At 41.2% G+C, this 144179-nt stretch overlaps 1 protein-coding gene across 1 annotated transcript; it reads right to left on the bottom strand.

Moving 5' to 3' along the window:
• Positions 1-44159: 44159 nt before the first annotated feature.
• Positions 44160-123189, bottom strand: NDUFS4 (NADH:ubiquinone oxidoreductase subunit S4). The gene is made up of 5 exons (XM_007518900.3): positions 123028-123189; positions 101945-102023; positions 72110-72282; positions 59191-59264; positions 44160-44362 (listed from the first exon to the last, which is right to left on the bottom strand). Exons 1-5 carry the CDS (start codon positions 123123-123125, stop codon positions 44259-44261), a joined length of 528 nt encoding a protein of 175 aa, XP_007518962.1. The 5' UTR covers positions 123126-123189; the 3' UTR covers positions 44160-44258.
• Between the last annotated feature and the right edge of the window lie 20990 nt (positions 123190-144179).

The following is a 144179-nucleotide window of genomic DNA, read 5'->3' as shown; positions in this document are numbered from 1 at the left end:
AATTAATACATTTCCCTCTTTGCTTCAACAAGGTCAAGCTGGCTTTTGTCACTTGTGATTGAATGAGTAAGATAAAGCTGCTACGGGTTAAGCATGTATCATGCTGGTACCGTTCCTACGTGCTTTGCCATACAACATCTCCGGAACTCTTCAGGATGTTACTTTCACTTGGCTGTTACTGTATTTCAGAACAAGAGTGTCAGGATAAAGCCACAAGATTAAGTTAGTTATTACTCAGGCATGTGCTTAACAAGTGGTCTAGTGGAGACTGAATGTCAAACTAAGCATATATTTCAGAACCTTAGTGGTTCCATTTTGTTTGTTTTCGTTTTGGGAAGAATGGTTTCTTTTTATAATATTTATTTATCTTTATCTGATAAGACAGAGATATCAAGAGAGAAGGGGGAAATAGAGAGGAAGAGAGACGACTGTATTGATCTCTTCTGTTGCCTTTTTAGACTATTTCATCTTCATTTTGATCTCCATTTTAATAGTAACCTTGGGCTTCATTTGCCCTTTTTCCTGGTTTCTTGGGCGTAAACCTAGGTCACTTACTGTTTGTTTGGTCAGGTAGGCATTTATTATTATGAATTTTCCTCTTAGCACTGATTTCTTTGCTGTGTCCAACAGACTTTGATATGCTATTTTTCCCTTTTGTCTCATGTTTTCTTTAAAACCTACTAGTTTGTATCGTAACACGTTGCTAGTCTCCTCATAGTTGTGATTTTTTCAGTTATGATAATGTTTTTTTAATATTTATTTACTTATTCCCACTTGTTGCCCTTGTTGTTTTATTGTTGTAGTTATTATTGTTGTCATCATTGTCAGATAGGACAGAGAGAAATGGAGAGAGGAGGGGGAGACAAAGAGGGGGAGAGAAAGACAGACACCTGCAGACCTGCTTCACCGCAGTGACTCCCCTGCAGGTGGGGAGCCTGGGGCTCGAACCTGGATCCTTACGCTGGTCCTTGCGCTTTGCGCCACCTGCGCTTAACCCACTGCGCTACCGCCGGGCTCCCTGGTTATGTTAAGATTGATGTTCCTAAGCTTAAAAGATATCTCAGCCGCTAGATGTATCCCATTATCTCTTTTTTTTTTTTTTGTTATTTTATTATTAGTTATTTAATAATGACTGACAAGATTGTGGGATAAGAAGTGTACAATTCTGGAAGTCGGGAGGTAGTGCAGCGGGTTAAGCGCTGGCGGCGCAAAGCGCAAGGACCTGCATCAGGATCCCGGTTCGAGCCCCCGGCTCCCCACCGGCAGGGGAGTCGCTTCACAGGCAGTGAGGCAGGTCTGCAGGTGTCTGTCTTTCTCTCCCCCTCTGTCTTCCCCTCCTCTCTCCATTTCTCTGTCCTATCCAACAATGACGACATCAACAACAACAATAATAACTACAACACTAAAAAAACAAGGGACAACAAAAGAGAATAAATATTTTTTAAAAATTAAAAAAATAATAAATGTACAATCCATACAATTCCCACCCCCAGAGTTCCATATCCCACCCCTCCACTGAAGCTTTCCTTTTTCTTTTCTTTTCTGTTTTTTTTTTTTTTTTTTTTGCCTCCAGAGTTACTACTCCTGGGACCTGGGACCTGGGGCCTGCACCAGGAATCCACTGCTCCTGAAGACTTTTTTTTTTTTCCTTTTTGTTGCCCTTATTGTTTTATCATTGTTATGGTTATTATTATTATTGTTGTTGCTATTGATGTTGTTGTTGGATAGGAGAGAGAGAAATGGAGAGAGGAGGGGAAGACAGAGGGGGGAGAGAAAGATAGACACCTGCAGATCACTTGTGAAGCAACCCCCCTTGCAGGTGGGGAGCTAGGGGCTCAAACTGGGATCCTCATGCCAGTCCTTGTGCTTGGCACCATGTGCGCTTAACACACTGCGCTACTGCCCGACCCCCTGCTTTCCTATTCTTTATTCCTTTGAGAGTATGGGCCAACGATCTTTATGGGGTGCAGAAGGTGTAAGGTCTGGCTTCTGTAATGGCTTCTCCACTGGATATAGACATTGGCAGATTGATCCATATACCCAGCCTGTTTCCATCTTTCCCTGGTGGGGCAGGGCTCTGGGGAGGTGGAGTTCCAGGGTACATTGGTGAGGTCATCTGTCCAGGGAAGTCAGGTTGGCGTCATGGTAGCATCTGCAACTTGGTGGCTGAAAGCATTAAGATATAAAGCAGAACAAATTGTGTACCATTATTGAAGATTGTCATTCAGGTCAACCTCCAGGACAAGCGAAAGACTTTTCCCACAGAAACTCTAGGGGTGTGTTCACTATCTAAGCAGAAGTGTCTCCGATTGTTAGTCTATGGGACCAACAAGCAACTCCCTCCCACAGACAGCAGTCTCCTCCACATGGCACAAGAGTCAAGTAATCAAAGGTCAGCCCCTCTGTAGCAGTCACAAAACAGCACCAGATGTATAAACCAAGCTTACGCTAAAGCTCCCCTGCAGGAATGACTAGTATTCTGAGATAGAGAACATAAAACTATGCCCTGCCCTGCAAAGTCCCTGGAGAAGATTGCATTTTGACCTTTGGGTGTATCTACTTAAAGGTCTGTCCCTCCAGTTGCAGCTGACTTTAAGTCTTCCCACCCCTAGACTGTGCTCCCGGAACTGCTGCCTCCCACTGTGCCCTGAGGATGGTAGCACATTAAGAACTTTTTCTCTGTTGATTAGTCTTGTGATGTCTGCAGGCATAAGACCCATCTGCTAAGAGAGCCTGGAGATCTAAAATTTCCCTTAGGGGAAGAGATTCCAAGAATCTAGGTGCTGGGCAAGGATATACTCCTTTCTGGAACAGATCAGCTGAAACAAAGTAGAGACAAGGATCAAAGGTGGTACACCTGGGGCAGGGGTAGATAGCATAATGGTTATGCAAACAGTCTCTCATGCCTGAGGCTCCAAAGTCCTGGATTCAGTTCCCTACACAACCATAAACCAAGGCTGAGCAGTGCTCTGGTTTAAAAAAATATATATACATATATATATATATGTATGTATATATAGTGCACTGGCTCCAGTCTATTCCCAGAAAGTGTTTCCATAGGCTATCTAGATATGGGCTAAATATCTGGCCCTCAGGCTCATACCATAAGCCCAAGAATCTTTTCTGAAGGTAGTCGGATGGTAGCACAGCAGGTTAAGCGCACCTGGCACAAAGTGCAAGGACCCGTGGAAGGATCCGGGTTTGAGCCCCCGGCTCCCCACCTGCAGGGGGGTCATTTCACAGGTGGTGAAGCAGGTCTTCAAGTATCAATCTTTCTCTCCTGCTCTCTGTCTTTCCTTCCCCTCTACATTTCTTTCTGTCCTATCCAACAAGGATGACATCAGTAATAACTACAACAATAAAACAACAAGGGCAACAAAAGGGAATAAACAAAAAAATTTTTTTTTGAAAGAATCTTTTCTTAGTTCACTACAGCCTTATGGATCGCACAAACTCACAAGAACCCAAAATTGGTTCTCAAAACTAGATGAAAGCTTCTCTCAGCTGCACACATTAAACATTATGTTTCCTGATGTGGGCTTCTAGCCCTTCATTGTTCAGGAGAAGCATGGGTTCCCTATAGGCTCGGGCTAGAGTTTCTGTTGAGACGTCTCCCACCTTCTTAGGTGTGGGTTTTCTTCTCTCTGCTCAACGTGTAGGTGCAGTTCAGTGAGTTTGGGAGTTTTATTTTTCAGAGGAAGTGGTTTCTATATGTATATATTTATATTCAGTAGGTTTATATTTATATGGGAGAAGTTAGTTCAGGATCTTCCTGTCTCGCCATCTTAAATCATAGCCTTCTCACTCTCAGTGTGTTTCCAAGGTTCTTTCCCTGTCATAACACATACTAGTACTCAAATTTCTTATTATTTATATCATATTTCTTGCATACAGGGTCCCAGGCTCAGTCCCAGCACCATAAATCAGAGTTTGGCAGGGCTCTGGATATATATATATATATATATATATCCTATATATTACCTATATATTACATATATATTACCTATATATTATATATATAATATATACATGCTATATATTATATATATATTCCAGTTATTCCAGTTGTAACATAACTGTAATTATCAAATAGACTGGCTGGGTATATATTACCAGATATATATATATATATATGTTATATATATATATATATTATATATGTGTGTGTGTGTGTGTGTGTCTTATCTCTTTCTTTAAATGAAGTGATCCTTTGAGGTTCTCTTGACGGCTAAGTATTCTTCCTGGTACAAGCTAAACATATACATAACAGTTTTCAAAAGTTTCTTGTTCCTTTGAATCCCATCCATAGAAACCAGTACAAATAGAAGTATTTACACTAAAGATCAGACATGCTGTTAAATGACACTTCTTTGCAATGGGCTGCCTTTCCTGGGCAAATGTAATTTTTTTTTAACCAAATAGATTTTACTAAAACAATAATCTGTAGAGATAGCTTTCTTGGGAAGCTATTCCAGTTGTAACATAACTGTAATTATCAAATAGACTGGCTGGGTACTCATCACTATCTCTAACAAAAATTGCCAAGATTTTTTGTTTAAAGACTTTATGAAGATACAAAAGTTAAAATGAGAAAGACCAGAGTATGAAATAATTATTTGCAGTTGATTATTCTGTAAACTTAAACTAGTACAGTATGTTTCTGAAATAGGCTATAAGTGACATATGGAGAGTTCTGGTAACAATTTCCAAAAAAAAAAGCTAGTTATTGGTGAAATTTTATCTGGTGTGGCTGAGAAAATAGTGCCTTTTTTGGACATGCCAGCGTGTCGATGATCCTCATGGGTTTCCTACACTGTCTTTGTAACCCAGAATTGATACCGTGGAGGAAGTGTACTCATTGTTTACTTTGGGTGGGGCAATCAGATTAGATAATTGAAAATGGGATTTAACTTTAGATTCCTAATGATTAAACAATTTGTGCTGCTTTATATCTTAATGCTTTTTTTCAACCACCAAGTTCCAGATGCTACCATGATGCCAACATGGCTTCACTGGACAGATGACCTCACCAATGTGTCCTGGAACCTCACCTCCCCAGAGCCCTGCCTCACTAGGGCTAGAGACAAGCTGGGAGTATGAATCCACCTGTCAATCGACCTTGTCTAGTAGAGAAGCCATTACAGAAGCCAGACCTTCCAGCTTCTGCGCCCCATAATGATCCTGGGTCCATATTCCCAGAGGAATAAAAAGTAAGAAAGCTTCCAATGCAGGCAATGAGGTACAGAATTTTGGTGGTGGGAATTGTGTGGAATTGTACCCCTCTTATCCTACAATCTTATCTATCATTATGAAATCAACAAAAAAAATTGGGTTTAAGATAAAAACGTATCCGATGTGAGGGCGATCTGGCTGCGACATCTGTCACCCCGTTGATCGCCAGGGTTGATTCGGCTGATCTGGCTGGCTAGGTGGTTGTCTCTTTCCTCACCCCCTCCCAAAGCTGCGCGCTCTGTTGAAGAGGACAGCCTTCCCAGAATAGAGACAGACTAGTGTTCGGTCGAGGGTATATGAGTAGCTGCGCTCCCCTGCTAGAGCCTCCAAACAAGCTCTCAAGATAAAACAGTATCTTGCACTGATATATGTGTTAAGATAAGATATACATATACTTTATCATTGTATTCATACTTCAAACATAAATTGGGCTCAGACAAGATATGAATTAATATTCAACTATTTGTACCATTCAAAGGAATACTGTCATAGGATACAACCTAAAATAGGTATGCATTGAAAATAGACTCTCTGATCAGGATTCTAAGCCAATATTTCTTTACATCAAACGTAACTGTAATGGTCCTGGAGTTGGCACTGTAGATAGGGCATCGGACTCTCGAGCATGAAGTCCTGGGTTCAGTCCCCGGCAGCACATGTACCAGGGTGATGCCTGGTTCTTTCTTTCTCCTCCAATAATAAATAAATAAAATCTTTAAAAAAACAAAACAAAAAGGGAGTTGTGTGGTAGTGCAGCAGGTTAAGCGCACATGACGCGAAGCGCAGGGACCAACATAAGGATCACAGGCTCCACACCTGCAGGGGAGTCGCTTCACAGGCGGTGAAGCAGGTCTGCAGGTGTCTATCTTTCTCTCTCCCTCTCTGTCTTCCCCTCCTCTCTCCATTTCTCTCTGTCCTATCTAACAATGACAACAACAACAATAATAACTACAACAACAATAAAACAACAAGGGCAACAAAAGGGAAAGTAAAAATATAAATAAACAAAAAAAAACCCATAACTGTAATGTAGTACCTATAATTTTTGGCTTGATTCTATTGAAGTGGACCAAGGCGTGAAAAGAATTTTATCTGCAAGCAGAAGGATGAATATGGGATGATCTCACTCTCAGGCAGAAGTTGAAAAACAAAATCAGAAGAGAAAACACAAGTAGAATCTGAACTGAGTTGGTGTACTGCATCAAACTAAAAGACTCTGGGGTGGGGTGGGTGGGGGGGATACAGGTCCAAAAAAGATGACAGAGGACCTAGTGGGGGTTGTATTGTTATGTGGAAAATGAGAAATGTTATGCATGTACAAACTATTGTATTTACTGTCGAATGTAAAACATTAATTCCACAATAAAGAAATTTAAAAAAAAGAATTTGATCTGCAATCTGTATAAAATATGCTTCTAGTTTTTCTTCCCCTCCAATTTTTATAACTCTTTTGTCTATATAACTTTTGCCTAGAATTGGATACCAAGTTTCTCATTACAGCTTAGTTTTGTTAAATCATTTTAAGCTTTCAGTCTGACTTTCGTAAGAATGACTTCCATTTTTCTCTGATATGTCACTTGCATAATGTTTAAATAATTTGCAGCATCATAGTAACAAGGACAAGACGTGCGTTTTGTCAAGAACAAGAGTCTTTGTAGGCATAAAATTTAATTTGTAGACCCAAATGTAGTGGTGTGGTAGAAATGTAGCTGATAGTGTCAAGGAATTGATTACATATCTATGCATACATGCAAAATATAATAGTAGTTTTGCCTTTCAGTCTTATTCATATGTAAAAACTTTATATGGCACTCTCTGGGTAGGTTTCTGAATGGGTAAACTTAAAATTTCAGGTCACTTCTTCTTTGGAAGATATAAAGGGAAACCTTTGTAGAATCCTTTTCTACAATAACTATATTCCTCATAATATATCCTCTTACTCGAGATGATTGCTGAAATGAAGTTCCTTGGGTATGTGGAAGACAGTTTCCATTTTAGGTCTCATCAGTAGCTTCCTGTGTATCTTCCTTTAGGCAAACATCCTTTGTCAGAGAGGAGAAGCTGGTAACTTAAAAATAGCCAGATATCAGGTGATATTTCAAAGGCATAATGGAGAATGTTGACATATTGCTGTGGTGTCGGGCTCAGTTTATGCCTTCTATCTTCTTCGGGCAGACAGAAGAATTAGTCTGCTCTATGATGAGTTGGATGTATGTTTATTGGAAAATGTTCTGTTTTTAAGAGACCTTTCACCCCCAGACAACTGCACATTGCAGGAAAAGCACTCTCTGCATAGATGTGCATGTGTTTGTACTGTGACAAATTTCAGACCCAGGGGTTTCATTTGTTCTCAGATGCCGGACTAAGGATAGTGACTACAGAGCCTGTTGGCTTCAGTCAATGCAGGCTATTCATCACTTGTGCTTGATGGTACATTCAGCCATGCTCAAGGGTTGAGAAAGTCAAAAGACAATGAAAAAGTAAAGGCCCAGGATCTGAATTTCACCTTCTCCTGCTTTTGTTCTGGTTGGAGTTTTTATTTAGGTTTATGATGGTTTCTGCATAGACCATTATGTCTACTGTTTATCTCGGATACTCCTTGTGCCAGACCAGACTATCCCAGACACAGTTATTTCATGGAGTAACCACCCAAACACTCATATCTTTAAAATATGCAACCCGACCCACTGTCACCTCCCTGTGCAATGTTGCTTATTCATTCCTGTTTGACGCTTGGTATTTACAACCTGAATAATTCTTCTTGTGTTCAGTCTGATGAAATATATAATGGAGAGCATCATTTGATGTTAAATCTCTTTCTAGGTCAGTATTTTAGATATAAACTAGTAGCAAAATCCTGTTCCTCTTGCACATGGAAGCAGGTAGTTTGGTGCATTTAGGGAATTTTATTATTATCATTATTATTATTGCCCTTATTATTTGTCCACATTGTTGCTTATAGAGCTACATGTCTAGAGAGCCCTTGACTCACTCAATCACTAAATCAACCTGGCATCCCTGGTTTATGAATAGTAAGCAAGACCACACAGGGAAATAATAATAATAATGTTGTTATTATTATTATTATTATTATTATTATTATTATTATTATTATGGTGGATGAGAACATGAGGGCAGAGCGGAATAGGGTAGCCTGGCCAGGGAAGTCACAGCCACCCCTTGGGTGTGACAGGAGCACCAGCACAGGAGGGTCGTGTCTGCCGGGACCACTAATTATTTTGCAGTCACAAAGTGCCTGGTGAAAGGCTTAAAGGAGAAATTCAATGCAGTTTCCTTTTATCTGCCTCTCCAATTGATGTCTATACAGAGCAAGCAAGGCTCCCCAAACACACCAGTCTGTTTCAGATACACAAGATTAAGTAGCTAGTGACATTCAAGACCAATCGGCCCACCCAGGAGGACTGAAACTGGCGGAAAAGCTGTCAGATTTCCCCTTTTCTCCATTAATCTTAAAGCCTTTCAGTGGTGCCAGGTCGCATCTCCATCAGACAAGCTGGGAAGAATGTCCAGCCACTTTCTACAACGCCCCCCCCCCCCCCAGCTCACCCCCTGTCCCAAAGAGAGTAACCCCTTCATTGCTGAGTTGGTCTCTCAGATTCAAGGATTTTCTTTTCCAGGTCAGAAAGAAATCCTTACTGACCACAGTGCCCTTCCACACCGGGGGCAGTGGATGCAGTGGTGGGGTCCTTGTTCTTTTTCTTTTTTGATTTTATATAAATCTCTGAATTGAAGCAACACATACCGAAACATTCCCAAAGATACATTTGTTGACAGTGTGGTTGTTAACACATAGGCACAGCCCCTCACCCCCTTTAATTGGTGTCTAGGCGACTCATCAGGATCCCAGTGTCCCTTCATCCTGCCCCTTTGTCCTCTTTGCCCAGAGTCCTTTGCTCTGTTGCAAGACATACACCCAGTCCAGGCTTTACCATGCTTTGTTTACCTTTACTGTCTTTTTTATTCTAAGTTCTACCTATAAGTGAGATCATTTATTCTTTCTTTTTCTGGCTTGTCTCACTCAACATGCCTTTAAGTTCTTTTTTTTTTTTAAACTTTTTATTTAATCTATTTATTCCCTTTTGTTGCCTTGTTGTTCTACTGTTGTAGTTATTGATGCCGTCATTGTTGGATAGGGCAGAGAGAAATGGAGAGAGGAGGGGAAGACAGAGAGGGGGAGAGAAAGACACCTGTAGACCTGCTTCACCAACTGTAAAGCGTCTTCCCTGCAGGTGGGGAGCCGGGGGCTCAAACCGGAATCCTTACGCAGGTCCTTGTACTTTGTGCCACGTGCACTTAACCCGCTGTGCTACCACCCGACTCCCACCTTTTAGTTCTGACCACACTAATGCAAAGGCGATGGCCTCATCATGTTTAACTGTAGCATAGTAGTCCGCGATGAATGTGCATCATAACCTCCTTAGCTACTTAGATTTCTTGGATAGAGACAACCAGAAATTGAGAGGAAGAGACAGAGAGACACCTGCAACTCTGCTTCACCACTCACCAAGCTTTCACCCTGCTAGTGGGAACTGAACCTGGGTCCTTGTGCATTGTACTCAATCAGGTGTGCCACCACCCAGCCCTGGAGCTATTATTATTATTATTATTAATTTTGTCTCCAGGGTTGTTGCTAGGGCTGTGCTACAAATCCACTGCTCCTGGAGGCCATTTTTCCCATTTTGTTACCCTTGTTGTTGTTACTGTTATTGTTACATTGCTGTTGTTGGAGAGAAATGGAGAGAGGAGGGGGGACAGAGAGGAGGAGAGGAAGATAGACACCTGCAGACCTGCTTCACTGCTTGAGAAGGGATCCCCCTGTAGGTGGCGAGCTGGAGGCTTGAACTGGCATCCTTGAGCAGGTCCTCACGCTTAGGTAGCACCATGTGCACTCAACCCACTGCGCTACCACCTGGCCCCGGGGCCCCTTTATGTTTGTGATGCTGGTTGTCTCCCCAAGGCAGGAGTGCAGAGGGAGCAGGTTTCCTGAACGAAGGTGGCTTCGGTGGCAACTGGAAAGACAGACTTCATGGGCACTGCTTGGTAATTTGGAAGCTTTACCTACTCAGCATATGGAAGGAGAAAAGAGAAGCTGGGGGAGGGAACAAAGAGAAAGATAAGAGGGGGTAGGGAGAGAGGGAGGGAAAAAAATACAGAGGAGGTCTACAGGCAGCTCCTTCTTCTCTGTGTCTCACTCCAAGTCCCTGTAGAAGCAGATGGTAACCCGGGCAAGAGGTCACCAGTGAGGAAGGAGTAAGAGGATGTGTCTGCTCTTTTTACCCAGCAGCTCCTGAGGGACTGAGGTTTTCCAGGACTGTGGGCACCTGAAGGAGACCAGGGAGGCAGCGGAACAGGGGCTACACGGAGGGTCGGGGAGATAGCATAGTGGTTATATAAAACGCTTGCTTGCCTGAGGCTCCAAAATCCCAGGTTTCAATACTTAGCACTACTATAAACCAAAGCTGAGCAGTGCTCTGGTTGGAGGAGAAAGGAGGGAGGGAGGGAGGGAGGGAGGGAGAGAGAGAGAGAGAGAGAAAGAGAGAGAGAGAAAGAGAGAGAGAGAGAGAGAGAAAGCTATAGGAGTGGGGAATGGGCCGCACCTCTGCCATTCACAAATGAAGCATTATGGATTTTGAATATGGAACTCAGATAAGGGGACCAAGTTTTTCCTCTTTTTTTATTTACCCCAGAGACCCTTTTCTGTGGCTTTTATCTCATTGTTGGGGGATTCTGCCCCCCAACAATAGGCATTTGAGAAAGCCCCTTGGGTCCAGCTCTTTCAGCTGGGGTGGGGTGGGGGGGGGTGATTTATGGCAGCAGGTATAGACTGATTCCTGCTCAAAAAAACCACCAAACTTTGACCTCCACTAAAATCTTTCACAGCTCATATAGTTTTAGCACACGCGGAGTCTTGGTCACAAAACCCCATTCTTAAGCAGCATAGATCACTCTCTGGATGGGTTATCTTGTTCCCATTAGTAGGTGTGTTCTTCCCACAGCTCCCACCCCACCCCAGATGGCTGCTGGCAGCAAGGGCTCAGCGCTTTCCCATGAGCAGTGATTATTAAACAGACCTCCCTCTGGACGCCTTGCTTTAGGGCAACTTTCCGCCCGGACTCATTTAAATAACTTCTGCTACTGCTATCTTCGTGTCTCCTTCTTCATCAATCCTGGCAAAATAGGCCATCACCCAGGGTTAACAGCATCCCTTAATTAGATTAATTAATTTTAATGTTAATGAGCATCAAACTATGCTAAGGTAGACTTGTGTTGTTATCTGTCTCACCTAAACTGGAGAGAACAGATGTGTCATTGTGTGTATTAATATCCCTGCTCAAAGGAATATTAAGCTCCTAGGAAACACATCACAGGCATGGTTATCGAGCCACAGTAGCGCAGACACTGAAGGCGACTGTGTATTTGTTACTTGCTCTGCATTACTTTGCTGAAGAAACGCCCACCTGTGGGAGGGGAGAAAGGTGCAGAGGTTTCAACTGGCTGCAGAGCTCATGTGCAGTCTTCAAACTGATCATGTGCACGTCCTACTGAATTCAGCGATCCAAAGCGAGTCGGTATTTGTACGGAATGCAGATTCTAGCATGAGCATGAGCACGAGCATGAGCCCGCCTCTACTGTTACAGTTACGGAAAAGATAAGGGCTCCCTCTCCCTCTAAGGGAACTTAAGCCCCCAGGACAGGTGTTTTGTCTAGGACTTCAACAAACAGGCTTTGTATGATCTGAGTGTCTCATAGTGTCTTGAAGGGCCTGGCCAGAACTCTAGATTGTAATCACCCTAGATGGCCCAGGGCCTGCCCGGGTGGTTGGGCAGGTATCTTGGGCTTCCTGCTCGCTCCTTTAGCACCTGCCCGACTCTGCGCACGTGGAAGGACAGGGAGCTGGTGAGGGAACAGAGTGAAAGTCCATCTTCCCACAGCAGATGGTTGACAGAAGAAAACCTGCCTTTGATGGAAGGAAAACAATGTTTTCACCTGACTCTATGAGCACCCATAGGAGATGGGGGCGGGGTAAAAACCTACTACTTACAAGGACCCAGTTTGAGGACCCAGGTTCAGATCCTGGTCCCCACCTGCAGGGGGGAAAGCTTCACAAATGGTGAGGCAGGGCTGCAGTTGTCTCTTTGTCTCTCTCCCTCTCTCTCTCTCTCTTTTATGCTTTAAACTTTTATATTTATTTATTGGATAGAGACAGCCAGAAAACAAGAGGACAGGAAGAAATAGGGAGAGAGAAAGACACTTGCAGCACTGCTTCATCAATCGCAAAGCTTTCCTCCTGCAGGTGGGGACTGGGGGCTCGAACCTGGGTCCTTGCGCATTGTAACATGTATACTCAACCAGGTGTGCCACCACCCAGCCCCTGTCTCTCTCCATCTCTATCTTTCCCTCTATCTCCCCCCTTCCTCTCAATTTCTCTCTGTGTCTACCCAATAATAAATAACTTAAAAAAAAAAAAAGAACAAGATGGTTTGCCTGGGACTTTTACAATCACAGACCAAGTAGTAAGTTTTTACCACACCCCCTTCTCCTATGGGTGCTCATTAGAGTCAGGTGAAAATACTGTTTTCTTTCCATCAAAGGCAGGTTTTCTTCTGCCCCATGATGAAGATTCTCTACACTGGACTCTTGTGCTCCCTCTTTTTCTTTTACACCGTTTCCCGCAGCAAAACCATAACATAAGAGATATAGTTATGCTTTAGAAAAGATGCTGTTTCTCTGCACCCCAATAACAATTTTGATCCACACTCCCAGTGGGAGAAAGGTGGTAGGAGGAAGAGGATCAGAGAGCTCTCAGCTCCAGCTCTGTCAGGACGCGGCAGAGAGAGAAGGAAAAAGGGAGAGACATTGGGGTGTGGTAAGAGGGTCATGAGTGGTTTGGAGGGGAAGAGAAGGCAGGACCTGGGAGGAAAAGGGGACAGTTGTGTACAAATGTAGACAGATAATTGTAAAGATGGTAGTTAACCCATGTTCGCAACCTTAGGATAGCTGTGGTGGCTTGCAATGGAAGGATTGGGGATTCAGAACTCTGGTGGTGGGAAGGGTGTGGAATCGTACCCTTGTTGACATGTAATTTTGTAAACCAATATTAAATCACTAATAACATTTAAAAAAAGAAAAGATAATGTTTTCTTTTTTTAAGAAGCATACTTCTTTTTTTTTAAAGATTTTATTTATTTATTAATAAGGAAGATAGGAGGAGACAGAAAGAACCAGACATCACTCTGGCACATGTGCTGCCGGGGATTGAACTCAGGACCTCATGCTTGAGAATCCAAAGCTTTATCACTGCGCCACCTCCCGGACCAAAAGATAACATTTTCTTATCACCCAAAAGAGGATTCATATATTGTCTGAACTTCTGTGAATTTAAAGTCAGTCAATTAATGTGGTTGCTTTTTGTTGGTGAAACTCAAATAAATGTAAAATTTAACTTTCTGTATATTGTGGAAGATAAAAAAAATGTGAGCTACTTAGTTTTGGACAAAGATCTATAAGGAGAAGTCTGGCATCATTATTTAAAAATTTTTAGACTGTAAAGAATTTAGGGGGCTGGGTGGTGGTGTACCTGGTTGAGCACACACGCATAATGGGCAAGGACCTGGGTTTGAGCCCCTGGTTCCCACCTGCAGGGGGAAAGGTTTTCGAGTGGTAAAGCAGGGCTGCATGTATCTGTTTGTTGCTCTCCTTCTCTATCCCCCTCTTCCCTCTTGATTTATGGCTATCTCTATCCAATAAATAAATAAAAAGAATACAAGAAATAAAAAAATAATAATTTGGATTTTTCTGAAAATTACCTCCTTCCCTTCTACCGCACCTCATTCTACTTCACTCTTCCTACTTTTCTTCCTTTCTTGATTATACCTACACCCTCCTAAATTTTTTATAGTACTGGAAAAAGTAAGGAGACATCAATAACATGCAGACCAGACCACCCGTGAACATAAGACAGAATGAGGAGAGCAGGTTTTTTTTTTTTTTTTTTTTTCCATCAGGGTTATTGCTAGGTCTCTGTCTTCCCAGGAAACAGTTTTTTTTCTTTTTGATAGAGAAACAGAAACTTAGAGGGACCAGGGGAACTAGATAGTGAGAGAGAAAGAATGATACCTGAAATGCTGCTTCACCATTTGGAAAATATCCTCCTTGTAAGTGGGAACTACAGGCTTGGACCTGGACCTTTGTAAATAGTCATATGTGTTTTACCAGGCCTGCCACTGCCCAGGACCTTGCCATGCAGTCTTAAATAGCATAAGAGGTCATCTTTACATCAGATGTATTTGAAGATTCAGTCTCATTGGCAAGGGAAACTATAACAAGAACAAGCAAATGGGACTACATCAGATTAAGCATATTGAAAGAGACTACCACGGGGAGCAGGTGGAAGCACACTGGGTTAAGCACACGTAGTACAAAGCTCAAAGACCCACTCAAGGACCCTGTTTTGAGCCTACCCCACCCCCAGCTCCCCACCTGCGGGAGAGGATCACTTCGAAAGAGGTTAAGCAGGTCTGTAGGTGTTTATCTTTCTCTCTCCCTCTCTAGCTCTTCTCTCCTCTCAATTTCTCTCTGTCCTATCCAATACAAAATGGAAAAAGTGCCCACCAGAAGCAGTCTGTTCATAGTGCAGGCACTAAGGCCCAGTGATAATCCTGGAGGGGAAAAAAAAAAAAAAGAAGAAGAAAAGAAAAGAAACTACCATAAATGCAAAAAAAAAAAAAAAAAGCGACCTAGCAGTTGGAAGAAGATACTGCATATCACAGTTCTGACAAGGAGTTGATATCCAAGCTACATAAATAAATCATACAACTCAAGAGAGAGATGGGGGAAAAAAGCAGGCAAGAGATCTGAATAGACACTTGTCCAGCGAAACCATACTGATGGCCCCCAAATACATGAAAAAAAAATTCCACGTCACTCAGAGAAATGGAAATTAAAAATCACATTGAGAAGCCACCACGCACTGGTGAGAATCCTGCATCAAGAAGATTTTGAGGCCTGGCAAAGTAGTTCACCTGGAGGGGTTCAGTGGTGGCACAGTGCCTGATTCAAGACCCCTATCACCACTTCCAGTGATGGAGCACGGTTATAGGTCTCTCTTCTGTCTGTCTCCTTCCCTCTCTTTTTCACCCTCTCTCTATCAAAATCAAAAGGAGAATGACACACTTTACCTGGATTGTGTGCCTGCTTTGCCATGCACACAGCCCAGGTTCCAGCCTGGCATCCACTGAGTCAGAGGAAGCTCCAGTTCTGTGGCATCTTTCTCTGACTCTTTCTCTTTCTCTGACATTCCTTTAAGTCAGCCTGGAGTGGTTAAAGCCCTATGATGACCAAAAAAAGTGAAAAAGTGTTGATGCAGATGTGGAGGAAGCATTTTAGTGGGAGTGCAGCCTGCTAAAACTGCACATTATGAAGATTTCCTTTTTCTTTCTTTTCTTTCTCTATGTGCATGTGTGTCTTTCATTCTGTGTCTCTGTATGTGTCTCTTTCTGTGTGTCTGTGTCTCTGTCTATATCTGTCTCTTTCTATGTGTGTCTGTCTATTTTTATTATAGATAATTTTTTAATTTCTTTATTGGAGGATGAATGTTTTACAGTTGACAGTAAATACAATAGTTTGAACATTGTCAGTTTTCCACATAACAATACAACCCCAGCTAGGTCCACTGTCATTCTTTTGCAGGACCTCCCATCCTCGCGCCCAACCCACCCCAGAGTCTTTTACTTTGGTGCAATACACCAACTCAGTTCAGGTTCTACTTGTGTTTTCTCTTCTGATCTTGTTTTTCAACTTCTGCCTGAGAGTGAGATCATCCCATAGTCACTTTCCTTTCTTCCTTTCTTCCTTCCTTCCTTCCTTCCTTCCTTCCTTCCTTCCTTCCTTTCTTTCTTTCCTTATTTCTTTCTTTCTAATGATTTAATTCTGAATGACAAGTCTGTTAGATGAGAGGGGTACAGTTCCCACCACCAGAGTTCTGCATCCCATCCCCTCCATTGGAAGTTTTCCTATTCTTTATCCCTCTGGGAGTATGGACCCGGGATCGTTATGGGGTGCAGAGCCCACAGTACCACTCCTAGGTACATATCCAAAGGACACAACATTTATTTGAAAGCATATATGTACTACTATGTGTATAGCACTGCTATTCACCACAGCCATCAGACAGACTCAACCTAAATGCCCATTGACAGATGGCTGGACAAACACAATGTGGCATATACATGCAATGGACTGTTACTTGACTAGCAGACAAGAAGACAGCAACATGCCTGCTGGAATGAGACGTTATACTAAGTGAGATAAATAAGGAGAGGAAAGACAACTATGAATAGTTTCACCCACATGTGAAATAAATATAAAGAACTGAAACAAACTTACAAAAAAAATAAGCAAACGGACCCCCTAGACTCTGTGAAAGCTACAGTGGTTTTCAGAAAGAATGGGGAAGGGGAAATGTGGAGGGTGGGTGTAGAGGGATCTCTTTGGTGTCTTGGCATTGGAATTTTGGTGGCAGGTGTCAGAAGTTGTATACATATGTTTACATAGGTGTGAAACTACACTCCTGAATTTTGTTTTCTTATAAAGTTATGTAAATACATTTACAGGCACAATGAACCCCAGTGATAGCCACCATGCAATAAAATAAATAAATAAATATCACGTTGAAGCAAGACATATTCTTGATGGATAGTCTATTACAATGAAGGTTAAGGTGGGACAGTGGATACAGCACTGGACTCTTAAGCATGAGGTCCCAAGTTCAATTCCTGGCAGCACAAGAGCCAGAGTGATGGCTCTCTCTCTCTTTCTCTCCCCCTATTGTTCTTGTTAGTGAAAAAAAAAAGATATTAGAAATGAAACATTTGTTCATGATAAGAAGCTGCCTAGGCCACTACTCTGTATTTGTTTAGTTGGCAAGAAAAAAAAAATCTTGCAAAATAACTGTCTCAGAAGCAACCTGAAATCAATAAAAGGAGTTATGTCTGGTAAACAGGTTGAGAGGTGCTATTTGAAACCCAGGTTGACTTTATGAGACTGTAGGTGATATGCCTGTACAAAGAGCCTAGTTTATCTAAAACTGCTTTTTTTAGATCTCATCTCTTCCACATAACCTTCTTCACAGAATCAGTCTGCAAAAGAACTTCAGAGAAGCTGCCAGTAAGGAAAGGAAAATATGTAAGAAAGCCACTGGTCTGCTTTGAAGTAAGTCTGTGTATCTTTGATGGTGTTGCCTCCTATTTGTCATACAAACATTTGACAGATTTCAGATTCAATCCTGGGGTGTTGTTAGTTTTCAGGGCTCCAGCGAACAAGTCCTGGCCCTACCTGCGAACAAGTCCTGGCCCTCTCAACTTACATTGAAAATGGATTCCAGAAGAATTTAAAGATGGGTGCTGTCTTTGTTCATCTCACAGCAGCCTATGACACGGTCTGGCACCGTGGTCTCCTGGTCAAGATCTCAAGATGCCTGCCTCCATGGGTGGCCAACACTATATCGTTTCTTCTCCAAAACAGAAGATTCCGGGTGCATCTGGGTGACAAGTCTAGCAGATGGAGACTTGTCTCAAGTGGCCTCCCCCAGGGCTCTGTTCTGGCTCCTACGCTATTTAATATTTACATCAGTGACCTTCCAGAAACTTCTTCAAGGAAGTTCATCTACGCCGATGACATCTGCTGTGCAACTCAGGCATCCAAGTTCGACATCCTCGAAGAAACACTCACGAAAGACATGTCTCTGATATCTGATTACTGTAAAATATGGTGACTAATCCCTAGCACTGCAAAAAGGGTATCATCTGTTTTCCATCTACACCATGCCTCGGCCTCGCGTGAGCTTAATGTGCAGCTTGGCGATACGAGAATCCGGCATGAAGCCCAGCCAGTCTATCTTAGCGTTACTCTCAATCGCACCCTGTCATTTCATGAACATCTCATAAAACTGCAGCAAAGGTTGGCATGAGGAATCACATCACTGCAAGACTGGCCAGCTCCTCATGGGGCGCGAGCGCTTCCACACTACGATCATCATCTCTGGCATTATGCTATTCCACTGCAGAAAATTGTGCCCCAGGATGGTTCCGTAGCCCCCATGTCCACTTGGTCGATTCCAAATTATACTCCTCCATGAGGATAATTTCTGGAACCATCCGTTCCACCCCAGTTCCATGGCTGCCAGTTCTCAGCAACATCGCCCCGCCAGATATTCGTCGGGATGTGGCATCGGATATCTTCGCCCACCCTGTCCAATGCTTGATGTCTCGTCATCCAATCTGGTCTCCTACGCCTACAATGAACTTCTCTGTTCCAGACTCTTGGAAACAGAGTTGGCAGTCAGCTGAGGTCAAGAACAAACACCTCATCACAGACCCCTGCAAGCGTCAACCCGGCTTTGACCTAGCACGTTATGATTGGGCCCTCCTCAATCGCTATCGAACAGGCCATGGCCGGTGCGCCACTATGTTCCATCGCTGGGGAGCCAGAGATGACCCAAACTGCCCCTGCGGCTCCAGACAGACTATGACCCACATAGTCAATGACTGCCACCTCTCCAGATTCAAAGGAGGTCTCGAAACTTTACATCGGGCTCAACCTGACGCTGTTGAGTGGTTACGGAAGAAGGGTAAACGCTAGAAGAAGAAGAAAGGGCTCCAGTAGGCTGGGCTAGCTTCGCGGCGGTAGACAGAGACTCAGGGACACACGGCTGGGCAGAGAAGCTGTATTTCTTTATTCACGAGCAACGATTCAAAAACTAACCTAATCACCACACAGATCTGTCCTGCATCTTTCTCCTCCAGTGACAGCAGCAGAAATTCCGGAAGTCCGTAGGATAGGGGACGGGGAGAAGGGGGGAAGTGTGAAACTAGCAGGGGCTAAACCACAATCTCCCAGAGGTGGGGGGGGGGAAAGCCAAACCAATGTGAACACTGGTTTGGTCTCACCAAAACCAGTTTGACTTTGTCTGGTTTAATGGACTAATTGTTGTGTCCTCCTAGCAGATAGCAAGGATTCTGTAACCCACTGGTTTTCCTGTAGAATTAAGTCTATTGGGATCCAAAACCAACATTTGTGCTCCACTGATGTTACTTTATTATTTTTTTTATCAGAACCTCTTGATCAAGTTTCCCCTATAAACTCTTTTCCCTCTCCTCAGTGGTTTAATTTAATTGCACCTAAACTCAGTGTAAACAGTCACACATTCTTTCAGGATGTAGGTGAAAAGAAAAGTCATGGGAAATACCCAGATATCATTTCTGTCTAGCCACCAAGGTGCTGATACAGTTGTCTCCACGCTTACAACGAGCTTCCCATCAAGACTTCACATTTTCTGTCATGTAGGTAGAGTCCATGTGATAGAAAGCACTAGGAAGGAAATGGAAGCATTTTGAAATTCCTTTTTCTCTAACTCCAAACTCAGACTTAACATGACCTTCTCCTGTGAGCACTAGGTTATGTGAGAAGCTCCCACAAGGGCTCCCATTGGTTACAGAATCACTGTTGGCATGTGACAGGCCTCCCATCCTTTGGCTGTTCTGTTTCTTCCACTCACTTCCTGACCTAGACTTCTGTTCAGAAAAGAAATACCTTATCCCTCGTTGCTTCCCAACAAGCTGCTCTGCCTGCTAAGTTGTTTCAGGATGTGGTGTTTTGCGATTTGCTACGTCCCAGGACATCTCAAAGACAGTGCTTCTGGCCACCCCCCCTGGCAGCTGTCCACTTCCTCTCCCTCTCCAGCAGCTGTTCTGACGTCCTGCTGTCATCCTCACTGTCCACAGCCAGACAGCAGTCTCCTTGCAGTGGGCATCCATCCTTTCAGTATTGGTAGGCTGGCAGCACTCCAGCACATGGGTAGACAGATACAAGAGGACAAGCTTGGGAATCAAATGTTGGCAGGGGAGGCACTAACACAAAGCCCTTCACTTGTGACTATCAGGAGCATCTTCTCCCTCAGCTGATGACATTTTCGTTTTTGTCTTTGTAATAGACTTGACATCCAGGGGACTTTTGTGCTGGTAGTATATCCTTCAAGGTTCTGTTTGCAGACACAGGATGTTTCTACTAGTTAGTGACTCCCAGCAGCTTGGACTTAATCCCTGGATGTTCAAAAAGCAGTGATTGCAAAACTAGGTAATCAAGGAAGCTGTTTGAGGCATGTATTCAGCTCCAGATTAAGGGATGTGGACAGCAGAGACAAAAGACGACAGCTTAAGCTTTCCTAGCCTGTCTGTATGAATTGAGAGTGATGACAAATCTGGAAAATTTGAGGAAAATTTTAATAAAAATTGTCTTTTCTGATCACAATTATATAAAACTAGAAATCAGTGGCAAGAAAAAAACTACTTCTCCCAAGATTGCAGACATGGGTTACCTATTATTTCAACAACTATCTGTCTCTATTTGTATATATTTGCCTATTTTTTCCCATGGTCCTATATTCTCTTCCTTTCCAAGTCACACTTATATCTATTACAACTGCTTCTGAATGTCCTTGCTTTTTGTCTCTTCTCTCTATAGGTCCTGATGGAATTGCAATTTAGAGTCCTCTATCATTGCTCCTCCACTGGGAGTATGGACCAACATTCTTTTGGGGGGTGCAAAAGGTGGAAGGTCTGGATTCTGTAATTGCTTCTCCACTGGATGTGGATGTTGGCAGGTCAATCCATACTCCCAGCCTGTTTCTATCTTTCCCTAGTCGGGCAGGGCTCTGAGGAGGTGAGGCTTCAGAACATATTGGTGAGGTTGTCTGTCCAGGGAGTTCAGGATTGAATCATGACAGCTTCTGCAATTTGATGACTGAAAGGCAGCAAGATATAAAGTGGGACAAAATGATTAATGAAAAGAAACCTAAAAGTAGGAATAGAGCAGATGAGAATAGGTATCTTAAGGAGCAAGTAAGTGAGGACGTCTATTTCAGGTGTGTTCCACAGGGTCTATGACTTTTGTAGTTTTCATCTTATAACCTATGCTGAGTTGAACACTGAGTACAGTTGTCATTTACCTACTCTAGTGCCATTGCCACTACCTTATCTGCTACACTCTCCTCCTCTTTCCCTTCTTTTGGTCCTTTTCTATCAATAGGTCAGGCGATAGCTTCTAGTACTCAGAGATGAAGTGTGGTCAGAGCTGCGGTGTGGGCATGAGGGGTCCTACTTGCAAATCTGAATTGGATTCAAACTATGGAATACATGGAGTGAGAGGAACCCTCTCTTGGCAAATTAACAGAAACTGTGGCTGACACAACTAGAAAAGGAACTGTTTACAGAGGGTATGAGGGTATCTTACAAACTAACACTGGTCTCAGACAGCTGACAGAAACAGAAATCCATCTAGTTAGGGTCTCCTGATAGTCTCTCATAAGGAGAAAAGTTACATGTCAGGGCTGTTGCTACCACCATCTCCAAATGGAGTCGCTCTTGCCAGTGCCAGGAACTCTTGGAGTTCCTTTGTGCCTCTGGCTTCCCATTCAAAGGTTGGGCTGATGCATGTGAGGAAGTCATTCTAGGACACAAGCCCACATGTTGGCTGCAAAATGGGCTAGTGACTAGAGCTTTCCAACATTTAGAAAACAATTTCCCAAGTATCAGAATGTTGTTGAGAGATTAGATAGCCCCAACCACAAATGCCAACTATACGTTCTCCAGTTTTCTCTGTTCTGTGGAAACACACACTCCCAAAATTCCCTCTCCACTCCCAAAATTCCCTCTCCTCTCACAGAATGTCCTCAGGCCACAGGTTTCGAGCTCGTACTTTCATGGCATGCCTTTGCAGTTTACTTTTCAAAATTTCCCTTGTGACAGTTTGGAAATATCGCCAAGCTTCATGAGCTATGAAGCAGTGCTTTAGGTGTCTATCTCCCCTTCTCTCTCCCCTTCCCTCTCAATTTGTTTCTCTCTCCCTCTTTATCTCCCTTCTTCCCTCTCAATTTCTTTCTGTCCTATTGCATAAATATAAACAAATAAATATTATAAAAAGTTCTGAGTCAATGACAAGGAAACACTTCTGGGAGAGCTCATACTCATGAGGACATGATAGAGCTGAGCAACACTGTGAGCCCATTGGCGAAGTGTGTGGAATAAAACTGTGAAATGATTGGTTATACTTAGAAATGGGTAAATTCTAGGGCCAGTACAATAGCTCACCTGCTTTGCCATGCACTGGTCTCAGGGTTGAGCCTGGCCTACTTGGCCCTGGGGGAAGTCTCAGAGTTGTACTGCATCTCCCTCTCTTCTGTTCTCTTTATGTCTCCCTCTGTCTGTCTGAAGAAGTTGCCCCAGAGAGTGAAGTTCCTGTGATGTTGAACACCACTTCCCCAAGAAAGAATAAATTTTAAATGTCCACTGTTGAGTCATCTGTGTTACTATTTAGATAAACACGATCAACTACCCTTCATGTAGGTTTTACCAACTTTCATACTTAACCAGAAATCTGTAAGAGTATGCATCATTTTGACATTATTTATTCCTCTAATTGTTCACTAGTGATATTAAACACTTCTTGATCATTAAAAAAAAAACAAAACTGGGAAGTGAGGATGAATCTGCAGGAGCTGTGTTCAGTCACAGGATTAAGAACATTTTCTTTGTTTTTACCAAGAACAACCTGCAAAGTTACTCTCCTCTGCATACTCCAACCAGTCCTCTGCCAGTGGGTAACCTGAGAAACTCAGGAAGTTCCTTTCTCTCTTTCTCTCTCTCTCTCTGCCTCTCCCTCTCTTCATCTTTATTGGATAGGACAGAGAAATTGAGAATTGAGAGAGGAGTGGGAGATAGAAATGAGGAGAGATAGGCAGACACCTGCAGACCTGCTTCACTGCTTGTGAAGTGATCTCCCCGCAGGTGGGGAGCTGGCGGCTCGAACAGAGAATCCTTGCGCCCGTCCTTGCACTTCGTAGTATGTTTGCTACCTCCTGGCACCCAGAAGTTTCTTTTCACCTAGACCATAATAGATAAGGGACGGGGCTGGTGGAATAGCTCGCGCTGCTTTGCTAAGTGGGCAGCCCAGGTTTGAGGCTGGCCCACATAGCATTACAGGGAACTTCATTATGATAGTCCCTATCTATCTATCTACCTACCTATCTACCTATCTATCTATATCTTTTTTTTTAAATAATATACTAAGGCCATCAAAATAGCTCACCTGGATAGTGTGCCACTCTGCCATGCATGCAACCCAGGTTCTAGCCCAACCCCCTCCACAATGGAGGAAGCTTTAGTTCTCTCTCTCTCTCTCTCTGTCTCTCTCTCTGTGTCTCTCTCTCTCTCTCTCCACCTTTGTCTATTCCTTTTTTTTAAATTCCTTTATTGGGGGATTAATGTTTTACATTCGACAGTAAATACAATAGTTAGTACATGCATAGCATTTCTCAGTTTCCCACCTAGCAATACAACCCCCACGCCTTTGTCTATTTCTATCTGAAAAAGGCGACCTGGGGCAGTGAAGCCCCAGAGATCATAACAAAGCATGAAAAAATAAAAGTAAATAATATCTAAGTGAAGTCTTTGTCTCTTGATTTACATTTTTTCTTACTTCTGTGGGTTTTTCTGCCCCAAGAGACAGTGTGAGCCCTTAAATAGACATTCTTTTATTCTCTCTTTATTATCAAGATGTTACCGTAGCCTTCACTTACTATTTAAGGATGGTGGTGCATCTGGTTGAGTGCACATGTTATAGTGTGCAAGGACTTGGGTTCGAGCCCCTGGTCCCCACCTGCAGGGGGAAAGCTTTGAGAGTGGCGAAGCAGGGCTGCAGGTGTCTCTCTTTTTCTCTCTCCTATCTCCCCTACCCTCTCGAGTTCTGGCTTTCTCTACCCAATAAATAAAGAATTAAAAAAAAAAACCTACCTTAAGTTAGGGATATAGCATAGTATTCTCCCATCAGGATGCAAATTTCTCCTCAGTAGAGTATATGTAGATCTCTGCTTCGCTCCCTCCCCACCAGGGGAAAGCCTCCAATGTGCCTGTGTTGTCTCTGTCTTTCCTTTCAGCTGAATCTACACCAGTCCTGAAATCTAATAAATCTAATAAAATTTCCTCTTTTTTCTCCCGTTCAGTGTCAATATTTTATATGATTTGACAGATGAATATGGAATTTCTTCTACTTCACTTCATGTAATCCACACCAACCTCAAAAATTCTGACTAAAATTGCATACACTTTGAGTGGGATTGGAGGTGCAAATGGAAGCAGAACTTCAAAGTATATTCCCAGCAAGTGTGTGGGCCCAGCAGAGAAGGCAGCTTTGAAAATCTTAGGAAGCAATGGGTTTATGGGAAAAATAATTGAAAATTTATTTTTCTGTATTAATCATACCACCTGTCAACTCTAAACACCACACTGATTTTATCCAATCACAGTCTAATTTCTACCATTCAGGGGGGATGTTTGGGGAATAAATGGTACTTTGTTTGACTGTCTATTTTGTAAGATCCAGCCTTTAACTGACAGTATGCATAGACAAAAGAGAATAAGAAACTTTCAGGGGCCAGGTGGTGGTGCACCTGGTTAAGCTCACATAGTGCTATGTGAAAGGACCCATGCAAGGATCCAGGTTCGAGCCCCAGCTCTCCACCTGCAGGTGGTGAAGCAGGGCTGCTGGTTTCTATCTTTCACTCTCCCTCTCTGTCTCCCTCTCCCTCTCAATTTCTCTCTGTCCTGTCAAAATGAAAGAAAGAGAAAAAGAAAGAAAACAGAAGACAAGAAAAGGAAAGGAACAGAAAGAAGAGAAAAAAGAAGAAAAAGAAAGAATGGCTGCTGGGAGCAGTGGATTCATAGTACTGAAACCCAGCAATAACCCTGAAAGCAAAAAAAAAAAAAGATTGTGTTGAGTGAGTTTGTTTTTTCCCATTTTGCTTTCTCTGACTAGTGTCCTGTAAATGGTGAGTGGATCCCCAGTCTGACACAAACCCACCTCATTTGCATTCTGCTGCTTGCTGAGCTAAGCCACCTCTCCATGCCTCACTTTCCCCATCTGTAAGCGCACTTGTGTGAGGAGGAAATCATTTATTAAATTGTAGGCATTTAGAATATTTCCTGGAACAAACTGTCTCCAAGACTTTGTGAGAATGCTGGGAATTATTATTGAGAGGGTGAGGACACAGCATTTTGGTGGTGGGTGTAGTGTGGAACTCTACCCTATAATCTCACAACCTTGTAAACCACTATTAATCAGAAATAAAAATGGCTCGAAGAAAGAAAAGAGTGCTGCTTGGCACACAGTACTTCAACTGAAGTGTTTATTATCCTAGAAAGTATGTTACCTTGCTTTTCTGGGGGTTGGGGCTGAAAGGCACACTTATTTCTGCTACTCATTTCAAGAAAAGTTAAGCAGAACAGGGGCCCAGGTGACCCTCCTTCTGATTTAGATCATTTGGTCAGTTACCAGTGAATCCGGATGAAACAATTCCCAACTAAAATGGAGAGTTGCCATCAATCCACTTAGTCTCGTTCCCCTTCCCCAGGAAATTCTGCTAGTGATTCTCTGCTGGTGCTTTTCAGAATAGTGGTTTGCCCCTGCTTCTGATCTGAGAGTTCTCTCTGGGCTGTTACACACTACAGTCACTGAAGCAAATCGCCCATTCTAGAATCAAAACTGTGGCAGTGGGAGAATTCAGCTCCAAACCAGAGCTCTGGGTGGAAGCTAAAAGCTATTCAGAATGAGTGCACGTGAACTGTGGGCAACTTTTCAGTCTCATTTGAGAGGGTTTCTTTTATATCTGATATTTCTTTATTTATTTATTCCTTCTTGTTGCCTTTGTTTTATTGTTGTAGTTATATTGTTGTTGTTATTGATGTTGTCCTTGCTGGATAGGACAGAGAGAAATGGAGAGAGGAGAGGAAGACAGAGAGGGGGAGAGAAAGATAGACACCTGCAGACCTGCTTCACCACCTGTGAAGTGACCCCCCTGCAGGTGGGGAGCCAGGGGCTCGAACCGGGATCCTTATTCCGGTCCTTGCACTTCGCACCACGTGAGCTTAACCCGCTGCGCTACTGCCTGACTCCCCCCATCTGATATTTCTATGACGAAAATCTTTACAGGGTCAGGTAGTGCACCTGGTAGAGCGCATGTTACCAAGGACCCTGGTTCAAATTCTCAGTGGGGGGTGAGCAGGGCAAGGGGGAGCTTCATGAGCAGTGAAGCAGATCTGCAGGTATCTGCAGGTATCTCCTGGCTCCCTACCCCTTCCCTCTTAACTTCTCTGTCTCTATCAAAATAAATCAGTGACAAATTAAAAAACAAGTCTTTCTGCAAGAATAGTTTGCATGTTACATTGCTGGTGATGACTATCATGTCCCGTGTTTACATTCTCACCCATCTCTTCAGCTCTGCCCCTCAGCCAGTCATTGCTGGTGTATTTTGAATGGAAAGTATCATTCCTGAAAAGGAATTATTCCGGGGGGTAGGGGGGAATGAGTTGATAAAGGAGAGACTAAAATGGGGGGTTGATTTTCTTTTAGGTAGTAAATTTCTTCTTCTCTTTTAAGAATCATTTTATTGAGGAAATAACGGTTTATAGGATAGTTGTCAGCACACAGGGACAGCCTGTCACCTCCCTGATAGGGCTCGGCACTCCACCCTCACCCTCCACCCAAATCTTTCCCCACCGTCCTGTACTGAATCCCTAAATTCCTCTCCACACCCTCACATCTCTACTTCTCCTGAAGTCCTTTGCTTTGCAAAAGAATTTACTTAATGGGGCTGGGTGGGGGTACACCTGGTTGAGTGCACATGTTACAGTGCACAAGGACCCAGGTTCAAGCCTCTCCCTCGCAGTTTTTCTTTGTCTCTATCCAAGAAAAAATATCCTTAATCTTTTGACCATTGCCCAACAAGGCAAGAATTCTAAGATGGTTATTTTTTTTTCCTTGTGGCTTTAGTGTAGCCATCTTACATCCCTCTCCCTCACTGAATTTTTTCATTAGATTTTTCCTTTAAATTCATTGCTCCAGGCTAACAATGTGCATGCCAAGTTTCCTCCTTGGACATTCATTATGACATTATTAACCTCTAAGAAAAAAAATAGTTATAATAATAATTATACGGATGCTACCAGAAAACAAAAAACACAGAGATAGCCTTTGATCACCCTTTCTTTATATATATATATATATATATATATATATATATATATATATATATATTCCCTTTTGTTCCCCTTGTTGTTTTATTGTTGTAATTATGATTGTTGTTGTTATTGATGTCGTCGTTGCTGAATGGGCCACAGAGAAATGGAGAGAGGAGGGGAAGATAGAGAGGGGGAGAGAAAGGCACCTGCTGACCTGCTTCGCGACTCCCCTGCAGGTGGGGAGCCGGGGGCTCGAACCGGTGTCCTTCTGCAGGTCCTTGCGCTTTGCGTCGTGTGCGTAATCCGCGACGCTACCGCCCGATTCCCTGATCATCTTTTCTATTTGTCACTTTCTTGGTTTTGATTTACATTTGTTTAACCAATGGCATTAATTCATAGCTCTGTGAATACCCACCCATAATAAACCATAGTGACACCACAGGAAAGAATCTTTCACTCAAGGATCAAAACATTCAAAAAGTAAATTGTAAGCTTTCACATTCCTACAAGGTTTTCTCAATTTATCCATCACTGAAAGATATTTTGTAATGAAGTGTGTGCGTGAGGGGGGAATCAAAAAATTTGTGTGTTTTAGGATATTTGGGAGAATCTATAATGAAATAAAACGGTAACTCTGATTCTGAAAATCAGTGTACTGGTTTCCATGTTTTTAGGTGGCTACTCTAAGCAATTCTGCTACAGAAGTTTCTTCATTCAAAGCGCATGTGGCGCAAAGCGCAAGGACCAGCATAAGGATCCAGTTAGAGCACTGGGCTCCCCACTTACAGGGGAGTCACTTCACAGGTGGGGAAGCAGGTCTGCAGGTGTCTGTCTTCTTCTCCCCCTCTCTGTCTTCTCCTCCTCTCTCCATTTCTCTCTGTCCTATCTGGCTACAACAACATCAATAACAACAATAATAATAACCATAAGAGTGATAAAATCAACAAGGGCAGCAAAAAAGGAAAATAAATAAACGAAAAAAAATTTAATACAAAATAAATAAACTGAAAATAAATAACATAAGAGATAGGGAGATGGCATAATGGTTATACAAAAAGACTCTCATGCATGAGACTTCAAAGTCCCAGTTTCAGACTTTCTGCACCACCATAAACTAGAGCTGAGCAGTGCTCTGGTAAAAAATAAAATAAAATAGTAAAATAAAAAAACAAAGGACTGTGCATATATATGAATGGGTTATGTACAAAATCATTATATTTATATAATTTACTTGTAAATGTATTACATATAAATAAATAATCTTTTTACTGTTCTCATCACGCCATTCTTACTCCCCCGTAATACTTTATATTTCTCCTATTTCTGTGGCGTATTCTTCTGGGTCTGTTTTGCTGTGTACCACATGTTGAGAGTGAAGTGTTCCTCGTCTTTTTGTCTGTGGCACTACTTTTGCTAATTCTTGCAAGGCAGCTCTGGTAACTGCAAACTCCTTTGGCTTTTATGTATCTTGCGCTGTCTTGGTTGCCTCTTCCTAGCTGAATGTTAGTCTTGCAGGGTCAAGTATGCATTTGTCTTTTAAAAGCCGTCTTTTGTTGTCATGGGCCATTTGGAATATACCTAAAATAGACCTACCTGCTTTTTTCCGAAACAGAGACGCCAAATCTTCATCTGCAATATTCTTGCCTTTAGGTTCATGATTAGTCAACAATTTGTTCTGCTTTATATGTTAACTCTTTTTCAGCCACCAGGTTCCAGATGCTACCATGATACCAGCCTGGCTTCCCTGGACAGATGACCCCACCAATGTGTCCTGGAGCATCACTTCCTCAGAGCCCTGTCCCACTAGGGAAAGAGAGAGACATGCTGGGAGTATGGATCGACTTGTCAATGCCCATGTTCAGCGGGGAAGCAATTCCAGAAACCAGACCTTCCACCTTCTGCATCCCACAATGACCTTGGGTGCATACTCCCAGAGGGATAAAGAATAAGAAAGCAATGAAGGGAGTGGGCTGGATATGGATCTCTGGGGGTGGTCATTTATGTAAATATACCCTTCTTACCCTATAGTCTGGTCAATCTTTCCATTTTATAAATAATTTTTTTAAGTTGTCTTCTAAAGTATGCAGTTGTTGTCTTTTAATACCGTGATTATGTTAACCCACTCACATCTGATCTCCATTGTTCTTGCTGAAAAACCTGATGCAAGTCTGACTACCTGCCTTTAATAAGTCACTTCTTTCCCTGGCAGCTTGTCATATTTTTTTCTTTGATAGCTTCACATAGATTTATCTGGGTGTCAGTTTATTTGAGTTTGGAAACTTGGGAGTTCTCTCTGCTTCCTGAACACCTACATCCTCGTCATATCACAAATTTTGAAAAACTTCTGTTATTATTTCCTTGAATATGGCTTCTTCTGTCTTCTCTTCCTTTCCTCTGCTTTTAAGACCCCACATAACTCTGATATTTAATTTTTTATTGGAGTCTTCAATCTCTTGATTTTCACTTTTCCTTAAGACTTTTTCTTCTTTTACTTGAACTCTAAGTGTGGTGTTGTTTTTGTTGTTGTTCTTCTTCATTTTTCTTTTCCACTGCTATTCCTGATATTTTTCCTACATTAAAGCAAGTCTACTTATTTGAATTGCTATTTGAGACTGGGATGGACTCAAAGTGTCTTTCATACTCTGGATCTCTGAGTTTTATGATTTCCTATCTTTGAAGTCATAACTTTCTTTCTTAATTCATTTCTCCATAGTCAATTGAGAGCTTTACATTTCTTCAGATTTCCTGATAAAGTATTTCCTAAATTCCTTTTCTGATAGCTTCTCTGAATCTGCATCACTAAGTATCTGGTTTCTGTGCTGATTTTCTAGAACTGAAGTTTTCCTAATTTTATCCATCTATTTTTATTTTTGTCAGCAAGTGGCACTGGTTTCTGTTTTACATGTGAGTTGACAAGGAGGGGAGGGGTTCTGAAGCTATGACATAGTATTGTAGTAATGTCTCTTAGACAAAGCCCTGTTTAGGGGTGGGAACAGGACCCCAGACTTCCTTCATCTCTTCTCAGACCATTTCCTGAAAGTAGAAATTTTTCTGCAAGGTCAAGATACTTTGCTCCTCTGCAGGCCTGACCTCATTCACCAGGATCTGTGTGGCAGTTGGGTCACCTTAGAGTTTGTTTGGCTTCCCTGTTGTCACAAAATTATAATGTTCAGTTCCTTGCTTCCCCCAGATGACCCTCTGAGGTTCGTTCCTGAGTTTGTGGCCTCTAGCACTCTAAAAAGGAGTCCTGAGCTCCTTTCCCTATATGACAAGGCTCCTGAATGATTCTGTGCAGGTCCTTTAAGCCCACTGTGTGGATAGGGAGCAATTGCTGCTATGTTACCCACTGGCAATGTGGTGCTGTGTGCTTTTGACTATTTTTCTCCCTTCTCTCCTATTTTTGCTGCCCGTATGTAATCACCAATCTTCAGACAGTGCTTTTTTATTCTTTTTTTTTTTTTTTTTTTTTTTGCCTCCATCATTATTACTGGGGCTTGGGGCCTGCACTATGAATCTGCTGCTCCTGTAGGCCATTTTTCCCATTTTTGTTGCCTTTGTTGTTATTGTTGTTGTTATTGGATAGGACAGAGAGGAATCGAGAGAGGAGGGGAAGACACAGAGAGGGAGAGAAAGACAGACACCTGCAGACCTGCTTCACTGCTTGTGAGGCAACCTTCCTGCAGGTGGGGATCCAGGGGCTTGAACCAGGATCCTTACACTGGTCCTTGCACCTTGTGCCATGTGCCTTGACCTGCTGAGCCATTGCCCAGCCCCCGATGTTTTATTCTTTACAAGAAATCCCAGGTGTACTTTAATGAAATCTTTGGAGCTGTTTCATTTTAATATTTGTTTTCTGGGGGAGTTCTGGGACACCAGAGAGAGAGAGACACCAGACTAGTACACTAACACAAAACAGGAGGTGCCAGGGATCAAACCTAGAGCGTCACACCTACAAGTCCTGCACTCTACTTCCTAAACCATCCCATAAGCCACAGGTACATTGCATCTTTATTTTAATTCAGCTCAAAATATTTCCTAATTTCCCTTGTTATTCCTTTTTTGATTCCTGAGTCTTTTAGATGTGTGTTGTTTAATTTCCACATGTTTGTGGATTTCCCAAATTTCTTAGTGTGTTGTTTATTTGTAATTCAACTCTATTGTGGTCAGAGAACATTTTTTGTATGGTTTCATTTTAAATTGAGGCTCATTTTATGGCCTAACATATGGCCTCTCTCAGAAAAATGTTCCATTGCACTTGAGAGAAATCTGTAATCTGTTGGTGTTGATGAAGTACTTTACAAACATTTTTTAGATTTAGTTGACTGATAATGTTCAAGTCTTTCTATGCTTGTTAATTTTTTGTCTAGTTGGTCTAGTCAGTAGCAAGCTGGATTACTGATATCTCTAACGGCTATTGTTAAATATTTCTCCCTTCAGTTCTGTAATCATTAATGTAGTATATTTTAGAGCTTATGTGCATGTATTACTGTATTATACCAATGAATTAATTCTTTTGTAAAATTCTCCCCTCTCTAGTAACAGCTTTTGTCTTAGTCTACTTGTCTGATAACAATTACATTTAACAGCAGGTTCTATAGCGCTAGCAATCTGCTTTTTTTTTTTTTAGTGTGTCCTTGCTGACTGACCAAGTTATCTTCAGCTTCACTAATCTTTTCTTCTGCTAGCTAAGCTATATCCTTGAGCTACTTTGATGACTTTTTCATTTTAGTTTTACTACATTCAACTCTAGCATTTCTGCATGCTCCCTTTCTCCCTATTTCAATGCTTGTTTCTTTACTAATGTTCTCAATTGGAGAATATTATCGAATTACTATTCTACTTTCCCTTAATGCACTAAGTATGGATTCATCTTATTCTTTGAACATACTTAAAGTAGCTACATTGAAGTCTCTGTTATTTCTAGTATCTTGATACACCAAAAAAAACCGCATTTAAAAATATATGTATAGATTTATATATTTTTAAAAAATGTAAATATTTTATTTATTTATTTCCATTTCTTGCTCTTGTTTTATTGTTATAGTTATTATTGTTGTTGTTATTGATGTCATCATTGTTGGATAGGACAGAGAGAAATGGAGAGAGGAGAGGAAGACAGAGAGGGGGAGAGAAAGACAGACACCTGCAGACCTGCTGCACTGCCTGTGAAGCGACTCCCCTGTAAGTGGTGAGCCGGGAGCTCCAACCAGGATCCTTATGCTGGTCCTTGCGCTTTATGCCAATTGTATTTAACCCGCTACACTACCGCCCAACTCATACATATATATATATTAACCAGAGCATTGCTCAACTCTGGTTTATGGTGGTGTGAGGGATTGAATCTGGGACTTTGGAGCCTCAGGCAAGAGAGTCTATTTGCATAACCACTACCCCTTCCCCCCAGCAGAAAAAAAATTGGGGGGGTCTAACTTTTCTCCTTGTGTTCACATTACATTTTCTTTTTTCTTTGCTTGTGTCATAATGTTTTATTGACAACGGGACATTTTAGAGAATGTAGCAATAGTCATCTTTTATTCTACATGCCCATTAATTAATTGTTATCAACTTAATTGAACCAACTTGGTGAATTCTAGTCCTTTTGTAGTATGTGGTTTCGCATGTATAGCACCACTAAGTTATTTCCCTTTTTTTTTTTTATTGCCACCAGAGTTACTGCTGGTTATTACAACTGAACTACTGAATCTACTACTTACCTGGCAGTCATTTTTTTCTCCTTTTTTTTTTTCTTTCTAATTAGATAGGACAGAGAGAAATTGAGAGAGGCCAGGAAGGGTGGGGGCAAATAGCATAATGGTTATGCAATGAGACTCTCATGCCTGAGGCTCCAAAGCCCCATGTTCAATCCTCTGCAACACGATAAGCCAAAGCTGAGAAGTCCTTTGGTAAAAAAGAAAAAAAAGGGGAGTCAGGCAGTAGCGCAGCAGGTTAAGTGCACGTGGCACAAAGCACAAGGTACCGGCAGAAGAATCCCGGTTCAAGCCTCCGGCTCCCCACCTGCAAGGGGCTCGCTTCACAGGCGGTGAAGCAGGTCTGCGGGTGTCTTTCTCTTCCCCTCTCTCTTCCCCTCCTCTCTCCATTTATCTCTGTCCTATCCAACAACAATGACATCAACAACAACAGCAGTAATAACTACAACAACAATAAAAAGGCAACAAGGGCAACAAAAGGGAAAATAAATTTTGAAAACTTTTTTAAAAAGAAAAAAGAAAAACCGGGAAGAGCCAGAGAGGGAGAAAGAGAAAGAGAGAGACCCACAGCCCTGCTTACTACTTGTGAAGCTTCCCCCTGCAGGTGGGGAATAGGGGCTTGAACCTGGGTCCTTAAACTTGGTAATATGTGCAATCAACTGGGTGAGCCACCACCAGCCCCAGTTATTTTCTTTACAAAAAAAAAATTAGGTGACCTAAGAGGTATTGCAGTGGGAAATGTACTGGATTTTCATGCACGAGCTCCCTAGTTGGAGCCCTGGCATTGCATATGCTGGGGTGATGCTTAAGTTCTCTCCTCTTATTAGTGAATAAATTTAAGTGGTCTGAGAGGTGGTGTGGTGGATAATGCACTGAACTTTCTCAAGCACATGGTCTGGAGTGCGACCTCTGGCAGCACATGTACCAGGTGATGCTCTGTTTCTTTCCCTCCTCCTATCTCTCTCATTAAGAAGTAAAATGCTGGGAGTTGGCGGTAGCGCAGCAGGTTAAGTGCACGGGGCGCAAAGCGCAAGGACCGGCGTAAAGATGCCGGTTCGAGCCCCGGCTCCCCACCTGCAGGGGAGTGAGTCCACAGGCGGTGAAGCAGATCTGCAGGTGTCTGTCTTTCTCTCCTTCTCTCTGTCTTCCCTTCCTCTCTCCATTTCTCTCTGTCCTATCCAACAATGACATAACAACAATAATGATAACTACAACAGCAAAACAACAAGGGCAACAAAAAGAAATAAATATAATAAATAAACTTTTTTAAAAATTCTAAAAATTAATTAATTTAAAAAATATTTTAACTGTACTGACTCATTGCCTCTGAGTCAGTACAGCTTACTGGTCAGTGACTGGTCAGAGGCTGTGCTTCAACCCTCTGGAATAGTAAATCTTCTACTCTTTGCTCTTGGAACTCTATGTAGTATGGGGGCTCCTTTCAAAAGTTGAGAAATTAAGTCTGCCCTGTGCTTGGCCAGGAACCGGTAACTTCTCTGGCCACTTGGGTGAACCTTTGTTGACGTACACAACTTTTGCCAGTGACCAGCGGTGAGTGTGATCTAACGGGACTCTTTCAAGTTATCTTTTCCTGAGTTTCCTTCTTAAATTTCCAGTAATGTCATTTTACTTGACCTTTCTTAGTTATTAGCTCAGAGATGTTAGCTTTCCTTAACTGCTTGCCACTCACCTCTATTGTTTTTCACTCTGATCCTGGATATAATTTGCTCCATTCTCTGACCCAAATAAACTGAGTCAGCCGAGTCCCTTCCACAACCAAACCCATGCTGGACAGAAATTCTACAGTTGTGGGTCAGAGCCATGGAGCCTAAGGTTGATGCTTACAACAGAGCCCCAGGAGCCTAAGGTTGATCCTTACAACTTCCTCAGCCTTTTTTGACGCGAAACCTGTGTCTCCTTTGTGGACTGAATGAAGGAAGACTGTTGTTGCTAGCTTGTCCCATGGACTACCCCACCAGGGAAGGGAGAGGAGAGGGGGAGGGAGCACCCCCCCCTGACTGGGATAAGGAGGACTTCCACTGTTTATCTATATTTATTAATTCCCTTATTGTGAGGGAAATTGCACCTGTACATTGCTTCAGGGTTATTTTTACATCTCTGTGAATTATTGAGACGTTTTCTCTTTTTCTTGTAGAACTTCAGTCATTCTTCAACTCTAAATTCCTATTAACCCTTTAAACTATGAAATATTTTGCAAATGTGTGGCTCCCACCCCCCATCCCACCCCCACACACTGTTGATTTCTGCCTTCAGGGTTATCTCTGGGGCTGGGCGCCAGCACTAAGAGTCCCCTGCTCCAGGCCGCTATAAAGGACAGAGAGAAATTGAAAGGGGAGGGGGATATAGAAGGAGAGAGAAAGACACCCGCAGACCTGCTTTGCAGCTTGTGAAGTGCCTCTCCAGCTGGTGGGGGAGCTCCAACCCAGATCCTTGCGCGGGACCTCGCTATTTGTACTGTGTGCTTAACCCGCCCCAGTTTGTCTTAGTCCTTGCCTAAGAATCCTACCTAAATTAGTTTTCATAGTCAAATGCATCAATAATTTCTTTCATTGCATCTAGATTTGGGGTTATAGTTTAAGACTTTAATCATATTTAAAAATCTTTTGGTATTGAAATGATACATGCACCCCCTTTTTTTAATGTACTCTTTCCTTTTACCTATTGTCCTCCCCTTCTCCCAGTCTTTCCTCCTATCTGATCCAGTTGGAACTCACTTCCTTTTTTTTTTGGAACTTACTTTTGTGTATAGTGTGAAGAATGAATGGATCTTTGTTCTTATTTTAAAGGTACCACTAGGAGGCTGGGCGGTAGCGCAGCGGGTTAAGCGCACATAGTGCAAAAATGCAAGGACCGGCGTGAGGATCCCAGTTTGAGCCGCCAGCTCCCCACCTGCAGGGGATTCGCTTCACAATTGGTGAAGCAGGTCTGCAGGGGTCTTTTGCTCCTTGTCTCTGTCTTCCCCTCCTCTCTCGTTTTCTCTCTGTTCTGTCCAACAACAACAACACTATAACAACAATAAGAATAACAACCACAACAAGGGCAACAACAAAGGCAACAAAATGGGAATAGCCTCTAGGAGCAGTGGATTCATAGTGCTGGCACCGAGCCCCAGCGATAACTGTGGAGGCAAAAAAAAAAAAAAAGTACCACTTAGGAATCGCTTCACAAGAGGTGAAGCAGGTCTGCAGGTGTCTTTCTCTCTCTCTCTCTCTCTGTCTTCCCCTCCTCTCTCCATTTCTCTCTGTCCTACCCAGCAACAACGACATCAATAATAACAACAATAATAACTACTATAATAAAACAAGGACAAAAAGGAATAAATATTTTTAAAGTGCCACTTATTAAAAAGATAATACTTTATCCATAATGAGATATCACTATCATATTTAAATTTTCTATAGGTACCTAGTCTTACTATTATTTTTATTCTATTGTATTCACCCACCAATTCCAGGATGCATTATTATCATCTAGTCAATACTCTTGGCTGGTCTAGTCAACAGTCAGGCCACATTTCAGTAGTCCTCTATGTGTCTCCAGCTGAGTGGCTCACTGGAATCTCGCAGTCAGTATAACGAGTGATGGATTTATCTTTCCATGCATATGTTTATAAACAAAGAACTAGATCACAGCAGAAAATGATTGCTTCATCGAGTAAGGTATGTTCGGAATTTTGTTTTACACAATAATGGAAAACTAGGCAAGTATTTTATTCTCTGGTTTTTGCAGATGTTAGTTTTGAGTAATATTTCTTCCAATATTTCTTCACTTTGCCTTCTTGCATATGGACCATCCTAGCTGTGGTGCAAATAGCTGCCGGGATGGAAACATCTGACTTTTGGACTACTCTTTGTATGAATTCTAACAATACTAGCCTTTCAGTCACGCATCAGAAATGATGGTTAGCTGTTTTTCTACCAAATGCACATCATAATATACTGCTTTGACATCATGCTGAGGTTTGAACACTTGGCTCAAGTGACACCATCAGAAACTTCTAGTTTACTTAGTATGTTTTCTATGGGTTGACTGATATATTGAGGTTGCAAAAACTTGTTTACAAACAAAATTTCACCAAATATTTTAGCACTTTTTAGATCCTTCTCAAAAGTATTTAATCTAAATCCCAAAAAGAAACAGTAGAAGAAATTCAAACTGGAACATTCTATGAAGTAACAAGCTTGATTTTTTTCACAAAATGCCCAATGTCATGAAAGAAGAAGAAGAACAAAACAAACAGACAAACAAACAAACAGGTTAACTGTTTAGGATGAAAGGAAGCTACAATGCAAGATGACTGAATTAACAAAATAAAACAGTGCAAATAGTGAGGAAAACTGGGAAGTCTAAATGCTGTTCAATAGTCAAGTGTCAGGTTCAAAAAGCAATGTGCTGCTGTGGTACGTAGAATAATTGTGGACTTCCATCTTCTGAAAAGAGACGCCTGTCCCCCAGAAGATATCTACGTCTGTTATAAGAAGGAGGGAGAGAAAATACAGACGGGTCAAAATGCAAATGACTGAATTAAATTGAAAGACATACATGAGTGTTCATATTCAACCTTTTTTTTTAAGTGATACAAATTTAGGGGAAAAAAAACAACGTAGGAGAAAATCTTTAAGAGATAATGACGGGGGTTGGGCGGTAGCACAGTGGGTTAAGCGCACGTGGTACAAAGCTCAAGGACTGGCATAGGGATCCCAGTTGGAGCGCGCAGCTCCCCACCTGCAGGAGAGTCGCTCTGCAAGCGGTGAAGCAGGTCTGCAGGTGTCTGTCTTTCTCTCCCCCTCTGTCTTCCCCTCCTCTCTCCATTTCTCTCTGTCCTATCCAACAACGAACAGCATCAACAACAACAATAATAACCACAACAAGGCTACAACAACAAGGGCAACAAAAGGGGGAAAAATGGCCTCCAGGAGCAGTGGATTCATGGTGCAGGCACCGAGCCCCAGCAATAACCCTGCAGGCAAAACAGAGAGAGAGAGAGAGAGAGAGAGAGAGAGAGAGAGAGAATGACTGCTCATTAAGGAGGAAATTTATTGAGTTCAATGTATTATTACTGGTATGTGTTTCATAACTCAGATTCCCCCCCCATTTTAATCTTCATTCCCCATTTAGTTTTGATCTCTATCTTGAAATACACTGTAAGTTTCATACAATTAGTTTTCTCCATTTTGAAGCATTTATGAGATTATTTTAGCACTTAAGATGAAACGGACTATTTTCTTTATTTTTATTAGTGATTTAATAATGATTGACAAGACTGTGGTATAAGAGGGGTACAATTGCACATAATTCCCACCACCAGAGTTCCATATCCCACCCCCTCCATTAAAGGGTTTCCTATTCTTTATTCCTCTGGGAGCATGGACCCAGGATTATTATGGGGTACAGAAGGTGGAAGGTCTGGCTTCTGTAACAGCTTCTCTGCTGGACATGGGTGTTGACAGGTTGATTTATACTCCCAGCCTGTTTCCATCTTTCCCTAGTGGGGCAGGGCTCTGGAGAGGTGGGGTTCTAGGACACACTGGTGAGCTCATCTGCACAGGGAAGTCAAGTTGGCGTCATGGTAGCATCTGCAACTTGGTGGCTGAAAAACATGAAGATATAAAGCAGAATAAACTGCTTAGTAAACAGGAGCCTAACGGTAAGACTATAGCAGATGAGATTTGGGGGTCTTCATGTTGGAAGAAGCTAGGAAGTCTATTTTAGGTATATTCCAAGGGGTCCATAATTTTAATTTTCACCTGAACCTGGCAGCTAGCATGCAGGTGGACTAAACATATGGTTTGAGAAGATCATGTTAGAGTTGGGAATAGGACTAGCAATCTGGATCAGGGAAGAGAGTAGCTCCCAAATATGGGAAAAGTGTATGAACACCATTAACTGTAAACCCTTTCAAACTGATTTAGGGCCCGTGTCTATTCATATTCAGCACAGGAGCCTGTGTAACCTCTGCATCCCTGTCAGTCTGCGCTCACATTCCACCGTCATAGCTGGGACCAGTCTAGGCTGCGCTCATTGCAGGACCCGTCTTCCTCGAGTAGCAGAGTATGTTGACCCAGCCTTTCTCTGGAGAGTGGGGCAGTTTCTACCATTGTTTTTCCATATTGAGGACAAGGTCCTGTGGAGGCCCAAGAGAGGATTTCTGATGTTTCTGATGGAGATGATCAGTGACGGTGGAGAGAGGGGTCTGGTAGAGAGGTCTAGACTCAACATGTCTATGTGGGAATCCCAGGACTTCCTATCTAGGGCCCAGATGATGGGGTGGCCATCATTAAAGTGTGCCAGTCTCTTGCCCTTATCCAGCTTTTGTAGGGCTTACTTTGTCCGACAAGGTTAGAGTTAAGAGTGTTTGAGGGAGGTGAGGAGGGTATCTAGGTCTAAGTAGAAGCTATTTGATTACGTCCTGTACTTTGGTGTCTTTTTTAGGCCTCCAACTTGCTTGCTGAACTATGAGTCACTGCAGACGACTGCACACTTTTGTTTTAAGGTGTATATTTCCCTCTAACTTACGGGTACATGTGCACGTGTGTCCTGTCTCATGGGCCCTGGTCTGTATCTAGGTTCTGTGGTTTTGTTAGGAAGTGAGCCGCCCGAAATGGAAGTTAGCAGTCCTGTGAGCTAGGAAAGGTCTCACTAGTGGAATGGAGCTGGAGGGCTGACATCCCCGGCCCAGCGTCTTTGGACATAGACTGAAGTGGAACACATCGAGGTGGCACTGGCTGCACTGGTTCGGCTGAGGTGGGCAGATGCAGCATCAAATGCTGTAGACCAAGAGAAGCGTGAAAGAAAACAAGCAAGTCTCCAGCGGCTGCACTGGGAGAAACATGGGTTTTAAAGAGAACGGGGAAGATGCCTGGCTATCTTCGAGTTTAAGAAGGCGACAGATAATTATTGTTATAACCAAGTTATTTTGGAACTTGGTTTACTTTGAAAATCCCATGGTTAGAATTTACTGTACCATATAAGACTTTACCATGATTTATGTCACTTAATGCTATTTACAAATAACTATATCTTACATACTGACAAGTCTAGTTGCTTCTGGTCTCCCTGGTATGAGATTATAGGTGATTTAATTTTTTTTTTAAGTTACTATTAGAAATTCATAGGGGGCCAGGTGGCACACCTAGTTAAGTACACACATTCTGGTCCCCACCTGCAGTGGGAAAGCTTCCCGAGCAGTGAAGCAGGGCTGCAGGTGTCTGTCTTTCTCCCTCTCTATCTCCCTCTCCCTTCTAAATTTCTGTCTGTATCTATCCAATGATAAAGGTTTTGAAAAAATGATTTAAAAATGCATTAACAATTTAAGCTTAATGCTAAAATCCAGTTTACTAATTTGAAACCTTAAGTGTTTAGATTAAAGGAATTTATATTCAGAACTGAAGTCTATGCATTATAAAGCTCAAGACTTTCAATCTATTTTCCCTCTCATATTGATGAATAGTGATTTATAAGACTATTAACAGGAGTGTATTTTAACAACATCCCTGCCACCAATGGTCTGTGTTCCTACAGTGAAGCTGAACATCTACCTTCCTCCTCCCCCCGAGTTGTTTTTTTTAACTTTGATGCAATACTCCAAACTCAAATGCTGCCTTGCGTTTCCCTGTCTGCTCTTCTTCCTCAATTTCTGTTTATGAGTGGCATCATCCCATACTCATCACTTTCTGGCTTATCTCAACATAATTTCTTCAAGCTCCATGCAAGATGGGTCAAAGAAGGCGGGTTCATTGTTCTTACTAGCTGAGGAGAATCCCAAGGTGTATATAGACCACGACTTGCTCAGCCACTCGTCTGTTGTTGGGCACCTGGGTTGTTTCCAGCTTTTGGCTAATTACACATTGTGCAGCTATGAGCTGACTGTTTTCTGTGAACAAGAACCTGAGTTGAAGCAGGAAGGGGGGTTTATTAGAGGGACCTTGGAGGTAATTCAGGCTCAGCACCTGTACAGCCCCACTATTCCTGGAGGCCATTCCCCCCCTTTCTTTCTTTCCTAATAGAGAAAGAAGGGGGAGGAGAGAGGAGAGATCCATGTAACACTGCTCCACTGCTCACCAAGTTTCCCATCCGCAGGTGGGGACTGGGTATTTGAACCCAGGTTCATGCACAAGGTAGCAGGTGTGCTCCAAGTAAAAAAGGCACGATGCGAAAGAACATAACGGTCACTGTATCAGTAAGTGCCTTTAGAGTACTGAGATGAGGGGCCAGGCAGTGGCGCACCTGGCTAAGCGCACACATTATAGTGCACAAGGACCCAGGTTCAAGCCCCTGGGCCCCACCTGCAGAGGGAAAGCTTTGCAAGTGGCGAAGCAGGGCTGCAGGTGTCTCTCTGTTTCGCTCCCTCTCTATCTTCCCCTTCCTTCTCAATATCTCTGTCTCTATCCAATAATAAGTAAAACAGTAAAACATTAATCCCCCCAATAAAGAAATATAAATAAATGAATAGAGTACTGAGGTGGAAGCCATCCCGAAACCAGCTGGACATTGATGCCTGGTGTAAAGAATCCTCCCCCAAATTGACCCAAGTTGCCAGGCAATGCATGAAGTTGCCTAGGAAGTTAGTTCTACCAGAGTAAAAACTGCAATAAAAACAAACACTGTACTTTATTAAAACCTAAAGTAAAGGAGAAAAGGCAATGGAATATAAGTAGGTTGTTTTTAACTAAGAGTTGAACTTACACATTATGAAATACCTATGGAGTTTTTCTCTTTTTATTTTTTTCTCTAGGGTTATGGCTGGGACTCAGTGCCTGCACTGCAAATTCACTGCTCCTGGTGGCCATTTTTTCCGTTTTATAGGATAGGACAGAAAGAAATTGAGAGAAGGGGGAGTTAAAGAGAGGGAAGCGAGAGGGAAACAGACACCTGCAGACATGTTTCACCACTTGTGAAGCTACCTCCTGCAGGGTCCTTGCGTGGATCTTTGTGCTTGGTACTGTGTGCTTAATTAAGGCCAGTGGGCCACTGCCCAGCCCTCCTGTGGAATGGAGTGAGAGTGCTGAGCCCCTCACATCTACCCCACCAACACCACCTTTACCGAACTATAAGGCTGTGGGCTGTGGTTTGTTATTGTCAGTGGAAGGTGGAAGGGAGTACATCTTGAAGTTCCCATGTGAGAGGAAGGCTACACCACTAAGAAACCCCCAAATTAGGTTCCTCCTTCATGGCCTGGGCTTGAAACCAACCCCCAACGCCTTCACATTCCTCACCTAAGCCCCTTTTAGACATACGGTGGGAATGCTTAGTCTATCTATGCCCCCCACACACACACTCTGAGTGTGTTTGCAGATAAACTAAACCACCCCCAATTTTTTTTTTTTTTAAACCAGTGCACTTAACAGCTCTGGCTTATGGTGCTGTGGGGGACTGAGTCTCAGGCATGACCATCTATTTGCATAACCATTATGCTATCTACCCTCACCTTGCCTGTGGAATTTTCTTTAACAACTTCATTTTATTTCCAAGGCTTACCTTCACTTGGGATATAATTCTAGAGTAAACACATCCTCTAAAGCTTTAGATGGCAAGACATAAACTATTGTATATAACCATTTTTATTTGTAATTAAACATACTTATAGAAATATAATGTCCTCACAGTAATTTATTCAGCAGTGTACTACATCTGAAAAAACCAAGACACACTTTCTCCCACAACCAACGGCCAGTAAGATGACTTTATAGTTTCTTAGATCTTTTTACCAAAGTACCTGAGGAGCACATATGTAAGGCTCTGCTTACCTTACCCCCCGGTATGCTATCCAACATTCCTGCCTAGCAATTTATCTTGAATGTTCACTTGTACACATTTCTCTTACCAGAGCACCTCTCAGCTCTGGCTACTACCGGGACTAGAGACTGAACACAGAACCTCTCTCGTGCAAATCCTGTGTTCTGTTGCTGTAAATCCATCTCTCCAACCATATTTTTTGGAGCTGGAGAGTTTTTCAGTTAACTTTATTCTGTTTTAACAGACATCAGTGTAGTAAATAATTCTGCAGTATTTGAACATGTCCCTTTATGTGTACACATAACTACCTTCCTAGAAAAGTGTCTTTTAGAAGCTGGATATGTATGTATTTAACATATACATAGGAAGAAATGGTCAGCAGACTCTACAAAATACTCTCTGATATGTGTGCTTAACCGCTATGTAGCCACCCGGCCCCTTCAAAGCAACCTCTGTACATTTATACTTCTCTGAGTTGGCTTTGTTGGCCTAGACCAATGCACTATTAGTGTTCTTATGAAATACCATTGTGAGAGAATGCACATTTGTATGTATTTCTGAAACACAAAAGGTATTTTATAACAATCTAAAGAAATCATCTGTCCTGAGTCGAATCTATTTCTTTGTAGCTGAAGCAATCACAAATATAGGCTTTGAAGACAGACAAATGTGGATTCAACTTCCAGCTTTGGTATTGAGGATCAGTGTGATGTTGAACAGGTGACTTCGTCCTTCCAGGTCTTGACTGGTGCTTTTGTAAAGTTGGGAAAATCATAGTGTTTACCACAGAATTAGCATGAAGATTAGTAATCAAAGTATGTTGAAGAGCATGCACTCAGTGCCTTAAATTGTATGATCAAATTAATACAGGGCAGAAATGGTTATTTACATTTCTTTAAAATGCCACTGAACACTCAAAAGAATATAAACTATTTTCCTAAGCTCATTACACTTATGAAGTATTGGTTTATGGCAGAGTTTAGCAGGGAACGGAATTCATTCAGACTCAAATTTGGAGAATACAAAGTTATAATTTGAAAAAAAAAAAGAACTTCTATCTGTAAGGGGACTTGTGTTTAGATTTGTTGGAATGCAGTGCAGTCACGAATTTCTCTAGGAAGAGCAACCAAAATAATTTCTCAGGCAGCATTTTAAAGGCTGCTTATAAACACTACCACCACCATGAGAATGCCTATAAAAAGCAAGCACAAAACTTGAACATGGTAGCTGATTCCAAGCATTCCTCCGGATAGATTTTAAGTAATGAAATTTCCTAGAGGTAAGGTCACCTCTGATCTCCTCTATAAATAGGAAACTGTAACATGTTCAATTGGAGACATCAAAAAAACATTTAAAATAGACATCACAAAATGCATTTGGAGCTTAAAGGTCAAATTTATTAGGAGATTAAGAGATGTATCATACATGGACTACAAATACTGCACAGCTGACTTTGTCCACAGTCAGTGCCAACCTATTTTGTGGATACTCTTGTTCTTTTGTTCCAAGAAAAGTTGGCGCCATAAGACTTGGACTTGGGTTTTGGAACCTTTCTCTCTTCAACGTCATAGCTCCATCCTAGGAAAGAAAAACAAACCCATAGGAACAAATTAAAGTGGATGCCTGAAGAAGGCAGCAAACAAAGGCAAATCTGCATAAATCTAATGTTCATTTATCATCAGGCACACATGTCAACATATCAGAAATAACAATACTTACTTAGTGATTTGCCCCATTATAGTCCTGTGTGACAAGGAGGAGCTAAAACATTGCCTGGAGATGATTTACCGTGTCTCAAATTAAAGATGTAGCCCGTGAGTGATTCGTTTGTTTAAATTAGTGTCTTCAAAACAATCTGAATAGAAAAACCGTGGCAATAAGTGTATGTACAAATCACATTTTACATCAGGAAAGACTGCCTGATTCCATTCTCTGAACTTCTTGAAAGTCTGTCATCGTTTGTTGCAAGGGCTATCAAGTATTATATTGGAATTTCATGAGAGGACTTTGTAACAGTGTAAATTCCAGCCCGTGGCCTGAGGCCCATTGGATCAGAATCTCTATTTGGGGCCTTAGAAGTTGTATTTATGGTCCCAGGAAATGTTGATGCATTCAGGTTTGAGAGTCACTAGCCTGTACTATCTGTGTTAAAGTTTTATATCTTCTTGGGGAACACTGGATGACCTCACTCATAGGTGGAACTTAAGAAACAAAGGGAGGGCTATGGACACAGCATCTGGCTATGGAAAATAACTCTCATTCTTGAGGCTTTGAGTTCCCAGGTTCAATCACCAGCACCACCATAAGCCAGAGCTGAACAGTGCTCTGGTTAAAAACAGTAATAACGGGGAGTCGGGTGGTTGCTTAGTGGGTTAAGCGCACGTGGCGCGAAGCACAAGGACCGTTGTAAGGATCCTGGTTCGAGCCCCCGGTTCCCCACCTGCAGGGGAGTAGCTTCACAAGCGGTGAAGCAGGTCTGAAGGTGTCTCTATTTCTCTCCCCCCCTCTCTGTCTTCCCCTCCTCTCTCCATTTCTCTCTGTCCTATCCAACTACAATGACATCAATAACAACAATAATAACTACAACAATAAAACAACAAGGGCAACAAGAGGGAAAATAAATATTTTAAAAAATAGTAAGAATGAAATTATAATTATTCCCCTCAGTCAAGTGATTCAAATTTTTTAATCTTATTTCCAAAGCTCTTTTCAATGTTTTTTTTAAAAAAAAAAAATCAAAAACTGGATTTCTTTAAGTTAATGCACTTTGATTATTTAAGTCCCATTCATTTAAGATATGGAGAACAACTAAGTCAATAAGGATATTTCCTTGAAAACATACTAAGTCTCCCTTAGAGCTGAAGCAAGCCCAATGACTTTCACTTTTCTTCATAAAATCCATTTTTCACCCCTGTAAATTAATCATTCTTCTCTCTAGAGTTTCTTCAAATAACTCATCTTGCAACACCTGATTCATGGCTGAATCATGCTACTGTGCATAAAGTGTCTAACCTGTATACCACAGTCTGATTAAGCTTTCGCTCTCTGGGTTGTCATGAGTTCTACTGCCTCTTGGTGAGTACGAGATGTTTCTGCCATAAAGACTACATGGCAGTAGTCCCTTAGTTAAAATTTAATTTTGCCACAAAATGGAAGATTCTGAAACTCAGGTAATCAAAGTATACTTCTAAGACTGCTACTTCACTGTGAAAACAAGAGAACAGTTCACCTCACAGAATTCCATCTTCAAAGAAGTTTGCTACAAGGAGTGGGGAAGTAGAAAAGCAAATGAAACAAATAGCTTAAAAAACAGAAATTAGCATTCAGAGAAACCACTCAGTGAAGGAGGACAGGGCTTGCAGGCCCGAGGTCCCAAGTTTGATCCCCAGAACTATGTATAACACAGTGATGGCCTCCCTCATTCTTTCAAACAAACAAACAAATCTTATCAACTATAAATGAGACATCAAAACCTAGCAGAGAAAATATCGGTTTAATTCATATATTTAATATAGCCTTACTTTCAGGGTACAGAGAATATTTTGAGTGCTCTATGAATTCAATAAAACAAATGAAAGTCAGGGTCGGGTGGTGGCACACCTAGTTGAGCGCACATGTTACAGTGTGCAGGGGCCGGGGTTCGAGCCTCTAGTCCCCACCTGAAGGGGGAAAGCTTTGTGAGTGGTGAAGCAGTGCTGCAGGTGTCTTTCTGTCTCTCTATCATCCCCTTCCCTTTTGATTTCTGGATGCCTCTATCCAATAAATAAATAAAGATAAATTTACAAAAACAAAACAAAACTCACAGTTATATATTTAAATACATATACTTATTTATTTATGAGAGAGGGAGACAGAAATAGAGTTCTACTCTGACGTATCTGTCACCAGGGATCGAACTCAGGATGTCATGCTTGGGGACCCAACACTTTATCTACTGTGTCATTTCCTGGGCTGCCAGTGTTGTATCTTAAAGAGTATTTGCTGTTGTTGTTATTGGGTAGGACAAGAGAGCAATCGAGATGGGGAAGACCAGTGCTAGTGCCCGGCTCCCCACCTGTAGGAGTCGCTTCACAGGCTGTGAAGCAGGTCTGTAGATATCTCTCTTTCTCTCTCCCTCTGTCTTCCCCTCCCCTCTCAACTTCTCTCTGTCCTATTCAACAAAAACAACAACAGCAATGGCAACAACAATAAAATGGGAAAAATGGCCTCCAAGAGCAGTGGATGCATAGTGCAGGCACTGAGCCCCAGTGATGACCCTGGAGGCAAAAAAAAAAATTATTTGAACTTATTCCTTTATACAGCTAATAAAACGGAGGCACTGATTGGTTAATCAACATAAAGTCACTCAGCTAGGAGACAGGGAGAGAATTTGAAAGCAGATAGCCTGACTCTGTAGCTTCTCCCTTAACTGCACTGTCTGATATTATTTTAGAATAATGAGCCTTCAGTAAATGTCTTGTGATTTCTTTCTCAAATTTGACTCACGACTTTAGCGACACATCTGTAAGTGAAGTGTTTATGCAAATTAAATTCCAGTCACACAGAAACCATTAATTTTGAACTTGAATTTGTGATGCTTTGGGTCTAATTGCATAAAATTTGGCCTTGCTGTTAACAGGAATGACTTTTGGTTAAAACACACACACACACACACACACACACACACACTGTAAATTGAACATGATAACTTAAACATTGTAAACTTCTCAAGCATTTCCTACATTATTCAGCGAGTAATGTTGATAATTACAAAAATGCTCCGTTCAATGAAGTAAATATCACCATAGCACCAACTAAACATTTGCTATTCATTTACTATTACTGATTGCTTACTGTCAGGCACCAGGGGTATCTTAGTCAATGAAACAAAAATCAACACCAAATATCTCCAAAGTAGTAGAGGAAGAGAATAGTACATAGTGCATTAGATCCTAGGACAGTGACATACAGGATTAAAAACACTTCTATGTTAAAGCCCACTAAGAACACACTTTGGGCAGGTTAGACACAAGGACGGTCACATCTGAATTGACATGCAAGAAGTCAGAGACTGAGCCATGTGGATGTCTGGAAAAAGAGTTTCCAGGTCTAAAGCACCAAGTACAAGTACAAATGCCCTGAGGCAGGAATGTGCCTAGTATGCCATGTTCTAGGAAATGAACTAAATGGGTTTTTTTTTTTTGTTTTTTTTTTGAGATTGTGTGTGTGTGTGTGTGTGTTTAGGCCTTCCGTTTTCATGTGGTGTCAGGATGGAATCCTGGGTCTCACACATGCAAAACACAGCAAGTGCACTCACCACATTACCAGCCCTACGTGAATTCTTACTGAGTCTTAAAATTGATTTTACAGGTTGCCTGCCTTATGAGCTAGACTCTGTTTTATATTTAGTTATGTGGTGGTGAAACAAAGTATAGAGAAGTCAAGTCCTCAGCCCAAAGTCAAACGGCTGATAGGCAGGAAAGATGAATTTGAAAGCCAGGTTGACTTTAAAGTTATGCACCTGTCTCATAAAACTACATTTCTTTAAAAAATATCCTGTGGTTGCAATTTTTAGTTCTTTTGGCCATTTCCTTTCAGCCTCTAAGATTTTATAGCCCTTAGTTGTACCCCTATTATTTTTGTAAATGGTTTGGAAAAACTGTCTTCAACTCCATGAACAAAATCTATGTGTCCCAAACCAGTTGTGGACCCAGGAAAATGTTTCAAACATTAAATAGATTCTATGTCTGGTTATAATATTTGTTGGTAGGTTATTCAAAACTTCTGTAATCATTTCTTGCCAAAGAATGACAGAAACTGGCCCTCCCTGGCTTGACTTAACCGCCTAGTACATGCTCCAGTCTAATAGACATTAATAGAGGAAAAGCACTTGGAAATATTTAGGAACTGTTATTCAACACAAGCACCTGATAATTATCCTTTGATATATGTTTCAAATTTCTTAAATTATCTTTATTTATTGGATAGAGATAGCCAGAAATTGAGAGGGTAAGGGGAGACAGAGAGGGACACCAAGAGACAGCTGTAGCACTGCTTGACCACTTCCAAAGCTTTCCCCTTACAGGTAAGGGACCAGGGGCTCGAACCTGGGTCCCTGTGCACTGTAACATATGCGCTAACCGGGTGTGCTACCACCCAGCACTATAATTATCCTTCTATTTACTCCATGATTTTTTCTTTCAAGCACCATGGAGAAAAATGATCTATATACAGATGCAACTCTTAATGTGTTTGATACATATACTCACAATTCTGTCCATGTATCAGCGGTGTGAGCTGGCACTGTGTAGACATAAAATAACTACTAGTCTGGGTTTTCTCCTGGTAAGTAAGGAATGAGCTGGCTCTTGGGAATTTCAAGCCAGATGATAGCTGCTATTGATGATGATTACAACAATAAATAGAAGTGTCATTATAGGGATTGGAATGTGGATGGGCAGAGCACCCTGTGAAAATAAACATACACAAGGAAGAAACCTGCATTTGCTAATAGCATCTCTCTCTGTGTCTCTACCACCGCCAGCCAAGGTTACTAGGATATACAGGGGCAAGTTTTCTTTCCTTTAAACCTTTTTTTTTTTCCTGTAGGAAACATCTTTTTCAGAATTGCACAAGCAACTTGATTTCTCTAAGTAAAAGCAGAGAGGGTAGGAGGAAGTCAAAAGCCACTCAGAACAGTGAAACTCAAACTGGAGTCCATGTAAATTGCCCCTTTGAATTTTCTAGCCTGTTAAGAAAATATTTCTATTTTGTAGGACTGCTAGTATAGAGAATATCTATTCTATTTTAAACAACTGCTTTAAGATAAAATACAATTAAGAATTAAGCCTTTCCTATATAAACTCTGTCTAAGGTAACCAAGTAGTTGATTAGGGATAATTCCTCTGTATAGAATATTCCACTTAAAATGAAGAATGAATAATGGGATAATAATAAATGAGCCACTATTAAAATAACACACTGAAGGAGTGACCATCAGTGGTCACCAGTGGCAGAGAAAGAAAATCAGGTATTAAGAACCTCCTAATGGTTGCACCTATGAAATTCTCTTACAAACAAATACAGTTAAAGCTAAATTTTATCAAGTCTCTCATTCTAACTTCCAACTTTGCAAAACTTGAGGCAATGGAATAAAATGTCTGAGGACAGTATATGGTCAATATAACCTAGAATATGGGAAATTCTGTCAGACGGATATATTTCTTCAATAAATCTATCGGAGAATTTTTTTAAAAAGAAGATAAAGAGGGCAGTGTTGGCATTACTGTTCTACTGAAATCTGAACTTAGAATTCTTTACTTTTAGAGATGCAAAAGGAAACAGATGCATTTACCTTGGCCTTGTTTCCCAATAATTGCTATGACCTAATATGTGTCAGACCTAAGTAATGCATAAGTGGGGGTTCCCTAAAATATTTCCTCGACTTTTAGGGATCTGATCACATTTTTTCAGCACTCCTCTCCAAAGAGTTCATTTCACAGTTTCAACAAACAAATCTACTGGCCCCGCAATACTTCACACCCTGGTCTATCCCAAATGAAATTAAGCAACAGACAAAGGCTACTGGAGCCAGCAGGGAACTTTTGTGAGGAGAGGCTAAGAACACTTGAGAGGACACTCAACATTTACATTTAATACAGAGTCACAAGAACTTATCCTTTCTATTTCCCGCTCATGATCTGTTCTTAAAAATATAACTTGTGAGAAACATAAAGCAGAAATCTAAGAATGGAATTTTATTTGGAAGTGGAAACACTGCTCTCTCCTTCTCTCCTTCTCTCTTCTCTCTCCTCTCTCTCTCTCTCCTCTCTCTCTCTCTCTCTCTCTCTCTCTCAAGAATGGCCATATAAAATCAAGGTTAAGAATGGAATTTTATTTGGAAGTGGAAACACTGCTCTCTCTTTCTCTCTTCTCTCTCTCTCAAGAATGGCCATATAAAATCAAGGTGTAGCCTATAATGACAACAGTTCCATATGCTGTTCTATTAGGGTACTAAAAGCCAGCCCTTTCTCTTCCCAGCTGTGCAGCAGAAGATCAAAGCATTGAGTTTCAGGCAGCTGCCCCAGGGATGGGGCAAAGCTCCTAGGAGCTGAGGAGAGCAGCCATATGGCGTGGATTAACCACAAATCCAACCACCAGCACCTAAGTGATGAGAAACGGATTCCCCTCGCCATCTCATAGAGTGGAATGCTTTCACAAGAATATTTTGCACGTTAAGTCCTAATATTGGAGGGCTACTCTGGCAAATGCTCTGCTTAACTTAAAATGTGATCTGTAACTGCCAATGCTCAACTCTTTTTTTTCTTTCTTCCAGAAATGCACTTTTGTTTTGTTGACCTTCAGATCTGATTCCTATGACATGAACATTGGTGTAATCTTTCCAAATTCTACACACAGACACCACACACAAGAACCAGGGAACAAGCAAACCACAACAGTAACTTATAAGCTAAACACATGAGACCTAGGGAAATTCATCTTTATTTACAAAACATTTAGGATTCAGCTATGTAAAACTTGAGAAATATTCATGAATGCTTTTCTTGCTTGTGAAACAGGGTACCTCCTAGTAATCTGGATTCAAGTTCTATAAAGAGGTCTGTCTCCTCTAATAACCTAAACTCAACCCACGGCATTAGTTCGAAGTGAACGGTATGAGTGGTTTTTCCTACTTCTAGTTGTGTACAAAGCAAGAATCGGCACAAACTGATAGGACTACCTGGTAGTCACTGCTAACAGAGGCATGAGGTCAGAATAGCAAAGGTTTTGGGAGACCCAACTGAGGCATGTTGTTACTTGGAAGGTTTCAGGACTCCTTACCAGGCCTGTGTACACTTAGAAAACAATTGGGGGTGGGGCAGGGAGGTGGCACACCTGGTTAAGTGCACACATCTCTGCATCCAAGGACCCAGGTTCAAGCCCCTGGTCCCCCACCTGCAGGGGGCAAGTTTCATGAGTGGTGAAGCAGGGCTGCAGGTGTGTCTCTTTGTTTCTCTTTATTCAAAGAGCCTCTCTCCCTCCCTCTCAATTTCTCTCTGTGTCTATCCAATAATAAATAAGTAAATACTTAAAAAATATTTGGGGGGCAGGGAGGAGAAAGTAGGTTTTCAGGAAATTTCACTTTGACAATTCCTCTACTTTGAAATTCCCAAGTATCTAATATTTGAGGCAGAGAGAGGGAAGGTGGAACTTGAGAGCAATTTTTAAATATCTTTGCCATTTAGAAAGTACCAGGAAGAACAGGCTTTGAGATTCTTCATGTGACCTGTGGCCTCATTACCCTCAACTCACCCGACCTTGCCTGGGCTCTTTCCATGAGCATACGATGATCAAAATGAGAAATTAAGTTGAAAATGTGAAGCGCGTGAAATACTTAGAAGATTAGTAACCTCATGTACCTGTCACAACTACAACGCCTGAAGACACCCTTAATGCACCAGGAAGTGGTCCCCTTGAATTTTATTTTTTCAAATTATATAGTTTCTATAGTGTCATTATTTCCAAGACAGTAATTTTTCAGTTATATTATTCAGAATTGACTACAAAAAAAAAGAAAGAAAGAAAAGAAAAAAAAGCCAAGATTCTAACCACTCCACTTTTGCATTCTGAAAAAAACATTCAAAAATTATCGATTAGGAATCAGGAGCACATGTTTCTAGAGGGAGAAACTGTTCAAGGCTCACTCAGAAATATATATATAATGTAATTGGTGTGGGGAGTGACTTATACACAGGGACTTCCAGAATATTATTTAGTCAATTTGCTGTCACTCTTTCTCATTTCTGTTACCCCCGCAGCAATACTCACCATGCTTCTGTGGTCATTTATGACAGGAGTGGGGGGAAATTTGAGTCACACGACGACAGACATGTTTCCTGCCGAGGTCATGCAAGGTAATGCTTTGCCTTCTCATCTCCGCTCTCATTATAAACAAGTGTCCTTTCCATGGTCTATTTACAGCCATGATTCTTTTTTTAACATTTTTATCTTTCTTACTAGTGATTTCACTGTTTGTCGAACCCAGTTTCTGAGTGCATTAGAAGGCTGTGATGTCCCAAAATTTGTGTTAGATAAACTTCATTCAGACCTAAGTGATAGCACTGTAGACCAAGAATTCTGTATTTACTAAGGTGCCTTAAACATAAACACATATAACACTGCCACTGATCAGCTGATAAAAACTGTGACTAGAGGCTCACAGAAAACTGTTTCCTTTAGAAGCAATATCTCATATAGCTGATTCAATGTTTACAATTATGTTACAGAATATAACTGCTATGAAAAAAAATGATAAGGATTGGACCGGGTGGTGGCATACCCTGTAGTTACAGTGTGCAAGGACCTGGTTCAAGTCCCCACCATGGGAGACTTCATGAGTGGTGAAGCAGTACTGCAGATATCTCTCTTTCTCTCTTCCTTTCTATACACCCCCTTCCTTCTCAATTCTCTGTCTCTTATCATAGATCAGTGGTCCAACTGTACTTAATGTTACCAACAGATTCCTCGTACCCACATCGGAGCTCTGGAAGCACAGTGGTTAGAGCGTGGTACTTACACAGCATTAAATACAGTCAACTTAAGTCTTTTACAATTTGTGAAGATATACTCCTGCTTTGTTTTACTCCGGTATTTTCCTAAAAGCTGTTACAATTAACTATAGGCTAGAAAGTTTTGGCTTCAACAAAGGAGAGTTGCACGGTACTTTTGAGTACATGCTTCTAAAAGCATCCTTTGAATAGTTTTAAGCCAATACCAGAATCAGAACTCTAACTGAAAAGCAATTTATAATACAGCAAAACGAGAGTTAGTTAGGCTAAATGAACTGATTAAGGATTACTGTAGTGTATGTATGGAATGTGTTAATATTGTTTTATTGGTCTATTTTTTAATATTTAAGGAAATTCTCATTTCTTCTTAAGGCTAAAATTATTTATAAATGAAGTTCTCTGCAGATGGGAAAACACAAAGCAGAACTTGGAGTGGATTTGCTGTATTGCACCAAAGGACACTGGGTGAAGGGGGAGTGTTCAGGTCCTGGAACATGATGGCGGAGGAGGGCCTAGGTCGGGGGGGGGTTAGAATTTTGTGTGGAAAACAGAAATGCGACACATTGGGAGTCGGAAGGTAGCATAGCGGTTAAGTGCACGTGGTGCCACGCAAAGTGCAACGACCAGCGTAAGGATCCCAGTTCGAGTGCCCAGCTCCCCACCCTGCAGGGGAGTCGCTTCACAGGCGGTGAAACAGGTCTGCAGGTGTCTGTCTTTCTATCCCCCTCTCTGTCTCTCCTCTTCCCTCCATTTCTCTCTGTCCTATCCAACAACGATGACATTAATAACAACAACAATAAAACAAGGGCAACAAAAGGGACTGAATAAATAAACATTAAAAAAAACCTTTAAAAAAAAAAGAAATGTGACACATGTACCAACTACTATATTTTACTGTCAACTGTAAACCATCAATTCCCCCAATAAAGAAAAAAAAATTTAAATGATGTTCTCTTGCATGGCCCACAGAATTTGAGGAGTCTTGAATCATTTTATATTTTCATGGTAGTACAGTTATTTGAACATGTTGAATAACCTAATGTCCTACTTTTTATTAGAACAGAATCAGAGACATTGGTTATTTAACCAAGGTCTTACCTGGAATAATATATATGAATGATGTTCATTTAATCAGATATAACCAGGAACTGAAGTTTAGATTTTAAGGAACTAAACAGACGTTATGGAGCCAACGCTAACAACGGCCTTCCAGGTAAAACGGCCTGGCACTTGTTTCCCTAAGTTAATAAGGAAACAAAGGCTATTCAGTGGTCCTCAGAAGGGAGAAATTTGCCACTATTCATATGTGTCATAGGATAAATCTGGTAGCTTACTGGGCTCAAGAGTTAGCAGTGGCTGGGGAAGTGGCTCAGTGGTAGAATGCAAGATTTCCTATGTGTGAGATCCTGGAGGGTTCAACCACTGTCACTACATCTGCCACAGTGACACTCTGGTTCTCTGTCACTAAATTAAAAAAAAAAGGGGGGGGGAGACGGGCGGTGGCGCAGTGGGTTAAGCACATGTGGCACAAAACGCAAGGACTGGCGTAAGGATCTCGGTTAGAGCCCCCGGCTCCCCACCTGCAGGGGAGTCCCTTCACAGGCGGTGAAGCAGGTCTGCAGGTGTCTATCTTTCTCTCTCCCTCTCCGTCGTGTCCTCCTCTCTCTATTTCTCTCTGTCCTGTCCAACAACAACAATACCGGCAACAAGAGCAACAATAATAGCAACAACAACAACAGTGGGGAAAAAGATGGCCACCAGGAGCAGTGGATTCGCAGTGCAGGTACCAAGCCCCAGCAATAACCACGGGGGCAAAATAAGTAAATAAATAGTGATAATACTAAAATAAAGTTGGTTTTTCTCGATGAAATATGCTATTGTGAGGTTGTTATTGTCTTAGACACACGATTTCACATCTCCCCAGAGCGACAGCCTTTACTGTCAGTCATTCCAGGGCTTGTCTCCACTGTCTATCTAGGACACAGCTGTCGGTGTACCTGACGTGGGCCACACTCCTCCTTGGACGCCACCACGGCAAAGTTCCAGATTTCCAGTGCACTCCCTCTCGCCCACATCATGAAATGCTATTCCTAGAGGAGGGTTTGGTTTTCTTTGTTGCTGAGGGCTTGTATATCTGCCTCTTCTCTCTCAAAGGAAACCCTACCACAGACATTGTGAGGCTCTGTTCATCGTGTGCATTCATTATGTCTGTGGTAGGAGGTGTGTTTAGATTCTTGAAACCTCCCCCAGTCCTTTTATAATTAAGGAAAATAAGAAAACTGAGAAGAGCAAGCCAAATAGAGTGATCATATTTTTAGACTAGCCCCTATGTGTGGCAGTTTTACCTGAAAACTTCCTATTCTAAACACCGTTGGGAGTCAAATATTGAATGCTTCTAAAGCGAATGACCTTGGCCAGAGCTTACTATGCACACAGAACCCTCTCTCAGCAGAAGGACGCATGCTCTTCAGAGTATAGGATACTGCAGTAAGATTACACAGCAGAGAAGCCAGTTAGGGCTGGAGAGACATCGCAATGTTACGCATGAAACCTGTGTACCTGAGGTGTCAGAGCCCCACTTTCAATCTGCACCACTGCCCCTTGCCAGAGATGACAGTTGCTCTGGTGTCTCTCTCTTGTAAAAATAAATTGGGAGTCGGGCGGCAGCACAGCAGGTTAAGCACATGTGGTGAGAAGCACAAGGACCGGCGTAAGGATCCCGGTTCGAGCCACAGGCTCCCCACCTGCAGGGGAGTCGCTTCACAGGTGGTGAAGCAGGTCTGCAGGTGTCTGTCTTTCTCTCCCCCTCTCTGTCTTCCCCTCCCGTCTCCATTTCTCTCTGTCCTATCCAACAACGATGATATCAATAACAACTTAAACAACAAGGGCAACAAAAGGGAAAATAAAAAAAAAAAATTAAAAACAAAGTGAAACAAAAACAAAAACAAAATCTTTTTTTAAAAAATGGGAAAACTAAATTTTCACTGTTTAACAAAATAGTCTGTAGTTTCTTTTTCTTTTTTTATTTAACTCATCTGATCCAACTTCTTCTGCTAAAGATGAAGAAATATACTTCTCAAGGTCAACACCTAGTGAAATATGCCTTGCTGAAGATGCTGACAGACAGATACGAAAGGAGAACCCTATCTGTCAGGTTTTTTTGTTTTTTTTAAATCCAAGTCTTTGTATCTAGTGCTTCTGAAGTGTTTTTGAAACCAAACTTAAATAGCACTAGCTGAGAACAAAATGTCTGAGTGGGGATTCAGGTCTGTGGTCTCCACTATCACTCATACCAAGAGGGGCAAGATCAGCATGGAGGGACGCTGTGCGACCTGGAAGAGATCCTACAGCCACTGATTTGGCGTCCATCTGTTTTCAATCACTTCAGTGCTGGACAACCCACGTCTACTGCCAATCTACGCGGATATCTTCGCCCACCCCGTCCAACGCTTGACGTCTCGTCACCCAATCTGGTCCCCTACGCCTACACTGAACTTCTCTGTTCCAGACTCTTGGAAACAGAGTTGGCAGTCAGCTGAGGTCAAGAACAAACACCTCATCACAGACCCCTGCAAGCGTCCACCCGGCTTTGACCTAGCACGTTATGATTGGGCCCTCCTCAATCACTATCGAACAGGCCATGGCCGGTGCGCCGCTATGTTCCATCGCTGGGGAGCCAGAGACGACCCGAACTGCCCCTGCGGCTCCAGACAGACTATGACCCACATAGTCAACGACTGCCCCCTCTCCAGATTCAAAGGAGGTCTCGAAACTTGACATCAGGCTCAACCTGACACTGTTGACTAGCTACGGAAGAAGGGCAAATGCTAGAAGAAGAAGAAGTGCTGGACAAGGTCGGCTTATACAGCAACTGTCACACAAGTACAGTTGCTGGTCTCCATGTGTTGGGTGTTGGGTGTTGGGTGCACCACTCCAGTGGTGTTTACTTAGACTTGCTGCCACAGTGGGTAGTGAGATACATGATGTTAAATAATAAATAAAGGAGACAGATCACAACATTGAATTCAAGGGGAGAATAAACCAGGCTTTCCTAAGAAAATAGAGTGGCTTTAAATCCTTGAGTAGAGGACTATATTTCAGACAACAGTTCTCTACAGATTTTTCTATGGATATTGAATATCTATTATGTTTTCTCTGTGCTAGTTCTGGGTGTTGGGGGAAGCAGTGGCTATGATATAATTCCTGCTGCCTTGTAGATTAATTTCTGCTTCATCACAGTATTAGAAGGAACAATCAGTTAAGCTTTCCTGAGTTATACTGACTATTGCTATCTCCCCAGGAAAGCAAGTTGAACAATATTAATCAGTTAGATTGGAAAGGCATGTTATTATAGCAGCGGCTAGGTTCACAGCTGTGATTCACACGCAACTGTCGTCAGGTGGTCCTTGTGACCACTTAGAGAGATGCTAACAAGAGATTTAACACTTTAATTAGATTTCCTGTTATTAAACTCACATTACAGACCTCAAATGAATAATTTTCAAGGTGTCAGACATGAAATATGGTAGGCTGGAAAGATGAAAAATATTAATAGGACTGTTTTTGATATGCTATACTACAGTTTAATCAAAAAGAGAGCAATGGTCCTTTTAAACCACAATAATATTTTTAAAACCATGGCCACTTAGAGGCCATTAAGTAATTAATATTCTTGAACTTTCCTGAGAATGTGTTAAGAAGGCATGGCACTTAACAAAGTATTTGATTGTCTGAACTTATACTAATAGCGGAAGAGATCTGAGAGCTATGTTTACTCGCTTTATTTTATACACTTATCAGGCGAGGTAGGCTGCTTTGCTTCAGACCTCTCATTATAAACTACATAGTGTTATCTTGGGGTGAAAAACAAAATATTCTAGATAATGTAAGTACTATATTGCCTTTACAGCAATGTGTAGGCAACCCTAACAACTTAACAAAAAAAACAACAACATTTGCTGCCTTATAGTAATAATAAACTTCTATAATATTTCAAAAATAAAAGCCAGCTGCAGGTAAGTGAAAGTGAGAATAGCTGCCAAGTGTCTATTAAGCACCAGATATCTTGGACTAAGTACACCTACATCATAAGCAAACTTCTAACGGTAAGAAAATAATAAGTTCATTACGAAACTAATGCAAAGCCATGTAGCTTCAAAGGTGCACAATGAGATTAGCACCAGCACCGGGCTGCTTCTGCCGCTTCATTCTAGTACTCTGTACTGCATGACATAACAAGAGGAAAGGGACGACGGAGAAGACTTGTCCCATCTTTGCTAACAGCAGCATACACGTGTGACATGACTGGGGTCATCAATTCTACTCCACACGCTTTATCTAGAAAAGTAGCCAATGAGACACTTGGGCTTAAAGGACATTTTAGAGGGGAAATTGATAACACCGGCTATTTTCAAATAACTGAAGATTAGATGCAAAAACAAGCATGAGATTTTGGTTTAAAATAGAAAGGAGGCAGTAATAGCAAGTGTCAAAACTGGGATCGGCTGCCTTATGAGGTGCTTAGCTTGAGTCTAAAAATCCAGTGTTAGTGAGTCTGAGGAGTGAGTCCTAAACACGATGTGAATTAAACAGGTAGTTGTGTTGACTGCCTTTATTTCAGATTAAACTTATTTTGTTTTCTACAAGTTATATGGGCATTCTAGCTTTAAAAAAATTTTTTTTTCTGGAGGAGATATTCTGATGTATTAAAATAATTTAAAAACCACTGGGCTAAATATATTGAAATATTTCTGTCAACTCGAATCGTGCATCCATGGGTGACTTTGATTACGGCTAAGAATGAGCAAAATCACACATCGGTTTCATTTGCCAAAACAAAATAAAACGGATCCAACATACCATTTTTCTCTGCGAAGACAATGGCATCTTCTTTTGTACTGAAAGTCAGAACCATGTTGGATAAGGGATCGGCCCTGAAAGAAAATTTTTATCCACAATTTAACATTAAGGTTTGGTTGAAAAGCTATCAACATTAAAATTAAAGTTAAATGTTTAGAAAATTAACAAGTGGGGGTCCGAAGGCGGCGTACCCAGTTACGTGCACGTTGTACAAAGTGCAAGTACCCGCGCAAGGATCCGGGTTCAAGGGTTCCAATTGGAGCCCCCGGCTCCCCACCTGCCGCCAAGATGCTTCACAGGCGGTGAAGCAGGTCTGCAGGTGTCTCTGTCTCTCTCTCTTTTTCTCCCCCTCCTCTATCATTTTCTCTCTGTCGTATCCACTAAAATGGAAAAAACGGGAAAACCGGGGACTAAAGCAGTGGGTTCGTAGTTGCAGACAAGCCCCAGCCATAATCCTGTGGGGGGAAAAAGGAAAAGAAAAGAAAAGAAGAAGCGAACAGTTGCTCTAACAGAAAATAAAAATACTACTAGTGAAGTATCTGAGTTTGGTGTCTGGCATCACATATGACTGAGTGATTCTCTGATTCTCTCTCCTTGCCCCCCCTTCGTTAATAAATCTTTTAAAAGGGAGAGAAGGCTAAGGGTATTTACTCAACTCTTAAAAAATGCTGAGTAAAAAAAAATTCCAAGAAGATTCTCAAACTGTCCTTATATCAGGGTGATCACTGGGGCTGGGTACCTGCACTATGTATGGCTTCAATGTTGTGAGAGGGCTATTTTTTTTTTTTTAAACAGAGAACTAGATGGGCAAGGGGCAGGGACAGGGACAGGGGCAGGGCAGGGACAGGGGCAGGGGCAGGGGCAGGGGCAGGGTGGGGCAGGGCAGGGACAGGGGCAGGGCAAGGGGCAGGGACAGGGACAGGGGCAGGGCAGGGACAGGGGCAGGGGCAGGGGCAGGGCAGGGACAGGGGCAGAGGCAGGGCAGGGACAGGGACAGGGACAGGGCAGGGACAGGGACAGGGGCAGGGCAGGGACAGGGACAGGGGCAGGGCAAGGGGCAGGGACAGGGGCAGGGCAGGGACAGGGCAAGGGGCAGGGACAGGGGCAGGGACAGGGACAGGGACAGGGGCAGGGACAGGGGCAGGGACAGGGGCAGGGACAGGGGAAGGGCAGAACAGGGCAGGGACAGGGGCAGGGCAGGGACAGGGGCAGGGGCAGGGCAGGGACAGGGACAGGGGCAGGGCAGGGACAGGGGCAGGGGCAGGGCAGGGCAGGGACAGGGGCAGGGCAGGGACAGGGGCAGGGACAGGGGAAGGGCAGAACAGGGCAGGGACAGGGGCAGGGGCAGGGGCAGGGCAGGGACAGGGGCAGGGGCAGGGCAGGGACAGGGACGGGGCAGGGACAGGGGCAGAGATAGGGGCAGGGCCAGGGACAGGGGCACGGCAGGGACAGGGGCAGCGACAGGGGCAGCGACAGGGGCAGGGCAGGGGCAGGGCAGGGACAGGGACAGGGCAGGGACAGGGACAGAGCTGGTGTAGGGCAGGGGCAGGTCAGAGGCAGGGCTGGGGTGGCAGGGGCAGGGCAATGACAGGACAGGGGCAGGGGTAGGAGCATGGCAGGGGCAGGGCAGGGGCAAGGGCAGGGCAGGGACAGGGGTTGGGCAGGGGCAGGGCAGGGGCAGGGCAGGGCAGGGCAGGGGCAGGGCAGAGGCAGGGCAGGGGCAGGGCAGGGGCAGGGCAGAGGCAGGGCTGGGGTAGAGCCGGCCAGGGCAGGGCTGGGGCAGGGCAGAGGCAGGGCTGGGGTAGAGCCGGCCAGGGCAGGGCTGGGGCAGGGCAGAGGCAGGGCAGGGCAGGGCAGGGGCAGGGCCGGCCAGGGCAGGGCAGGGCAAGGACAGGGCAGGGACAGAGCGGGTTGGAGGCGGGGCAGGGGCGGGGCGCCAGCTATTGCTTCCACGGATACCAGGGTTCAACTCAGAAATGGACACTTGGAACGTTCTGCCCACTCCTGTCCCACCTCTGAACTTGTTAATGAACCTTCTTGCTTTGACTCTCTCTCTCTCTATATATATATTTTTAATTGCCAACAGAGTTATCACGGGTCACCCTTTTGCTATTTCCTGTTTTCTTTTCTTTTGATGGGACAGAGAGAAGTTGAGGGAAGGGAGGGACGGGGTGGGGGGGAGAGAAAGAGGGACTCCTGCAGCCCTGCCTGTGAAGCTCCCACTCCACTGCGGAGCCCAACAATGTTCTTTTAAGCATGAGGTCAATTTAAAAAATGAAAAGTCCTAGACCTGAGATCCAATTGAGTCCTTATGCTAAAGTACTGGTAATGCTTATAAACCTGCAAAGATTCTTTATACAAATACAATAAATAGCACGCACCGGCATCAGGATCCCGGTTCGAGCCCCCGGCTCCCCACCTGCAGGGGAGTCGCTTCACAGGCAGTGAAGCAGGTCTGCAGGTGTCTGTCTTTCTCTCCTCCTCTCTATCTTTCCCTCCTCTCTCCAATTCTCTCTGTCCCATGCAACAACAACGACAGCAGTAACAATGACAATAAACAAAAGGACAACAAAAAGGGGAAAAAATTTTAAAAATACAATAAATATAACTTCAACAATGTGACTCTTGGTAGTATGTTTATAAAGAGACAGAGTACTATTTGTTATGACTCTTTGAATAGCAAAAAAATAAATAAATAAAAAGCTTTCTATTTAGAAACATAGAAGTGTAACTAACAGAAAAGAGGGCTCAGGAATTGCTTCTGAGTACTGGAGAAATAAGAGCTATACACCAGAGGGTGCATGGGAAGTAGCTTTCATCGAAATAAACACGAGGGAGTCGGGCGGTGGTGCAGCGGGTTAAGCGCAGGTGGCGCAAAGCACAAGGACCGGCATAAGGATCCCAGTTCGAGCCCTGGGCTCCCCACCTGCAGGGGAGTCGCTTCACAGGCGGTGAAGCAGGTCTGCAGGTGTCTGTCTTTCTCTCCCCCTCTCTGTCTTCTCCTCCTCTCTCCATGTCTCTCTGTCCTATCCAACAACGACGACATCAAGAACAACAACAACTACAGCATCAATAAAAAGACAACAAGGGCAACAAAAGGGTAAATAAATAAATAAAATTTAAAAAAACACAAAAAAACCCACTCACGAATGGCTGTTTCTGAAGTGCTGGCTACATGCTATGGTTACTATTCTGGGATTCCTATAAGATTCCTATTAAAAATATGTATTTTTAGCATAAACCTCACTATTTAAAAAAAAAAAGTTCCTCTATGGCCAGTAGTATTAAACACCAAAGAGAAATGCTCATTTTCTATTGATTTCTCCTTTTAAAGACACGTGGTATCTTAACATAAACTCTATTGAAAACTGAAGGTTTCAAATAAATATGCATGAGCTTGATGAATGCTAATCTGCACATGAGCTTACTTGAAACTAAGGAACCACCGAGAAGAAACTGCAGGACGACACTCGGGAGCCACGAGGCGATCATGACTCTTATTTCCTGCAAAGGGTGCGTATGAACCGTTATTCTTACCCCAGCTTTACTCGTGAAGGAGTGCAGAGTTACGCAGTAGTGACCTGTGCCGACAAGTCAGCATGTCTAGCCACTCAGCTTCATCTCATACGTCAGTTCTTTTTGCTTTGTTGTCACGATCACTTTACACCCTTTTTCACTGTCCATCAACTACCAAAAAAAAAAAAAAAAATCCCTGCCTAGTTAATATTTCTGTGCTCCTTTCCGTCGATTTTCAACGTTAAGACAGAGGCAGAGAGGCAGAGTGACAGACCATCGTGCCAAAGCTTCCTTCCTTGCGGTGGAAGTGGGGCTCAAACTCGGCTGGTGCGCATGGCAGAGCAGCATACTACCCAAGTGGGCTATTTTGCCCGTTCTGTCCCACTGGCTTTACTTCAGTCCACCCTCCAGCACGCTAGCAGGTTAATCTCTCTAAAATTCAACTCCAAAACTTTAGCTTCCACTGCCTAGAAAACTGATGCACAGTGGGTTAAGCGCACCTGGCGCAAAGTGCAAAGACGGGCATAAGGATCCCGGTTTGAGCCCCCAGCTCCCCACCTGCAGGGGCGTCGCTTCACAGGCGGTGAAGCAGGTCTGCGGGTGTCTATGTTTCTCTCTTCCTCTCTGTCTACCCCATCTCTCTCCATTTCTCTCTGTCCTGTCTAACAACGACGACATCAATAACAACAACAATAATAACTACAACAATAAAAAAAATAAGGTCAACAAAAAGGAAAATAAATAAATATAAAAAATTAAATATATATATATATATATATATATATGAAAATTGATGTCAATTCCCCTACTCTGGAATTTAAAAGTACACAATTTGATCAAAACTCACTTACCAGTCTTTTAATTACTCTCTGTAGAAGTCATCAGCTAAGGGGCCAGGTGGCGGCGCACCTGGCTATGCGCATACATTTCGTACCAGAGAAATGACCCCTAGTCTTGTGCACATATTACAGTGTGCAAGGTCAGAGTTCAAGCCCCTGGTCCCCACTTGTAGGTGGTGAAGCCGGGCTGCAGGGGTCTCTTTGTCTCTCTCACTCTCTATCTCCCCTTCTCTCTCGATTTCTGGCTGTCTCTAGCCAATAAGTAAATATAATAATAATAAAGAAGAGATCAACTAGACAGATCAGACTGCCAACTGTTCCTCTATGTTCTCACTAGTTTGGTTTGTTCCTTCCACTTCAAATATAACAGAAGGTCATTATCACAGCCTAGCGAGAGTCATCCTCTCGCCTGGCTACTGACAACTGTTCTTTTCCGTGAGTTCTTCTATTCCTATCCTCATCCAGCTGCTTATAACCTATAATCTCTCTTTTCGATCTTCACTAAATATAATGTGTGCTTGTATTTTTATTAGATTTATCTGTTGACTTCTCAGTTACTGAGGTTCTGAGTAACGGCAGTTTTACCTACCTTTAAAGTCAGACTTTATGTGCTTAACAACTACATAATATTTATAAACTCTGAACAAAACAGGGAAGAAAAAAAAAAGAACAGGGAGTAAGTAAAAGCAGGAAAGAAACTGCGGAGGATTCAATTTTTTAAAGAAAGGTACCACACTAGATTAGATTCAGAATTCTGTAGTTCCCCTCCGCCCACACACACACACACACACACACACACACACACACACACACACACACACACAAATTCGATAGAAACAAGAAAAATTCCAACAGAAAGTTACAGTCTTATCAGCATCAAGAGTCTAGAAGCGGAGTTTAAGACTGCCAGAATGGTTAGAAATTTAGTGATAAAGTAGTGTAAAGGAGTAAGGCAGAGAGAAAGGAGCTTTTTTGTTGAAGCCAACTCTTTTCAGATCAAAAAGACAAAGACGGAGGGGAGAGAAGCAGCAGCAATCAAAGCTTCACCCAGTGCCCCAGTGCTCCTGCGTGGGCTACTGGAGCTTGAAACTGCGTCACATTTCTATACACGGCAAAGCAGGCTTCCTGCCTGGTGTACTACCAGTACCTTACAATATTTATCTGTCTGTCTGTCCATGTTCACCGCCACCAGAGTTATTGCTGGGGCTCGGTGCCAGCACTATGAATGCATTGCTCCTGGCAGCCATATTTTTTTTCCTTTTGTCTTTCTATTTTTACTTGATAGGACAGAGGAAATCAGAAGAGGAGGGGAGATATGGGAGAGAAGATAAACACCTGTAGACCTGCTTCACCGCTTGTGAAATACCTCCCCACACACAGGAGAGGAGCGGGGCTTCAAACCCAGGTCTGTGCACTCGGGAAAAGTGTGTGGTCAACCAGTTGTGTCACTGCCCAGACCCTACCTTACAATTTTTTTAATTGCCCACTGGGGCCTCCTACTTGCTTCCTCCAGCTTCTCCTTCTGGACATTATTTTTAAGACCATATTTAAAATAATGTATATTTTATTATTTTGGATTAGAGATAGAGAAAAATTGAGAGGTAAAGACAAGAGAGGGGGAGAAAGAGACACTTCAACACTGTTTCATCACTCAAGAAGTTTCCTCCTTTGCAGGTGGGGACTGGGGACTTGAACCTGGGTGCTCTACCAGGTGAACCATCACCCAGCCTGTGAAGATTTGTTTTTCATTTCAACTTGAGACACAGTGAGTGGGGCACTGAGGGTGGGAGGCAGAGGGAGACAGATAGAAACAAAGGAGAGAGTGAGTGACGGGGAGGGGTGGGTAGGTAGGGCAGCAAACACATTCACAGAACTTCTGCCTGTGCTGTTCATGGTACACTGATGGGGTGCAGGAGTTCAAACCCTGATCCTTGTACACAGTAAAGTGAGCTCTACCAGGTGAGCTATCTCCAGGCCTCAGCAGGTTTTGAACTGAATATATAAACAGGCATAGTTCTAAAAGATTAGCTGGGAACTTTTCTGACAGGAAACTTTTCTGACAAGAAACTTTGGTTTTTTTCACCATTATTGATGGGGAAGAAATTCTGGAGAACACTTGAGGAAGTCAGGTGCTGTTTCACTCATCTGAGGGGGAAGCGGAAAAAGGAAGGACAAGTAAGGAAGGGATGGTTTCACTCAGAAGTGGAATACAGAGAATCAAAGCACATGAACTTGAAACACACACACACATATATATGTATATTATTATATAGTCAACCCATAACTATGATCTTGGAAGAACTATGGTTACCATTAGGGAGGAGGGAAGACACAGGACTCTAGGAGTGGGAGTGGTGTGGAGTTATACTCCGATTATCCTACAGTCAGTACGGAGTTACTAATATTGGGAAAAATAGCTGGGAACGCTAAAGGATTGAGCAGAGATTTCGGTATCTGTTACGAAGGAATCTGAGTTTGGCACCCCACCGCTAGAACTTGGCAAATGCCTTGTGTTCTGCATCAAAATCTCAGAAAGTCCATGACTTTTAAATTTTGTTTTTAAAAAATATTTATTTTATGTAAATACTTCGCTTCGCATGACGGAGAACAAGAAACCAGAGTACCACTCCAGTTCCTGGTGGCACCAGTAATCTAATCAACCTCAAGTTTGCAGCTCCAGTGCTTCACTAGTTGAGCTATTTTCCCACCGTATATATTTGCTTCCAGGGTTATCGCTGGGGCCCGGTGTAGTGCCAGGACTATGAATCCACTGCTCCTGGAGGCTATTTTTCCCATTTTGTTGCCCTTATTGTGGTTGTTATTGTTATTGTTGTTATAGCTGTTGTTGTCGGATAGGACAGAGACAAATCAAGAGAGGAGGGGAAGACAGGGGGGGAGAGAAAGACAGACACATGCAGACCTGTTTCACCACTTGTGAAGCAAACCCCCCCCCTGCAGGTGGGGAGCCGGGGGCTCAAACTGGGATCCTTATGCGGGTCCTTGCACTTTGTGCCATGTGAGCTTAACCCACTGCGCTACTGCCTGGCCCCAATATATATATACTTAATGCTATGTTCCAGAAGTAAGAATAGGAGTAAAACTGAAACAGATACATTCTGACAAGGCATAAACTATATCCCCTATAATTTCTAGGCAATGATATGCTTAGCTGTTTATTAGAACAAACTCTTCACATTGTCACTGGCATTAATTACATAAGAGTAAAGTATACAGAGTTAAGGTAACATAACTAATACTTCAGGGATTAATTAGCTTTTTCGAAGAAGCTATACACACATCAAAAGATAATGGTTTTATCCTGTTTTTTTTTTTTTAAAGATAAAGACAGAGAAACAAGAATGTGAAAGAGACCACAGCACCAGAACTTGCCTCCGTGTGCTGGAGGGCCCCGGCTGCATGTGCGACAATGTGCGAGACCTCAGCAGCAGGTCTGTACCCAACTGAAAACTGCCCAGTCACTGACAAAGTGAAATGAATAGATCTCAGTTACGTAAGATCGACGAACAAAAACAGGGAGTCGGGAGGTAGCGCAGCTGGTTAAGCGCACATGGCGCAGGGACACGCGTAAGGATCCCAGTTTGAGCCCCCGGATCCCCACCTGCAGGGGAGTCGCTTCACAGGTGACTCTCTCCCCCTCTGTCTTCTCCTCCTCTCGCCATTTCTCTCTGTCCTAGCAACGACCTCAACAACAACAACAACAATAACTACTACAACAATGAAAAACAACAGGGGCAACAAAAAGGGAAAATAAATATTAAAACAAATTAATTAATTTAATTAAATTAAAAATGAGCAAAAACAGCCGTAAGAGCATAGTGGGTAGCGCTCTCTTCAAGTATTGATACATATGCTGTTAGAAGTCAGGATACTGGGAGTCGGGCTGTAGCACAGCGGGTTAAGCGCAGGTGGCGCAAAGCACAAGGACCGGCATAAGGATCCCGGTTCGAACCCCGGCTCCCCACCTGCAGGGGAGTCGCTTCACAGGCGGTAAAGCAGGTCTGCAGGTGTCTATCTTTCTCTCCTCCTCTCTGTCTTCCCCTCCTCTCTCCATTTCTCTCTGTCCTATCCAACAACAACAATAATAACTACAACAATAAAACAAGGGCAACAAAAGGGAATAAATAAATAAAATAAATATTTTTTTAAAAAGTCAGGATACTGGGTGGGGGTGTAGCATAATGATTATGCAAAGAGACTTTCCTGCCTGAGGCTCTCAAGTCCCAGGTTCAATATCCCACACCGCCATAAGCCAGACTGAGCAGTGTTCTGGTAAAAAAAAAAAAAGTTACTGGTTACTTTTTGGAGGGCTGGGATTGGAAAGGAGAATGAGATAGGTGTCAAGGTAGTGGAAATGGCTTTATTTCTCAGCTTCCATGTTAGTCACATAGGTGTGTTTACACTGTAAAAACTCACAGAACTGTATACTTCTAGTTGGTACACTTTTCTGAATGTGTTTTATTGCAATCAAACTTTTTTAGAAAAATAAAAGTATTATTAAGTCGGCCAAAAGAATACACCGTTTGCTCAGAATCCCAAGGTTGATTTTAGATGTTTATTTCTTAACCAATACTGATTACCACTAACTCAATGAAATGGGTGTGGAAAGTTATTTCATCATTAGCAGTAACACCCAATTGGTTGGCGGGCTGCCTTTTTGTTCCATGCCATGAAACAATCTTTTTGAAGATACCTACCAAACAATGACTCATATTACATGCTATGTTCTTGAGTCATTAAAATGTTAAACATGAAAAAACAAAATAAAAGCCTGATTTGAATATCAATAAGTATGGTGTACAGACTCCTTAATCTACTCATTTAAAGACTCTTGGTGTATTCAAGTAAAAGAAAAATCTAGTTAATAATATAGATTCTTTTTTCAATATTCAAGATTCAAAATGATGAACTGGACAAAAAATAGAGTGGGTCTGTTGTTCCCAAAAAACGTAACCTTTTTTCAGGGTAGGGAGATACCATAGTGAAGACTTTCTTTCATGCCTAACGTTGTATGAACCTAGGTTCAATCCCTACCATAAGCCAGAGCTGAGCAGTGTTCTGACAAAGGGAAAAACCAAAACAAAACTCATTTTTCTTTGGAAAAAATATATATATATTGAAAGTCAGTTTCTGGGCTGGTAACAAAACTCACCGAAGAAGGGGTCTGCTTTGCTACAGCTATGACCCACGTATGGACCCTCACCATTCTGGGGAAGGTTTTGGTGTTATATCCTTTCCTCCTCTTCCTCTCTTTCTTTTACCTAAAAAGTCAGTCTGGATTCCACCAGGACCCAAAGCATTCGTCACCAGGAATCTTGCCTTTTTGTTTAATTTATTTAAATAATTACCTTTTATTAGTTTTCTTTAGTTGTTTTTTTTTGCCTCCGGAGTTCTCTCTGGGGCTTGGTTCTTTACTAAGAATCCACTGCTCCTGGCGGCCAACTTTTTTCATTGTTGTTGTTAGATAGGACAGAGAGAAACTGAGAGAGGAAGGGAAGGCAGAGAGGGAAAGAGAAAAGATAGACACCTGCAGACCTGCTTCATCGCTTGTGAAGTGACCCCCCTGCAGGGACCCTCTGTGCGTGTCCTTGCGCTTTGTATTATGAGCATTTAACTCAGTGCACCACAGCCTGGCCCCCGGAATGTAGCTTTTAATACCGTTAATGAATTAAATAAATGTACAACTATTAGGGCTCAGTTTTGCTCTAAAAAACACAGAATAGTAACTAATCACCAAATATTTTGAATTTTAATTTTGCTATTTCTACATTAGTACTATATCAGTTGTGTCAATCTGTGTTTAAGCACGGTTACTTAAAGAATTGATTCAAATAGGAGCTACTCTCTTCCCTGATCCAGCTTTCTGGCCCTTTTTGCAGCCATGACATCATCTCCCAGACAATAACTAGGATCTACCTGCATATCAGATGTCAAGCTCTGGGGGAAAAACAAACAAAAAAACTAGTATAGTCATGGGTCCTTTGGAATATAACTAAAATAGGCCTACTAACTATCTACAAAACGGAGACCCCCACATCTTTATCTGCACTATTCCAGCCTTTAGGTTCATAATTAGTCAACAATTTGGCTCTATATGTTAACTCTTTTCTCAGCCACCAGGTTCCAGATGACCCCACCAATGTGTCCTGGAGCCCTGCTTCCCCAGAGCCTTGCACCACTAGGGAAAGAGAGAGACAGGCTGGGAGTATGGATCCACCTGCCAACACCCATGTTCAGTGGGGAAGCAATTACAGAAGCCAGACCTTCCACCTTCTGCATCCCACAATGACCCTGGGTCCATGCTCCCACAGGGTTAAAGAATAGGAAAGCTATCAGGGGAGGGGGTGGGATACAGAGTTCTGGTGGTGGGAATTGTGTGGAGTTGTACCCCTCTTACCCTGTGGTTTTGTCAGTGTTTCCTTTTTATAACTAAAAATTTTTCAAAAATGAAAAAAAAAAAGAATTCAAATACACATTCTAATATAGTGTTTTATTTTACCCAGAAACATTTTGAGTATATAAAACTTAATACTGAATGATTTACTGTTGAATGTTCCACAAATCCGTTACTACATTGAATCTGATGTACAGACAACACCTTAAAACTTCCTGACTCAAAGAGAGTAAATGTAACATTTCAGCCACTGGGTATAGATAGACCAACTTGTATCTTATAGATTTCTTTAGTCTCTACAAGCAAATGATTTATAATAACACTCTATACATTACATGAAATATAATTACACTAAACACCTTAAAAACTTGCTTATATAATTTGTCAAATAAAATATAAGAATATTAAAATTGCAACATGCAGATAGATGTCTTTAATAAAAAATTCCCAGAGGCCGGACGGTAACACTACGGGTTAAGCACATATGGCGCAAAGCGCAAGGACCAGCGGAAGGATCCTGGTTCGAGCCCCTGGCTCCCCACCTGCAGGGGGGTCGCTTCACAAGCAATGAAGCAGGTCTGCAGGTGTCTGTCTTTCTCTCTCCCTCTCTGTCTTCCCCTCCTCTCTCCATTTCTCTCTGTCCTGTCCAACAACAAATCTGCAGGTGTCTATCTTTCTCTCTCCCTCTCTGTCTTCCCTTCCTCTCTTGACTTTTCTCTGTCCTATCCAACAACAACAGCTATGACAATAACAACTACAACAAGCACAACAACAAGCACAACAACCAGGGCAACAAAATGGGAAAAATAGCCTCCAGGAGCAGTGGACTCGTAGTGCAGGCACCAATAACCCTGGAGGCGAAAGAAAGAAAGAAAGAAAGAAAGAAAGAAAGAAAGAAAGAAAGAAAGAAAGAAAGGAAGACCCCAAAATACTTCAAGATATTACTAACACTTTTCTAAAACAAGACATAAGTTGGTAACTATTTTCAACTGGAGACTCGACACTTATAGATATCTGAATAGCACTTTTTTATTTTTCAGACTGAAAAAAAAATTTTTTTTAATTATCTTTATTTACTGAATAGACAGCCAGAAGTTGGGAAAAAAAAGGGGGAGAAAGAGAGACAGAGAGACACCTGCAGCCCTGCTTCGCCACTTGTGAAGCATCCCCTGCGGGTGGTGATGGGAGGCTTGTACCTGGGTCCTTGTGCACTATAACGTGCGCTCAACCAAGTGCGCCACCACCCGGCCCCCCTGAATGGCACTTTTATAGCTTGCATGGCTATTTCCTCTAGTAGAAATTTATTGTATTCAACTAGAAGTAGTCCTATCATTTAACGTTGGGCTTTATTTCATGATAACTTTAGATCACTGAGTCTATTTTGGTGACACGGAAATGGTGTCCACTTTATTCTGGCATTGTTAAATATTATTAACCATAAGACCTCAGGCGTTGATCCATTTCTCTGAAAGTCACTAGTATCTAAACTCACCCAGTTCCTACCCCTCATAAATATTTTATAAAGAAGTTATATTCTAATTTAAAAATCAATAAAAGTGCTCCAACATTAACACCATCCAAATACTGCATCTTAAACTAATACACACAGTGAGAAGGCTATATACACGTATAGGACATGTAATATAGATATGACAGTATACATAGGATTATGTTAGTAACGCTCATCTGTAGTCAGGGTAGAGCACAGGACCTACAAATCTGATCCCTGAACCTATTAGACTGTAGGAAAGGTCATAATGCATTTTTGCATAGAGAAACAGAAAAATAAATCATGACTTTTCTGATAATCCAACACATATGCCAGAGAGATACTCTGGTTCTTCCCATTCTCATTAAAGTAAATAAATAATATTTAAATGTTCACAATATTAATAGTTCTTATTTTATAAATAGTACTCTGAAAAAAAGACTGTCTTTATGGTTTGCTGTGGCAGGCGACATTAAAAAAATAGTCCCTGTGTGTGTGTGTGTGTGTGTGTGTGTGTGTGTGTGTGTGTGTCACTGAACACAGTGATACATAAACAAATGGTCTTTTAAAAGTATAGTTTGAAAATCTGTATGTCAAAAAGGATAATTTAAATAGAAAGAAAGAGCACTGAAAACAACATTCAAATTAAACCAAAATACTTACGTTGATGCCCAGCCCATCAAAGGATTTTCCCAGCGTTCCCTGGTATCAAACTCCATCTTCCATTTCTTTGTATTGTGTACTCCAGACTGCATGTTATTGCGAGCAGGAACAAAGATCCTGACTTTTCTAGTTTTGATATGTTCTTCTGGAACCCCAGTTAAAGTAGTGATATCCTAGAAGAAAACAAGCAAATGTGTTTCTATGAGCCCACAGGCATGCTAATATGCTTCTGTTCTTCCTAGATTCATGAAACTACTTGGGTTTTGTTTAGTTTTCAGAAATATTTCACTACCACATAAGTTACTATTCTGACACCTACACCAATAATCAGGTGTGGTGACTTTGTCACGGCTCGTCTGCTTGTAAAAACTACCCCAAATCATCCACACAAATATTTACACGAATGAGCATTTCTAGTTACATTCCTATACTTCAGGAACCTTTCTTTTCCTGCAGGAGAAAATACAAACCAAATGAGTGTTACAGGCATATAATTTTTTTTTACGTTATGTTATGTTTCATTTGGTAATTTTTAGTCGTTACGTTCAACTTCCAAGACAAGTAATTTCAAGTACTATTCCATTTAATGACTTCCTAAAGCACATAGCCTTCCCTCACTCAATAGCTGAACAGACTGAACTCCCAGGAAGGCTTCATCCTTTTATTTTCCCAGTTAAAATTTGCTAAAGCATTTGTAACATGTCATATTTACTTACTGTCTGATGTTTTATATACATGTACATATCCTATTGCCTCCCCTATAAATTAAGCAGGGTATATATATATATATATATATATATATATATATATATATATATATATAATGGCAAATACAGTCAATGTACAAAAACAGGGGGTGAGGCATCGTTCCCAAATTTCTGAGCAAGCCCTGCACTGAGAGCTGAGTTCATAAAAGCTCGAGTTATAAACTATTCCTCAAATATGTATAGAAGAGAACACATGAAGCTTAAAAAGTGGAAACAGTACTTTTTTTTTTAAGGATGGAAGACTTCTTTAAAATTAGTAGTTACAAACTGTCGCTAAGCTCTTCATATGTTCAGTTGCAATTAGCACTCTCCCAGGTCTTCTCAAACTATGACAAGCATCTATCTATTAAATACACCATCCCCTAATTTAAAGCTGGGGTTTGCACACATGAGGTTTTGAATGTTTGGATATTGCAAGTCTTCTTTTTGCCTGCAGAAGACATGGAAGGTGCTGTCCTACCAAAGGCAGAATGAAAAGGTTTGGCCTCTCTGGCATACTTGACACCTCAGGGCACAGACACTCCCCAATTCCTAGTCCCTGTAGGACACTCTTGAGTCTAGACAGACTGATTTCTCGCACTTTTAAAATGCATTAGGACGCCCTGTTATCATTTCTTCCACACAGCTTCAGGGAGTGACAGGAGAACCTGTCCTTTAAGCGACATTTCAGTGGACTAGAGCTCCCACTCCAAGATTCCACTAAAACATGCAATACTTGAAAAGGACTAGAAAGAACTATGTTGGACTCTGTGTCTTCAAGGTTTTGCTTTCCTTCTAAGTTCTTTCTTGACTTACCTGTGCTTCAACTTTTGCAAAACATCTGCAAATGATTTAAATTATAGTGAACTAAGTAAATTAAATCCTTAGATTTCAACTTTTGTATTACAAGGTACTTTTTTAAAAGCCCACTTGTAAAGCGTAGCAATACTTGATGATATTAATAATTACTTAATGAGTTCTCATTTAATTGGTACAGTAACTTGTAAATAGCAGTTCATGTATTTTCTATGATTATAAAAAAGTTAAATCGCAACTTCTTCAAGTAGATACCTGAGGAAACTCAAGACACACCAGTTAGAAATTATCTAAATTCAAACAGGGCAAGTTACTTAATAATATGCATTTACTGAGTTTAACTTTTTATTTTTTAATTATGTCAAGCATATAAATCTTTATTCTTATTTAATAAAGTTGCAGAAATACAATCTTGTGTACAGTATGCTGTCTACATAAGAGGAACTCGTAAGAAAGAATAGCTAGTTAATCAGAGCATTCAAATAACAATTTGCTACTAAGAACCCACATATCATAATTGCAACATCCTTTTTTTTTTTAAGCACAATCGACTCCATAGAAAACAGTGGAACAGCTTCTTCTTCTTCTAGCGTTTGCCAGTGGAACAGCTGATAGCTGATCTCTCTTTTGGGAGTCTAGTTAAATGGAAGAATAATTTAAAAAAGTCATTAAGAAAGTATGTCAATGTCTGTATATATAATTGAACCTTAGTCTTTCAAACACTAACTTCCATCATAAATATTAACTTTTCCATATAAAAACTGTATGATTCGATTATGTTCCTATTTCTCCGGTGTGAATCCAACTTTTTTTTTTCTTTTTAACAAAGGAAGCAGGGGAACAAGCAATGGGAAGTCGGTGTCAAAATACAGAAAAACCTCCCAGCAAGCTTCTTGCAACCACCCAGGATTTAGAGTCTGGCTGGCTGCTCTCTTTTCAATACCAGAATTTCACACATTTCAATGACTATTATGACTTCAAAGAATCAAATTTTCATCATTGTCCGTCATCCGAGGTTGATTTGTCTAAAGGAGTTCTTCTGCATGCACTCCAAACAAAAGCCTCCTTACTTTTGTGGCTATGTATCAAGTGTAAAAGTTTTGTTTGTGACAGTTGTGTCTTTGGTGAATTAGGGGGACACTGAAGGAGTGCAGCTGCTCTGCAGGGACCATTTCACTGAAATAAAAACGGAATAATTAGATTCTGCCTTTATTAAACCACAAAAATGCCACTGGCCTCAGTAATTACTTCCGGTTGCCCCACCCACTTAACCTTAATAGTTTCCACTTGTCATAAAAGAGAAATCAAGGAAAAAGGTTTTCACTAACTGTATTTTGGATAGATCGCTCAGTACACCCGGAAAGCCAAAAATCCACCAGACATTATGATGACAAGTTCAGTGAATTTGAATTCCACTTTCTTGTGGGACAGCGTTAAATGTTTCTAAATGTTACATATATTGGAAGTAAAAATACTGCTTGCAGAAACTTGTCCTGCTCATTTACCAATTGGGTCTTTGATTTTAGAGCTAAAACTTGATGACTGCACTTATATCCTATTTCAACCATGAAAGATGATAAAGAGGGGGAAAAAAAAAACTTAGATCAATAGTAAACACTTTAATTACATATACTTAACACAGCTTCATTAACTGATCTCTTAAATGTTGGTCACTGTCCAACAAAGTTGATAGTTTAAAACAAGAGACTTGTCTGACAGTGTAGCTGTATGTATTTACTTACTATGGAAGAGTATTATTTTTTCCAAGTTTGTGGTCAGTGTGTCAGATGTGATCAAAACTAAAGATGAATTCGAGGTGTGTAACTAGCACTGGCTTGTTTGTTAAAACATCTCAAGGATCCAGGATCTCAGCTACGGATGGAAGCGAGTGTAGGACTGTGACACTGACTGCACTTGGCATCCTGTGCAAAATTACCAAGGAATCAAAAGTTCAGTTTTAAACGGAATGTTGTAAATATGCACAGTCACGGTATCAATGAAGACCAAGTAGCAACAATAACAACAAAAAATAAAGAGTAAATTTAAAACCTCAAGGCAATTGATCCTGACTGTGAACCTGCTTTGTCATGCTTGTGACCAAGCTTGAGTTGGCCCCCACGGCACTGGAGGGCGCTATGGTGCTGTGGTGTCCATCCCGGTCCGGGTCCCTTTCTCTAACTCTGATGAAAGGTGACCCAAAGTGGTGAAATCCTAAACAGAACACATGTTACGATGTGCAAGGACCCAGGTTCAGGTCCTTAGTCCCACCTGAAGGGAGAAAGCTTCACATGCGGTAATAAAGCCGTGAAAAATAATATAAAGATAATAAAATAAATAAAGATAATAAAAATTGGGGGGGCAGGCGGTAATGCTGTGAGTTAAGTGCACATGGCGCCAAGCACAAGGACTGGTGTTCCGAGTCCCCGGCTGCCCACCTGCAGGGGGGGGGGTCACTTCACAAGCGGTGAAGCAGGTCTGCAGGTGTCTTTCTCTTCCCCTCTTCTCTCGATTTCTCTCTGTCCTATCCAACAACGACAGCAATAACAACAACAATAATAATAACAGCGACAAGCAACAAGGGCAACAAAAGGGAAAAACTGGCCCCCAGGAGCAGTGTTTTCATAGTGCAGGTACCGAGCCCCAGCAATAACCCTATAGGCACAATAGTAATGATAATAATAGTAATAATAAAAATTTTTAAAAAGAAAGAATGAAAGGAAAGAAGGACAGGAAGGAGGGACGGAGGAAGGGAGAGGAGGAAAAGAGAATATACATTCTTCTTAGGTGTCTGTGACACATTCTCAAAGATGGAGCATAAGGTGAGACAGATAAACAATCTTAGCATACATGTGGTGATGGAATCCATCATAAGCATTTTTTTCTGGGTTCCAGGTGGTGGCGCACCCAGCTGAGTGCAAATGTTAGTAAATACAAGGATGTGTGTTCAAGCCCCTGGCCCCCACCTGCAGGGCGAAAGCTTCATGAGTCGTAAAGCAGAGCTGCTGTCTCTCTCTATCTCCCGTTATCTCGAGGATTCTCTCTGATCTATACGTAAAAAATAGTTTAAAAAATTTAAGATTCATCCATATTTAAAAAATAAGATAAAAAAATAACAACAGCATAATAATGATAATATGGATTTTTCTGATGAGAGAATCTTCCCAAATTGAACCAGAAATAAATAGTCGGAACAGTACAAGTACAGAAAGGAAATCAGTAATAAAAAATTTCCCAAAATACCACAGTCCAGATGCAGACGATTCACTAATGCCTTCTATAACACCATCAGAGCAGAAGTAATTACCAGTCCTACTCAAACTCTTCCCCAGAATTGAAGTGGGGTGAGGGACATTCCCTTACACCTATACAAGGCCACTGTTACTGTAATCCCAAAGCAGGAAAGGACCATAGGAAAACATGTAAAAACCAGTGGCGGTGGGGGTGGGGGCACTTGGCTGAGCACACACATCATAGTGTGCAAGGACTGGGGGTTCAAGGCCCTGGTCCCCACCTACGGGGGAATGCTTCATAAGCAGTGAAGCAGTACTGCAGGTCTGTCTGTCTCTCTCTCTCCCTATCTCCTACTTCCTTCTTAACGTCTATCTCTAAAATATATAAATAATATATACCTTATATATTATTTAAAACATATATTTTATACAAATATTTAAAATATATAATAATAATTTAAAAGCTACATTTAATATGTGGCAAAGGAGTCAAAACTAAATCACATGGGGGGAAAAAGTCTTTTTGACAAATAGTGTTGGGAAAACTAGACAGCCACTTGTAGAAAAATAAAAGTGGACCGTCCCTTAACCCTTTATCAAAAAGTAATTCAAATTGCATTAAACCTTGGATAGTAGAGATGAAACCATAAACACAGAAGAAAGTGCAAGCAGAACACTCTACAAGTCACTGCTTCCCCTCTTTATGACCCAGAACACAGTCTGGGGGTGAGCATGCGCTGGAGTAGGGATATACACAGACATGTCTTCCCTACCCAAATAGCTGAGTTCTTTATTCTTGGAATAAAAGGTGAAGTTGTGGCCTATCTGCCATGACTCCCTCTCCTTCTTAACATCCTGACTCTGCTAATGCAGCCATGTGTCTACAGATCACTTTCCTTCTTTAATTTAGAAGTTGCAGCTAGGAAGAGTCTCCATGTGTCAATAAATTTTGGCTTTATTTCCTAAGAGCCTGTCTGATAACTGTTTGTCCTGACTGGCTGTGGGAATTTTCCCCTGGACCTACATTTCCAAAAAAAAGTGGTTAAATTTTCTATTGTCACCAATGATTTAAGTCAGTGTTCCCTTACTCTGCTTTAGAAATGAGAATGGGGTATGTATATGCACGTACACACACACACACACACACACACACACACACACACACACACACACACACACACACACCAATGTGGGTATATTCAGTGGTTTCTCCCATATAAAACATTAAAGGATAGACTGAATTTGTTTTTTGAGAGAACACACAAAAGCTCAACATAGCTGACCCTAAGTAAGTAATATTACTTTAAACGACTCACTACCAGGTTAACGTGGGGGAAGCAGGTGAAAGGGGTTCCCTGTATGGTAGTGGCTGGATATACATGATTTTTTTTATATTAATTATGATCTTATATTACAATTGTGAATTATAATGTTCTACAACAGAACTTAATGCTATAAACAATGCTGCCTCAACTAAAAAAAAAATGAAGTTGCGGACTGGGCGGTGGCACACCTGGTTGAGCAGACACATTAACAAGACACAATGACCTGGTTTGAGCCCCCGGACCCACCTGCAGGGGGAAAGCGTAAATGGTAAAGCGGGGCTGTAGCCTTCTCTGTCTCTCCCCCTCTTTATCTCCCTCTTACCTCCTCGATTTCTGGCTGTCTCCATCCAATAAACAAAGATAAAAAAAATTAAGTTGCTAACAGAAGAAGCAAACAGGAAGACGTGACACCTACTATCTAACTGCTGAAGGAAGGTGTCAGAAATGTAAAACATCGTACAAATAATCTCTTCGCAACAGCGTGAGGACAGCAAGTCTTCTCGTAATTTCCCCGTACATAGTTATATTTAGTCGTATATAAGTTTACATAAGCATAGCCAGATTAAATCAACCAAACAGTTCCTTATGGAGGAATATTACTTTTTTCTCTTTTAAATAAGATTTAAACAAACACTGAGGTGGCCCAGTGGGTGGATCACAAACTGCAAAGCCTGGGCCCCAGGTTCAGTGGCTGACACCTTATCACATACGACCAGATCAGTGCTCTGCATTCATCCCCCCTCCCATATTAAGTAAATAAATAAATGCATACATTTTAAAAATATTTATTTATTTTTGTTGCCCTTGTTTTTATTGTTGTTGTAGCTATTATTGTTATTATTGTCAATGTCATTGTTGTTGGATAGGACAGAGAGAAATGGAGAGAGGAGGGGAAGACAGAGGGGGAGAGAAAGACAGACACCTGCAGACCTGCTTCACTGCCTGTGAAGTGACTCCCCTGCAGGTGGGGACCGGGGGCTCGAACCGGGATCCTTAAGCTGGTCTTTGCGCTTTGCACCACATGTACTTAACCCGCTGTGCTACCGCCCAACTCCCAAATGCACACATTTTTAACTGTATAGTGATACACATTTTCCTCAAATCAGGAAAATTCATTGGAAAACACCCTGTATTTTTATAAGAAAACACTATTTGTCCCCACTTGCAGGGGAAGCTGCACAATTTGAGAAGCAGTGCTGCAGGTCTCTCCCCCCACACACCTCCCTCTCTATTTCTCTCCATATACCTTATAAATAAGTAAAATATTAAATAAATACATAATTTAAAAAAGAAAACACTTGTTTTTTTTTCTCAGAAATGTATTTTTTTCCCACTGGGGCTTCATGACTGCAAGCTGCAGGTGTCCCCAAGAATATCAATGTGCCTTGTCTACAGGGCTGCCACACCAGGTGCATAATGGACCTCACTGGGCTTGGTCATTTTTCTTTCATTAGCGAGTAAGAGGGAAAGGGAAAGGGAGGAAGAGAGATACCACTGCACTGCTTCGCCACTCAAGAAGCTTCCCCTTCGTGGGGGGTGCTGGGGGACTTGAATCTGGGTGCTCACAGGTGGCCAAGCACGCAGCAGTCCAAGGAGTGAGTCATCTCCCAGGCCCAGGACACACTTCAATAATCTTTACTTGCTATTCATTTTGAAATTATGGAACTGAATTTTTTTAAATCAGGCTTGCCAGGACTGGAGAGAGAGCGTAGTGATTATGCAAAAAGATTTTCATGAGAGTTGGAAGTCTCAGGTTCAATACCCAGCACCATCATAAGCCAGAGCTGAGCAGTGTAACAATGATACTTATTAAATTAAGGATCAGTAGTGCTGCAGAGAAAAAGCAACCCACTATTTTATGTTCAATGTTTCAATGTACTATTAAATGTTTCAATGAGGCATTTTTAAATGTTATTAAACTAACTAATGTACTAAGGATACTAATAATTGGAGGATTTAAATAATTTTTAGAAGGCTTCTCTTTTTTGTTTTATAATACAGCACAGTATTTTGGTTGTTTTTTTTTTTTTGAGAAACTATTTTCTTTTTTAAATTTTTTTATTTACTTATTTTCCCTTTTGTTGCCCTTGTGTTTTTTTTTTAAATTGTTGCTGTAGTTATTATTGTTGCTGTTATTGGTGTGTCGTCGTTGTTGGATAGAACAGAGAGAAATGGAGAGAGGAGGGGAAGACAGAGGGGGAGAGAAAGACAGACACCTGCAGACCTACTTCACCGCCTGTGAAGAGCCTCCCCTGCAGGTGGGAAGCCGGGGCTCAAACTGGGATCCTTACTCGGGTCCTTGCGCTTCATGCCACGTGCGCTTAAGCCGCTGAGCTACCACCCGGATCCCTATTTTTGTTTTTTTATATCACTAACTCACATTAGGATACACAATAGCTTTGACAGCAATGACAACAATAATAGTAACAACAACAACGATAAAATAACAAGGGCAACAGAAGGGAAAAAATAGCCTCCAGGAGCAGTGGATTCATAGTGCAGGCACCGAGGAGGCCCAGTGATAACCCTGGAGGCGAAAGAAAGAAAGAAAGAAAGAAAGAAAGAAAGAAAGAAAGAAAGAAAGAAAGAAAGAAAGAAAGAAAAGAGAAACTGACAATAGGTGTCAGGGTCTCACTGGATGTAGTGAGAGCTTATGGACATCACAATGGATACACAGGATTTTGTCAAAATTAAAATTTTGGTCAATGCTTTAGTCCATCAAAGGATGGACATACATCTGATTAAAAAGTTGTATTCTGACTATACAAAGTATTCCTACCATCAGTGACAAAAAAGCAATCATAGAAAGATACTTGAATAGGTATTTTTCTCAAGAAGATATAAAAATGATCACTGAGCATAGGAAAAGATGCTACGGGGGACTGAGTGGAGGCTCACCCATTTGAGCGCACACAACACCACCGTGTACGAGGACCCAGGTTTAAGCCCTCAGTCCCCACCTTCAAGGAGGAAGCTTCACAAATGGTGACGTAACACTGAAGATATCTCTCTCACTATCTCCCCTTACGCTCTCAATTTCTTTCTCTCCTCCCAAATAAATGAGTAAGTTTATATTTGAAAAGATGCTAAATACCACACTGAGATACCACGTGACTACTGTTATCCAAAAAAATGGAAAGTAAGTATTGGTAGGGCTGGAGAAGTTAGAACAATTGTCCGCTGCTAGCAGGAGTATGTTCTAGACACTATGAAAAACTGTACAGCAGGGGAGGGGCAGCGGGTCAAGCGCATGTGGCGCAAAGCACAAGGACGGGCGTAAGAATCCCAGTTCGAGCCCCCGGCTCCCCACCTACAAGGGAGTCGCTTCACAGGCGGTGAAGTAGGTCTGCGCGGTTGCGTGTCTTTCTCTAACCCTTTCTGCCTTCCCCTCCTCTCTCCTCTTCTCTCTGTCCTATCCAACAGCAGCAACAGCTATAACAACAATAACAATAAAAACAAGTGTAGCAATAATGGCAACAAAAACAGGAAAAATGGCCTCCAGGAGCAGAGGATTCGTGGTGCAGGCACCGAGCCCCAGCAATAACCCTGGAGGCAAAAAACAAAAACAAAAAAACTGTATAGCTCCTCAGAAAGTTAAAAGGAATTAATTACTTTATAATTCAATAATTCTACTTCTGAATGTATACCCAGAACTGAAGGGAAGGACTGAAACAGGTCATGTTCACAGCAGCATTATTCATCAAAGGCAAACTGGGGGAACGACTGGAATGTCCACTGATGAATGGATGAGTAATTAGAATGAAGTATAAAAATAAAATGTATTATAGAATTACTTCAAAAAAGCAATAACAGTATTCTGACTACAATATGAATGAACCTGGGTAACACTGTGCTAAATGGAACACACCGGTCACTAAGGGGCATATGTCATAGAATTTTGTTTATAGGAGGTCTCTAAAATGGGGTCTGCTATTCAGAGCCAAATGGTATAGCAGAGGTTATCCATGGCATGGGGAAAAGGCTATGTGGGACATTATTGTACAATCAAATATGGTTAAGTGCTGAGCTATTGCACAATTTCTACAAGAAAATGGACTGACATTTTTAAGGTACAAAAATATAATTCTCCAACCTAGAACTTGATGCCCAATGACAAGGTTGTCAAGGACCAAACACAATGTGAGTCACCCCACCCCCGTGTATATCACAACACTGGATGGAGATGTCACAGTATATGGGGACGGAGAACTTGTGCAGTGATTAGCTGTATGGGTTCTCCTGGTGAGATTAGTGCCTCTGAGACACCAAAGAGTTTTCCTGTGCTCTCTCTGTGTCTCTCACCACAGGCCGATGCAATGAGAAGGCAGCTGTCTAAAAGCCAAGAAAGTTCACCAGAAACTAAGGATGCTGGAACTTTCATCTTGGTCTTCTAGAGAGCCTTCAAAACTATGAGAGAATACATTTCTGTTCAGTCCACTCAGTCAGTTGAATTTTATTACAGCAATCTGAGCAAAGACAGACTTCTAAAGGAAAACAAAACAAAAAGATATTTTCAGATAAACAAAAGCTTAAAGAGATTCTGTTGCAACAGGCTTGCACTACAAGAAATGTTAAAGGAAGTCTCTTGAGCTGAAGGAAAGGGGTGTCAGTAATCTGTATCTATGTGAGGAAATTAGGAGTACTAGAAATGGTAAACTTGTTGGTAGATGTAAAAGATACTTGTGATCTCTAAAAGCTAGTATTAATAAGATAGCATTAAGAATCTGCTATGGGATACATAGCATATGCAGAAGTCAGATCTACATGAACACTGACAAAGAGAGAGCCGAGTGACAGACGGAGGCACTGCATGAGGTGTTTGCCTTTGAATGCGGTGCTGGGGAATGAACCCAGAGTCACTTATGCCTGATGCCACTGAGCAGTCTCCTGGGCCCAATTTATCATTCATCACCACCACTATTATTATTACTATTGCCTCCAGGGTTATTGCTGGGGCTCGGTGCCTGCACTACGGGTCCATTGCTCCTGGTGGCTATCTTCTTTCCATTGTTGCTGTTGGATAGGACAGAGAGAAATGGAGAGAGGAGGGGAAGATAGAGGGGGAGAGAGAAAGATGCAAGGATAGAGGAGGAGAGCAGCGGACGAGGAGGAGGTAACACAACACTTTTCAATCATCCACTGAGCTCCCGTGTGGCATCAAGGTACCAGTTCAAACCTAGGGCCTCATGCACAGCAGAGTTTGAGAACCGGTAGGGGAAAGATAGTGGGGGGTGGGGGGGGGGCTGAAAAAGAAATCTAATGAAAATGAAAAGTAAAATTGTCAAATACAGTATTAGTGATTAGCTACGTGTTGCCTCCCCCCCAAAGTTCTGAAAGGCAACTATCAGATGGTTTTGCTCATATGTGGAACATAGTACATTCAAACACATGAACTTACATAATAATAGTCATAATAATGGCCAGGGTGTCTTTAAGAGTTTGTGAGAGCTACGGCGGATATCTTTGAGGTGCAGGGATAAGTGAACTACAGCCTTGTAATCTTACAATCTTGGAAACCATCTTTAAATCACTGATACAATCGTATACAAATCTAAGAGGCTGTCAAATTGGATACAAATAAAAGCAAAAGCGAAATAGATGTATAAGAGACAAACTTAATAAAGACTAGAAATAGGCTAAACAGAAAAGAGTAAAATAAGGTACACCAGATATGCAAGAGGACGAAGAAAACAGAATCAGTTATCTAATCAAACTAGACTCGAGATCAGCACTAGGCGAAAGTGGGATATTACATAAGGATTAAAAACTTCAATTAACCAAGAATGCAAAATGATCCTTAATGTTTATGCACCTAATGACAGAGCTTCAGAAAGAAGCAAAGCCAAGTGTTCCGATTAACAAAAGAAACAAATTACAGCTGAGATGTTAGTAATTCTCAGTAAAAGAAATAAAATACTGATAAAAAGACAAGTACGAACAAAGAAAGTTTTGAATAACTATAACCACAGTGGGGTGGGGGATGAGCTTGAGAGGAACCCAGAAAAGAGACATGATGGCCATCTGCAGGGCAAATGAGCAAGAGAGGATGACAGAGGGAGGACCTCATACCAACAGTGGAAAGAGAGGCTAATTCCAAGAAGTGAGAAAGAGGGAGAACGAGGAGGCAGAGCGGAGTAAAATTAAGGCAAAACCAGACAACCATCGCAACCAGTCCATGCCACATGCAACGCTTGAAGTATTCACGGCTTTTTTAGCACCTACATAGTGGACAGCTCCACCAATTTCTTCTTTTCTTTTTAAATTATCTTTATTTGCTGGATAGAGACAGCCAGAAATTGAGAGGAAGGGGGGAGAGGGAGGGAGAGAGACAGACACCTGCAGCCCTGCTTCACCACTTGTGAAGCTTCCCCTTGCAGGTGCGGACTGGGGGCTTGAACCCAGGTCCTTGTGCACTGTAACATGTGTGCTCAGCCAGGTGTGCCACCACCCAGCGCCCCCAATTTCTTATTTCCCTCAGCTATTATGACAAAACTCTAGTGAAAACAAACCAAGCCAACCCCATTCTTTTTTCTGGTTGTGAAGAGTGGAGTTAAGAAGAAACAATAGTAAATTTATTATTCTAGATCCCAACATGACATTTATCCAAAAGCAATTTTAATGAAAAAAAAAAAAAAATACAGGGAGTCAGGCCGTAGCGCAGCGGGTTAAACGCAGGTGGCGCAAAGCCTAAGAAACAGTGTAAGGATCCCGGTTCGAGCCCCCATCTCCGCACCTGCAGGGGAGTCGCTTCACAAGCAGTGAAGCAGGTCGGCAGGTGTCTAGCTTTCTCTCTCCCTCTCTGTCTTCCTCTCCTCTCTCCATTTCTCTCTGTCCTATCCAACAACAACAACAACATCAATAACAAAAATAACTACAACAATAAAAAACAGCAAGGGTAGGGATTTGGGGGGTAGTGCAGCGGGTTAAACGCAGGTGGTGCAAAGTGCAAGGACCAGCGTGAGGAGCCCTGTTTAAGCCACCGGCTCCCCACCTGCAGGGGAGTCGCTTCACAGGCGGTGAAGCAGGTCTGCTGGTGTCTGTCTTTCTCTCCCCGTCTTCCCCTCCTCTCGCCATTTTTCTCTGTCCTATCCAACAATGACGACATCAACAACAACAACAATAACTACAATAATAAAACAAGAAGGGCAACAAAAGGAAATAAATATTTTAAAAGGTACAACAAAAGAGAATAAATAAATATTTTTTAAAAATCAGAGGAATCACTGAATTAGTACGCTACAAGGAAAAGCTAAAATGCAAAGACAAAAGGGGGGATAGCATATTGGTTATACAAAGAGGCTCTCATGCCTGAGGCTCCAAAGTCCCAGATTCAATACACACACACACACACACCACCACCACCACCACCACCACCACCACCACCACCACCACCACCACCACCACCACCACCACCACCACGACCACCAGCCAGAGCTATAGTGCTCTGGTTAAAAAGTAATAATAAGTAAAATTAAAAAATAAAGTGCGAAGACATAAAATTTGAATCCTTAGGGAAAAAAGTCATTAAGTGTCTGAAGCGTGGTTCAAAGTTAGAATGTAGGACTTGTATGCATGAAACCCTAGACACAATTTCCAGCACTGAATATGCTGGGGCAGTGTTGAGATGTCCTTCCTTTCTTTTATTTTAAAAAAAGGGGGCAACAGGTGGGACAGGTGGTGACGCACCTGGCTGAGTGCACAAGTTAGCAGTGTGCCAGGAACCAGGTTCAAGCCTTCCAGTCCCCACCTGCAGAGAGAAAGCTTCAGGAGTGGTGAAGCTGGGCTTGCAGGTATCTCTCTATCTCTCTCCCTCTCTATCACCCCCCTCCTTCTCGATTTCTGGCTGTGTCTGTCTAATAAAGAAATAAAAAAAGATAATAATAAAATTTGGGGAAAAAATTTAATGTTAAAAAGTTAATCCCTGGGAGTTGGGCGGTAGCGCAATGGGTTAAGCGCACGTAGCGCAAAGTGCAAGGACCAGCTTAAGGATCCAGGTTCGAGCCCCCGGCTCCCCACCTGCAGGGGAGTCGCTTCACAAGCGGTGAAGCAGGTCTGCAGGTGTCTTTCTCTTCCCCTCTCTGTCTTCCCCTCCTCTCTCCATTTCTCTCTGTGTCATCCAACAACGAAGACAGATATCAATAATAACTACATACAGCAGTAAAACAAGGGCAACAAAAAGGGAATAAATAAATATTTTTTAAAAAAATTTTAAAAGTTAATCCCTTGTATACAGTTTTGTGAAAACTGAAAAGTCTCAAGAATGTTCAAAAGAGTAAGTAAAAAATGACAAAACTGGGACTGGAGCTGTTCTGAAATGACCTTTAGCCATAATTTGTAGCTAAGTAACTCTCAAGCCTTTTTGATCAGTTCCTACTTAAAACCTTAGTTTCCATTTAATTGAAATTGAATCCAAACTTCTTACAATAAACCTAAAACCATAACTGATGTAGCCCTGCTACCTCTCTTGTAACTCCGCGTTTCATCCTCTCCCTTTCCTCATTGCAACTTTTTCTGTTCTGTGACTACCAGTATGTTTACACTTTATAGGAACAGTTTCTTCCTCTACCTGATATTACCTGAATTTTCACATATCCTCGTCATCCAAGTCTTAGTGCATAACATATATATAACATATATAACACAATATAACACATTGTAAAGTGTCTTTCCCTGATTGTCCTACAAATAATCTCTAGGTTACCCTAATTCCCCTAGTCATTCTCTGTCCTATTATCTTGCCTTTTTTTTTTCTAATCATTCATTAATTTTTTTTCTTCCTTTCTTTTTTTAAATTTTTAATCAGAGCACTGCTTAGCTCTAGCTAATGGTGGTATGGAGGCTTGAACCTGGGACTCTGGTAAACATTCATTAATGTATAAAAGTATCTTACTTATAATTTATAAGTAAAGCTGATAACAGGTTTATAAACTCAAGTACAAGTACTCTGCCCCAGAATCTAGATATGGTTTATAGTAGACACCCACACTTAAAAAGTTGAATGAAGAGAACCAGGCAGTGCTTAAGTGTACACATTACCATGCACAAGGACCTGGGTTTAAGCCTCAGTTCCCATCAGCAGAAGAGAAGTGACATGAATTATGAAGCAGTGCTACAAGTACCTTCCTCTCTCCAGTCTTGTCTTCTCTTTCTCCCTCCCTTTCTTTTTCTTTCTTTCTTTCTTTCTTTCTTTCTTTCTTTCTTTCTTTCTTTCTTTCATTTCTTTCTTCTTTTCCTTTTTTTACCAGAACACTGCTCAACTCTGGTTTATGGTGGTACGTGAAACTGAACCTGGAACTTTGGAGCCTCGGGCATAAGCGTCTCCTTGCATAACCATTATGCTGTCTTAACCTGCCACTAATACTGTTGCTTTCTGTGGCTGTTTGTTTATGTACTGGATACAGATAGAGAGAAGTTGAGATGAAAGGTGTAATGGAAAGGGAGAAAGTCAGAGAGACACCTGCAGCCTTGATTCAACACTTGTGGAGCTTGCCCCTTGCGGGTGGAGAGTGAGGGCCTGAACACTGGTCCTTGTGCACTGTAACATATGAGCTCAATCAGGTGCACCACCACCCAGCCCTGCTCTCCCTTTCTATCTCCCCCCCTTTTAATTTCTCTCTGTTCTAGCTAATAAAATAGAAAGATGGGGGGGGGTAGAAATGGCCACTGGCAACAGTGAATTCAATGTCCGCACCGAACCCCAGCAATAACCCTGTTGGAAATAATAACAAATACATACATACATACATACATACATATGTTGAATGAAAAGAAGAAGAAGAGAAACATTTTCCATTATAAACAGAAGTAAAGAAAAAAATCTTTTGCAAGACTTTCACAAACAACTAGCCCCAGAGTATTAGAGTATTAGAGTATTAGACATACTCGGTAGGAAGCACGGCAGCCATCTGCGAATCCGTAGCCCAGTATAGTGCCTGCTGGTCCCTGAGCTTCGTATACTTAGAAATGTGCAACAAGAGTTCTGTCAAAATTGATCAGGAAAGTTTTCCCCCCCAAAAAACGTCGAGTAGAATTGTAGAACTAAGGTCAACCACTGCTTGAAGAATATAGATTATCTTTTCAGAATTATTTAAAAAAAAAAAAAAAAAGACTTTTTGTTGGGGAAACTTATCCTAAGGCAGTGTAAATATCTCAGGACAGGATTTTGCTATGAGAAGACAGTCAACCGTTCCTTGTTATGTGAGAACCCCCCTCAGGGCTCCCAGCCCACTCTTTCACTCAGGATATGAATTCCCGTTTATTTCAGAATTTACAGCACTGTAAAGTCTTCATAACTAAGTTTGATCTATTTTCTTACTAATTTGTTGATGTTCATAAGTTTGATTGTGCAGTTCAAGGAGGAGTGGGAAGGGGGCCTTACTCTTGCAACCTGATAGACTTCAAATCTCAAAATACTCAAACAGGCTTAAAAATCTTTTTAATTAACAGATTTTAATTGTAACAACACATACCTAAGTAGTTACAATAGATGCAAATCAGTGCATTAATCAGATTATCAGTGGTTGAATTTCAGTTACTATTCTCAGCCCAACATTTTGACATATCTGTGGCTTATATGTAATTTAGAGAAAGCCAAGATCATTTCACACCTGTTTAATTGCAAGTATTAAGACTTTAGAAAACAAGTCATTAATATGCGACATACTTAAAGCTGAACAAAGTGTGAAACATGAAACAAAAAACCAACAGAAAGTCTACTCACACAGTTCTTGAAATGTCTGATTTTATCACGACACAGCTTTGTGGAGGTATAGTATACTAAATGTAACAAAGCTTTCACATCACTACTGTTATTTAAACTCACACCGCTCTTGAAATGTCTGATTTTATAATGACACAGCTTTGTGGAGGTATAGTATACTAAATGTAACAAAGCTTTCACATCACTACCATTATTCAAACTTCCTCATCCTGTAAAAATAATAATAATCTAATAATAATACATGTTATTTGCAAGCTTAAAGTAGTATTCTGTGAGTAGAATCAAGTCATAAAAGATGAGAAGCCTGAACACAGAAACAGAATTGAAGTATGCTAGCCTTAAATTCTGAAATATATATATATATTCTCCTTTCTTTTGTTCTGACACATGACATAAAGAGAAAAACGTTAATTGTCACCAAAAGATGATACTCCTATTTACTTCCTCTTATTCCTACTCTCATTAAGGACATACTATAAGATAACAGAATGAGGCTTTAAAAAAATTTACATTGGGGAGTCGGGCGGTAGTGCAGTGGTTTAAGCGCAGGTGGCGCAAAGCTCAAGGACCGGCGTAAGGATCCGGGTTCCAGCCCCCGGCTCCCCACCTGCAGGGGAGTCGCTTCACAGGCGGTGAAGCAGGTCTGCAGGTGTCTGTCTTTCTCTCCCCCCTCTGTCTTCCCCTCCTCTCTCCATTTCTCTCTGTCCTATCCAATAACAACCACATCAATAACAACAACAATAATAACTACAACAACAATAAAAAAAGCCAATAAGGGCAACAAAAGGGAAAATAAATAAATAAAATTTTTTTAAAAATCTTTTTAAAAATTTACATTGGCTATTTGGATGAAATCTTAAGTTTTTGCAGTGATCTAGCAAGCTGGCCAGTTTAAACAGTATTTTGTTTTATTTATCCCCTTTTGTTATTGTTGTTATTGATGTCTTCGTTGTTGGATAGGACAGAGAGACATGGAGAGAGAAGGGGCCGACAGAGAGGGTCGGGAGAGAAAGACAGACACCCGCAGACCTGCCTCACCGCTTGTGAAGCGACTCCCCTGCAGGTGGGGAGACTGGGGCTTGAACCAGGATCCTTAAGCCGGTCCTTGCGCGTTGAGCCACCTGCGCTTAATCCGCTGCGCCACCGCACGACTCCCATGTTTGAACAATTTTAACTATAAAAATGAAATACTCGGGAGTCGGGCTGTAGCGCAGCGGGTTAAGCACAGGTGGCGCAAAGCACAAGGACCGGCATAAGGATCCCGGTTCGAACCCCGGCTCCCCATCTGCAGGGGAGTCGCTTCACAGGCGGTGAAGCAGGTCTGCAGGTGTCTGTCTTTCTCTCCTCCTCTCTGTCTTCCCCTCCTCTCTCCATTTTTCTCTGTCCTATCCAACAACGACGACAACAACAATAATAACTACAACAATAAAACAAGGGCAACAAAAGGGAATAAATAAATAAAATAAAATATTAAAAAAAAATGAAATACTCTCTTTTCTACTGGCAAGGAAATACATGATAACAAAATAGCCTATACTTAAATACAGTAGAGAAAAAAAAGCATAACATATCTCTGTACTCTTAACAATTGGTTTATAATTATATTCAGCTAAATGAATACAATTAGACAAGCAAATTCCAAGGCAGTAACATAGAGCTTTGTACTTGTAATTCATTAAGAAAAACAAATAATCTATTTTTTTCACACATGTATAATTCCTAAACGTCTAGCCTAAATTTTTAATAGAAAAATTCAAGTAAATACAATCGATTTTACTTTATTAGAAGCCAAAGTTCCTATGTAATAATATGCAAGCATTTTAAATTCCTGAAAGCAAGCGTCAAGTACTATACACAATTTCCATACACAGCAGGTAGTAACGCAAGAAAAGAACTGACACAGTTACTCTCTTTAAAAGAGACATACAATGGTGAACTGTTACACAGCTCTAGCGCACTACAGATCTATGCATTAAAGATGTTGTGGCTATTAACAGTTTAAACCTTGACTGTATTTTGCTAATTGGTACATAGAACTTTAAAGCTTTTGAAAGATAAAACATTCCAGTCAGTGCAATTCTACAGCATCGTTCAAGTATTCCAAGTAGGGACAAAAAGGGGAAAAAAAACTGCTTTAATTGCTGAAGAATCACAGATAATAGAGATGGCTGAAGGCTGTAGAGGAAAGAGCTTTTGTTCTTTACACACTTTTAATATAGCAAGATCATTCCCTGTTTCAAGTCCTAATGGTCCTGTCTACATATAAAAACCTTTACTAACGAAAAATTTCCTAAGTATTTAATGAGTATAAGTTTTATATTTCTTTGTAGTATGTGGAAATAATATTTTAATTGGGTATATATTTTAAAAGCAACAGTCTGCGTTTATCGATATAACTTCATTAAAATAATTAGTACATAATATAATAATTTGACTTATTTTAATGATCACTGTTAAATAGAAGAGTAAACTGACGCTTTTAAAACAAATGACGTCAAGAGTGAGCAGAAATGTTTGTTTCAGGTGATCAACTGATTCAATTTACATGCATTACCTGTAAGTTAAAAGCATATTTCAAATAAAAAAAAATACATTTCATCCATAAAAGTAAAAACCAAGTTGAGAGTATCAGTTCATATTTTAATATCAGTTTATAAAATATACTTAATATTGGTATCAGTATCATAGAATAGGAATATTAAGTGTGATTTAATAGTATTATAAACATATGAGTAACAAATGTTAAAATGAGTAATGTTTCTAGTATGTAGTAATACATTTATTATCCTACCCCAAAAGTGAAGAACATTTACTCTTAGTTATAGTAAAACTGATTTTTTTTTTTTTTTGCTACTAGGGGCTATTTATTTTTCAAATTTACTATCTTTCTCACTCATACACATACACAGAAAACAGAACTTTAAAAAAGACTAAATAATGACCATTTCACTATAAAATATACTTTCACAATCATTAGTGATTCCTTCTTCCTTTAAGATTTTAAACCGTTTTTTCTAAAAGTTAGTCACTAGTTGTTTTTCCAATAATTTGAAAGTGGAAAGTGAACAGAGAGAAAGCATGGCAAAGTCTAGTCATTTTTAAAACATAGTTAGACTGCAAGCTAACATTTGTACTGAGTCAATATGGCTAACTTTGATAGTCTCATTTAAATACAAGAATATAAAGCAGTATCTATCAACTAAAAAAATATGAGGAAACATCATTCCATATTTAGAGTTAAAAAGAAAAGCTACTTGCTAAGCATGCCACCATGAAAGGTCCTCTCAAAGGCTGCTATTCTTTGAAGTAAAATAAAATACTACTTAGTGAATAAAACATAAAAACTCCTGTCTACCCTTCAAAGAGACATATCCTTTGACCTAGTGCTCCAGACTAAAGCCTTGAAATTTTTGCACAAGAATGCTGCGTGAGTAAAGTCCAGACAAAACAGACACTTGAGATGCTAGAAAGCTGTGTAACCCCGATCACAGACACTGCTCCTTCCAATAATCTAGCAGAGATAGCAACGTATAACTAAAAGAAAGTAATCTCTGCACAAGAAAACTGACCCCTTTACACACACACACACACACACACACACACACACACACACACACACACACACACCCCAAAGGAAATGGAAGCTTTAAACTTGGGTTTACCTTTTTTGTTCAAGTCAGCCCCTAATAACCGATTTTTAATGGAAGTTTGAAGAGGTACAAAAAGTTTTTATTTGTGAACTTTTAGAATTTCAAAAATGGGGCAAATACCATGTAAGACAAATACTTGTACTGCAAATGTAACTGTTTTGTTTTTGAAAGTTTGCAAAAAGAAATCATTCGATTTTATAAATTTCTTAGTGAGTTCAAGCAAAGAAAACTTAAAACTTATCAAAACAAAAAAAAATTGTTAATTACTTGCTCTCTAGATATTCTAAAAGTGATACTATCATCCAATTGACTGGCAGTGCAACACCCTTTGTTTAATAAAACAGCAAGTATGTATTTAAAATATGGACAAGTAGCACAGCTCTTGCTGCTGTTATTGTTGTTTAAAAGAAATTATCAAACAGTAAAAAGAACAAATTCACAACCACTCAGAACAAAGACTTTTATGTACACACCTATTTTTTTTAACAAAGATATAATACAGACATGTAATGTTCAAAATGGTATTAATAGCCTATTTCTCAAAAATTTTTAAATGATAAACATTCTGCCCTACCCACTCCTCAGAACTGAGATTCACAAGTTGCCAAATAAAGTGCTGTCTCACCTGCATTTACACTGTAAGCATGATTAATCATTACACCTGTATGAGATCTAACACAGTTGTGCTTAAGAGTTTTTAAACAGGGTTAAGCACACATGGCGAGAAGCACAAGGACCTGGGTAAGGATCCCAGTTTGAGCCCCTGGGCTCCCCACCTGCAGGGGAGTCGCTTCACAAGCGGTGAAGCAGGTCTGCAGGTGTCTATCTTTCTCTCCCCCTCCTCTCTCCATTTCTCTCTGTCCTATCCAACAACAATGACATCAACAACAACAGCAGTAATAACTACAACAACAATAAAAAAAAGGGTAACAAAAGGGAAAATAAATATTTAAAAAAAAATTTTAAGTTTTTAAACAAAATAAGTAACTACCTGAGTGAAAAGAAACTATTGAAAAATGTTGAAACATTTAAAATCGAATGCTTGACAAATAGATATCTAATGGCAAAAATTGAGTAAATAAATGAAGGAAAGTTGAAATTATTATAATCTTAACATATGTAATATAAAGCCCAAATAATTAATACTCATTTCCCATTTTTAATAACTGAAATAAGCATCACATTTTATGAGTATTTTTGTGTTTGTGCATTACACTAATTTTTTTTTTAATTTTTTTATTGGAGGATTAGTGGTTTAAAGTCAACGGTAAAATACAATAGTTTGTACTCGTGTAACATTTCTCAGTTTTCCACATAACAATTCCATCCCCACTAGGTCCTCCCCCACCATCATGGACTGCTATTTTTTTTCTGGGGGGATGGGGGGGAGAGAGAAAGAGAGAGAGAGACTACAACATTCAAGTTCCCCTTGTGCCCACATAGTAATCCAGTTGGGTGGGCCGTGCCACTCACTCTGACAATGCAGGCTCCATAAGAAGTGAACTATCACATGGGCCCAGGACACTTTCTTAAAGGAACTGATGCAGGACGGAAATGGGTTTAGCCAGTTACACACTAACAGTAGCTGGTTATGGTGGGTACAGACGGCACGACTTAATCAGGCATTAGGTGATAAAAGTTCTTGACCTGAGCTGACAATTGGGCCAAGGGAGGTGCTAAAGGGAGCTAGAAACTACAAAATAAACCAGGGAGAATGTAAATAGTTCATAGAGTAGAGAAATCTTTTAAAAAACACTGCCAAGTTAACTTTTCTCTTTCATATAGCCCAAGTAAATAAAAATACACACACATTCATTGCATTTTATTCATTAAATGTACTGAGATTAAATGTAGGAGATCGAGCTATTGGAGCACAAAGAAAAAGTTATTCTCTTAACAGAGCACAAAACTAAAAACATAGCTTTTATCTAACCTCCATAGCACAGAAACTCTTGCAGCAAAAACCAAGGCCAAGCAGACTATCATTCCTAAGTTTTCTATACAAAGTACCACATCCATGTTACTAGTAATGGAGCAACCCACAAAAAATTCTTCTTAAACATTGAGCCTCACATAAACTGACAGGATTACACTAAGATATTGTCATTGACACTTAATATTCAAAAATTTTATTAGTTCTGAGAGTATATGAAAATAGTGGCTAAAAAAATTTAAAAAAAAAATAGTGGCTAATCCACTACAAAGAAGACATGCTTAATGAGAAATTTACCATATGCTCTGCGATAAAATTCATTATTAAATTATTAATAACGGTAATGTCATTATTAATGGTTACTCTAGCAATGTAAACATTGTGTGAAGTTCGGAAATAAAATAATATTCTATTTTTGCTTTGTTTCTTATTCTTTCTTTCTTTCTCTCTCTTTTTTTTTTTTTTTACCAGAGTACTGGTTAGCTCTGGTTTATGGTGGTGTCGAGGATTGAATCTCTGAGACTTTGGAGCCTCAGGCATAAGAGTCTGTTTGCATAACCATTATGTGTCTATCTCCTAAAATACCAAGCACACTTGTTTCCTCCACACACTATACCTGAGAAAAACAAAGATAGGATACACAGTGTCCACATAATAATCAACGCACAGAACAAACAGGTTTTTCCTTAAAATGGCGGTAATATCTGTAAAACACCATAAAAATCTTTTAACTTGTTATGCTGTATAAATTAAATTCTACCTGTTAGATATATCAGTTTTTTAAAAGTTTATTTGATAAAGTCCTTTTAGCTACTCTGAAATAAACAATTTTAAAATAACAAATAGCATAACTTATGACTGAAGAAATGATACTTGGCTTAATCACCTAACAAATAAAGTGTCTGAGAAAAAAAAATCATTATGAAGTCCACACACGAATATAAGAACCTAGAAGCCCATCTTCCCAGAGCCCTGCCCCACTAGGGAAAGACAGAAACAGGTTTGGGGTATGGATCCACCTGTCAATGCCCATGTCTGGCAGGGAAGCAAGTCCAGAAGCCAGACCTCCCACCTTCTGCACCCCACAATGACCTTGGGTCCATACTCCCAGAGGGATAAAGAACAGGAAAACTTCTAGTGGAGGGGAGGGGATATGAAACTCTGGTGGCAAGAATTGTACCTCTTTTATCCCACAATCTTGTAGATCATTATTAAATCACTAATTAAAAAAAAAAAAAGAATGTAAGACCCTAAATTTTAAATTGCTCCAATCAGACCTGCTGAGATTAAAAGGAAGAGATATATTCCCACAAACCCTGCACCAAACATCTGGAGTACCGTGAAAAATCTTGACCACAACATTTTCAAAGAGATTTTTAGTCTGGGATGCCCCTGCCCTGACCACTTGTTGAGAATCACCAATTTAGGACTCTCTCTCATGATTTAAGGAATAAACTAGAAAAACAAACAAACAAACAAGCAAAAATGATATACTGGCAAAAAAAACATTCATCAACTAAAGGACAATTGTTGTCTCTAAGACAACCTTTATCACAGTCACTAAACACGTAAATACAGTGAAGCTCAAGGTTAGTTTACACCTCACTGAAATCCTAGGTGTGCTTCCTCCCTAAATTGAGGCCAGACCCCATAAACCTAATACAGGTTTGGATTCAACAAAAGACCCTCAACACTTAAACATCTGGGAGACAGAAAGCCTACGCTTACCAGGTTTAGAAGGGGCTATAAACGCTGGGAAAGGGCAAGAGACTGGCTCACGTAACGATGGCCTTCTCGGTCACTGCCAGGGCACCCTAGTCAGGGAGTCCTTGGATTGCCCCATAGAGCCAATGGGCCTAGACTTCTAATAGATCCCGTCCTCCACCATCACTGCCCACTTCTATCAGGAACATCATCCTAAGCCCTCTTTTGGGCTTCTTCAGGACCTTACCCTCACTATGAACTACCAGTGGCAAGGACTGTCCGTCCCACTCTCTGAAGGGAGGCTGGGTCAGCCATTGTACCACTCTAGGAAAACTGGTCCTGAAATGAGTGCGGCCTACAATGTTCCTAGCTGTGGCCACGGACTGAGCACTGACTGACTCGGAGTTTCCTGTGCTAAATATGAATAGATCTGGACCCTGGGGCCAGATCAATGTGGTAAATTGTTGATTGTATTTATATATTTTCTTCAGGTTTGGGAGCCCTGATCCAACTTTCTAGCCCTATTCTCAACTCTGATACAATTTTCCCAGAAAATATGTTTAGTCCACCTACAGGCTAGTTATCAAACTCTGGCAAAAATTACCAGCCCTGGGTCCCTAGGAACACACCCAACAAGGACTTCCTAGCTTCTGTCCGCCCTAAAGTCCCTATTCCCATCTGCTCGGTACAATTTGTTTTTGGTATCTATTTATTTACTTATTTATTCCCTTTTGCTGCCCTTGTTGTTTTTTTATTATTGTTCTTGTGGTTCTTGTTGTTGTTGTTGATGTCGTCACTGTTGGATAGGACAGAGAGAAATGGAGAGGGGAGGGGAAGACAGAGAGGGGGAGAGAAAGACAAGACACCTGCAGACCTGCTTCACCGCCTGGGAAGCAACCCCCGTGCAGGTGGGGAGCCGGGGGCTCGAACCGGGATCCTTAGGCCGGTCCTTGCACTTTGCAGCATGTGCGTTTAACCCACAGCGCTACCGCCCGACTCCCTAATCTATACATTTTGTCCTGCATTATAACTTACCACCTTTTTGCCACCAAGTTGCAGACACTACCATGATGTCATCCTGACTTCCCTTAGCAGATGACCTCACCAATGTGTCCTGAAACCTCACCTCTCCAGAGCCCTATCCCACGAGGGAAAGACAGGCTGGGGATATGGATCCACCTGCCAACTTCACATGTCCAGCGGAGAAGCAATTACAGAAGCCAGAACTCCTACCTTCTGCACCTCACAAAGAATTAGCACCCATACTTGCAGAGGGGTAAATGTGAAGATGACCAGAGATCTGAGCTCCAATTCTATCAGGAAGGGGGGAGAAGGACACTCAGAAGTAGTAGCTGTGGCTTAGAAAGGAAGGGAAGACAGGAACATAGGGAGGAAAAAATGGGCAAATATATATAAATATAGATAGATAGTCAATCCCTATCTGTGATCGTGGGAGAACTAATAAAGTCTCTAATGGAAGGGGGGGGGGCACAGAACTCTGGTGGTGGGAAAGGTGTGAATTATACCCCTATTAGGATTCTGTAAATCCATACTAAATCACTAATAAAACATTAAAAATAAAATTTGAAAAAGAGGTGGAGAGAGAGAGAAGAAGAGAAATGGTGAAGAAGAGAAGAAAAAAAATAAAAAGAACTCGGGAGAAAGTTCAGCCTGTTGGAGAATCAAATCTGAAGCCCTAGAGACTCCAGGTTCAATTCACAGCACCGCCTCATACTAGAGCCGAGCAGTGCCCAAAGATCTTCCCTTCTCTTCTCCCCCAACCCCTTCATCATAAACAAATCATGACAAACAAATAAAAGTTCAAGAGAAAACAAGAGTGTTCCATATATGCTGGTGGTAGGATACTGTCATGAAGATAATTCCCAAAACATACAAGATATTAGACGTTAATGTTATCTCAATTTTTTAAAAAAGGAAAGGGAGTTTTAAAGAATGAAAATGCCAATTTGCAGTGATTCTACATTCTTGTTAGCACTTGCTATGGTCATTTTTTATACCACTCAAATAAATGCACTGTGGTATCTCCTTAGCGTTGAAGTATTCATTCCATAATTTCTAACGATACTGCCATTTTTTCCATATGCTCTGATAATCTGGACATCTTCTGAGTAAAGTATCTTTTCATTTGATTTGAATTCATACCTTTTTTTTACTTTTAGTTTTGTTTCATTTTTTTGAATTCACATCTTATTAATTATCTAGAAGTGTTGTTTAGTTTCTGGATAGACTTCTTATATTAGGTATGTGTTTTGTAAGTATTTTCTGCCAGTTTGGGCCGTATTGTTTCATTCCCTTAACTGTGTCTTTCAAAAAGCAGAACATTTTAACTGTGAGAAAAGCCCAACTATAGTTTCTAAATTAGTAATAATTATGATTAAGCAATGCATCTAAAAGGCATCTGTCTAACCCAAAGTTACAAACAGTGTGTTGTTACATTTTCATCTAGAAGTTTAAACTCTCAGTTTTCTATTTCTAACCACATGTTTATTACATTTCGGGCTCTGAGCCAAGTTTTGTGGAAGGTTCAAGGCATGGCAAAAGGTTTGGGGTTGGTTTTAAATATATGATGGTTCACTTTCCTCTGTTGAAAAGTCTAACTTTTCCTCCACAAGAAATAGTTTTCTAATAATCATGACTGTCTAGTAATAGAAATACCCTAAAAAAAAAAAAAAAAAAAAAGAAAAGAAAACCAACTAAACTGCAAGTTTTTTAAATAGAAGTTTAAAAATCAATTGTTTAGTCTAATAACAAAGAGTAAAAGATTAAGTTGTCTCTCCAAACCAAAAGGAACTATGAAGTTCCTTCGAGAAGGTCACTTTAGGGAGGGCAATATGTCTGTTTTATGTTCCCTCCCAACCTTTACTCTCCGGCGCTCCTACGGTTTTTATCAGGTTTCCTAATTACTGAATTTCCACATAAGAAGCCTTCTGAGCAAACGGTTAAGCAACTTACAAAAATAAAACATAGCGGGGGACTGGGCGGTGGTGCACCTGGTTGAGTGCACACATTGCCATGCACAAGGACCTAGGTTCGAGCCCCCTCTCCCTACATGCAGGAGAGACTCTTCACAAGGTGAAGGTCTGCAAATATCTTATTTTTCTCTCTCCCTGGCCATCTCCCTCTCCCCTAAATAAATATAGGATAGTCACAAGGACATAGTTCAGTGGCAGAGCACAAGATGTTACATACTTGAGGTCAGGAATTCAATCCTGGTACTACATATGCAAGAATGATTCTTACCTCTTTCTGTCTCTCTCTCTGTCTCTCCTTTGACTAAAAACTGTATTTTTAATTTTATTTGTTTATTTATTTTATGACCAGACACTACTCAGGTCTGGCTTATGGGGATGCCATGGACTGAACTTGGAACTGTGGAGCATCACATCAGGCATGAAAGTCTTCTGCATAATCACTAGGCTATATTCCCCAGTCCTATAAAATGAATTAAAAATATACAAAAAGGAAAAAAGGAACTGAATTTAATAATCTAACTAAATCCACAACTAGGTAACATCTAAAGTCATTCTCTGATTTTTAAATTCATTGAGTAGTTAATAAGAGTCGCATACTAATTTAGTCAACTGGTTTACACTATGTAATAGTGACATTAAAACGCTATTTGTACATGTTTCAAAATACAGACCTACTTCACAATTCGGAATATTTATCATTAATACTTAATATTCTTGCCTTTAGGTTCTTGGCTATTTGTTCTGTTTTATATTTTAATGCGTTTTCAGACACCAAGTTGCAGATGCTACCATGATGCCAACCTGACTTCCCCAGAGGAACTCACCAATGTACCCTGGGCCCCCACCTCTCCTAAGCCCTGGCCCACAAGTAGAGAGAGAGAGGCAGGCTGGGAGCATGGATGAACTTACCAACACCCATGTTCAGCGGGGAAGCAATTACAGAAGCCAGACCTTCCACCTTCTGCACCCCATAATGTCCCTGGGTCTATGCTCCCAGAGGAATAAAAAATAGGAAAGCTATCAGGGGAGGGGATGGGATGCAGAACTCTGGTTGTGGGAACTGTATGGAATTGCACCCCTTTTATCTTGTGGTCTTGTTGATATTTTTTATTTTATGAATAAATTAATTAAAAAATAATAATGGTAATGGGGGCCAGGTCGTGGCACACCTGGTTGAGCGTATATGATACAATGTGTAAGGATCCAGGTTCAAGCCTCTGGTCCCCACCTGCAGGGGAGAAGCTTTGCAAATGACGTCTCTCCTCTCTCTCCCCCTCAACCTCACCCTTTATTCAAACAACCAAATCAAGTAAAACAAACAGTAAAAAAAAAAAAATGATCACCAAGAATGGAGGCATTGTATGGGCCCATGTGAAAACCCTGGTAGCAAAACAGAAATGACTAAACACTTATCGGGATTTGTATGTCTAAAACTATTATCTAAGAAAGTAGAAAAAATGGTAATAAAAGTAATAATTCGAGCTGGGGAGATAGCACAATGGTTATGCAAAAGCCTTTCAAGCCTGAGGCTCTGAGGTCCCAGGTTCAATTACCAGCCCCACCATAAGTCAGAACTGAGCAACGCTCTCTCTCTCTTTGTATCTTTCCCTCTGTATCTACACTTTCTCATTAAAATAATAAACTAAATAAAATATTTTAAAATTAAAAAAGTAATAATTCAGGAACACATGATATCTATAAATTCTCCTCTCACACAGTGTCTTTTTTTTTATTATGTGATGTTTGAATAATATTTAAGAATAAACAATGACATCAATAACAACAACAATAATAACTACAACAACAATAAAAAAAACAAGGGCATGAAAAAGGAAATAAATAAAAAATGTTAAAAACAAAACATAAAAGAAAAGATTTTTACACAAGAGGGTGATATAACCAGCATTTGAAAAGGACTTATTCTAGGAAATCTCATGGAAAAATGAAACAGAGGAAAATTAAAATATCTGCAAGAGATCAATGAAGAAATGTTGCAATGTAGGTCAAAGATAATAGTAGCCTCTACTAGGATGGGAATGTCAATAAGCATACCTATGAGACAAAAGGTCAAGATTAAGCCAACCAGCCTTAAACACTGGATGATAAATTCTCCAAATTACCACTCTGCTTTCTTGCCTATTTATTTTTTATCTTTAATGTTGCAAACAGAAACTTGAATGTGTCCTGTTGTTTAAACTGTGCTTACAGGTTCAAATTTGAGTGATGAGTCTACACACAGTTTGAAAGGGGAATAGTAAGGAAAACAAACACCTAGTTAATAATTATCAACCACATACAAGACTTTTACTATAGTACATATTTCTATCAGAAGTTTTAGAAATTTTTAGAAATTACAAATTTATTGCTACTGAATAATATTAGGTTACATCTAGGCCACAAACTGAAGAGCTCTCTGGTGGTTACCATAATTCTACTATTAACAAGCCATTAACACTTGCTGCTAGCTGGAATCCCTCATGCCTGAGAAGAAAAGCATGTTTAAGTGTGTGTATAAATACAGTAACAACATACAGTCCGGAGAAACATCAATGTTGTTACTTATGAGGCACTCTTCATTTAATTTCTCAATATTTGTATCTGATTTAATATACACAATCTAGAAATCCAAATAACTTTCCCACAAGCACCCAGAAGACCACACTTGAAACCTACTGTACAAAATAATCCTGAAGGCATAATGTAGGAGAGAATTCTTACCAATTTTTCATCAACTGTTATGAGCTGCCTGTCTCGAGTCTGGTCCTGTGCCGGTCGCCATGCGGACGTGCTCAACAGCCTGCAGTGCAAGACTTCAAGTTAGACGCCAGCCATACGATGAGCAGAGAGAGACAGGCAAATCGTACATCAACAAGCGTATTATTATTTTTTAACAATATCTGTCTTATAAAACATAAAGCATAGAAAGAAAAAAGAGAGCACACTTTCTCTCAAACTCCCCCCCCCCCCAATTAGTTCCGTGTGTTGAGTTTTTGGCAGACTCTCACAACAGGCTACAGTAGAAAAGCTCTGTCACACTTGGGCAGCCACTGCAATTCTGATGATACTGCATTGCTCTCTCGGAGTGGACAACAGCCAGTGTGTCACAAACAAGAGAGAGAGACAGAGAGAGAGAGAAAGAGAGAGGGGAAGGTATATCAACTTTTTTTGGAATACTGATTCCTCACTTGTGGCATCAAGAACAAATAAAAATCTCAATCAGATTTTGTTTATCTGTGCCTGGTGTAGGGACCTTGACAATGCACACTTGTACCACTCTCATTTCGACTTTTCCCATTCTTTTTATTTCAGATGCAGATGAACACGAGAGAGAAAGAGACCATAACATTCTAACATCCATGGAGCCTTACACTTGGGAGACACAAACTCGATCCAGAGAGCTACCTCCTGGCCCCCTCAGTTGTATCTTAATACTCTGTTAGCTAATTCTGTTCACTCTAATTTCAAAAGGACAGTATTATAAGTAGGATTGAACTGTATGACCACATTAACTAATGTATTCAGTCCTGTATCCCATCCACAGAACTGAAGCCTTAATAGTTAAAGAGAAATATAAAGTCAGAAGTAACGTAAGAACAAAATCTATTTCCTTTCTGCTAAACTGTCCTGATTACAACCCAGAGAAATTCTTAAAAATCTAAGAGATTTTTTTTATTGCATACACAGACTAAAGTTTCTATTAATGAATGTCACTGCTATCACTTCTCGTGACAATTTTGCATTTTAGTTTTCCAAAACATTAAACTATTCTAATGTAGATTTATCTTCCAAAAGTTAGCATGGATATGAATCAAATTTCCAGGTCAACTATCTAGCACTTGGTCCTTTTTCAAATGGTAAAAAAAAAAAAAAAAAAAATCACCACTGCAATTTTGATAATACGTAGAACTTGATATCAGAGGTTCAAAACACCCAGCAGAGGTGCATAACGTCCTGGGGTACGCCACGTCACCACAGGCAGTAGAGCAGCGGGTTAAGCGCACATGGCGCAAGGCGCAAGGCGCAAGGACCGGCTTACGGTTCCCGTGTCCAGTCCCCGGCTCCCCACCTGCAGCGGAGTCGCTTTATAGGCGGTGAACCAGGTCTGCAGGTGTCTTTCTGAGTCTCCCCCTTTCTGCCTTCCCCATCTCTCTCCATTTCTCTTTGTCCTATCCAACAATGATGACATCAATAATAACTACAATAATAAAACAAGGGCAACAAAAGGGAAAATAAGTATTTTTACATTTTTTTAAAGATTTATTTAAAAAAAGAGTATAATGCTTTTCTATTCTAGATAGAAGTCTCTTATCTGTTACTTATGCTATAGTTATTATCTGTTATTTCCGTTTAGTTTGGAGTACTCTTTGCTGTTCAGAAGTTGACTTATTTTTCCTACAGTATAAAAACACTGTGTCTTGCTTAAGTCTTTTTCATCCAAAGTCTATTAAAAGCAAAACAAAACAAAAACGAACAAAAAAAAATGTCATTTGATTCCAGTAATTTATATATACAACATAATGTATTATTATTACATTTAATTTGTGTTTTATACTATAACCACTATTTTCACTGTGACACCGTATTTCTCACCTAGACTCTGTATCTATACCTCGTTGACATGTATCTAGAGGATAACCTATTACTTCCTCCTTGACGTTTCTCTCTTCCATTTTCTTTGTTCTGCCCTCATAACACCTTGCCCACATTCTCTTTCTTATGACTTCTCAATTCCGCTCCAAAACCTGGTCTGTGAACATAATTACCCTTATGACTCTTGCAAGAATCTTTCCTTCATTTGCTGGATGACTCTCAAAGGATTAATTTAATTCTTTGCTTGAGGGCATTCAGAGCAACAACTGCCACTTAGTACTTTCTCCAAGATCCACCTGGCTCAGAAGAGGGGAAAAAAGACATCTACAGGCAGATAAATTTCCACTGTGTTGACTAGTTGGACATTTTAACGTAAATTCTGTAAACACTAAACTTTACTGTAATAATGAGTTTTAATCAAAACAGCTTATTTGTAAATATATTGTAAGCTAGTTATCTTCACGGCTATTTCTACTAAACTTAACCAAAGTATTTGCCTTTTCTCTCATTGTAGATATTTTTCCAGGATATTAAAATAATTTCTTCACTTTTCTTTTCTTTTTTTTTTTTTTGCCTCCAGGGTTATTGCTGAGGTTCAGTGCCTGCACCACAAATCCACTGTTCCTGGAGGCTATTTTTTTACCCTTTTGTTGCCCTTGTTGTTTTATCGTTGTAGTTATTGATGTCGTCATTGTTGGATAGGACAGGGAGAAATGGAGAGAGGAGGGGAAGACAGAAAGGGGGAGAGAAAGACAGACACCTGCAGACCTGCTTCACCGCCTGTGAGGCGACTCCCCTGCAGGTGGGGACCCGGAGGCTCGAACTGGGATCCTTACTCTGGTCCTTGCGCTTTGCGCCACCTGCGCTTAACCCGCTGCGCCACCGCCCGACCCCCTTCACTTTTCTATATGTTGTCCATTAGCAATTTTTTTCATTCTTGTTTCTGTCTAATGAAGAAAATTTGAAAAACTTTCTATAGATTCAAAATAATGAAATATTTCATTATCATTCACTTAAAAGTATAGACCAAAGTATCAGCATGTTTTTAATCTGTGGGAATTATTCATAATAAAAATGTATAAGTATTATCTTTTAATCTTCTAGTTAGAATTCATACTAATGTTTCCCCATAGTTCAATTTGGAGATTAATACTTTGATTTCATGCAGATTTGGATTGATTCTATTTGTTACACATTGACAACAGATAATTCTGGTTTTCACCAGAAAGCTGAGGATTTTTTTAAAAAAATATTTATTTATCATTTTATGATAAGGAAAGAATGAGAGAAGGAAGAGAAAACCAGCGCACTGACTCAGCTCTGGTTTAAGGCTGTGCCCCGCGGGACTCAAGCGGTGGTCCTGGGATCTCAGGCACACAGTCTATGCTGACCGCGCGGGCCTGTGTTAACGGACTCCTTAGGAAATTCTGGAGATTGTGAACGCTCAGCAGATAATTTCTGGTCCCTTGAAGTTACTCATGCTTTTATTTTATTTTATTTTATTTTATTTTATTTTATTTTATTTTATTTTATTTTACTACCAGGGCTAGGGGCTCTGTGGCTTAAAGACAAATCCACAACTTCTGGCTGTTCTCATTAATATTATTATTATTTAGAGAGACAAAAACTGAGAGGAAGGGGAATCTAGAGAAAAGGGTGTTCCATTGCATAATGGTTATGCAAAAAGACTCTCATGCCTGAGGCTCTAAAATTCCAGGTTCAATCCCCTGTACCACCATAAACTAAAGCTGGTGTGTGTCTGTGTGTGTGTGTGTGTGTGTGTGTGTGTGTGTGTGTGTGTGTGTGTGTGTGTGTGTGTGTGTGGAGGACACCTACAGCATTGCTTCACAACTCAAGAAGCTCCCCTACTGCAGGCTCTACCAGATGTGCCCGTGCCAAGTCCCTCGGTTCAGTCTTAACATGTATAATGTCACAGTGAATTATTGAATTATTTATAACATTCTTGTTATCACTACTTGGACATAAACCATCTCAAAAACTCAAGTACCAAAAACAATTAGTATCACTTGTCTTGCTCACAAATCTCTAATTTGGTCAGGTTTTTTTTTTCTTTTTTTGGGGGGGGCTGGTGGTTGGAGTTTGTGTCTGCTACCCATGGTGTCTCAGGATGGTTTGACTTGGGGTAAAAGACCCTTGTTCAGCAGGATCTTATGTACACGGCTAGCACTGAATATTGATGCCCCTTTACAAGTTCTCCTGAACTTCCTCACAAAATGCTAGGTGGTTTCCAAGAATGAATAGTCTATAATTTTTCTTTTTCAATTTAAAAAAATCTTTTGACCAGTGTACCACTCAGCTCTGGCATAGGCTGGTGCTGGGGATCAAACCTGCCTCTCTTCTATGCAAGTTCCCTGTGCTATCTTGCCAACCTGTACTTCAAGTCAGAGCAAATAGTCTAAGAAACAATATTCTCAGAGACAAGAGGGGAAGCTACTAGTTTCCTAAGGCCCGAGCTTAAAAACAGCTCACGGGGAGCCGGGCGGTAGCACAGCGGGTTAAGTGCACATGGCGTGAAGCGCAAGGACCAGGGAAAGAATCTCGGTTCGAGCCCTGGCTCCCTACTTGCCAGGGGAGTCGCTTCACAGGCGGTGAGGCAGGTCTGCAAGTGTCTGTCTTTCTCTCCCCCTCTGTCTTCCCCTCCCCTCTCCATTTCTCTGTCCTGTCCAACAACAATGACATCAGTAACAACAACAATAATAACTACAACAATAAAACAAGGGCAACAAAAGTGAATAAATAAATAAATGAATTTAAAAAAAATAAAAATAAATAAATACATCTCATAGAATACTATTCAGCTATTATGAATGACAAATTCACTCTATTCACCTCATCATGGCTGGAGCTTAAGGAATCACGTGAAGTGAGACTAGCCAAAAAGAGAAGGATAAATATGGAATGAGCTCACTCACAGACAGAAGTTGGAAAATAAGAATAGACAGAAAGGAAACACAAAGCAGACCTTGGAGTGGGTTTTGTGCATTGCACCCATCGGGGTGGGGGTGGGGGCTTTCAGGTCCTGGTACATGATGGGGGAGGAGGACCTAGGCTGGGGATGAGAGGATTTTGCAAACATTTGAGAAATTTTACATACGCATCAACAATTAATTGCATTTACTATATGCCATTAATCCTCCAATAAAAATAATGACAACAAAGGCAACAAAATGGGAAAAATGGCCTCCAGGAACAGTGGATTCACAGTGCAGGCACCGAGCCCTGGTGATAACCCCGGAGGCAAAAAAAAAAAATTAAACACACACCACACACACACACACACACACACACACACACAGCTGGGAAGACAGCATAATGGTTATGCAAAACAACTTTCAGGCCAACGGTCCCAGGTTCAGTCTCCAGCACCACCATAAGCAAGTCTCCTTTCTACTTCACAGTGCTGATCAAGCCCCCACGGGGTGTAGATCCCAATAGGAGAGAGAAGAAAAAGCAAACACAGCTGGGGGGGGGAACATGTGCAAAGCATATATCTGATCGCATGTATCCACAAAAGATAAAGAACTCTTAAAATTTAACAGGAAGAAAACGATCCATCTAAGAAGTGAGATCTGAACAGACACCTGATCTGTAGATGGCAGGTAAGCTTGTGAAGTGGCGCTCAGACTGTATGTCAACAAGGGACAGATCCGTGCCACAACCAGGTGCCATTACAGACCTACAAAGCCAACACCACCAAATTCCAGAAGCGTGTGGAACAGCAAAGATCGATCGTTCAGGCTAGTGGGAAATGAATACACGTTGGAAGATAGTTTGGCAGTTTCTTAAAATGCCTAAACGTAGCTATCAAGTTTTGTTTTTGTTTTTGTTTTTGCCTCCAGGTTTATCACTGGAGCTTGGTGCCTCTACTACAAACCCACTGCTCCTGAAGGCCATTTTTCCCATTTTGTTGTCCTTGTTGTTGTGCTTGTTGTAGTTGTTATTGTTATTGTTGTCATAGCTACTGTTGTTGTAGGACAGAGAGAAATGGAGAGAGGAAGAGACAGAGAGGGAAAGAGAAAGACAGATACCTGCAGACCTGCTTCACCGCCTATAAAGCAACTCCCCTGCAGGTGGGGAGCTGGGGGCTTGAACCAGGATCCTTATGCCGGTCCTTGTGCTTTGCACCATGTGCACTTAACCCGCTGCGCTACCACCCAGCTCCCAGCTATCAAGTTTTTAACCAGGATTTACACAGTCTAGCAACTATGCCACTTACCGAAGCAAAAACCCTATGTCTAGGTGGAGCTATTTCCCAAGTCCTATGTGGACATGTGATATTTACATGCCACATGTCAAGTGGCTAATAATGAAAATATGTAAAAGAACCCAAAACTCAGCAATAGAAATCTCATTTTAAAAATGAGAGTTGAGGGGAGTCAGGCTGTAGCGCAGCGGGTTAAGCGCAGGTGGCGCTAAGCACTAGGACCCATGTAAGGATCCTGGTTCGAGGCCTGGCTCCCCACCTGCAGGGGGTCGCTTCACAAGCGGTGAAGCAGGTCTGTAGGTGTCTATCTTTCTCTCCCTCTCTCTATCTTCGCCCTCCCCTCTCCATTTCTCTCTGTCCTACCCAACAATGACAACAATAACAACTACAACAATAAAAAACAAGGGCAACAAAAGGGAATAAATAAATAAAATAAAATAAAATGAAAAAAAAAAAAGAGAGTTGAGGGACCAGGTGGTGGAGCACCTGGTTGAGCTCACATGTTACAATGAGCAAGGACCCAGGTTCGAGTCCCCAGTCCCCACCTGCAAAGGAAAAGCTTCACGAGTGGTGAAGCAGTGCTGCAGGTGTCTCTCTGTGTCTCTTCTCTTCCTCTCTATCCCCCCTCTTGATTTCTGGCTTTCTCTAGCCAATAAGTAAATCAAGATAATAAAATTTTTAAAAAAAGAGAGTAGAAAAAAAATGAGAGTAGGATCTCAATTGACTTTAATTATATTTTTATTCATTTATTATTGAATAGAGACAGTGAGGAATTGAGAGGGGAGGGGGAGGTAGAAAGGGAGAGCGACAGAGAGATACCTGCAGCCGGGCTTCACCACTCCTGAAACTATCCCTCCCCACAGGTGGGGACCAGGGGCTTGAACCTGGGTCATTGTGCACTGTAATAGGAGCACTTAACCAGGTACAGCACCACCTGCGCCCCCCCCCCCACAGGCTTCTAACCAAAGTGGGCTATTCATAGTCAACAGGCATATAAAGAAATGTTCACGGTCAGCAACTGTCAAAGAAATGCAAATGGAGACAAGGAGATACCACCTCACACACACACTCTTGAGAAGGAAACAGAGCAGGCAAAATAGCTTCCTTGAAGAGTGGACTGCTGTATCATTTGTGCAAGCCATGTCTGAGCCAGACCTTCTGCACATCAGTGCTGTGGTTTCTTTCCCTCTCTATTGACAAAACTCAGCCTGGGCCAGTGAAGTCCCAGAAATGACAAAATTTTCAAGGAAAGAAATGCAGGAGGGCGGTTGGGGAGGCGGCGGTCAGACAGCAGCACACCCAGAGGAGCTCACGTGTCTGCTTACCATGCACAGGGACCTGGGATGAAGGTCCCAGTCCCCATATGGAAGGGGGAGGTTTCATGAGCAGTGGAACTGGGGTATAAGTTTTTTCCCATCTCACTCTCTCACCTTTATTTTTCAGTCTCTCAGTCTCAATCAGAAAGCGGGGGGGGGGGGGGGAGAAAGACGCCAATGAGCATGGTACAAATGTGCAAGCATCACCCCTGCTATGGTGGTAAAAGTAAATAAATAAAAGTTATAAAAACAATCCTATACTGTTGATGGGAATGTGAATTTGTTCAACACCTGTGGACAATAATCTGGAAATTCGCAAAATGTTAAAAATTGATCTACCACATGATCTAGTTATTCCTCTAAGTAAAAATCCAAAGAAACCTCTCCTCTCCCTTCCCTCCCTCTCACCCAAAGAACCCTATGCCTGCCAATGTTCACTTCAGCAGTATTTGTAATAAGATTTGGAAATACTCCAATGTCTAATGATGGGTGAGGTTAGGGAAGTCATGGTAAACACACGCAATGGAACAATACTCAGCTGTGAAAGATGAGGTCTCTATTGCTGCACATGGATAGAACTGGGGGAAATGATATTAAATGAATTAAGTCAGAGAAGGGTGAATGTTGGATGATCTCATTCATAGGTGAGGACCTAATAAAAACTATAAGGGAAAAGACATTAGCAGGCTGTGGTTTGTTCCTGTAGATCCAAGGACACGAAAGGAGAGAGGCAGGAGGGAAGTGAAGGGGAGAGGAGGCCCAGTGTCCTACGGCGAAGGGGGACAATTTGGTGGGTGAGGTATCTGATACCTATCTGGAAGGTGTGAAAATCTACTCCTACTCCTATGCCAACAAGCCCGTAGTCACTATTCCCTCAATAATGTGCCTTAAAAAAAGAAGAAAGGGGAGTCAGGAGGTAGCACAGCAGGTTAAGTGCACATGGTGCAAAGCACAAGGACCAGCTTAAGGATCCCGGTTCGAGCCCCCCGGCTCCCCACCTGCAGGGGAGTCGCTTCAGGTGGTGAAGCAGGTCTGCAGGTGTCTCTCTTTCTCTCCCCCTCTCTTTCTTCCCCTCCTCTCTCCATTTCTCTCTGTCCTATCCAACAGCAATATCAATAACAACAATAATAACTACAACAATAAAACAAGGGCAACAAAAAAGGGAATAAATAAATACTAAAAACTATTTTTAAAAGAATTTTTAAAAAATGAAGAAAGAAATGGGCTAGAGAAAGTATTGACAAGTTATAAATTTAATAAAGGAGTCATGCTCAGAATATATCCCAAACTACTAAAATGCAGCCAAATCAGAAATGAGCAAAGAAAAAAAAAATGAACAAAGGACTTGCACAGGAATGTCTCCAGAGATAAACAAATGATAGATCAGCACATTAAAATATATTCAGCATCACTCATACTCAGAGACGTGTACATCATAACCAGTGGTGGTTATCCCGGGTCACCGAGTACAGTCAAACAGAGCAACGTCCCACAAAGAACATGCAGTATGAACAAGGGGTCAATCTTATTTGAAGCCACAGGTATTTGGGGCTTTAGTATTGACACAGTTTGATGAGCAATTCTCTATTCACAGACTTTGTTACAGAACACCATGCACCAAGTCAAGCTGTATTATTATGTCTGTTGGTGGCTTGAGGTTGGGAGTGTTATTGATTTGGTGCTTACTATCTGCAAACAAATCTAGATGTCACTTTCAAAAGCTACATTTGAAGTCTGTAAGAGCACATGGCTTATTTGTGTATGCTCGCTCGCAAAGCTTATCAAGGGCCAAGTAGCTGTGATCATGATTTACTTCCCAGCAGTTTTCATGCCACTGTTTCACTCTGAACAACCCACCTAAATCAAAAAGAAAAGAAAACTGTGTCTTTGCTTCACTTGGAAGTTGTTACTTATTTGCTGCAGTATCATTCTTTGGGTTTAATTTTTTTTTCTCTGTAAAACCACTGCCATTATGTATTGTCATAAGTTAAACTTAAATAAGTAGTAAATTTAGCCACAGAAAATATACTAGCCTTCAAGGCACGACAGTTACATTAAACAGACATTATATCAGAAAGAAAGGCAGTTGTAACAACAGTTGGCAGGTGTTGCTTACTCTTGAGTTCAAACGTGAAGTTCCATCAGCAGATCTGGCACTCTTGGGCACACTACTTCTTGAAGAGACTGATGATCAAATGATTAAGACTAATTTCATGGAGAGCTAGGGAAAGAACATAATACTTATGCAAAAAGGCTTTCTGTCTGAGGCTGATATCCCAGGTTCAATCCTCTGCACCACAGTAAACCAAGCCGAACTGTGCACTGAGGATAGGAAAAGGGAAAAGAGAAAGGGGGAAAGGAAGGAGAGTCATTATACGGGGAGTATGAATCAGTACAGAGATGCACATGTATGCTACATTAATTTTCAGGGCTGCATATTTAAAGCCTATATGTTATAATGCAATGAGACAACAAAATAGAACACAGAGATAGTCACAGATACATTCAGAAGAAGAAGAAAAAAACACACTAACATTCACACTTATTTCGCCAAACAATTTGGACAATGGTCATTACTGACTTCAGAGTTAGTCAATCCAATGTTAAAATGCCAGATCTGCCACTCAAAAGCAATACGATCTCGAACAAATTACTTTTTTTAAATTTATTTTATTTATTTATTCCCTTTTGTTGCCCTTGTTTTATTGTTGTAGTTATTATTGTTGTTGTTGTCGTTGTTGGATAAGACAGAGAGAAATGGAAAGAGGAGGGGAAGACAGACAGGGGGAGAGAAAGATAGACACCTGCAGACCTGCTTCACCGCCTGTGAAGCGACTCCCCTGCAGGTGGGGAGCCGGGGTTCGAACCAGGATCCTTATGCCGGTCCTTGTGCTTTGCGCTACAGCCTGACTCCCACAAATTACTTTTCAACTCTGCACTTCCATTTCCTCATCTGCAAAAATAAGGATAATAATACCTCACAGGGTTGCTAGCAGAATTAAATCACATGTTAAGTGACTGGCATGGAGAGAAATAATCACTCACTTCTTTACTTCCTGCTGTTAAGCAGCATCAGTTGACTTAGTAGGAAGACAGAGAACCCCATAAAAGATTAACAAGCATTTTTTTTCCCAGACTTTCTCTAAAAAGTGTCAATTACTAACTTTTCTTTTTTCTATCCAACTGAGAACAGTGTTCTACTTCTGTCCTTATTCTCAGTCACTTGAACTAATAGGAACCACTTAGCTACTAACCCTCTCGGCCTTCATGGACTAGATGGCAATTCACCTTAAAACATGAAAAGTGTGTGAGACGCTGGGTTCACTCCCCAGCAGATGAGAGCACCATGAACCGCCGAGCACGGAGTCCATGGATGGAGAATTACTTTGATGTCTCTCCCTTCCCCCACCCCCACCCCTTCTAAATATACAGAATCAAAAATATATTTAGCAATGGGGCACTGTTGTATGCTTTACATTGGGTTCTAGTTCTCCCCCGCCAAGAGAATTAGATCAGTCCAGTTAATTTCAGGGCCAGCTTGGCCCCGCCTCGAAGGAACCCCGGGAGAGTTCCACAGTTGGAGGGTTCCTGAGTTCCAGATTAAGAGAGAGTGCTTGCACCGCCGCAAAGAGACAGCAGAGTTCTGTTTGGTGATTAGTTTGTCTTAGTTTATGAATCGTTGTTCCTGAATAAAGAAATACAGCTTCCCTGCCCAGCCGTTGTCTCCGCGTCTCTGTTACCTGCCGTGAAGCTAGCTAGCCCGCCCGGCCAGAGCCCGCCGAATTTTAACAACAGGGCACTGTGCTCTTTCTTTATTTTCCAATAACTTAGGTAAGAAATAATGTACAGTAGTTTCTTATATATAAGTATACACATATACATGCTTTCATTTTACTTTCTCCGTCTACACATGTATACATAAATACAAAACGGGGGGGGGGGAGAGAGCAAAATACTAACTCTGTTTCATCTAGGTGGTGGAATGAGTTCCACGTACTCTAACATTTCCAAGTGACAAGATTTTTAAGAAAACCTTAAAACTGAAAGCAAAAGGAAAATGAGTGTGATTGTTATGCTTGACTTGTATAAATATGAGGGGAAAATAAGACTGTATTTGCTTGCCTATGCACAGACGAACTCCAAAAGCATAAGAAACTAATAGTAATGATTTCCCAGCAACAGACAATACAAACCACTTCCTAGCAGCCTTTTTTCTTTTCTTTTTCTTTTTCTCTTTTGATAGTGGATGAGAGATACAGAGAGAGAGAAGGAGAGAGAGAAGAACAAACTCATGTAAATTAGACAAATTCAAGATGCTATGATAATCCAAGAAACTACAAGGAATGGGTGGGAAAGGAAGAAATGGACGCAACCAAGGGAAGGATGACGGTGGTGTTGTTTATAATTAGGCATTCCATTTATATAAAACACCGCCCTAAACAGTTTGTATACGCCATGAAATGGAGATTAGTATGTTCATTTGAAAGAAAAGAAAAAAAAAGACACAAGGTAAATACAGAGCTAGGAACAGTCTGAGCTGGGACTGAAATCTAGAACAGAACTGGCTCTAAAGCTGTGTCACTAATTACTATGTTAGACTAAGGTGATGAGTCCAATGAAGTAGCTTAAGTATAGAAAGCTAAGAATTTAGCCTAGAAATATAGCTAGTACCAGGAGTTAACAGAAAATCTCTAGAATGCAGGTTTTTCGTTTGTTTTTTTTTTTTTTAAAGAAAGTGTCAAAGACACCAGGTAGATGACTTTTAAGGGAACTGACTACAATAACAAAAGTCAAAGCCAAAAAGAATAAATTTGGGACCAAAACAAAAACTTGTGCCTTAGTGATTGGGCACTGAAAAGCAGTAACTGAGATGGACTTAAGTCATTCTGAGCAGAATAATATTTCAACTAAATAAGAAAGAAACAGAAATCTGTGAAACAACCTTAGATGCATGTTGTATTTCTTCAGTGCAAATTCTGCACTGAAACAGTGTGCTGAGACATACAAATAAGATGGAAGGCAAGACCACCACATAAGTCAGAGACAATGGGGCAGAAGCAAGAGCCTGATGTTCCTTTCACTCATTCAAGCATCATCAAAGAAAAGAAAAATATATGCCCACCTGTAGAATGAGAACGGTTAGGTTACCAGCCACTAGCCTTATCTGTTATAATCTCAAAGTCAAAGAAAATTCTACAGGTTGATCTTTGCTAGGATAGCAAATACAACCCCTGGGCAAATAGCTGGTATACAGTATGGGGATACTCTACTGTTAACCACTTTTTAAAAAAAATGTTTTATTATCTTTATTTATTGAGTAGAGACAGCCAGAAATTGAGAGGGTTGGTAGAGATAAGAGAGGGAGAAAGACACAGACACCTGCAGCACTGCTTTACCACTCGCAAAGTGTTCCCTCTGCAGGTGGGAACTGGAGGCTCGAACCTGGGTCCTTGCACATTGTAACATGTGTGCTCAACCAAGTGGTCTACCCCCGCTTTAAAAAAAAAAAAAAGAGCACTGCTCAGTTCTAACTTATGGTGGTACAGGGGACTGAACCTGGGCCTTCAAAGTCTCAGGAATGTTAGTCTCTTTGCATAACCATTATGCTATCTACCCCCTCAAGAACTCTTTAAAATGGAATTGTATAAAAAGAAACCATCTCTTTCCTGGGGAACTTTTCTTATTTATAGTTGAGTTGTGAGCCCTCAGTTTCTAGATCCTTTGTTATGTCCTACAGAATATTAGTGAATGAAGTAATTCCTAATAATTATGAGCTATCTGCTAGGGATAACAGATCAAACAATAATGGTTAACGGATCGTCTAAAAATGACCTGATTTATTTTCACAGGATAAGAATAAAGGAAGCAATTATTTAGTGTTTAAGTGTCCACTAAATGCAAGCTAGTACAATCATTATTTTAGCACGCATATACACACTCCAACCAAAAAGAAAAAGCTTACAGAGATTCTCATTTTGGAGGGAGTTAATCATAGATGCCGCCAGTGCCTATGTCATTCTCTTGAACCAGCTGTGATTTCAAACCTAGCTGCAGGAATTCAGACTTTGAGGTTATATTCTAGCATCATACCTCAAGGAACTCTGTACTCAAGGTCTTCAGAAGCAGAAGTATTGTTCAAAGACTATTTAACCCCAGGGAATAAAAAAATCAGAAGATAACTCTTCAATCTTTCTTCAAAAAGGCAATACTGAAAGACATGCTGTATGCTTCTCAGAAAGTCCAGTGAAGCTGAGTCTCCCTACAACTCACAGCAGCAACTTCAGTGTAATACATTCTCCTTTCCTTATCTCATGCCCAAGCTCTTCACGTCTAGTTCTTAGATCAGCTCTCAAGTAAACCATCTACACCCATGACCTTGTCTCAGACTCTACTTTGGGAAAAGGTAGAGACGGCATTGCTGATCAACCCTAAGCTGGTTTAGAAGAACGGCCTCCATCTGATCTGCCCTATTTTATACAGATATAAGGAAGACCAAAAAGCTGAGGGGACAGCCATGGAGACAAAACTAAAATGGAGACTGTGTGACAGACCAGTATGGAACAGCCCAATACGTGTGAGACTACATGACAAAAACCAGCATGGTAGGCACTAGGCTCTAGGATTCACCAAGACGGCGGCTGTGACCTGGGACCCAATGCACCTTCCTCACATGTGAGAACCACAAGGACGTAAACAGCCATCTTAGGGAGTCAGGCGGTAGTGCAGCGGGTTAAGCGCAGGTGGTGGAAAGTGCAAGGATCCTGTTTTGAGCCCCCGGCTCCCCACCTGCAGGGGAGTCGCTTCCCAGGCAGTGAAGCAGGTCTGCAGGTGTCTGTCTTTCTCTCCCCCTCTCTGTCTTTCCCTCCTCTCTCCATTTCTCTCTGTCCTATCCAACAACGATGACATCAATAACAACAATAATAACTACGACAACAATGAAAAAATAACAAGGGCAACAAAAGGGAAAATAAATAAATATTTAAAAAAATTTTTAAAAACAGCCATCTTAAACAAACATGAACTGGTCAATCACAAATGGTGGAGGAGTGTCTCTTTATTAAATCCTAATATATTTTATCTTAACACACACAAAGGGGAGGGGAAAAAAAAAGAAAGAAAAAGAGAAAAAGTCAAACAAAAACAAAGACCATACAAAAGACACTGAATAATAATCACGCAGCCATTGGTCAAACCCTTCTAACTCCACATCCTCATCCTCAAAGACAAATACCATAATGAACTCTGTATAAAATGCAACCTTTTGAGGAAGTCAAATAATTACATATACATGCTGTATGAGTGAACACATTTTAGCAAGTGAAGGCCCAGAATTCCTTAGGATCACTCTGGGTTGACTTTCTTTTTATTGACACCAGGGTTACCCCAGGGCTTGATCTGTGCATAACAAACCCACACTGACATCCATTTCATTCTGTTATTGTTGCTGTTGTTGTTGTTATTATCGATAGGACGGAGAGAAACTGAAAGAGAAAGTGGAGTTAGAGAGGGAGACACCTGCAGCCCTGCTTCATCACAAATCCAGGGGACTTGAACCTGGCTCCTTGTACATAGTAATGTGTGCATTCAACCAGGTACTCCACTGCCTGGCCCCTCTCTGGGTTGACTTTTTCAGAAAGAGACAAAGAAGCAAAGAAAGGAAAGATGCCACATTTCTCAAGCTTTCTCCAACATGGTGCGAGGGGGTGCACTGCCGGTCACTGCGCTTCACACCACGTGCGCTTAACCCGCTGCGCTACTGCCGGATACCCAAATACTCTTCACCTTTACTTTCACTCTACTGTTCCTAACAGTGATGAGGATTTAGGGTTTTTTTGGTTTTTTTTACGCTCAGTGAAACCACCTTCCCACTGCCTGCTGAAAATGTTTTTTTAAACCCTTACTGTTTGACAAAGTCACCTGTTGGGTGCATAAAAAAATTCATCTGTCTTGAAAACAGTGTAGGTTGGTAAATTTAGGTTGATTCTAGTGAGATGCTAGGGCTGAAAGTGTTTTTGGTTTTTTTTTTTTTCCCTTCTTCTTTTCAATACTTTCTTTGATATATATTGAAACACTGCAAAATACATTTTTCCGTGGGGGGGAGTCAGTGGAAGTTTTCAAAAACAAAACTGTTCTCGTTTTTGCATACTTTCCTAATCTAAACTGCTTTATGCCTTTCATCAATGTATTGTATAGATTTTTTTTCCCCCTTAGAGAACTTTCCTTTGAAGCAAAGCAGGCATTTTGATAATTTTGGAGAAAGCCGGCCATATTACTTACCCTCTAGAGACTCTAGTTCTTCCTTCTGGAAGGACTCATGTTTAATATAGCACAGCTGTTGAACTCTGCCCTTCTCAGTTTTAAGAAGAAAGTGCTTTCCCCTTAAACAGCAAGTGCCTGTTTAAAGGAAGTGGGTCTTTGACTGCATATAGTTCTCTAAAAAAGTTTTATGCTTTTCTAGACTTCTTTTGTTTTGCTTATTTCTTGGAATCTGGGATGTTGAGAATACTGTTTGAAAATGAATCCTTTTTTTTTCTTTCTTTTTTACTGTTTGCCTATATTCTTAGCAAAGCCAGATGAAGAGTTTCTTTGTGTTCTCTAGTAATCAAGAATATGTTCTTTTCTTTATTCAGCCACTCCATACATAAGTAAATGGTCCTTGAATAGAGGTTACCAGACAAAAGATCCTGTTCTAGAGGACTGTTCAACAAGCCATATGCTTCTCCTAAAACTGTCAGTCTGTCTTGATGAGCTTTAAAGTGAGTACAGATGTTTTGGCTCTTTTGAGGACTACCACTCTTTGTGTGCAAGAAGCTCTCATTTTCGAGAAATTTCTTCAGTACACTTAACAGATTTTTGCGTGAAATGCATAAACTTCTGTTCTTTAAGTCTAATGAAATTAGACATTGATAATTCAACATCAATTTTAATATCCATAGTACAAATGAGATTTGGAGAAACAGGAGAGATTCAGTTTAGCTTTTCTTAAGATTTTGTATTTAGCCTTTTAAGAAATACAGAACTTAAAATGCTTTATAAATATCTACCGCTGAACAAAACAAAGCATTGTTTTGGTGGAGAGATAGCTTTTCTCCTTTTGTAGGTTCACCTTCTTTGGTAGGTTAACTCTAAAAGTTATAACTAATAGATATGGATAATATTTGTATTGGGTTGTAGGTAAGAAATGCTTCTAAGGAACTGCTAACCATTTTCCAGAGTGGAAAATATTGGCAATACCAGTATTAGTGAGGATGCAGCGTTGGCAACCTTCACGCATTACTGGTAGAGAAGCAAAACAGTACAAACATTCTGGAAGATGACTTTCTCCTTTTTCCTTTCATGCACCATGTCCCAACCACTACAGCCCCATGACTTCACAGAAACCTGCACATAATAAAACTGAGGGAGGGGTATAGTGCAAAGTCTCTGGGAAAAAATTTCATCTCCCTCTTTCTATGTCCTTCTATTCCTATGTTCCTAATGAAAAGCTGTACCACAAAGTAACAGGTCACAAATTTCTGGATGGAAATTCAAAGAGAAACATGAGAGAACTGGATTTTCAGGATTTGATGAGATTAATAGAAATGGGTCACATAAAGATAAAGAGAAAATTTCCAAAATTTGAGGAGATCAATCAAAACATCCAAATAGTCCATAAAGTCTCAAGGGAAATAAAATATTGTGAGCCAAATAAAGATAAAATATAACACATAGGGAGTCAGGCGGTAGCGCAGTGGGTTAAGCGCACGTGGCACCAAGCACAAGGACTGGTGTGAGGATCCCGGTTCGAGCCCCAGCTCCCCACCTGCAGGGGAGTCGCTTCACAGGTGGTGAAGCAGGTCTGCAGATGTCTGTCTTTCTCTCCCTCTCTCTGTCTTCCCCTCCTCTCTCCATTTCTCTCTGTCCTATCCAACAATGACAACATCAGTAACAACAATAATAACTACAACAACAATAAAAAAAAACAAGGGCAACAAAAAGTAAATAAATAAATATTTTTAAAAATAAAATAAAATAAAAAGTATATAACACATCAAATGGTGATGGATGAAGAAGGTAAAGTAGTTCAAAGGAAAACTAGTGAAGAAACACTTCCCAGATCATGTTGGAGGTTCAACATGAACCTGATAACAAATTTAAATAGATACTACAGATATGCTATAGGTTAATATTCTTCATAAAGAAAACATGGCATGACCATACAAAAGAATATTCATCAATAGGATGGAGTAAAGTTGATGTGTGTTATAATTTGGATGAACCGGGAGTCGGGCAGTAGCACAGTGGGTTAAGCACAGGTGGTGCAAAGGGCAAGGACTGGTGGGTTATGCACAGGTGGTGCAAAGTTAAGGATCCTGTTTGAGCCTCCGGCTCCCCACCTGCAGGGGGTTCACTCAGCAGGCGGTGAAGCAGGTCTGCAGGTGTCTGTCTTTCTCTCCCCCTCTGTCTTCCCCTCCTCTCTCTATTTCTCTCTGTCCTGTCCAACAACGACAGCAACAATGATAATAATAACAAAAGATAAACAACTAGGGCAAAAAAAGGGAAAAAAAATAGCCTCCAGGAGCAGTGGATTCGTAGTGCAGGCACCGAGCCGCAACGATAACCCTGGAGGCAAATAAATAAGAATATTTGATAATTTTTCAAGTAAAGAACAACCTTGCGAGGGCCGCCGGGTGGTGGCGCACTGGGTTAAGCGCACACAGTAGGAAAGACCCGAACAAGGATCCCGGTTCGAGCCCCGGCTGTCCATCTGCAGGGGCGTCGCTTCTTGAGTGGAGAAGCAGGTCTGCAGGTGCTTATCTTTCTCTCCCCCTCTCTGGCTTCCCCTCCTCTCTCAATTTCTCTCTGTCCTATGCAAAAAAAAAAAAAAAATGGTCATAAGAGTAGGGGCTCGGGCGGTAGCGCAGCGGGTTAAGTGCACGTGGCACGAAGCACAAGGACCGGTGTAAGGATACCGGTTCGAGCACCCGGCCCCCACCTGCAGGGGTCGCCTCACAAGCAGTGAAGCAGGTCTGCAGCTGTCTGTCTTTCTCTCCCCCTCCTCTCTCGATTTTCCTCTGTCCTGTCGAACAACAACAAGGGCAACAAAATGGGAAAAAATAGCCTCCAGGAGCAGTGGATTCGTAGTGCTGGCACTGAGCCCCAGTAATAACCCTGGAGGTCAAAGAGAGAGAAAGAGGAGGAGGAGGAGGAGAAGAAGGAGGAGGCGAAGGAGAAGAAGAAGGAAGAAAGAAGAACCTTGCTGTGACCCATAAGGGCCAAAGAGGCTGCACACCGCTGGAGCAACAGACTTGCAGGCAGACACAGCACAGCAGCCTGGGAGGTAACACAATGGCTACGGCACTAGACTTAGCATGGGCCTCGTGGAATATACCTAAAAGAGACCTGGTAGCTTTTAACAAAATGGAGACCCCCAAATGTCATCTGCTATATTCTTGCCTTTAGTTTCCTGATTACTAAACAGTTTCTCCTGCTTTATATCTTACTGCTTTTTCAGTCACCAAGTTGCAGATGCTACCATGACGCCAACCTGACTTCCCTGGACAGAGATCTCACCAATGTGTCCTAGAACCTCACCTCCCCAGAGCCCACTAGGGAAAGACAGAAACAGGCTGGGAGTATGGATCGACCTGTCAATGCCCATGTCCAGCAGAGAAGCAATGACAGAAGCCAGACCTTCCACCTTCTGCATCCATAATGACCCTGGGTCCATACTCCCAGAGGGATAAAGAATAGGAAAGCTGTCAGAGGAGGGGATGGGGTATGGAACTCTGATAGTGGGAAATGTGTGGAGTTTTACCCATCTTATCTTATGGTCTTGTCTATATTTTTTATTTTATAAATAAAATAATAAATTTTTTAAAAGCACTAGACTTACAAACATGGGGATCCAAATTCAATCTCCAGCACTGCATATATCAAAGTGACGTTGTGGCTCCCTTTCATTAATAAATAAATGAATGGATGGATGGATGAATCTTTAGAGCCAGTGAAATAGTCCCCTTGGATAGTGCACTGCTTGGCCATGTGAATGACCTTGGGTTGGGCCTTGGCCACCACTACAATGAAGGAAACTTCAGTACTGTGGTATCTTTCCCTGTCTCTGTCTCCATCTAAAAACTAATTCATTAGAAATATTTAAGGAAATCAAAAACACCTTACCAAAAGGAAAAATTGAAGACACTGAGGTTCTTTTTTTTAAAAAAATATTTATTTATTCCCTTTTGTTGCCCTTGTTGTTTTATTGTTGTAGTTATTGATGTCGTTGTTGTTGGATAAGACAGAGAGAAATGGAGAGGGGAGGGGAAGACAGAGAGGGCGAGAGAAAAACACCTGCAGACCTGCTTCACTGACTGCGAAGTGACTCCCCTTGCAGGTGGGGAGGCAGGGGCTCGAACCCGGATCCTTATGCCGCTCCTTGTGCTTTGCGCTGCCTGAGCTTAGCCTGCTGCGCTACCGCCGGACCCCCAAGACACTGAGGTTTTAATTAACTATTCTCAGACATAATTATTCCTCACTGCAAAGGCCAACATTTTCTTTTAATCATATACATTATTTCTCATTAACTCTCATTCTAACTCACTGGATTCCCTGTGTCTTTAATATGACACTAAATTAGTAAGTATTTGATTAGATACTCTTTCCAACTTTTTAATCAATCCCCCTTCTTCCTAATTCCTGCCCGGTCCAGTCTTTACATCTGTATTCTAAGTACTTAACTGTAGTCTCCACAACTGGCACTAAGTACTCAATCCAAACCCTGGTTGTGACAAGCTGTGTAAAATGACAACATATATATATATATATTCGCAGATAACAGTGCTAGCGTACGCTGTTGAATGGGTGATATGTTAACTTTAGAAATTTTTTAGAAAAAAAAATCTTTAGGAGGGAGAAAAAAAAAGAGAAATAGAGAGAGTCCAGTACTGCAGCAGGAGCTGGATTCCGGGTCATCCGCACTGCAGCAACACTCGGAGGGGGAAACAACAATCTCTGATTGACTGTAGGACTTGAATAAAATGCTAGCAGGGAAACCTTGCCCCCCCCCCAAAAAAAAAATCACAAAATTATTTTGTTAAAAAAAAAAAAAAATGACCTTCCAATATCACTAGCAGTGATGCTGTCACTCACGTGGAATTGCAAGCAAGCAGGCTCAGGAACAAAAAACGATCTTGCTGTTCAGAAAGCCCAACAATCAATGCTCCTGAGAGCCATGGAAGGAAGAGAGAGAGGGAAATGTGTCCCCTGAGTAAGAAATAGAATGAGTGGTGGGCAAACTGGTGAAAAACAGAGAGAGAGAGAGAGAGAGAGAGAGAGAGAGAGAGAGGGAGGGGAGGGAGGGGCTGGTGCCTACAGCAGGATGCCTCCCCTGCTCTGGGACACCCCCTCATGCAACAAGGCCCTGGACCCTGCAACAGTCCAGAAGTTTCCCAGCAGCCTGAAGTCCTCCAGCCCCCCCCCCCCCCCAGCTTGCATTCAAACCCCCCGATTTCGGGGCAGGGACCCCCCCGATCGCAACTTGTCCCAAATCCAGCCGCCCGCACTCTGCAAGGGTCAGCAAAGGACGCTTCCGCGGCCTTCTCGGGGTCCCAGACAGCAGAAACCTCAAAAACAAATAAAATAAAAAGAGAAGAGGCGAAAGAGGGTTTGGAGAACTCATCAAATCCTATTACCTGATCGGAAGCCTGGACACGGAAAAGGCCGCTGCAGCCATTGCCCTTCGCCCCGACAGCGCGGGCCTGAGCGACACTGACATTGAGACGGCCGCCATGTTGCTGCAGGACAGCGTCGGGACGGCTCGCCGCCAGGGACAAACTTGCTCCGTTCTCAAAGCGCTGAGCCTGCACACCGACAGATGTTTGCCGTGGTGGTTGGGTGTTTTCGTGTTCTGAGATGACTGGCGTTTAGCAAAGAGGTGAAAATAAGGGAAATCGGTGGAAAAAATGCGAAAGTTCTATTACTGTAAATCTTACCCCTCATAAAGTATAATCCTTGTTTGCTGTTAGGACTGGTTACATAATGAAAAGAGCAAAAAAGAGAATAATTGAACATGTAAGCACCTGCAACTCATAATTTTTTCAAAGGACTAAGAATATTTAAGGCTGAGCTCACTGGAATAGCCAGAGGGTTCTCTGGACTTTTGAGAACTTAAAGTAGTACTTCTTTTTTTTTTTTTTTTTCCCCCAAAGTGTTGCCAGATTCAGTTTGCAAGCCCTCAGGAAAAGGGACTGTATTTGGTTTGGTGTTCTTTAGTTTAGGAATGATCATATTTTCCAAACGAAAAGTTGGGACACATGGCCTGGCAAAGAATTTTTTTTACATGTGCATTTATATGAAAAACTAGTGGGACACAATGTTTGGTATCATTATTTTCTCTATAAATTCTGAATGTGTTAGCTTTCTCCATAGACACAAGAATATTATTAAAGCTTTGCTGATAGAAAAAAAAAAAGTATCTTCTGAGACAAGTGTTGGAAATGTTTGTATTGTGTTCTACTGACCTTAAGACCTTAAGAACTTAAGAACACAGGTTGGACCCTGGCCCAACAGACTGGAGGAAGATTCTGTACTGTGGTGTCTTTTCCTTTCCCTTTGTCTCTTGCTCAAAAGCTCACCCTGAAGTAGTGAAACCCTGAAAACAACAATAGAACAAGAATATTTTTTTAATTTCTTTATTGGGAAATGAATGCTTTACATTTAACAGTAAATACAATAGTTTGTACATGCATAACATTTCCCAGTTTGCCACATAACAATGCAACCCCCACTAGGTCCTCTGTCACCCTTTTTGGACCTGTATTCTCCTCACCCACCCACCCCCAGAGTCTTTTACTTTAGTGCGATATGCCAATTCCACTTCAGGGTCAATAGAACAAGAATTTATTTATTTACTTAATTACTTGCTTATATTTTGCCACCAGGGTGACTACTAGAACTAGGTGATTACAGACAGACAGACAGACAGACAGATAGATAGATAGATAGTAATAGACAGAAGGAGGAGAGAACGAAAGAAAAACAAGGTCGCCATCCGTGGTGACACGTGCAGTCTATTGGATGCACCCCAGCCACACCTGAAAGAGAGTTTCATTAGTTGTGTTGTATAAAATTAAAAAACAGAGTGAGAGGGACAGGCTGTGACACACCTGGTTAAGTACACGCATTATAGTGCACAAAGTTCTAGGTTCAAGCCACTGGTCCCCACCTACAGAGGAAAGCTTCATAAGTGTCGAAGCAGGGCTGCAGGTGTCTCTCTGTCTCTCTCCCATCCCTCTCAATAATAATAAGTTCAATAATAAATAAAATATAAAAATAAAAACAGAGCGAGGGTTAGGTAGCATAGTGGTTATGCAAAAAGACTTTAATGCCTGAGGCTCCAAGGTCCTAGGTTCAATTCCCCCACACCACCATAAGCCAGAGCTGAGCAGTGCCCTGGTAAAAATAATAATAATAATAATAAAATTTTTAAAAGGCTACTTTGTAGGATTCTTTTAAAAACCAAATGTATTCATTGGTTCATTAATGAGAGAAAAAGGAAAAGAAAACCAGAGTATCATGCTAACACATGCAATGCTAGGGATCAAACTCAGGATCTCACTCATGGTAGTCCAACAGTGTGCAAGCAGTGCTGTGCCATCTCCCAGGCCGTGTGTGTGTGTGTGTGTGTGTGTGTGTGTGTGTGTAAGAAAGAGAGAAGAGAGAAATCAGAGTACTTCTCAGTTGTAGATTTTAGTGATGCTAGGGACTGAACCTCGGACCTTAGAGCCTCAAGCATGAAAGTATTTATTTATTTATTATTTTTTATTTATTTTTATTGCCACCAGGGTAATCACTGGGGCTCCATGCCTATATGACAAATCCACTACTTATGGAGGCCATTTTTCTTTGTTTGTTTTTTCATTCTTTTACTTTATTAGATAGAACAGGTAGAAATTGAGAGGGGAAGGGGAAGCAGAGAGGGAGATGGAAATAGAGACATCTGTAGACCTGCTTTACTGCTGGTGAAACTTTTCTGCAGAGTAGGGACTTGAACCTGCAATCTCTAGCACAGTAATGTGTGCATTCAACCAGGTGATCCCCTGCCTGGGCCCCAGGAAAGCCTTTTGCATAACCATTATGCCATTTCCCCAGCCAGCAATGTTTCATTTAAAAAAACTTTTTAAATATTTATTTATTCCCTTTTGTTGCCCTTGTTTTACTGTTGTATTATTATTGTTGTTATTGATGTTATTGTTGGCTAGGACAGAGAGAAATGGAGAGAGGAGGGGAAGACAGAGAGGGGGAGAGAAAGAGAGACACCTGCAGACCTGCTTTACCGCTTGTGAATCGACTCCCCTGCAGGTGGGGAGCCGGGGCTCGAACCGGGATCTTCATGCTGATCCTTGAGCTTTGCGACATGTGCATTAAACCCGCTGCGCTACTGCCCAACTCCCAAAAGTTTCATTTTTTAAAAAATATTTATTTTATTTATTTATTCCCTTTTGTTGTCCTTTGTAGTTATTGTTGTTGTTGTTGTTGTTGGATAGGACAGAGAGAAATGGAAAGAGGAGGGGAAGACAGACAGGGGGAGAGAAAGATAGACACCTGCAGACCTGCTTCACCGCCTGTGAAGCGACTCCCCTGCAGGTGGGGAGCCGGGGGCTCGAACCGGGATCCTTATGCCGGTCCTTGTGCTTTGCGCCACCTGCGCTTAACCCGCTGCACTACAGCCCGACTCCCAAAAGTTTCATTTTTAAAGAGGTTTTAGAAAAGGGGAATTAACAGGAGGATGGAAATAACTTGGTTCTGCATTATGGCCAACAAAAAGAAAGTTCAATATATAAAGGAGAAATAGAGAGATGCAGATCAAAGAGAGAAATAAGATTGTCTAGGGAGGAAAAAGTGCACAGGAAGATGAAGGAAAGCAAGGAGTGATGTCTCAAAATAAAATTTGGGGGGGCGGGCAGACAGTAGCGCGGCAGGTTAAGCACACAAGGCAGGAAGCGCAAGGACTGGCATAAGGATCCCGGTTCAAGCCCCTGGCTCCTCACCTGCGGGGAGGGGGGTTGCTTTACAAACTGTGAAGGAGGTCTGCAGGTGTCTGCCTTTCTTTGTCTCCCGTTTGTCTTCCTCTCCTCTCTCAATTTCTCTCTGCCCTATCCAACAACAATGACAGCAATAACAACAACGATAAACAACAAGGGCAACCAAGGGGAGAAATAGCCTCCAGGAGCAGTGGTTTCTTAGTGCAGGCACCGAGCCCCAGAGATAACCCGGGAGGCAAAAAAAAAAATTAATTGAACTTTGTATTTGAAATAATTATGGTTTCACAAAATGCTACAAGAGTAGTACAGAGCTGCCTTATAGTTTCCCCACTGATCACATCTTAGTAGCCCTAGAACAGTATCAAATCCAGGAGCCCTGAAGACGTGGCACAATGAGTGACCTAGTCATGCTAATCACTGTGTAACAGATGCAGAAGGACCCCCAGGCTTCCAGACAACACTTGAAGAATCCTGACATCACACATAAGAGCCAGAAGCTAGTGGATATGGGTCTGGTCTCCATTCAGTGACAATCAACTCATAGCTTTTTCCCTTGGCCCTCATATGCAATGAGGAGCTGTGCTGAAGACGTTTTCTGTTCCCAGACTTCCTGATCCTTGTTATTAGAAATCCTCCTGATTGTTACCTTGGCCTCTATGCTTGCTAAATATATGTTTGTTTGTTGCTTGTCTGCCAGTTACATTCCTTTGTCTAAAAATACCACGAGGCCTGATTTTCAGGCTATATCCCATTATTACAAGAATTCTACTCTAGAGCAAAGTCGGGATATATCGAAGATCTTTTTGTTTAATATTTATTCCCTTTTGTTGCCCTTGTTTTATTGCAGTTATTGTTGTTGTTGTTGTCGTCATTGTTGGATAGGACAGAGAGAAATGGAGAGAGGAGGGGAAGACAGAGACGGGGAGAGAAAGACAGACACCTGCAGACCTGCTTCACCGCCTGTGAAGCGACTCCCCTGCAGGTGGGGAGCCGGGGGCTCGAACCGGGATCCTCACGCGGGTCCTTGAGCTTTGCATTACCTGCTCTTAACCGGCTGTGCTACCACCCAACTCCCTATATGGAATATCTTACTAGTCCACAGACAGTATGGCAATAATGCACACATTGCAGCTACCCATGACTCTGACGTCTGGCTGCTGCCCTGAGAATCTGGAGATGGTGGGTGGGATAACTGGAATATACTTGATATCTCACGGCATCAAAGCAATGTACCTGACATAATAACATTCAGACGGCAGTGGTTTAAACACCCCTACCTATATTTCTGATGTTTTCCATCACCGTGAAAATATGTTCTGGCCTTTTTTTAAAATATTTTATTTATTTATTAATGAGAATGATAGCAGGAGAGAGAGAAAGAACCAGATATAACACCAGTACATGTGCTGCTGGGTGTTGAACTCAGGACCTTATGCTTGAGAGTTCAGTGCTTTATCCATTGCACCACCCCCCGGATCACTGTTCTGGCCTTTTGATACTGATGTTTAATCATCTGTTATTTATTCCTTGAAATTTACCCCTAGAATATATTTTACTTTAAAAATAACTAACAACAACAAAAACAAGCTAGGAGTCGGGCAGTAGCGGCGCAAAGCTCAAGGACCAGCGTAAGAACCCGGTTGGATCCCCTGGCGGCTCCCCACCTGCAGGGGAGTCCCTGCACAGGCGGTGAAGCAGGTCTGAGGTATCTCTCTTTCTCTCACCCCCTATGTCTTCCTCTCCTCTCTCCATTTCTCTCTGTCCTATCCAACAACGACGATATCAATAGCAACAACAATAATAACTACAACAACAATAAAATTAACAAGGGCAACAAAAGGGAAAATAAATAAATATTACAATAAACTTTGATTTTCCTCATTCCTTTGTGATGTAATGCCTAAGTTTATCAATAAATACTCTGGAAGAAGCTTGGGACAGTGACTCACACTTGGCACGGCCACAGCTCAGGGTGACTGGTGTGTGTCCCTCCAAGGTCTTCCCAGATGATGGGCATATATGTGGCTGATGGAACTGGGGTTTCATAACCCTCTATTCATCTTCCCCTAACATTTCTCCCCCTCTGGAAGCATGAGCCAAAATTAATTTAAGGGTGCAGAAGATGGGAGTTCTTCTTTTTGTAATCGTTCTTCACAGGACACGGGCATTGGCAGGTCCACCCGTACTCTCAGCCTTTTTCTGTTTTTTCCCAGTGGGGTAGGGATTTGGAGAGGTGAGGTTTCAGGACACATTGGTGAGGTCGTCTGCCCAGGGATTTCAGGATGGAATCATAATAGCATCTGAAACTTGGTGGCTCAAAAGCAGAAATAGATAAAGCAGGACAAAATGTTTAGTAAAAAGGAACTACAACCTAGGACTAGAGAAAATGAGAATAGGGATCTTAGGATGGAAGAAGCTAGGAAGTCTATTTTATCTACGTTTCAAGGAGCATTTGACCTTTAGTAATTTTCACTTGAGCTTGATAGCTAATGTGTAGGTGGGCTAGAAATATTGTCTGGAAAGATGGTGTCAGAGTTCAGAATGAGCCTAGAAAGCTGAATCAGGGCAAAGAGTAGCTCCCGAACATGAAGAAAATATGTAAGTGGGAGTCGGGCTGTAGCGCAGCGGGTTAAGCGCACGTGGCGCAAAGCTCCAGGGCTGGCATAAAGGATCCCGGTTCGAGCCCCCGGCTCCTCACCTGCAGGGGAGTCGCTTCACAAGCGGTGAAGCAGGTCTGCAGGTGTCTATCTTTCTCTCCCCTCTCTGTCTTCCCCTCCTCTCTCCATTTCTCTCTGTCCTATTCAACAACGATGACATCAACAACAACAATAATAACTACAACAATAAAAAACAAGGGCAACAAAAGGGAATAATTAAATAAAACAAAAAATATTTAAAAAGAAAAAGACAATATGTAAGTACAATGAACTGCTTACCCCGTTGATGTGAGCTAGGGTCCACATCTATTCATGTTTAGCATAGGAGCTTGTCTGACCTCAAAGTGCCTGTCTGTCTGAGCTCACAGTCCATGGTCACAGCTGGGAACATTCTAGGCTGCACTCATTTCAGCAGCCGTCTTCCTGTCTTCCTCCAGTGGCTGAGTAGGCTGACCCAGCCTCCCTTCAGAGAGTGGGGCAGTCCCACTACTTTATAGTGAGGGTAGGGTCCTGAAGAGGCCCACAAAAGGATTTATGGTGATATTTCTGATGAAAGTGACCAGCAGTGGTGGAAATACAGTACTTGTAGAGGTCTAGGCTCCTCATGGCTATGAAAGAACCCGAGAAATCCCTCACTAAAGCCCCAGGTGATGGGGTGCGCTGATCACTACCAAAAAGGCCACCATTAAGTGAGCCAGTCTCTTGTCCTTTTTTCAGTTTTTATAGTCCCTCCTTCATCTGGTTTTCTCACTGTTGTTAAAGTGTTGTATCCAAACCAATATTAGGTTTCTGAGATCCGGCCTCAAGTTAGGGAGGACCTACAGCTAGGATTTTTCTTTTTTTAAATATTCTAATGGCCTTTTAATATATATATATATATATATATATATATTCCCTTTTGTTGCCCTTGTTGTTTTATTGTTGTAGTTATTATTGTTGTTGTTGTTGGATAGGGCAGAGAGAAATGGAGATAGGAGGGGAAGACAGAGGGGGGAGAGAAAGACACCTGCAGACTTGCTTTACTGCTTGTGAAGCGACTCCCCTGCAGGTGGGGAGCTGGGGGCTCGAACCTGGATCCTTACTCGGGTCCTTGCGCTTCATGCCACCTGCGCTTAACCAACTGTGCTACGGCCTGACTCCCTTTATGTAATTTTTTAAATTATGTATTACTTGTGTGATAGAAACTGAGAGGAAAGGGGGAGAGCAGAGAGTGAGAGAGACACACACACACACATAGAGAGATAAATATATTTATCTCTATATATATTTAGTGAGAGAGGTGGGGGAGAAGCCTGCAGCACTGCTTCACTTCTCCTGAAGCTTTTTTACCCCTTGCAGGTGGGGGCCTAGGACTTGAATCCTGGTCCTTGTAGATTGTATTGTGTGCGCTCAAACAGGTGTACCACAAGACCTCCCTGAATGAAATTCTGAACAAGAACTTGAAAAATGTCAAGAACAAGAGCAAGTGGTCCAGGAGATGTCACAATGGGTAAAGTTTTAAACTTGTATGTGTGGGTCAAAATTTTGGCAACACATGTGCCAGAGTAATGCTTTAAAATTTTCCCCTCCCTCCACCCCTCCCTTCCTCTCTCTCTCTCCCTCTTTCTCTCTCATCAGTTAATAAATAAACTTTTAATAAAGGGGGTAGATAGGAGTCGAGCGGTAGCTGCAGCGGGTTAAAGTGCACATGGCGCAAAGTGCAAGGACTGCCATAAGGATCCCGGTTCGAGGCCCCGGCTCCCCACCTGCAGGGGAGTCGCTTCACAGGCGGTAAAGCAGGTCTGCAGGTGTCTGTCTTTCTCTCTCCCTCTCTGTCGTGTCCTCCTCTCTCCATTTCTCTCTGTCCTAACAATGATAACATCAATAACAACAAGAATAACTACAACAACAATAAAAAAAAACAAGGGCAACAAAAGGGAAAATAAATAAATAAATATAAAAATAAGTAAATAAATAAAATAAAGGGGGTAGATAGCATAATGGTTATGCAAAGAGACTTTCATGCCTGAGGCTCTAAAGTCCCAGGTTCAATCCACCACTATAAGCCAGAGCTGATCAGTGCTCTGGCAGGGGAAAAACAGTTTTAATAAAGGAAGAAAAGGCACATTTTGTTGGTTTTGTTTAGAAAAAATAAGTTTCTCTCCCCTTGCACCAGTTGGAGCAGTGACCACAATGTTGATGGATGTCTAAGACCTGAATTGCTCTTGATTAATTATTTTTTTAGAAGAAAAATAAAACATTTTTTAGAGTCAAAGGAGCTTATTCATTTATTTTTATTTATTTATTTATTCCCTTTTGTTGCCCTTGTTGTTTTATTATTGTAGTTATTATTGTTGTTATTGATGTCGTTGTTGGATAGGACAGAGAGAAATGGAGAGAAGAGGGGAAGACAGAGAGGGGGAGAGAAAGTCACTTGTGAAGCAACTCCCCTGCAGGTGGGGAGCTGGGGGCTCAAACCCGGATCATTATGCTGGTCCTTTCGCTTTGAACTACATGTGCTTAACTCGCTGTGCTACTGTCCGACTCCCCTTATTCATTTTTTTTTTAAGATGAGGAAAACAAATGATACAAAATAAGTTATAAGAATTGCTCTCTTGGATTGGATATGAAGCTCTGGTGGTGTGAATTGTGTGGAACTGTTCCCCTCTTATCCTATGGTCTTGTCAATATTTCCATTTTATAAAAAAATTATTTTCTTGAGGTTCTGTACCCCCTATTCCACCAGGACCCAAAGCGTTTGTCATCAGAATCTTGCTTTTATACCATCAATGAAAGGGAAGCATATCTGAATAACACCAGAGGAAGCCATGTACAATTTCATTTATCTAAGAGAAAAGAGGAAAAAAGGGGAGATGCTTGGGAGTAGTGATAGGTATAGTGGTGAACTAGAAAGGCACTGGAGGGGGGACTGTTGAAAAAATTGGGGAAATATATAGAGATAAATAGATAGATGTAGAATCAGCCTACATTGGTGACCATGGCAGCAAAATAGGCAAAGGGACACAGCAAAGGTCAGCTAGTATGATACCAGGGAGCCATGAGTCTTTAAGGTAGTTACTAGCTCAGCTACGTGTGTTTGGCCAGGGAGCCATGAGTCTTTAAGTTAGTTAATACCTCTGCTACTGTGTGTTTGGGTCCCAGGGGAAGTGGTAGGGCGGGTCCTGGGGAGGAGAGCAGGTGAAGATAGCAGGAACAGAACAATTTCTGCCACACACTTGCTTAAATAATCCCTACAGGGAGATTGCATAATGGTTATACAAAGCCTTTCTTGCCTGAAGCTCTGAAGTCCCAAATTTCTTTTTTTTTTTTTTTTAGATTTATTTATTTTTCCTTTTGCTGCCCTTGTTGTCTTATTGTTGTAGTTATTATTGTTGTTGTTATTGTTGTCACCGTTGTTAGATAGGACAGAGAGAAATGGAGAGAGGAAGGGAAGACAGAGAGGGGGAGAGAAAGATACCCGCAGACCTGGTTCACCGCTTGTGAAGTGACTCCCCTGCAGGTGGGGAGCCGGGGGCTAGAACTGGGATCCTTACACTGGTCCTTGCATTCTGTGTCACATGCCCCCTGAAGTCCCAAATTTCTATCCTCAACACTGACACCATCTTCCCAGACTTTAAATATATTTGCCTCCAGGGTTATCTCTGGGGCTCAGTGCCTGCATTACTAGTCCACTGCTCCTGGAGGCCATTTTTTCCCCATTTTTGTTGTCCTTGTTATTGCTATTGTTTTGTTGGACAGGACACAGAGAAATCGAGAAAGGGAGGACACACGGGAGACAGAGACAGACACCTGCAGGCCTGCTTCACTACTAGTGAAGCAACCCCCTTGCAGGTGGGGAGTTGGAGGCTCCAACCAGAATTCTTATGCCAATCCTTGCACTGACTTCCTGCCATTTGCTACCGCTGGCATTCGCTACCTCCCAGACTATTTTTTAGTCCACCTGCATGTTAGCTATCTGGCTTAGGCAAAAATTAGTAAAGTCATGCACCCCTTGGAACATACCTAAAATAGATTTCCTAGCTTCTCATATGAAAACCTCTAATTTCATCTGCTCTATTCCCATCTTTTTAAAAATATTTATTTGTTTATGACCTTTTGTTGCCCTTGTTTTACTATTGTAGTTATTATTGTTGTTATTGATGTTGTTGTTGTTCGATAGGACAGCGAGAAGTGGAGAGAGGAGGGGAAGACAGAGGGGGAGAGAAAGTCAGACACTTGCAGACCTGCATCACCGCTTGTGAATCGACTCTCGTGCAGGTGGGGAGCCAGGGGCTCGAACCAGGATCCTTATGCAGGTCCTTGCACTTTGCACCACTTGAGCTTAACCCGCTGCGCTACTGCCAGACTCCCCCTATTATTAAATAATTCGTCCTGCTTTATATCTTACTGCCTTTTCAGCCTCCATGTTGCAGATGCTACCATGAAGTCATTCTGACTTCCCTGGGCAGGTGACCTCACCATTATATCCTGGAACGTCAGAGCCCTGCTCCACTAGGGAAAGATGGAAACAGGCTAGGGGTATGGATTAGCCTGCCAACGTCCATGTCCAGCAGAGAAGCAATTATAGAAACCAGAATTCCCACTTTCTGCACCCATAGGAAATTTTGGTCCAAGGGACCAGGCAGTGGCGCACCTGGTTAAGCTTTGCTCAAAGACCCGGGTTCAAGCCCCTGGTACCCTCCTTCAAAGAGAAGTTTCAGGAATGGTGAAGCAGGGCTGCAGATGTCTCTCTGTCTCTCTTCCTCTTGATCTCTCCTCCTTCTCAATTTCTCTCTGTCTCTATCCAATAATAAAAAAATAAAAATATATATTTTTAAATATTTATTTAATTTATTTATTCCCTTTTGTTGCCCTTGTTTTATTGTTGTAGTTATTATTGTTGTTGTCATTGTTGGATAGGACAGAGAAAAATGGAGAGAGGAAGGGAAGACAGAGAGGAGGAGAGAAAGACAGACACCTGCAGACCTGCTTCACCGCCTGTGAAGCGACTCCCCTGCAGGTGGGGAGCCGGGGTTCGAACCGGGATCCTTATGCCGGTCCTTGTGCTTTGCGCCACCTGCGCTTAACCCGCTGCGCTACAGCCCGACTCCCAAAAATATTTTTAAAAGGTGTAGAGTTTTGGTCTGTATTTCCAGAGGGATAAAGAATAGGGAACCTTCCAATGGAGGGGATAGGACGCAGAACTCTGGTTTATGGGAACTGTGTGGAGCTGTACCTGTTATCTTCCTATGTTGTTCACCATTATTAAATCACACACACACATCAATACTCTGAATGTTTCTTCTTGATGAAGAATTGCCCTTTAACAGAGAGGACAGATAGTATAACATACAGTAGTTTCAGTCTATTTTTTTAAGTAAATAGTTATATAATGATAAATAAATAAAGTCCCAAATTCAATGCCTCACGCCAACCATAAGGCAGAGTTGAGTATGGTCCTGGTGTCTCTCTCTCTCTCTCCCTTTCTCTCTTTCTCTTGATAAAATAAAATCAAATAAAACAAATTTCTGTACAGCCACAATCCTTTGTGGTTTTTTATAAATCTGTCTTATGCTTCCTCAGACTGAACTCAGCACTATGCTAATTACATTCCTGTCCCAACATTCGTGAGTTTTTTTTTTAAGGGGGGAGGGGATAATGAAGGCCAAGCAAGTAAGGAAGAAAATGCTCAATATCACATTGTGAGGGTTAGGTGGTCATTCAGATAAGGGGGTTGTGGTGAAAGAAGAATTTTCCTGAAGCTATGCCTAGTGATACCAATATCTCGCTGAATACCTCCACCTGCTATCAAGGGGTGTTCATGGTCACCATTCTACGCCATAGTCATCCTGGGTCATGACTGGCCACGACCCCAAGATCTGGAGAGTGAATGACCTGCAAGGCTCACACCAGAGACTGTTGATCCCTGCGCCCTGTTGCTCACTAGAAAACCCAAACTATGGTTAGGTCAGCAACTGAGGTTCAGTTTAGAGATGGATTTGGTCATGGGCTTGGTCAACCATCTCAGCAAAACTGGAAGAGATTGTTGCATGGCTAACCTGCAGCAAGAAAAGAAAAGAAACAAAGAAACAAAGAAAAAAAAAAAGGAGAAGAAGAAAGAAAGAAAGGAAAGGAAAAGAAACCATCAAAGAAGAAGCTTGTACAAATTATTTTTATGTGATTGTTTTCTCAAGTCTACAGATCTTATTAGTTTCTACTATTTCTTCTTTGATCAAAAGCCATTTCCTCAGAACCTTGGTGGGATGATGGGGCCTAGTGTTGTTGGCAAGAGACCTGAAACCATAAATCTAACTTTTACTAGGCTTGCATTAAAAAAACGAAAAAGTTTAATAATCCCTTTCATTTCCTTATTTCTCACATTTCAAATACAGGATACAGGCCTGAGAATGGAATAATTTGCCATATGAATTTTTTTCTTCTCTATTTCACCCAAACTAAAGATTCTACTACTAGGTTTTTATAGATATCCAAATATCATTTTGTTATTTTCAATAGCAATATTCGCATGTAAAGTGATTTTACTTTTTGCTTGTATTTCAAGTATGATGGCCAAAAGAAACATTTAGTTTAGTCTTTCTGATGGCATGTGAAATTTACAGTGGAGCTGAAGTTGTCTGGTTTCAATTTTTCCCCCTTGCACATGGGTCTTCAATAAACCATCCAGAGGAGAAGAAATTAAAGCCAGACATTTCTATCAGGAGTCTCACAAGCAATAACTATAGACATGAAAAAAAAAAAAATCCCATCACTTATTGGCTACAAACTAATATTTTAAATCACATCTTGTTTTTCACTGCTAATTTAATTGAAAGCCTTGAATTAATACCTTATCATCTTATGAAATCATCATGACATCTGGCAGGACTTCTGAGGCTTTGGCAACAAATTAAATAGCTTCTACCTACAGTGAAGAACTTCTACCGGAATTTTTTTTTTTTTTTGAAAACAATAGGTCCGAATAATCAAAATCCTAATAACTCAAGGAATTTTCCCACATAAATTTGATTGCATGCCCTATCATATGCTGGAATTCCAATCCTAATTTTTCAACCGCTTATAGATCATTCTCAAACTCAATACACAGACAGCCAATCCAATCCTCTACCCTTTCTCCTACCCAGGTCAAATTCAAATGAGCTTCTCTCATCAGTATTTTCTGTCTTGGTAAAGCACTACCATCTTTCTCCCAATATAAAGTATTATCAGCTGGAAAGTGCATCATTATTCTGTATTATTAAGTTAAAAAAAAATTCAGAGGGTGGTAGATAGCATAACAGTTATGCAAGCCTGGGGCTCCAAAGTCCCAGGTTCAGTCCCCTGCACCACCATAAGCCAGAGCTGAGTGAGCAGTGTTCTGGTATATAAATAAATAAATAAATAAATAAATAAAATAGATAAATAATGAAAAAATTAGCCATTAAACCATGACGCATTACCAAGAATATGATATAACCTGATTCCAGACAGGTAAAATATGGAAAGAAATACCTTTTAAAAAAATTATGTATAGGGACCAGGTGGTGGCACACCTGGCTGAATTCACACATTACAGTGTTCAAGGCCCAGGGTTCAAGCGCCCAGTCCCCATCTGTAGGGGAAAGCTTCACAAGCAGCAGAGCAGGGCTGCAGGTGTCTCTCTGTCTCTCTCCCTCTCTACCTTTCTATCCTCTCAATTTCTCTGTGTGCTATCAAGTAAAATAAAGTTTATTAAAAATATATGTATATATACATAATATGCATATATTTATTGCCACCAGGGTTATTGATGGAGTTTTGTGTGTGCATGATGGAAACACACTTTGGCAGCTTTTTTTGTTTGTTTTAATAGAGAGAGAAATTAAGAGGAGGGAGTCAGGCGGTAGCAGCGGGTTAAGCACACGTGGCCCAAAGCATAAGGACCAGCTAAAGGATCCCAGTTTGAGCTCCCAGCTCCCCACCTTCAGAGCAGTCGCTTCACAGGCGGTGAAGCAGTTCTACAGTTCTACAAGTGTCTGTCTTTCTCTCTCCCTCTCTGTCTCCCCTCCTCTCTCCATTTCTCTCTGTCCTATCCAACGACAGCAATAATATAAACCACAACAGTGATAAAACAACTAGGGCAAAGAAAGGGGAAAAAATAGTCTCCAGGAGCAGTGGATTCGTGGTGCAGGCACCGAGCCCCGGAAATAACCCTGGAGGCAAAAAAAAAAAAAAAAAAAAAAACTCACACACAAAAGAATACACTTGAACTATTCACTGCACTACTCCTCGGCTCAGGTCTATGTTCTAAGCCAATTCCTTTTCTCACTTTCTATTAAGCGACTCATCCACACTCTCTCTTAAAATCTCTACAACCTTTTCTCTTATTCTTATCTTCTTGCTGAAGACTTTCTTTCCTACTTGATTGAAAACATTGATTGAAGTAGTCAGACTTCATAAAATGGTGAAGTCATGCTCTGGTCTTATATTGTATCTCAAAACGAAAACAAAACAAAAAACCCAAAATTATAATACAAATATCTCGACTTAGTCCTCGCGTTCTATAATGTGCCACTGCTTGGCCCCTAGAAATTTTGTTTTGTTTTTATACCATTGCTGAAAGAGAAGTAAATCTGGGAAACACCCGAGGAAATGAGAACCTGTTTCTCTCTCTTTTTTAAAAAAAATGTTTATTTATTCCCCTTTGTTGCCCTGGTTTTATTGTTGTAGTTATTATTGTTATTGCCATTGTTGGACAGGATAGAGAGAAATGGAGAGAGATGGGGAAGACAGAGAAGAAGAGAGAAAGATAGACATCTGCAGACCTGCTTCACCGCCTGTGAAGCGACTCCCCTGCAGGTGGGGAGCCGGGGGCTCGAACCGGGATCCTTATGCCGGTCCTTGTGCTTTGCGCTACGTGCGTTCAACCTGCTGCGCTATCGCTCACTCCCACAACCTGTTTGCCTTGTCTAAGAGAGAAGAGGAAAAAAGGATGGATGCCTGAAAGTAATACTGGGTGTGGAATTATACCGGTGTTATCTTTTTAAAAAATTGTTTCTTTATTGGGGGAATAACTGTTTACATTCCAGAGTAAAATACAATAGTTTGTACATGTATACTATTTCCACATAACAATACAACCCTTACTAGGTCCTCCTCTGCCATCATCTTCCAGGACCGGAACCCTCCCCCCAACCCTTGTTATCTTATAATCTTGTAAATAAATATTAAATCACTAATAAAAATGAAAAAAAAAAAAGGAAAAGAAATTCTCTCTGCAGAGTGGCCAAAAACCTCATATACCTCAGATTTGTCATTAGTCAGCTATATATCTAAAAACAGTTACCAGAAACTTTAATGACTTTCAGCTATTAATGGAATATATTCAGAAAAACATAAGGGGGAAACTTTGTGTGTAGGTGCAAATATTGAAGGAGCAGGGGCCGGGTGGTGGCGCACCTGGTTGAGTGCACATGTTACAATGCACAAGGATCTGGGTTCAAGCCCCCAATCCCCACATGCAGGGAAAACTTCACAAGTGATGTAGCAGTGTTGCAGGTGTCTCTCTGTCTCTCTCCCTCTTTCTTACACTCTTCCCTCTCGATTTCTCTCTATCCAATAAATAAATATAATACAAAAATTAAAAAATATATATTGGACGGTCAGGCGGTAGTGCAGTGGGTTAAGTGTACGTGGTGCAAAGTGCAAGGACCTCATAGTGATCCCAGTTCGAGCCCCCGGCTCCCCACCTGCAGGGGGCGTCGCTTCACAGGCTGTGAAGCAGGTCTGCAGGTGTCTATCATTCTCTTCCCTCCTCTCTCGATTTCTCTCTGTCTTGTCCAACAACAACATCTATGGCAACAATAACAGTAACGACAACAAGGAGTGCAACAAAATGGGGGAAATGGCATCCAGGAGAAGCGGATTCATGATGCAGGCACTGAGTCCCAGCGATAACCCTGGAGGAAAATTAATTAAATACATAAATAATAAAGTAATAAAAATTTAAAAATGTATATTGAAGGACACATGCAGCTGTCATATCACTGGCTGGCTATTCCCATCATTATAGGGCTCTCCTGAACTCTTTCCTCACTTCAGATTTGATCAAGGGCATCCTAATAAGCTAGAGGTAAGTAGTGCTCTGATTAAAAGAAGGAAAAGAAAAAGGAGGAGATGCAAGGAAAAGGACATGGATGAGGGAGAAGAGGAGGAAGAGGAGGAGCAAGAGGAAAGGGAGGAAGAGGAGCGGAGCACTGATATCAGGTCAATTTAGGGAGTCCTGCCTTGGCAAGAACCCTAGCACCATATGGAGTACAAATGGGCAGAGTGAATATCCTCGACATTTCAGAGTGATACTCTAGCTTTTGCTCCCCCCTTCTCATAAATAGATAAACTTTTTTAAAAAAGATTTTATTCATTTATGAGAAAGATAGGAGGAGAGAGAAAGAACCAGACATCACTGGCACACGTGTTGCTGGGGATCAAACTCGGGACCTCATGCATGAGAGTCCAAAGCTTTATCATTGCACCACCTCCCGGATCACAACGTTTTTTTTTTAAAGTCACAGATTTACTCAGTTTATTGATAGTTTTTAGTAATGTAATCCTTAGGTTCCTCCTCTCCTTCTCCTCCTTGTTTTTAGAGATAGAGAAGATAGAAAAGGAAAAATAAGAGAGAGAGATCACAGCACCAAAGCTTCCTTCAATGCAGGGAGTGGGGGCACATCATTAAATCTAACCTCAAGAAAGAATAGGGACGTACAATGTAACTATATGCTCAGAAAAGAAAGGAAGGAAGAGAGAAGAAGGGAAGGGGGGAGAAAGGAAAGAAAGGTGGACTTTGCTGAGAGGCCTGGGAGATAAAGCAGTGGACTCTCAAGCCTGAGGCCCCAAGTTTGATTGCTGGTATCCTTGTTCTCTCTCACCTCTCTCATTGATAAATAAATCTTAAATAAATAAAAGGAAGGAAGGAAGGAAGGAGGGAAGAAAGAGAGAAAGAAAGAAAGAAAGAAAGAAAGAAAGAAAGAAAGAAAGAAAGAAAGAAAGAAGGAAAACAAGCTGAGCAGATAGCATAATAGTTACGCAAAAGATTTTCATGCCTGAGGTTCTGAGATCCCAGGTCCAATCCCCAGCACCACCACAAGCCAGAGATGAACATTGCTCTGGTCTTTGTTTCTCTATTTCATTAAAGTAAAGCAAGTAAATAAACAAATAAATAGGGAGTCGGGCGCTAGCGCAGCGGGTTAAGCGCACGTGGCACAAAGCGCAAGGACCAGCATAAGGATCCTGGTTTGAGCCCCCGGCTCCCCACCTGCAGGGGGAGTCACTTCACAGGCAGTGAAGCAGGTCTGCAGGTGTCTGTCTTTCTCTCCCCCTCTCTGTCTTCCTCTCCTCTCTCCATGTCTCTCTGTCCTATCCAACAGCTACGACATTAATAATAACTACAACAAGAACCACAACAATAAAACAATAAGGGCAACAAAAGGGGATAAATAAATATAAAAATAAATAAATGTTTGCAGGGTTTTAAGATCGCAAGGCTCTTGAGCCAGTACTCACCTTCTCATCTACTAAGACCCAAGTTCAAGTCTCTGGTCCTATTCTGGAGACTTCATGAGTGGTGGGGCAATGTTGCAGGCTTCCTTTCTCTTTCTGGCCCCTCCACCACTGCTTCCTTTCTCTCTCTTTTCTTTCTTTTTTTCTTCTCTCTCTCTCTTTCTCTCTTCTCCCTTCCCCCTCCCAATTTTTTTTTTCTGTCTCTATTTGAAGAAAAGATAGAAAAAAAAATCAATCTGGGAAAAAGACTACCAGGACTCATGGGATGGGCAGAAGTCCTGGCAATAAACTTGGTGGCAAGAAAAAAGGAAAAGTCAGGCAGAAAAATATACTAGGTCATAGGATAAGAGAATATGTTTAGTTTTCAGATATTCCTCATTAGGAATAAAGGGAAATCTGAAATCTAAAATAGCACCGACACAAATATAAAGACCTTGATAAGCATCTTAATTCAGTTGTCCAACAATTACCACTGAACACATTGTTGGTGCTAAGGAGAAAAGACCTGTTAAATAAAAACTAAATATAAAACCTAGTATAACCATTGCACAATATAGAGGTGGGGGAAATGCCCAGGTTCCCCCCCCTTCCCCCCCACCCCGGTCTTTTTGTTTCGTTTCTTGCCCAATTTTAAAGATCCCCAGGCCCAGCCAAAGGGGCCAGCTGCTCTGCAAAGTCATCTGGTGAAAGGCCAGATGTTCTTTTGTTATTCAGCTGCCCGTTAGGCAGCCCAGGCAAGTCTTTATGTAATGACTTCTCCTTGTTTTCAGGTGGAGAAGAAGTTGGGATTGGTTGGTGTCCGCTTCCTGTAATTTCAAGCTAGGATCTTTTTAACTCTTTTTTTGCTAGGTTACACACCTGTAGATAATGTAAATATCAATAATCTAAGAAAATGTGTGTATGGTACTCTGGTAGGTATTTCCTCTCTGTATTTGAATATGCATGAGGATGAGATTCCTGGGTTACCTGTCTCATCAAATGATAGGCACTATTTAAGCCTCCTGTCTGCAAGGCCCAAGAAACTGATCAGTTCTGCCATCTAGTTTCCACTGGTCAGCTCTTCCCTAGATATCATTCAAATCTCCCTCAGAATGAAATGTGCGATTTTAATAAACTTTTTGAAGCAAAATGTGCTATTTCAATAAGCTTCCTTCCTCTCTTTCTTTCTTTCTTTCTTTCTTCCTTTCTCTCTCCTTCTTCTTCTTACTCTTCTTCTTTTTAAAGAGTATTTATTTATTTATTAGAAATGTAAGAGAGAGAAAGAACCAGACATCATTCTGCTACATGCGCTGCTGGAGATCGAACTCAGGACTAAAAGCTTGAGAATAATGCTTTATCCACTGTGCCACCTCTCCAAAAAAACACCTCTCTTAGTGGTTTGCAGGCTAAATGTAGAATAACAACAAGTCCCAATAATAAGTCGCCAGTAAATAGAGAATCAAAAACCAGTCCATATCCTTTAATATTCAAATGATTGTTCAAGAAATGCCAAGAAATATCAGTGATTGGATAATAAAGAGCTGATGATTCCAAAAAAATATTCTGTTTTTATAATTAATTCAGTTTTGAAAAATTGCTTTTAAAACTCTCATCGCTACTGTTCTTTGTAGAATAAGAGAAAAAAAAAAGATGATAAAAGCTGTCAACAGTTTCTCCAAAAATTAGATTTTTATTTTTTTAAACTCAAACCTAGTAACAGAGAAACTAGCAACTTTGTCTGCTGAGTCTTCTCTTTTCTTGAAGTACTGAAGTTTCGCTGAGACTGAACCTCTTTTCAGGCATGAAGGAATTAAGCAATTAAGCAAGAGACATTAATAGATTATATTGCCAGAAGGAAAATTAATTTCTTGGAGCCATCAAGATTCCAAAGCTCGCCTTGAAATCATCAGCCTGTCATGTGACCCGATTGCAACAATTGAAGGAAAGCAGGATGGAGCTATCCCATGCCACTAAAAGGCTTAGCATACTAATGGTCCTTTGACATTACCAGCCATTCAGAAATCAGACTTTGTCATGCTGAAGAAAAGACCACTCACCCCCAACAGGAAGCATTGGCGAGGCAAACGTGACGGTAATTCCCTGTCAGATAAAACTGGAGCATTGTTTTGGATTCCATCCTATGTGAAAGGAATCACCCAGTCATAAATTTTCAAAGAACTCTTTCTTTACCTGCTTTAGGGCTCAATATTCCTGACAGGTTTAAGATGAACATTGTAGGTGTTTTTGAAGAGGTTATGGAAGTTGGGATGTGACCCTTTGCTATATTTGTTGAATCTCAGTATTGCAAAAGATTACAAATACAGCTATGAGAGAGAAAAACTCATCAGGATAAAAAATATTTTACCTTTACTTAGCTAGAAGACAAAAAAAAAAAAAAAAGGTAAAGTAAAGTAAAGTAGTCTGCTACAGTTCATTTACTCTGTATCCACATAGCTTAAAATGGACCTTTTCTTAGTAGGCAACGAAATTGTAGAAATGATTTAGCAGCAAACCAGCATGAAAACCAAGTAATGACCCACAGAAACTCTGGGAGGTGGGGGGGGGGGTTGGTAGAGGGGGTGGGGTGGGGGGACTCACATTAACACATCAAAACTAATTTGAAGGGGATTTAATTGATCCTTGGACTGTCAAAGGAAGACTTCAGCTTGTAAATTGCAAATGGTTGTCTACTCATTACCTTTTTTCTTTTGAAAACAGAGTGTAGAGATATAATCTTGTTTTTCTCTGTTTATGTTTATTTATTATTCCCACTTTACCTATGTATGCAGGACCTTAGTTTGCTCAATTGCTCAATTATCTTTTGTTTGAATCATTTCTCAAGTGGGGAAAACATTTATTTCAAGGAGATTACCTATTGTTTCTTGAAAAAATTTTAAAAAACAAACCAGGTTCAACTCAGGGAGACTTCATCAAAGAGACTTGTAATCCTTATTGTAACTGTGTATTTATTCTATCAGTTTTGAGAATATGATTACTATATCTTTGAGTCAGATATTGTCATTAACTTTTTTCAAGTTTCAACAGTTCAAATGTGGTGCAAAACTAGGATATTCAAACACAGTAACTTACCACATTGAATTAAGTTTTAATTCAAAACCTACTTGTCAGCCTTCTCCAAAAGCCCCACTCTGTCTATAAATAAATTAATTTGTTCCATGATTTTTATTTTATAGCACTATGGTTTTGGAGCAAAATAAATTTAAAGAAAAGAAAAATCTTTCTTTGTGATACAACATGTTTCATTAAATCCGAGAAGTGAACATTGCAAAAAAAAAAAAAACAACACTGAAGTTTCATTTGGACTGTCAGTTCCAACTGTATTCTCTTGCAAAATTATATATTATTTTAGAGTTTTAACTGATTCACAAACAAATTAGAATTAAATTTGTTTTGATTGTTCAGTAACCAAAAATTGAAAGATTAAATTTAAAATCATAATATGGTTGTCCTGATCCTCCTGCCAAGTTTCCATGTGGTTTTAATTTGATTTGATTTAATTTAATTTAATGGAATGCTCATCAGTTGGTATCTTTATTATGCCATGACTCCCTCTTAGTGAGATAGACTGAGGGATTATACTTTCTCCTCCTAAACAATGACAAAAATTATCATTTGGAATGACCTGAATGC

This window comes from Erinaceus europaeus, chromosome 5, assembly GCF_950295315.1.
Source record: "Erinaceus europaeus chromosome 5, mEriEur2.1, whole genome shotgun sequence".
In the NCBI taxonomy this organism is placed as follows: domain Eukaryota; kingdom Metazoa; phylum Chordata; class Mammalia; order Eulipotyphla; family Erinaceidae; genus Erinaceus; species Erinaceus europaeus.
The sequence above is the reverse complement of the archived record's forward strand: the minus strand, read 5'-3'. Positions and strand labels throughout refer to the sequence as shown.

Coding starts and splice junctions, on each gene's coding strand:
- NDUFS4 (XM_007518900.3), bottom strand. CDS start 123,125: ATGGCGGCCGTCTCAATGTCAGTGTCGCTCAGGCCCGCGCTGTCGGGG. Junction 59,265..72,109: donor TTGATGGGCTGGGCATCAAC/GTAAGTATTTTG, acceptor ATTTTCTTTCAG/GGCCGATCCCTTATCCAACA. Junction 44,363..59,190: donor TGTCTTCGCAGAGAAAAATG/GTATGTTGGATC, acceptor TTTCTTTCCTAG/GATGGAGCTATGACGTTGAA.